General features: G+C 41.2%; 2 protein-coding genes across 2 annotated transcripts; both read right to left on the reverse strand.

Moving 5' to 3' along the window:
• Positions 1-30,244: 30,244 nt before the first annotated feature.
• Positions 30,245-45,945, reverse strand: LOC309848493 (serpin B8-like). The gene is made up of 7 exons (XM_082700158.1): positions 45,647-45,945; positions 39,831-40,008; positions 38,640-38,777; positions 36,681-36,798; positions 34,798-34,940; positions 33,352-33,504; positions 30,245-31,799 (listed from the first exon to the last, which is right to left on the reverse strand). The coding sequence occupies exons 2-7, from the start codon at positions 39,996-39,998 to the stop codon at positions 31,395-31,397; spliced, it is 1,125 nt and encodes a 374-aa protein (XP_082556284.1). The 5' UTR covers positions 39,999-40,008; positions 45,647-45,945; the 3' UTR covers positions 30,245-31,394.
• Positions 45,946-51,372: 5,427 nt separating this feature from the next.
• On the reverse strand, positions 51,373-90,483 carry SERPINB2 (serpin family B member 2). The gene is made up of 16 exons (XM_082699045.1): positions 90,359-90,483; positions 87,868-88,044; positions 84,806-84,922; positions 83,412-83,540; positions 82,770-82,887; positions 79,129-79,271; positions 78,364-78,528; positions 77,619-78,026; positions 73,457-73,585; positions 69,658-69,834; positions 67,270-67,335; positions 66,722-66,859; positions 64,716-64,833; positions 56,872-57,014; positions 53,504-53,659; positions 51,373-51,924 (listed from the first exon to the last, which is right to left on the reverse strand). Exons 1-16 carry the CDS (start codon positions 90,392-90,394, stop codon positions 51,520-51,522), a joined length of 2,625 nt encoding a protein of 874 aa, XP_082555171.1. The 5' UTR covers positions 90,395-90,483; the 3' UTR covers positions 51,373-51,519.
• Positions 90,484-144,179: the final 53,696 nt, after the last annotated feature.

A 144,179-nucleotide genomic window follows, 5' to 3' on the forward strand; every position in this document is an offset into this window, starting at 1 on the left:
TAATATCTTTGTTAAAGTTACAAAAGCCGCTGGAGAAAAGTTTTTTAGTTGAAGTTTAAGGGTCTTGTTGGTAATTTGCATTTAGATTAAATACACAAATATATTTATCATTATATTTCTATATTAACCACTGAGTTTTTAGAATTTGTGTTTACTTGATTAGATGGCCACGAAAAGTGTGTATCCTTTGGGAGCAATCAGAGTTTCAAATAGTTAGAAATTTCCAGTCCTAGATCTTTTCATCTAACCTAAGAATGACAAAACTCCTCTCCTGCTCCCTCCAGATTCCTTCCTTCCCTCAAAAATATTAATATTAATGGAACCATTGTAATCAAAAAGCAACAGAACACTGAAGGAAATAAATTCAAACAATAACTCAACAATGAAACAAAACTATTTTCAAAGGGTTATGCAAATTTTTACCTATGTACATATGCACACATATGTTTGTATAAGCTTGTAGATAAGTGTACAAAAGTCTCTTGGCTTGGATTTCCCACACCCACATTGTCCTACTACACTTTATACTTAGCCCAGAGATTGAAAATGTATTACCTTTTACAAACCTTTCATTTTAAAATTCAAATGTGCTTGTTTTTAGAAAGTGACTGGTTATCTCCCAAGACATTATCTAATTGGGAGAGTAACCTTGTTGTATAATTTATCCAGAGGAAAAGCAAGGGCAGCTTGCTTCCCCAGATATCTTCATTTGCCTTTTTAGTTTTTACCACTAATGACATTTCCAGAAGATGAATAAAATGAAGGGAAGAATCATACCACAGTAAATGTAACAAACCCAAAGTCAGTTCCTTTAAAAAGCACCTTTCAGGAAAACATGTATTGAAATGCCAACAGAGTATTACTCCCATCTTAAAAGACCACCAGAGACGTGAGTGAAAGCCAAGCAGCAAGGGTCGTTTATTGCACGTTAGAACCTGGACCTCTGTGCCCCTCCTTGCCAATAACGCCTAGAGGTCCAGAGCTGGGTTGGTGCAGGGTTTTTATAGACAGGTACAAACAAGTTTCGTGTGTGGCTGAGCTGATTGGTTGACCGTTTGAACAGGCATACTTGGCGCCAGCGGATTGGTTCAGGGGGCTGCGCCTGCGAAACAAGCAAAGCAGTCTTACAGAAGCAGAACTGGCCAGTTAGCCCGCAAGCCGGAAAAAGCAAGTGTTGGTACAAAAGCGAAACTAGCTGGTTAACAGGATAAAAATGCACTTCTAGCCAGGGACGTTCTTTTGGTCTTTCAGTATCCTAGTGAAAATTAAAACATCATGTTTAACATTCATATAAACAATAGGAAATCTATAAGCAGGAGCAATTCTCAAACCACCTAGTTGACTTCTCTAATGGGAAAAGTAGACAAAGCAAGATTTTTAAAGGAACGACAACGTTCGCATCAGATAAGTAACAAACCAGCAAATAAATAAAAAGAAAAAAATTCTACGGAGTACATGCTCACCCAGAAAATAGCAGTGAAAACTTTTTCTCTTATAAAAGCAACCCTCAAAATCATTCTGAATTCTTTGGCTTCAAGGCTGCTTTGTAAACTTGCTCCCCTAGGGCTGTGTCCCTGTCCCTATAAGGATCCCAACTCCTTCACAGCTCTTTCACTCCCGGTTTATTTTTAATGAGGTCCAACTCGGAGGCAGTGTTCTCCCTCACACATCACTCCTTAGAGCAAATCCCAGGAACGTCCTCATGTGTTAGGATGCCAGAAACTGAAGTCGTTGGTGGATCTCAAGAAGCACATTTAATACATTGAATGCAACCTGGAACTTGACACAAAAATAAGAACCAAGTTCTTTTACTTGTGTCAGAGAAACCCAGGAGCCTCCGTGATGACAGCAGGTGGTGGTTATCGTTCCGAAGGGCGAAGCCGAGCCCAGCGGGCCGCACACCGAGGTGAACCGCGAAGCCCAGACGTCGTCTCTCCTGGTTTCGTCGCGCGTGGCCGGGCTCCGGATGCCCGAAGTGACACGAGGGACCGCACAGGTGCGCGGGGCGAAGGAGGAGTCCAAGTGGGCAGATGCAACGGCCCCCAGACGGCGAGCGATCCCAGTCCCGAAGGGGATGCCGAAAGGAAGCCAGCCTCCCTACACTCTGCCGTTCTCCGCCAAGAAGACGCGGGTGGGATGAGCAGTCAGTGATGCTCTTTCTTCTTCAAGTAACTCCCGCAGCTTCGTGCAACCCACCATTCACTCCCTTCTGCACGGGGCCTGGGCTGCTGCTCCGCACCTTGTCCCACTTCCACTCTTGGCTCCCCACCCGATCAGCGGCCATCGTTTTCATCATTACCCATCTAGGAATCATTGCGATTATTTAAGACAGGGTCTAGCTGGGGCCCCTGGGTGGCTCAGTGGGTTAAAGCCTCTGCCTTCCACTCAGGTCATGATCCCAGGGTCCTGGGATCGAGCCCCACATCGGGCTCTCCGCTCAGCAGGGAGCCTGCTTCCTCCTCTCTCTGCCTGCCTCTCTGCCTGCTGTTGATCTCTGTCTGTCAAATAAATAAAATCTAAAAAAGAAAAAAAAGAGAGAGAGTCTAGCTAATCACCTGCTCTACAGATCCTCTGCGTATCATACTACTTTTTTTCTTTTGTAGTAACTTCCAGGCACTTACTGGTTCCCTCCTTGCACTTGCAAACGCACATCGCACCCATCAAGGTCCTTTTCTTTGCAACCTTACTCCCTACCTGGCCTCTCTTCTCCTGGCTTCACTTGGTCAAGCCCTCAAGCTATTCTTCAGCTGCAACACCTGCTGCCGCGGGTTAGGGCCGCGGGTTAGGGCCACCGGCCAGCCCACCGTGATGGAGGCGGGGACCACACGCGGAGTCTAGATCGATGTGTCTTATTCAGAGGAAGGAAGACCTAGGTTTCAAGTTGGGATTGGTTGGTCCCCCCTGTTCCCCCTGTCCCATGGAGGCAAGGCAGATGAGCCTGCCCACATACTGGATTGTGGTCACACTTGAGGACCTCCAGACAAGGAGATCTTGATCTTCTGTAGGACCCACTGACAAACCTGCCACTCTCCCCCTCCACAGAGAGACCTTATCTTCATTCCTTGTAACCCCTTGCCAAGGGAAGAACTCAGCCCCTGAGAGAAAGTTCTCCGTCTCTATGTGGGGAGCCACTATCTGTATTTTCTTTTTTTTTTTTTTAAGACATTATTTATGTTGGAGAGAGAGCAGCAGCGGGGGTGGGGGCGTATCAGGGCATGGGGGGTGGAGGCATTGGGCAGAGGGAGAGAGAGAAGCCTACCCATTGCTTACAGAATAAAATGCAAACTCCTTAGCTTGCGTATGTGAACCCCCTCATGCTCTTGGCCGCCTTCATCTAGCTCCTGTCAATTCTACAAATGCACTCCATTGCAAAAGCTCACTAAACCCTTTGGACTTCCCCCACACAATGGCACTTTACTCTTTTTTATTCTTTTTAATCCTGTGCCTTTCTATCTCTGACTGTGTAGCGAACTCCTATGCACACTCAAACTCAAAATGGCACTAGCATCTCTTCTGCAAATGGGCCACGAGAGACAGAAGCTCCCTCCTCCCTAATGCCTATTAGAATATAGATATACCTGATGATAGCAATGACTACATTGTTTTGTAACTATTTCTATGTCTGCATCCCCTTCATGACCTGTGACCTTTGAGGGAAAGCAGACTTGGCTTCTGTGTCTGTGTGTTACCAGGAGTACAATACAGAGGAAACAATTTTTGAGCCAAACAAAACGGAATTGAGCTGCCTCTTCTGTAAAGAGCTCTGAACACTTGTATTAGAGAGTTAATTTCTCTAATCCTCTGTTCTTTAACTTTTAAATGGGGCTAAAACAAAATGGAAAAATCTTGATAAGTGCCAAGCACATAAAAGGCTCTCAACGGATAGTACTTGCTGTCCTTAGTTGTACGATCATCATTGTGACTGTGAGTTCCCAGCATTCTTCTCAATGTCGGATACCCTGTAGATACTCAGTAAGTGGATGACAAATAAGTAATTAGTAGCTGTGATGTATATACATGTATGATCACTTTAAGTGACTGTCTTGTTGACAATGGCTTTATGTTTTTTATTGCTGTTCTTCTCACAACTTCTAAAGAGATCTTTTCAAGTAGTTTTTCATTAAATGTTTATTGACTGAATTTCTCAGTGGTCTTTTACTTCTTTGAGAGGAGAAAGAATAATTATTTCTCTTCTTTTTTTAGTTCAACTTACTTAGTTTTATTCAACTTCCTCACTACTGGTACTCATGATTTTATAGACAGTAATAAGTGTATAAAGAGTCTATGTTTGGATTTGACTAAAATTTCCTTGCTATTTAAGAGACTTTCAAGAAGAAATTAAAGGTTGAACTTTGGAAAATAAGCCTGGTTTAATATACTCAAACCTCATGACCACTTTTCAAAGCTCTCGAGAAACAACTTGAAAATATCATATACTATGTACAGGCTAAGATGAAATCCCCAGTGTTTCATTCCTGAACTCTTCTGGATTATAAAACATTCAAGATTTATTGATTAAAAAGTAAGTGGCATATTTGTAAATTTAGTTAATTAAGAAAGAGATTATAGTAAGCCCTAAGTGTGCTAACATCACTTTGTGTTCTGTAGATATTATAAAGTGACTCAAATGCTGTCTAGGTTGTTCAAGACAGCACATTGGCCTCCTCCCGGGGTTCTTATGGCATTTCCCACCATGCTGGGTGGCCAGTGTTTTGCTGACACTCTCTGTAGCTCCTGTATGTGATAATGATGGTGAGCTCATGGACGTCAGGAGACACATATACCAAAGACATTCTGAAAAACACTCTTTTCTAAAAGCATCGCAAATGCCCCCTTTTGATCCTGGAGTTCTTAAGTCAAGTCAACCACACAATGCCAAAAGACCTCTACTCGCTTGAACAAAATCATCACAGACACCAAGCCCTGAAAAATGTTGAGTTCAACAATTTCAAAACCCACTGTTTTTTTTTTTTTTTTCCTCCTGCTTGTGTAAATCCAACTCTTTGTAAAGGCAACTTTTAAAGGCTGCATATCCTTCCAACCCCTAGGGCATCATCACATAATGAGCAAGAGTCAGAAAATTCAAAGTTAACTGATGCTGCTTCACCAGAAAGAATAATCAGCAATTAGGGGAATGGGATTATCAGGAAATTTTACTAAGCATATAACTACTGCTTTGAAGATACAGATATTTTCTTTATTTTGCAATATATAAAGAAAATACCCTTTATCCTCATGGCTTTCTGGCATATTCCTCCTTGAAAGAGAACCTAAAGAACTCTGAAAAGAGAAACTTTTGCGTGTGAAGGTAACACCAGTCCTCGGAAAGAGAAACATCCCGACTTCTATTCACTCTGCCGTGCATCCGACCCGTGTCCATTTTCATATCCCAAGAACTATATTCTCCTCCCTTTGGCTACACAACGGACAGCGCTCAGAGTTTCCGAATTTCAAAGGCATATAGAGTAAACCTTGACAGGATTTTGGAGTTTTAGAAATAAGGCAAAACATTGCTGTTGTCAGGAGATTAATCCTGGGGTGCTGGAGCTCAGATCCCATGTGCATTGGAGTCCCTGAATTTCAACCGTGATGGGGGGGGGTGGTAATATATACATATGTATGTTTTAATATAAAATGGTGACCTCTGAAGGTGATTTTTGTTTTATTCTACTTTGCTTGTCTTTCCTAAATGTTATACTAATGACTTTGAAAAGACATTTTTAATGTTAGTCTGAGTACCAAGTAGGACCTTCCAACTGGGCACGTGAAACTGGGAAAGATGACCTTCAACATATTGGCATTTGTTCCTTACTTACCCTTCAGTCACCCACTAATTTAAAAGTACTTTTACTGTCTCTTTACTCTAATCGCTGTGAAAAAGACTGCAAGAGTGGATATTGATTTATGCCCATTGTGACCCAGTTAAGCATCTCCCATAATCATTTAAAAGCAGTCAATTCATATCTATTTACCTATCCACAGCTAGATTATCATTAGTGAAATGTGTTTGTCAGGTATTTTCCTCCATTCACCTCTCAAATACACAAAATCGTGCTTACTGGTAAAATCTGGTGACTATGGAATACATGGCTTTATTTTCTGTTGGCACGCCATTTGGGAAATGCAGTCCCAATTTTCATATTACTTGCACGCTTGAGGCATGAATCTAGTCTATGTCCCATGCTTTGCAGAATATGAAAAATAGTGTGAAATTCACAGCTGCACCACCCATATTGATAATGACCATTGGTGACCCCAGTGACAGCTACATTAGTTAAGTTTCACTCAGCAAACCTGGAAGTGGGCCCCTCTTATATTAAAGAAATGGAATAGTGCCAGTGTATCTGAATCTAAATTTAAAAAAAAAAAATCTAATCTTGAAAAAATCTTTAAAAAACTTAAAAGAATCTTTAAAATCTTTTTTTTTTAAAAAAGGCAGACTTTTTCTCATATAAATTTTGTTTTATTTTGGGAGCAATCTAATTTCTAATGTTTGAGTAATTTGGACATGTCACTAAACATCTGTAAGTCGTAGGGGTAAAGAGATACGGAGTTGTTCCAGGTAAAAAGAGGTGTGCTCTGGACAGGAACTGTCTTTTTAATATTTAACATGTGTATAGAGACCAGAATGATGAGCAAACCCAGCCAAAGGAAAAGCAAGGAGAAAGACCCAAGATAGAATGTGCTCACTTAATAGGGGGACAGTAGGTCTGTGGCCTAGGGGGTCAGGTAGGACATTCAAGAAGTAGCCATGGATCAGAACACCTAAGTTCCTATAGACCATGTGAAGAGTGAGGATTTTATTCTAAGTTAAAAATGGAAGCCATTGGAGGGTTTAAATCAAGGGAATCATGTAATCAGATTTAATTGTTAAAATTTATATTCTGGAAGTGAGAGAATGGTCAGGAGATTATTGAGGTAGGTCAGCTAAAAGATGAAGGTGCCTTCATCTTAGCTGCCATGACATAATTGACAACTACATATGGGATAAATAATTAATAACCAAATTCAAAATGTACTTTCAAATGGATAATCTTATTGTGTGCCCCCAATGGTCCCAAAGTAAAAATAACATTTCCTTCCCATTTTTCAGATGAGTAAGCAAAAGCTTAGATATTAAATGATGTACCCAGTGTCACAAAACCATTGGGCTACAGATCCGGAATTCGAATCCAGGCTTTATGGCTCTGTGACCACTAAACCCTTTGCTCTATAATAACACTTAGCATTGACTGAACATTATTATTAAGCCATGGGCTGCTTTACAGAATTACAGATTTTATTCGTTGGTAGATATTTTCAAGAAGATCTCCTTCAACACTGACTGTACTGTTAAGGAAACCATGGATTTCTTCAGGTTAAGTGACTCCTGAAGCTTGCTCATCTGACAGCTGACCAGGATGGCAATATGTTGGTGTTACTTGGCTCTTAGACTCATGTTCTTTCCACAGCAGTGTAATAAATCCACCACGTTATTTCCATGTTATTTCCATGACAGGAAATAAATAGGTATGCTGAGAGTACAGAGATTTCGCCCAGATCCCAGATATATCTAATTTACCTTGTTCATTTTTCAGACATCCATCGAATATCCATCCTCAAGCACAGTAATCAACTATGGAGATTTAGAAATTAATGTTATAGTCCCAGGCCTCTGGAAGATTATAATCAAAAGGGAAAGCCAGAACTAATGTAAAAACATGTTTCATTATAACATGGTAAAGGCCAAAACACAAACAGGAACAGAATCAGGGGAGCACAGAAAATAGAACAATCCGTAACCGTGCCTGAGAGACTGAGGGAAGATTAAAAATGCGATTTCTTCGGAAACCTCCACCAAGGAGCTAATGACAAATTTGGGAAGGGTATTCTAGATGGAGGGAAAAGCATGTGCAAGGCTTCGATTTATGAAAGGTGGCATGTCTGAGGGACAGGGAGCCCGTCGGTGAGGACCTGGCTGGGGTACGGGGTAAGAAGGACAAGAAGTTGGCATTGACTTCACAGCTTCTGTAACTAAGCCATGGGCTTTGCTCATACCCTGTGGGCAGTGGATGCCGGACAAACGAGAGTAAATCCCTCTCTCTGGATGTTCTCAAAAGAGAGAAATAAGTGTTTCCAAAAAAAAAAATTGAAGGAGTAAAGCTTATCTGAAGCCTCTTCTATGGGATCACACAGGAAGGAGGTCACTACAGCAACATTCTCAGGTTATGGGGTGGTAACGTATTCTAGATTCTTTTATAATGTGTTACACTGGGAATAGTAACTTCAGGTATCTTTGGACATCCCCCAAAGCCTTATCATTCTACAGCCAGTAGATGGCTTGATTCTATCCTTGGAAATGAACAGCCCAGACGGACAGATGGACGAGTGGGTTCCAACTATTGTTGACTATCCTTTGCTTCTCTTTTTTCCATTATCCCTGATCCCAGAGTAAGCCCACGCTTTCCCATTACTCCAACCTCACCTACACTACTAAATCACGAGTCATATCTCCAGGGAGATTTACCAGTCCGTTTCCTTTTGGGTGGCACAGAGGAGCATCCTTCCCCTGAACTGCTATTTGCGGAGCTGATATCCAGAACTAGTTCAGAAAAAGCGAGGGGCTGATTCCAAATGTTCAAAATCAAAGAGAGGCCAAATAACGAAGCAAACAAGCTATTAAATCAAAAACAGAAAGCACTGATTACCTCCACGTGTGCAACCCATTACACTTTATGGAGTCTCTGGGACCCGGTAGCCTCATCTGTGAGACGATGCTAGTAAGATGCCCCCGGTGAGGCTGAAGTGCGGGTTCATTGGGATCACGGATGGGAAGGTTGACCACAACGCCCAGGACGTAACAATGGCGATAATGTTGAGAAAACAGCAAGGTTCCACTGAAGAACTCAAGTCTTCAAAGCTAGATGGCACTTTAGTGATCACTTAGTCAAAGTACATACACACTGAAACTCTGAGGGAACACCGGTTTCTTGGAGTCGTCAAGCGAGTCAGCACGGGCTGCCTGTTCCTCAGATCTCTGGTCCTCCCAGCAGTCCACAGGGTCCCCCAAGCTTAGCATCTCCTCACATAAGCTCCGACCCAAACCCGGTGGCAAGGCAGCCCCAGGCCCTTAGCTTGTCCTCTCACCACTGTGAGGGGTGCAGGAGAAAGAAAAAGCAGGGCCTACTTCCTTCCTCACGAGCGCTCTTTCTCTCTCTGGTGTTCCCTTCACATTTAATCGCTAACGACAGTCACATGAAAAATAAATCCTCACTTCTTTGGGGTCCGTCTACTCCCACCACTCACCTGCACATGAAGATGCCGCTCATGAATGCATCTCAATTTTAAATGAAGAGTCAAATAAAATCCTGCCATGAAGGCTGCCCCGCAGGGGGGGCGGGAGTAGGAGTCTCGCTGACAGGGCTCCTCCTGAGGCAACAGGCTGCTGGCTCCCTCAGGTTTCAGCCCTGCTCCTGTTAGTGAAGAGGGTAAAAAGAGCCTGTCAAAGCTGCTCGCCCAAGACATGGGGCCCTCAGGCAGACAGATGTGCTGAGTCTGAAAGCTTTGCAAAAGGCTTCCTCGCTCCCAGCCCGGGGCAGAGCAAACAGGGCTGAGACCAACCCGCCAGAGTTACCAGCCTCCAGGATTTTAACTTCACCTTCTGAATTTCCCTTGCTGCTGTCACATCTGCTTTATGTTTTTTGTTTTTCATTTTAATACACTTGTAAGATTATTTTTCTTGGATCTTCCCCATCAAGGCTATGTGCTGCTGTGCCGCACAATGAGGAAGGTAGGTTCCTGCTTGTCCTCAGTGAAGAACACAGAAGATGGGCAGGAAAGGTCTGGAAAGGACTGAATCCTGATTTCTTCATGGCTCCCACTTTTCTTTACATCATCGTTCAATTTGCCCCGTCTAAACAGCAGAGTGATGGGTGAAAATCATTCCTCGAAGATTCAGAATTTTCTGTGGGAAACCACATCTCCCCCATTTCAACCTGTCTTTAATGCTACCATGGGCATGGGACTCTCTGTGGCCCATGCGAACAAACAAGGTAGGCACAGCGATGGGACCCAAGCACAGTCTCTTGGCCACATAAGGCTTGTTTCGAGACTACTGTAAAGTTTTCTGCTCTCACATTGACAGACTTGAGTCTGGACATGTATGAGTCAAGCCATTCTGGGGACCACCACAGTCACTCAACTGAAGGCTACTCAAGAGGAGTCAGAGGCCAGAAATGGAAGAAAAAACTAAACTCTGATGAAGTCCGTCAAGAGCCTAGATCAAACAGTGAGTGAAGCTATAAATTTTCCTTCTTGACAGATTCTTGTATTCTGTCATTAGTGAGTAAGAGAGAACTAACGAATACAACTTCACTTGGTAATAATCTCCATTCATAAAGATTTTGAGAATGCAGTATTGGTGTGAAGATACACAAACTTGTTGGCGCCAGATGTTGAAATATAAACTTTATGGCTTAGTTCATAACATAATCTGGTTTCTTTGGCGAACACGACACGAGAAGGAAAATATCAGGGGGGAATAATCATTTCAGTGATTTAGGCACTGACATGTCTCAGGCAGTACAATGAATTGTCCCCCCACTATTTAATGAATTAAATGTTTCTGAACTCCATCCCGCTCGGTAACCATGTCTTTCCCAGACATTTAGCACCTTTCTTGGGTTCCCTCAGATCCACTGAGTCCAATTGACAGATGGCCGTCCAAGGAGAGAAAATGAAAAGCATGCCTGGTGCCAGAGGACCCCGAGTCCCCCACTTCCAGCTCTGTCTGACCCGCATGGCTAAAAGACTCCCCACAACTCTGGCCTGGAAAGAGTTTCTCTAGATGCCAGAAGGAGAGAATGGTCTTTCTTCCTCATGATGAGACTCGAATCTTGTCACTGCATGCTGACATAGACATGAGCTTCCCAGGCCAAAACATTCTAGAATCTTGATCCCCTTGACTTACACACACATTCATTCCTTGAGGCACACCCAAGATGCTGGGGTGACTGGATCAGATAGAATTGGGCCAGGGGCGCCGGGTAGCTCAGTGGGTTAAAGCCTCTGCCTTCGGCTCGGGTCATGGTCCCAGGGTTCTGGGATCGAGCCTCGCATCGGGCTCTCTGTTCAGTGGGGAGCCTGCTTCCTCCTCTCTCCCTCTCTGCCTACTTGTGATCTCTGTCTGTCAAATAAATAAATAAAATATTAAAAAAAAAAAAAGAATTGGGCCATGACACTCATATTGTATTCGGAGATAACCCTCACCCAAGGTACACAGAGAAAGCCCCAGAGAGACTAAGAGGGGAGAGGGGAGAAAAGGACTTTATTGGGTTCAAGAGGACCGTTCTGGTTTCTCTCACTGATCACTGACAAGGCTGAGCAGGGTTCTCTAGGTACATGGTGGGGTCACCCTGGATGGAGGAAGCCTCAGAGATGCTGTGCAGTCAAAACATCTCCCCTTTCCAATAGCCCCCCAGAGACCACCACCACATGCTCTCATAACAGCCTGGCATTTATATTTTTCCTAATACAATTGTCTTAAAACTAATTCAAGTTTTCCTTAAAAGACCCAGAGCAGGCTATTATTTTCTATGAAAAAATCAGCTCTCTACCGCATTATACACTGGTTTCCACCAACATTAGTCTCCGCATCTAGTAGTACTTTACGCTTCATCACCAATAGAGCTTTCCTATTTTAGAACAGCATTGACATCCAGTGTGTGCATGAAATACCTAACCCACTTTCCTCCCTCTGGTATCTATGGAAATAACACATCTGCCCACCACTTTCAGATATTAGGAGCCGTCAGACAAATATCCTGCCTGCCGCCCTAGGCGTGCCATTTACCATCAAATTCAAGCTCTAACAGACCACACAGCCCCTCCCCACTGTCAGGGAAGGGCTGGTCTCACCATGAATGGCTGTAATTCTGTATGAGAAACAGAGACCCGAAGGGCCAAACCCCAGCAGCAGTCAACTCGGATCAGAAGAGCCAAACCTCTATGCCTAGACTGGGGGCAGTGGGAGTCACCTCGTCCACGCTGAGGTTCGCTGAGCTTCCAGATGAAATGCTCTGGGTAGGATGTAAATGACTGTAGAGTTTCATCCAGGATTCTTCATTCCACATTTGGGAAGCCAGGGGAGAAGGGTGAGGGAGAAGGGGGCCCGAGAGCCAGGCAAAAACCAGCTGTCAGCAGCAGTCAACCTGCCATCACCGAGTGGCTGGCCCTGAGGAATGGCAGGGCGCTCAAAAGCTTGAGGAGAAGGGAGAGAAAACACCACAGGGCTCTCAGTGAAATCTGGGATTTCAGTGCCCAGGGGCACTGAAACACACCTTCAATTCAGATGGCCTCACTCTGGACACCCCGTGTACCCTCAGGACTCTGGGACCAAAGGTGTCCTTGGGACTGTGCCACCTAAAGAACTGGGCTTGGAGCAATGGGTCAGAGGTGATAGTGGGGAATGTGGGGCCAGGGGACAGGAGAAAGGGGTGTGTTTAAACCCAGCAGCAAGATGAGTCTTGAGCGGCTGTTGAGTGAACAACTGAGAAGCTTTGAGTGAACAACTGAGAAGACAGTGAGGGCTCCAGCAGCCCAAGCTATACTGATCACGCGATGCGCGGAGCTTTCCAGAAACACAACAGGTCCAACGCGCAGGACGGAGGCTTGGATGTGGCCTGCGTGGTGCCCTGTGAGGAAATCCATTAAGTGTTTTATTTGTTTGTTTTGTTCCTAGTTCGGGGCTTTTTTATTTGTTTTAGTAAAACTGTCAATTCTTGAGAGAAGCTGTGAGGGAAGCAGAATCTGCTCCTCCAGATGGAAAGGCTGGACCAGGCACCAGGACGTCTGTGGGCGTGAGAAGGAGGAGAACGAGGTGGGAGGCGGGGGTGGGGGTGGGGGTGGGGGGCGGTGGCGTGGGCCAAGAGGCCGGCCGGGTGATGAAGATCGCCGGTACAAATAGAAATCTTGGGGCCCTGGGTGTTCTGGCCAAAGCACTGGGTGAGACCTACTTTTGACTTGTAGCCAAAAAGGGGCATGGATCTGGGACCCCAGGAGGGAAGGAATCTTGTGTAGGAATGCAGAGCCATCAGCCAAGGCTTGAAATTGCAGATAAGGTACTGGCCCCAGCCTCCTCATTCATAGTTGATGAGACGTAAAATTAACATAGGAAAAAAAAAGTCTCTTTGCTTTATCATCATCTGCTTGTATTCTGCTTTCAAACTTCTGATATTTCACATCATTTTTAGCACTATCATAAAACCTATTGATGGCCACTGGAACTTTCTGGAGACACTTACCTGACATGGAAAGCTGCACTTTGGAATTTGCCGGGGTCCAGCCTCAGAAGGTCCAGGTGTCCCCAAAGGAGGGGCGGTGTCAGCGAGAGGAATGAGCCACACAGCGAGTTCTGGTCAGTAGTCAGGCATCGCCATCTTTATTCTGATTTTAGAGCTTCTTGTATAGGCAGTTTACTTGGGGGAGGAGATTACATTCATGCAAAGGATATCAAAGGACTCTAGTACTCATCAGAAAATTTCTCTCTGTTCAGCTCATGTTATTCTAGTTAAGCTATAATGGGTAGCTTAACTAGCTACCCAATGGATATAGACTGGTGCCGGTGCCGGGGATAGGGGACAGGGTCTTGCTTCTTGAGTAATTGTGTCCCTCAGAAAGCCATGGGAGGTAGCACAAATATGTGCTTTTGGTAACTTATTCTGGGGTCTGCAGGAAAACAGGATCTAGGTTAATGGAAAAAGAGAAACTTTAGGGATGAACTAGATAGTAAGGAACTACAGGAAAACAGGATATAGGTTAATGGAAAACGAGAAGCTATCTCGAGAAAGTAAAGTATATAGGAGAGAAGTAGGAATGAGAAGGCGTTACCTTTGCGGGAGGCAGGGTGTATACCAATGGCTCAGCTGTGAAAACACTGGACAGACATCAACCCAGGGAGGAAACGGTCTATCGTGGTACACATCTAAAGTTCTCCAGTGTCCTAGGTACAGAATGATTTACCTCCTTGAATTTGCTCTGGCCCACAAGCCTGAGAGATATTTGCAGCAGATTAGCAAGGGGCTCTTAATGTGAGAGAGATACGGGGATCAGAGAAAAGGCTAGAGACTGTCAGACCATACTTATCTGTGGGGGCTCTCAGGCCCTCGGCAGGATTAGGCCTGCATCAGTTCAAACCTTAACCTAGTGGGGCAAGCAGCCCCACGGCTCCCAACAGGAATTCAGACCCTGTTCCCTGCAACGTTCGATCTGTAAGAGTAAATTGCAGGTATCTATTAAATTCAAAATGGTCAATCTTTAATTTTTCCATATTAGAATTCATTTTGGAAACAAATATTAAAATGAAGGCAAAAGTTACTGATGAAGAAACTTGAAATACCAAAGACTGAAAACTTTACATTGAGATCAAGAAAACTGACTCCGTACTTTTGTCATTGTTGTTGTTCCTTCTGTTTGCCTAAGTACTTTTAAAGAATTAAGTTGTCACTACTTACAACCATATTTTCTTAGGTGAGTGGTAAGATAATCCTCCAGCATGGATGCTAAAGTAAACCATCTCTGTTTGATGGGTAATAGGATATGTTTAAAGAGAAGCTAGGTGAGTTACAAGCTTCAGTAGCTAAACCTGTTTAATGCTTTATTTAACAAGAAGTAGAAGAAATGTTACCTGCATAACTCTTTTAATGAAGGAAAAAACCTTTATTCTCAAAATGCCTTATTTTAGTTATTACGAATTACGCTAAACACACACACAAAGGATTTTCTTAGCTGTTCCCAAAACCAAAGGCAAAATATACTGGAGTGATTTAAATCCTGTAATAAACAAAGGATATAAGATATAAAAACAACTCTAAAATAGCAGGGAAAATGAACTCATTTTAAAATTGGTCTTTAGCAGGTGTAATGAAGAAGATAAATTCGAACAATTAGGAACTAATGAAGACTTTGTAAAAATTGCTATTTTCAAAGAATAAGTGAAAAAATGCTTGGAAAACATGGACGTGTATTAAGCAATAGGTCTGAATGACAAATGCCCTAGGCTATTAAGGAAATTAGTCAAGAAACTTAATTAACTTACAATGATTTTTCAAAACTCTTATAATAGATTGGATACTGGCAACATGGTACCCATCTTCAGAAAAAGATTAGAAAGAATGAGCTCAGAAATTAACAGGTGGTGATTTTTCCACTAATCATATTAATTACTAATAAAATCATCAGGTTAAAATTCAGTGCATGAGAGAAAGATTGTGGCATCAGAATCATAATAATCATGAGCATATTAAAATAGAAAAGTACACAAAACAAAACAAACTTTATTCTTTTTTCCCTCAATATTACTGAAATACAGAGGGGGAAAAATAAAATTTCCATTGACTATTGAATATGTATTTTGTTAATAATTTTGGAATGTGAGAAATCAAACATTCCATTTCCAAATTCCTTTTAACTGACTTATTCAGAAGTTCAGCTAGGTAAAATGATGTGTCATCAGCAAGGGAAATTGATCATTCATCTTCATGGAAATTGATCATTAATCTTCTCTAGTGAGAGGTCACAATAGTTGACCAGTCTATATCCTATACTAATGATGTCAAGAGTAAACATTGTGAAATTTGGTTGTGTCTCAACAGTGAGGGCAATTCTAGGATTTCAATGTTTGTTCCATTGGGAATTTGTGGTTAGCGTTGGTATGAGCAGAAAGAGAGTGAATCTTAAAACCTCAAAGTCAGGGGAAAAAATAGCTTTAAATGGGAAAATTGGAGGCCAGTATTTGAAAAGAAACAAAGTCTTTAATGAAGATAAATGGGTGGATAAAAGCAAGTAATCAGTGGAGAAGGATGTTCCCCAGCCAGTGGCAAACCTAATGAATTATTCACTAGATCCAGGCGAGGGGCTGCTGGGATCTGTCCTCTTCTCCCTCTGTGGTTACTGGCAAGGCAATGGCTCTGCCCAGACCCGACTTACTGCACCCTGGGCCCAGCCTTCAGGCTAGTCAGACTGTGGCAGGTTTGGGAAATTACCTTCATATTGTCGAAATAGACAATATGTCCACGTATGTAAGGGGAAAATTAGAGCCGGATGGCACGGACTGATATCACGGTGCCACCTTGCATAACAGTAAATCACACTGAGGTTCGAGACTCATAGTAATTTTCTTCCCACCTCCAAACCATGAAAAGTAGAAGACTTTCTCTACAAAAGAAAAAAAAAAAAAAAACAAGACAAAACAAAATGAACCTGAATATGTTGTTAATTCATCTTCTAATCTTGGACAGATCTTTTCATTTCAATGAACCCTGTTTTTCAATTGTAAAATAGAGACGATTCTTTGAAAGACCTTCTTAACCAGGTGAGTGAGGAGATTAATTACATCAGTAATTTACATAGTAAAGTCATTCATAAATTTTCACACGCAATACGCAATATTTACTATGCTCACATTCTGGCTAGATCATATATGTACCCCTCCTCAGAGTATTAACATATACACGGACCTGTGTAACAAACATTGTGCCTCCCAGTCCTGTGCTCCTGTAAAGAACACTTCTTTGCCTTCTAACTGATATTCCAAGTGAGTGGGTGATAATACAGCACAATACGACAGTGGATCTAATCTTTTTCTTTAGTGGGTGTACTTGGGAGATCACTTATTCCAGTATTAGGTCAAGGAAGACTTCCTGAAGGGAGTGACATCCAAGATGAGAACTAGAGGATACATGAAGTTTACAGAACTGAGAGAAGGTTTTGTTGAAGGAGCGTAACCTGGACAGAATAAACAACATATCAAAGAGCTAGAGGAGACCTTCACAGAAGATTTCTGGAGCTGTGCACCATCCAGTTGAGATCAATGGAATAGCGTCTCCTGTAGGTAAGGCGGGATGACATGGGAAAGGCTTATGGAAACCAAATCTTGAACGGTCTTCTACAACATACAACAGAATCTGGACTTCTCCCAGAGGGTGACAGCGGCTGTTAACGATTTTAAGTGCCGCCACAGTGCTATGCATGATCAGATTAGCATTACTAAGGACTGGATTAAGGATTTAGATTAAAATGATTGTGGGAACCCAGAGGAAATACAGTAGCCAAATGTTCCTGAGGTTTTATTGGAACACACCCACACTCATTTACATATTGTTTAGGTCCGTTTTAACGCAGCAGAGACAGAGCTGAGTGGTCAAGACAGAGACTGTCCCCCAAAGCCAAAAATATGATCAGTCAATGACCAAAAATGTTTGCCAACCCTTGATCTAAGGAAAAAATATTAGGAATGGAAAGGAGAAGGCATTGCAGAAATATCAAGGAGCTGAAATTGGACACATTGTGACCGATGAAACATGGAGTAAGAAGACAAGTCAAAGATGTCTAATATGAGTTGAATGAACAGGTGATAAATGAGCTCTATCTGATACCTTATCTTTGTGAATGTTCAACTACTATAAAGGACTCATGCTCTCTGAAAATCACAGCTCAGGGTAGAATACACATACCACACTACAGTATCTTCAACTTACAAAACTCTCATTCATATGGTTCAACACATAAATGAAATAAGCCAGTATTTTGTGTTGAATTGAAGTTGGAATAAATACTATTTTCCAAATAATGTTGAACTCGTGCCTTCAAATTTGATTTCATTTTTCTTGAATGAATCTCATAGCTGTTTGTGGCACTAACTAGGTATCCTGGGCAAACCCTTGCAAGTCTCAGTTTTCTCACTTGCAAAATCACTACTTGTATTATCCTAACATCTAAAGGTTTATGCATTAATGACCTGTATCCTGAGGATTTTTAATAAATTTGCAACAGAGGAAAAGAGGGGAAAAAGATGCTTGAGGTGGCTGTTCATCTGACTAAGAAATAAAACATCAAGAGGGGGACCCATATTAGAAGGGAAATATTAGTGAGCTGAAAAGGAAAATTCCAAGACTAGATACTTGAGAGGCATGTGTCCAGTCTAGTCTATTAACTGGACTAGATACACACTATGGTTACTTGGTTTATGCTTTTAAAAGGAGGAATGTGGAAGCCTCTTTCATGGCCTATTTCTGGATTTTCTAATATTTCTAATGCCATGCTGATTCATCTGTATTGAGAAGCTCAATACAATTACTGATTTGTTTCAGTGTAGTTTCCTGTCAACTGACCAAGAAGTATATTGGAAAGACTGGGTCAGTCAACCGAGATATAAACCTTGGTAAGCTACTTTGATTTTTGATGTTCTAGAGACTCTTCCTTCTGGAAGTTTCCTTTGCCTTATTCTGATAGAAGGAGAAAGAAGGGAAGGATGTTCTGTGGTATGATACATTTGGTTGGTCCTAAAGGCAATTTTCCTCTTTCAGAAGAGGAGCTGGGAGTGAAAGCTATATATACATAGGAGCAGGGTTGTCTCTTGCTTGTCTATTACTCCAGCACTTATGCATTTGCATTTAAAACCCAGAGCACAAACATTCTGAGTCAGGATCAATTTTGCTGTAAATCAGTTGGGTAGATCCAGAGCCAAGGCACACTGGCAGCCAAGGTACCTGTTAAGGGAGATGATAAATTGAGTCCTTAAGTCCTTGGCAGAGGAGCTGACTTAGAGGTAAGAGATAAGAAAATGAGTTTGCAATAGAATCTCTAATGATTCGTTGGGATGGAAATCAGAAGGTCTTTGGCGGTCTTGATTACACATTTTTTTTTTATTCTCTTGGCAACTTATTTGGTACATCAGCATATTTAGCAACTTCCCCCACCCCAGTCCCTTCGGTTACTCCTTTTGCTTGAATGGGCAGTAAATAACAAGGAGAACTAGGGACAATTAACTATTATTGTAGCCCTATGACTAATGAAAATTCGTACATTGCACTTTGGGGGGAAATGTACTTATTAACATGCCTGTGGGGGGTAGGTTAATGTTGCTATTTTAACGTTGCTTAGGAGAAACCGAAGTAGAATAACTTACCCAAGGTTAGCCAGCAGTCTGTGGCAGTGAGAACAGGAGCAGAGTTTCTCCCAGCAATGGCCCCAAGCTGCCTTGGGAAGAAAGTCAAGGTACCTGCAGCAGCCGCTGGCCACCCCCCCCCCGCCCCCAGACTCCAAACCCAGGACCCATCTGCGCCCTGAAGCTGCTTAGCTGGCTAACCAGAAAAATTCACAGACTAAAAAAATTACATCTTGGTGCTCCCAAGCCTTTTCACATGCATTCACACATTTATTTGATCATTCGTTTTTGAGGATTTTTGAACCTAATAAAAACTTCACAACCCCTAAAAGAAAGTTTTAATAATGATGTGACAATCGGCAGGTTAAGGTGAAAGTCCATTAGCCATCCAATCACGCTGTCACTTATCTCTATATTAATTCAACCAAAATTGATGGAACACTTGCTGGGGAGTTCAGTGTAGCTGTGGTACAAGACTTAACCGGAGCTGTGCTAGTAGAGAGGGAGTGGATTTTATATGGCATGGAAAGAGGATTTCATCCAGGAGTTAAGTGTTAGGTGAGACTTGATTCACTTTTCTTGACTGGTTCTGGCAACAGTGTGGAGGGGAGGGGAGTAGAGAAGCCTTTTTCTGAGAGAGATGAAAAGAACTTGAAAAAAACCCTCAGCCATGGATATGGAGATTTGAAGAAAGATTATGAGACATCAGTGTTCACAGAACAAACAGACAAGAAGGCATGAGTGACTGAATGTTGGAGGCAAGAGAAAGAGGGGTTGTAGGGTGACATCTGAGTTGGAGAACGCGGTCGGAAGGCAGTGCCATCTGATGAGACTGGAATCACGCGAGGGAAACCAGGAGGGTGCTGGGTGGGTGCAGCAGATCCAAGGATGGAAAATGTCTTTACTGTGAAATCTGGGCAGTTTGGATTCCTGCAGACATCTGAGAAACCATTTCCAATAAGCAGCTTACTCTACGGGTCTAGACCTCAAGGTACAAGAGGTGTAACAAAGATTTGATGGTCGGGGTGTTTAGGGGGCTCAGTCATCGAGCGTCTGCCTTCAACTCAGGTAATGATCCCAGGGTCCTGGGATCGAGCCCCACATCAGGCTCCCTGTCCAGCGGGAAGGCTGCTTCTCCCTCTCCCACTCCCCCTGCATGTGTTCCTCTCTTGCTGTCTCTCTCTCTCTGTCAAATAAATAAGTCTTTAAAAAGCAAAAACAAAACAAACAAAAAACAAAAAAGTGAAGACCAGATGGTCATCCTAATGCAGTGGACACAGACACCTTGGCCGACCTTGATTCTTCACCCAGCAGGGGATGACCCTGAGTGAAGGTTATAATTCTCCAGTCATTCATTTGTTCTTTCACTTTATGGGTCTTTAATGTTTTTTTAAGCCATGAAGAAATCTAATGATCTTAGCAAGTACTGTGGAAAACATGCAGTCCAGTATCAAGATGTGCCTAATAAACTCTGATATATTTTTATAGGCAACTCACAGATGCTTCCCCATCTTTCCTTCATTTCTAATGGTTTCCCTGAGCAATTTTGACATTTGCCCTCCGCCTCACGGGGGTCATTAAGATAAAGTGCCTTACAGGCTGCAGAGCGATACACGAAAGTCAAGCATTTAAATGGTCGCAGTAATGACGGTGATTAGACTTTATACACTTTATAGACTTTAGAAATCATTTAACACAATGTCTTCACGCCACAAATATTCAATCAATATTATTTGTCTTAGCCATTTCAATGGACCCAACTGCTTCCAGCAGCCCCAGCACAATAAAACCAGAGTGGCGCTAATAATCAAATTACTAGTTGTAAGAAATCAATTCTAAAAATTCCATTCACTTTGCATTGATTTGCCCTTGACAGTATTTTAAGGGTTTCTTTCTGGTTCTGTTATTTCTGTTCAGTGTACCAAGATGAGGCTTTTTATTTTTAATACAAGATTTGTTTGTTGGAGTATGTCCACTGAAATAAACCCAAAGTTGCATAATGTTAAGTTTTGAAAAATAAAATTGAAAATCCAGAGTTTTAGTAGAATTCTGATAGGTCTATTCCAGTTTAGCCCGGAAGTTCTTCTTTAAAATAAACAAGCCCTCATTTGTCTAGGAGTCCTGAAAAGGAAAGGGCTCGTGGGTCAACTACATACAGGCTCCTAGCGACACCAAGTGGTACCATATTGGAAACGTTTTTAGACTTTCTCAAACTTCTGTGAGAAATTACCTGGGAAAATGGTTGCCGTGACCCGCATAATCTGGAACCTGGCTCTAAATGGATGGAGATTTTTCAGTTATAATTACCACCAGTGCTTCCGCATTGAAAATCTTATCTCCAGCCCAGACCCAGAGTCAAAAAGAAAATTCCATACGGACTACCATGATTAATATAGAAATGAGCATCAGTAAGGTAGCTTGTCTTTTTGGAAATGAGAAGGCAGGTGCTTGTGCCTTCCTTCCACAGGGGCAGCTGCTGCCCCTTGTGATGAGTGATATGATGGGAAGGTTAACTGAGTAACATCAAATCCTTCTTTGCTGCTTATTAGGTATATGATTTGCAGCCCATTATGTAAAATCTCTCATTAGTAAGTTTTTTTCCCATCTCTAACATGGGGAGACTTAACCTCAATGGTACCAGGGACGCCTGGTTATAGACGGATCCATTACCAGCTTCAGAGAGCTGGGCTCCTCGGGTCTTACCTACCCCCCGGAGATGCCCTGTCAGGCTCTCCAGGTGGCCAAGCGCTCCAATGAGCGGGTACCGGAAGGCAAGAAACAGAGAGGAAACCCCGTTTGACCAACATCCACAGGTGCATCACGGAATATAAATATGACGCCTGACGCATCACAGAATAGAAATCAGATGACGGGGCTCACGTTCACGCGAGACAGGATGGGAAGCAATGTGATTAAAGAAGTGGCGAGAGGAGAGACCCGAAAAGGCCACATCACTTGAACTAGATCTGATCACGAAAGCCCTGAAAAGTGCAGCACGGTATGAAAGTGCTTGCTTTTTTTACATTATAACCCTAATAACGGTGTAAGGATTGGGGAGGGAGTGGGTGAGCCTGGAGTGGGGCAACGAGGAGGGGCTGAGCGGACGGCAGGGGCAGTGCAGGGTGTTGGGTTGCTTGAATGTGGGGGCGGAAGAGAGGTGGACGCGAGGGATGCTGGTCAGGTTTCTCCTGTCGGGTCTTGGCGATGATGTCCTGTTAGGCGAAGAAGTCTCACGGCCTACAGCAAGGCTCAGAGCAGACCATCGGAAGGGATGAGTGGTAAACATCGGAGACTCTTCCCGGCTCTCACGCGCCCTCGGCTTTCTCCACCCCTAACTGAGGACTGTAACGACCTGGATTTGTGCCACCGGACCCTTAATCCAAAGCTGTTTAATAAACTGTTATAATGTGTTAGGCAGTGCTCTAGGTGCTGGACACGTCATAGATTCTTGGGTCTTGGATTCCACAGGATGGAGGTGGCATTTAGAATATGCCTAAAATCCCTCCTATTCAAATGTTGAATCTCTGTGACTTTCTAATAAATCCCTTCTTAATCACTTGTCACCCTTACCAATAACAAAATTTGTTTATTCCTCACGTTTATCACCCATAATATTTCTCTCTGCTCCCTACCTAAAGGTAAGAAAATTATCCTTATTCAATCTCCCCCTGAAAGCAGAAGTATCAGAGGTTCTGGGTATTCTAGAAAAAACCTGATTTCAACCAGAACAATCCTGACTTCAAACAGGGCGGGGGTGGAAGGGAACTGATCTCAAACCTGTTTCTCAGAAAATACACTTGCCCGGTTCAGCGTCTCCGGGGAGATGACCTATGTGGAGGCAGCTAGAAAGACGTCGTATGTATCTTCTGGAACAGTTTGTGACCCATTGGATCAGCAAAGCCTCCCCCTGCTGAAGGGCTCTATGGCCTGCTTCACTCACCAGTGGTGCTTGTCAGGAAGAGACGATCAGGTCAGCTGTCCCTTCTGCCTCCAGACCTAGGACCCCCAGGCCTCTCCTGGGGAAGAAGCATATAAGGTCTGTCGAATATAAATAAGCTTCTTTCCAAACAGAGGCACTAAAGCAATAGGAGACAAAGCCCCAGGGCAGTTTTTCTCCTCCAAACCCTGGTTCTCTAATTGAATGCTGCTCTATTTATGGGAGAGTGGGAGACTGCCCAGAGACCTTGATTAGCCCAGGAGCAGCCTTGCCGAAACCCTTTTCTCTGTCAGGAGCAGCAGCCAGGGAGAACTGTTAGCAAAGGCCTTCATTCTGTTGAGAGAAACTTCAAAGACCCCAAATGAGGAAAGAAGTGTCACTGGGAAATGTTGAAATGACAAATAGCAATATTTCCGCTGACAAAAGATGAAGATGAAACAAATGTTAGAACAGAAAACATGATTTTATTTTGCCATGCTCTCTCTGGAAAACTGTCATCAAAGTCTTTAACTGAAATGGAAAAGGTGTCGATATAACGAGCACACGAGAGCCAACTTAGATTTCTAACAACGAAAGTCATCTTTGAAATAACAAAAGCTTACAAAGTAATGAAAAATCTCAATGAAGAAAGTAAAGCGCATGGCCGCGAGTAGTCTTGGGCTGCACGTTTATTAGGCAGTGTTCCAGCTGGAAGGTACTTGGGATCATCTGGGCAAACTCTTTCTCCTTACAAAGGAGGAGACTCTGAACCCAAAGGACTCTAAATAACTTGCTCAAGGTCATATATCTAGTTAGTAACTTCTGAATTGCCAGCAGCTGCTCCCTCCCCATCCATGGAGCCAGTCTCTGGAGTCTTCTCTCTGCAAATTCATCTTTGCCCAGTTATTGAGATGGCCCCGATCAGAGCTGAAGGTCAAGGTCACCAGATCCTGGTACCTAGAAGGGGCATCGCTGTCTTTGATCCACTCTGCGTTGTGCTTGTGAACTGCACCCAGACTGGCCCAGACAGGCTTGGTATTGTGAGTCAGCAGATGCTGAGGGACAGGGCCCGGGGAGACAGTGGTTCCAGCTGGCTCCATGTCCCTCGCCTTTCTGCTGCAAAGTGATAAGCAAGCGAGAACTGCTCTCTGGGGAATACAGAAGAATGTGAACTCCTTTGTAAAGAAATGTTGAAAATCCGGCCTGAGAGAGGAGATTTTAATGTGGATGCTAGAGTCCAAGAGGAGAACTCATCTGGTTCTGAACTTCGAGAGTTAAGGTAGGAGGCAGAGGAGTGGAGTCTGTGGTAAACGGGGCAGCCAGGCCAGACCTGTCTGCTTATCTGCCCTCTGGGACAGATGCAAGTTGACACACTTTTCCACAAGCATGAGTCATCTCAACTAAGCACACTTTTTGATGGGAAGCCTACTGAAGACACATGTAACAGTAGAGATAATTGAAGCGAGTTGCCTACGCCAATAACCAAAATTATGCATTACTTGATAGGAACGGACAAACTTTACAATGAACTTTGAAGAATATCATTGGTTTACTACAAAGAACAGTGCTGATCAATTCTCAGAAGACCTGATCTGGAGGGAACAATTTAGACAAGAACATTAAAAATTCCAATCAGTATTGTTCGCTAATTCCAGAACTCATCACACATACTCGTATATGCACGTGCGTGCACATACACATACACTTACAGGCTGATACAAAAAAGAAATTACAGAAAAAAGGCTAGAAAGTATATTTTTGAAATTTAAAACATAATTATCCAAAAAAATCAATAGACGGACTAGGAGAAAATATTCAGAAAATCTTTCTGGCCTTAAGAATAACAAACAGAAAAGCTGCACTGTCCATGATCAATTCAGAGAGTTCAACACTAGATGCTGATGCCCTTTAGACAGGGAGATAGGATAGAAAGAAATAATCACATCGTTTGTACCACAATCCATCAATTCTAAAATGATCTCAGCTCTAAAATGCATTATTATTTCATGTATTGCTAAGGAAATAAAGGCTGTGCCAATTGCATTAGGATACAATACCTTATTTCACTTGAATTTTTATTTTATAAATATGTAAAGAGTTCTTTTGGGTGTATTTACATATATATTTTATTATATCTTATACTTGTTCGAATGTAAAATTAAATATTTGCAAAATAAATTACAAAATAACCTTGAAGCCTGTTCAGAATTTGTCTCTTTAAATAATTATGAAGCTTAAAAGCATAGATGCTCCTGGTTTTTTGTCACAGTGTTTAGTGGGCCATCAAGAACTTTGGTATGTGGCCATTACCAAACACCACCAAACAGGAGCAGACAGAGCATTAGCTAGCCAGCCTCTATAGGATTCTCTTCCAGGCTGATGACCCCCTTTCTGCAAGCTTCAATGCTGACAGGTGATGGGTAATCCTATAGCACACCTTCTTCTACTTGCCCTTCCTTAGGTTCTATAAATTGTGGTCACTGCTTTGCAACAGAATGGGAGATTTTTACTCATTCCACGAAACATAAGGGTTTGCTTCTCTGAGATTAGATTTCACATCACTGTTCCACTATAATAATTTTTGGCATTCACAGTAATTTTTTCATGCCAAGTAGTAATATAAACTTCAAAAACTAATGGCACCTATACACAACACATATAGCATCAATAACTTGAAATGAAAAAATAAAAAACTGTGACTGAACATGAGAACAGAATGGCAATGACGTTGAGACACATCTTACTTTTGGAAATGTAAAGATGTACAAAAATGGCTCTTCCTGTGAAGTACAGTGTAGTATTGAACTTATCCATCTAGTTTTTATTATTTGTTTTTTTCTGTGTCCATTTGTCCGGTATTGAAAGAGCCACATTGAAGTTCAAATTTATCTTCACTGTGAATTGTACCCTTTTCTGTATCAAATGACAGCATTTCTTCCAGTCATTTCCTTAGAGTCTAGTTTTTCCGATATTAATAGCTTGACTTCCACTGTCCTTTTATTTAAATTTGCCTGATACATTTCTGCTCACTTTATGTCACTTTATTTGAGATATGATCATTGAAAACCACATTTGGCAAAATACTGCTCTTCATTTTCAATCTGAGAGATTTTTGTCTTTTAATAGGGAAGTTACATTTAGTTTGATTATTTAACTTAACAGACCTGCTTTCTTAGCTGACAACATTTTTATCACACTATATTATACCATGATTTCTCTATTCTTTTGTTAAATTTCTTTTCACTGTGAAACATATCGTACACACCATGGATATACCAATGGATATATTTAACAATTAGTAGTAAACTTAATAAACACCTAATATTCATCACCTGGCTTAAGAAACTGAGTATCATGAAAAACTTTGAAGCTTTCTATTGACCTAACTGATCACATTCTATTCCTGCCCTGAATTTAATAGTATCCTGTATTTTGCATTGAAAATTCCTCAATTTTTTATAGCTTTACTATGTGTATATATCTCTTAACAGCGAAAGGATCAGTTTGCCTACTGTTTAACTTTGTGCAAATGCAATTGACATTTGTTATTTTTGCTCTGCATTGTTTTATGCTGACAGCTGTGATTAACTCATTTTCCCCAAAATATGGTATTCCATACAAATTTATACAACCTCCAGAAGACATCAGTGCATTACGATCTATAAGAAAGGTGCTAACAATGTGAATAGTGCCCCAGAGTTAAGCAAGGTGATGACCCTGATTCCAGTGTATGAATACAACATGACTTATTCATTTAAATAATTCAGCGTTTTTCCTAGGGGGGTTTTCAACATTTTTTTTTCTTGCTCCGAGCTACAATATTGCTATGAGCATTATTTTATATGTCTCTTGAACATTTCATTTCTCTAGCAGCAACCTGAGAGTAGGGTATCTGGTCGTAGCATATAAAAATGCTTGCAATAGTGAATTGTGCTTCTCCTCCTAACCTGTCTTTTTGTTAAAGAGTCTCAGTGAAAACCCAAGATGGGTAGAAGTCAAGTTTTCTTGCCCTCTGAAAGCACAAGATGGACTGGACTTCCATTGCTGGCTTGGAAAATGGAAGAAGGAGAAAGAACCCAGTGACCACTAACAAGGAAATAGGAATGTGGTATTTGCAACCACGTTGAGCTCAATGCTGCCGGTAACCTCAATGTCCCCGAAATGTATTCTCCCTCAGAGCCCTCAAAGGAGACAGGCAGCCCTGCTGGCGCTCTGACTTTGACCTTGTAAGACTGGTCAGAGCCAAGTCTACTAACCTACTGAACCATGAGCCACGAGACAACAAATCCACATTGCTTAAGCCTCTGAGTCACTGGTAACCCACCAAGACAGCAAGAGGAAACCAAGAGAGTAGGTGAGTTTTGCTTGTGATAATTTTATTGGTCCAGATCCTTTTAAATAACTGGATTGATGTTATTTTCAGTTAATTTTTTTCAGTTGATTTTTTTCTAGTTGATTTTTTTCTTTGACTAATGGAAGTAAGACCTATCACTGCTTGATTAATGCCAAAAAAGGTTGACAGAAAACAGACACATGATGCTCTTCTAAGCTTCATATTATCACTTCCTCTGGTTTATCCATAGGGTTTCACAAAGAGCTAGGATGTCAGTCCATCCTAGTTCTTTTGTCCTTGTTGTTCATTCTAGGATAACTAAATGATAAAAGGGTCAATCCAAGACAACAGTTGCTGAGTGGAGGGGTAGAGATCCACCTCAAGTTCTGTGGGGAAAGAGAAGGAAGCTAACACTCAGAGAAATAGCAAAGCCAGAAATGGAGAGTTAGCCTAAAGACACTTGAGTCTACATTCCTAGTTATTCTTCAGGTACTTTTTAAAGCTTGAGATGAGATGATAAATTATCTTCATTAGTTCTACAGAAATGTGTTTCTATCATTTGCAAAAGAAAAGCATCATGCCAAATATTAGTTTCTTCGTGATGCTGTGACAAGTTATTGCAAACTGAACATGAATTCATGATGTCAGAGCTCTGCCGGTCAGTCATCACACTAGAATCAGGGAGCCTGTGGGGCTACGCTCTTCTCTGGAGGCTCTAGGGCAGAATCCATGTCCCTGCCTTCTTTAGCTTCTCCATCCACATTCCTTGGCTCAGGCCCCTTTCCTCCATCTTCCAAAGACGACATTGCCCTTCCTCCATGGTCACACCTCGCTCTGATCTCTAATGTCTACCTGAATTTGCTTTCTTTCATTAATGTTATTGAGCATCTTTTCATAGGTTTCTTGCCTTCCTTCATTTTCTTCTTCATGAAGTAGCTCAAGCCTTCACCCTTTATTCCACTGGCTTACCATTTTCTTACTGAATTTTTTCATGAAAGTATTTTATTTTTTGGATATTTATCTTTTAATGGCTAAACATGTTAAGCTATCATCTCCTGGTTTGAACCTTTATTTTTATAATTGTTAACGTGTATTTTAAATGTATTTTAGTGTAGTTGATTTTGTCAATTGTTTGCCTTGTTTTGCTTTTTATATATTGTTTAAGAGATCTTTCCCTTCCCTAAAGTAATAAAATACTCTGCTATATTTTGTTGTAAAACTTAAAAAATTTGGTTTTCATGTTTTGGTATGTAACCTCTCATAATTAACTTTGTTTCCTTTTATATAAGTTGTCCCAGCATATTATATGGAGTTGTCATTTCCCTAATGACTCCAAGCCCAATTCTGTCTCATTTCCCATTTTCACATATGAATAAGTATGCCTCTGGGCTCTCTTTAGTACTATTAATCTGCTGGTCTGTCCCTCTGTAAACACCACATTATATTATTAAAACTTAAAAATAAGCTTCCATGTCAGGTAGAGCAGAATTCCGCAACTCCCTTCTTTTTCCTTACAAGTATGCTAGGTATTTCTCACCTTTTGCTTATTCATAAAAACTTTTAAATGAATATAATTGTCAAATCCCAGAGAAAACATTACTGGAATTTGGATTAAAATTACATCTCTAGGACAGTTGAGGGAAAACTGATGACTTTTCAACTCAAGGTCTCTCTTCATGTTATGAAATATCTCACTTTCCTTTGGCCATCTTTAATGACTTTCAATAGCATTTCTTAATTTTCAGCACAATAGTCTTGCTCATCTCAAGTTATCATAACTGAGCACATTATATTTTTTAATGTAAAATTAACTACACTTTCTAACTATTGCTTTTAAATGCAGGAAAATGCAATTGAGTCTTGTCTAATAATTATAGTTACCAATTACATGCTGGGTACTGCCACACTAGGCATTGTTCCAGCCTCTTTACATAACCATTAAGTCCTCTGGACAAGTCTAGGAAATGGGTCCTGTTATCATAATCACTTTTCATATTAGTTCCTTTAGTGTTATGCCTGGAATGCAGAGTCCCTCCTAGGACTTTTACAGTTCTGACCCCCATCTGGGCCAGGTTTCAGCTGTACAGAACATTTCTACTTCACTAGAGAACTCCTGCTCTACCACCGGCCCAGAGATTTTGAGACCACTGAACTCTGACCTTGACACAGAGGGATCTCCCCCAAACCCCTAGTCTCCTTTACTTGGAAAGACAAGAGGTCTGAGTAAAGGTTGACAGGTCTTCTTAGCTCATGGTCATTTTTCAGACTTCAGAGGGCTGTCTGCTTCTGATGGGCCTCCCATGGTCTGGTACCTGCCCACTGGTTCCTTGGTTTCATGGGTGTTACATGTGTCAAAATTTATCAAACTGAACATGTTAAGTATGTAGTCTATTCTGTATGAATTATATCTCAACAAAGGTATAATTTTTTTATTTTTTATTTATTTATTTTTTTTAGTATGAGGTGGATATGAGATTAAAAGTAAAAGATGCAGACTTTCTAGTCCTGTGGATTCACTTTTGGCCAAGTCTTCTTTGGAAAGTAGGATCCCTGAGATGAATGTGGCCTAACAGAGAACATATTCTAACTTGATGAATTTTAAGTAAAAACTGTAATATAGGGGTACCGGGGTGGCGCAGTTGTTAAGCATCTGCCTTTTGGCTCAGGTCATGATCCCAGTCCTGGGACTGAGCCCACATAGGGCTCCCTGCTCAACAGGAAGCCTGCTTCTCCTTCTCCCACACCCCCCACTTGTGTTCCCTCTCTCGCTGCCTCTAATAAATAAAATCTTTTAAAAAATAGCAAAAAGAACTAGAATATGAATGGTTCACGTGACTGTGAACTGTGAATCCAAAACAGAGTCAGGATATAACACTCATAAAAAAAAAAAAAAAAAAAAAATAGCTAGCAGCAGTTAGCAGTAGTGTAAATGGTCATGTTTAGGTGGCGAGGTTGTAAACCAGGACAACTTTCTGGAGACCAATTTGGAAGCAGTCGCAAAAGGTCCCCAACTTTGATCTTGACAGTACCATTCAGAATATTTCTTTTAAAATATTAAAAATGTGAGCAAATATTTAATATATTCATAAGAGTATATAATTTTAATTATCTGAATTGTCTAAAAGTAGATCCAATAATAGAAAATATACAGAGATACAATTTGACATATCAAATTATGACATAGATAATTATCTTGAGAGTTTATGTCAAGTAAGGGTAGAAATAGCTACAGAAGTCTGTAATTAACATGCTAAAATGTTTATAATGTTTGTATTTGCATACACAGAATAGGATTAACTATAATTAGTACTGATTCCACAGTGATAGAATTGTGGGTGACTTCAGTGTTCTCTGGTACTTTTCAATAGTTTCCAAATTGCTACCAAAATACAAATCCTTTTTTAAGCCAAAACAAATACTGTAGGGGAAAAAAAAACATACTGTAGGGAGAGCCATGCTGGAGCCACACATGACTTGTATGTGGCTTACCTAGAGGGTCAGCTGTCCTGACAGGTGCTTCACATGAAGGACATGGGGTAGGGAGGGGGCGGTGCTTCAGACGAGGAGGGCATGGAGGAGACTAAAGGGCATGGCTTGTTCAGAGCTCTGCCTCCTAGCGCAGGCCTGAAGATTTATGGCAAGAAGATCTGAAGGAGTTGTCTCCATGAGGGACTACGTGAGATTTGGGACATGCAGGACAGTCTGTGGGATCCTGACAGGGCAGAGACAGGGTGGCTGCAGGCTTTCCATCAGGGCGTTCACCTCTGGCTGTGTGTGCAGTGGCGCTGGGCTCTGGCATTTCCACGGGAGCCTGGCAGCGGAGGGGGACAGAGCTCTGAGGTCACTGCAGGATGGGAATGCGTGGAGAGGGTGGGTATGTGGATCCTTGACGTGCTCCTCCAGATGCCCACAAACGACAAGAACAGATTCTGAGAGGAGCAGGCTGTCCTCTCACAGGCAGGTGAGGGCAGAGCCAATGAGAAAGAGGAGCTGCCCAAACCCTCCAGAACACACACAGTCTTCTCCACCCCAAACTGCACACATGTGATGCCTCAGTTTCCTCAGCAGCTGTGGAATCCCCGGTGAGGACATTCACACAGACTTTGCAGATGCACACTCTTCGTTTGGGCATCCAAACCACCACACCAGTTGAGTCCCAGGAATCTGTATTAAGACAAGGTTGGCAGAAGCGAAAGGAGGGTGTTTATAGTGACTGCACCTCCCTATGGAGAGCAGAACCTGCCACAGAACAAAATGCTGCTGGTGCTGCGGTGTGTGATGAAGAAAAGGAAAGGGTGGTCTGCACAAAATCTTGGTTCGGGTCTGATGCTCCGAGCGTTCCTGACCACGGCTGTGGCCCCCGCCGCCTCCGTGCCCTCCTCGTTCACCTCTACAAAGCACTTGTGTGCCACCTTGGACACGGGCACATTCTTCTTAGCTGACATTCCAGAAAAGTCTGCCTTGGCTTCCTCAAACGCATCAGTCATACCTAAGCTTCGAAGAAAAGATTCCAAGTCGTAACTCTCCTCCAGCTTCAATCGGGGAAGGAAAACTTGAACTTTATCCTTAGTCATCTTCTCTGGATTTGTCCAGTCTCTGAACTTCTCATATGTAAGTGCTTTTTCCACCTGAAAAAAATAGTCATTGAATCTTAAAATATAAACGACAAACCTGGTGCCCTTCTCTCCACTCAGCTCCCCACCCGCCCAGGACATACAATGACAGGAGTTCTAGAAAATCTCCTAGACAATCTACAGATTTTCCCTTTGTATACACACTAAAAATTTTCCCTCATATTCTCATCTTTTTCACTGTTTTATGGATATAAAAGGAAAACAGCTTAAAAAAAAAATGCAGAGAGAGAAGAGATTTTTTAATTACCTGTACCAAACTCACTTCAAATGTTTATAGTTTGGAAAGTTCTCATAACCAAGAGATTGTATTCATGTGATGCACATTAGTGTGAATTAGAGATTGTTTGACCAAAAAAAAAAAAAAAAAAAACCAGAGCACGGCTCAGAACTCTGACAGGCGAGCAGGAAAATCAGGGATTATCCAAACAGGAAGGAGGATGTGGCTTCTGGGGAGGGGAGAGCGGAGATGGAGAATTCAACAAAGCTGCAGCTCCTGGCATTCTTGTTCATCTTCTGCCTTCCCTGGCGTTCACTTCAAAACCTCCAAGACCCACCACTCTGTCTGTCCGTACACAGTGAAGAAAGAAAGGAAGAAGGAACCTCCACTGCCTCTCCCTCTTCTCTTCACCACCGGCAGCCCAGGTGAAAGCTCTTCTCCACGGATGGCTATCTGGATATTAGCTCGAATTCCCAGACTCTTCTCATTTTGAGGAGCCATGACAGATCTCACCCTTGACTTATGCCAATAGCTTTCTGATTCCATAGAAAACCAGGGAAACTGGCCAGGTCCTGCCCTTGACATCCTGTGCATCCGTGTGCTGGAGCTGGCTGTACCTCCGGCAAGAGCCACTTATTAAACCCTCCGTCGCCTCACTCAGCCAGACACCACGACGAAGGCCGCTCTCCAGCCCCAGAGAGCCCGCTAACAAGCCCGCTACTGGCCCTGACCTCCTTACAAATTGACTTTCTCGCACCCTGAACTTTGTTGCTTTTCTGTCGTGGGAAGAGATCGCTCTCCTCCTGTCTAAGGAATATTCCTCACCTGTCCTTGACACTCTTGCCCCCCAAAGTGTGTCCCTGACCAACAGCATCTGTACCACCTGGAATGTGGGCAGAAATGCAAAATGCCAGGCCTGCGAGGCCTGAATCAGAAACTGCCTTTTAACAAGCCACCTGGCGGAGTCCTACACACATTACTGCTTGAGAAGCACCGCCCAGATCCATCCCTCTCCTTGTCTAGCACTTTTGTTCGACAATAATTGGGACTCGACCAGCCCCTCCCGTCAGAATGAGGCACAGTGTTCTTACAAGTTCGGAAGTCTGTCCTCCTAGCATCATCAGGATGGGGGCTCACCACCAGTTCCACTCCCGGATGCCCACTCACCGGAAACGCAAACCCATGGTCACCCCAGACATAACATGCTGCTCACCCAGGACTCCTAATAACCCTCAAGGGGACATTCCTCACGTGCTAGCGGACAGACGGACAGGAAGACATGAGCTGAGCCCGTGTCCACGGACGCTCAGACGCCCAGCCAGGGCTTACCACGGCGAGCTCAATGTCGTCATCCGGCAGAAGAACCACCAAGCTGAGCTCCTGCCCCGCGTAGGGCAGCTCCAGCACCTGCGTGTGCGCCTCAACCACGTACCCCGTTTTAAATTTAGCTTGCTTGAACATCATCTGCACCGTCTTTTTCTCCTAATAAAAAATACGGAATTAAAATCAGCTGAAAAATGAGCACGGCTTATAGAAAATGAGCTAAATCTCATTTGCACAAGCCCTCGGTCCATGTGAGAGAACTGTTATTTCCGTGTACTCTGCTGACAGAGGCGAAATGCTCACTGTGACATATTAGTATGGAATCCCACGTGCTCTTGTCCCAGCAGATCAACCATGACCCGGTGAGCGAGAATAAAACTGACGGACACAGACATAAAACCCCACATTATTTTTGGAAGAAGCTGTGGTTTTCTCTTCTGAGAAGATGTAGTTGGGAAGCACTCCCAGGGACCTTATCATTAAAGATTATTTATCCAAGTTAAATGGAGAACTAACTAATAGGTTTGGGGGCTGACGGATACAGTAAGAAGAGATGGGTAGGCCACAGAGACTTCTATTTTTATTGTGAAAAGTTGCTCAGTTATATAACTGGCTATATGGCTTTGGTTTCCTTGGAGAGAAGACCTTGACAAGATTCGTAGTGTCCACTGATTCTAGAGCTTGTGTCAAATGTAGACTTTTAAATCTCTGTGCGACATGCCATCATCAGGTTGATGGAAGTCAAATTTCAAGCTAAGTGCTCTTGATGCCAACCATCATCATACCCTAAAGTGAAGGGACAAAAGCATTTTTAAAGTTAGGTTCTAAGTTTAGAAATCTGATGTCCAGCATGATGACTACAGTTACTAACACTGTAGTGAATACTGGAAATCTGCTAAGAGAGCAGGTTTTAGGTGCTCTCATCACAAAAATAACACGATAACCATGTGAGGAAAATGTGTGCTAACCGGCTGCACCAAAGCTATTATTTCTATGTGAATTATATCAAATCATTATCTCGTGCACATTATATACTATTTTTACTTTTAAAAAAGATCCAAAAATAAAGACAAAGTTTGCCTGAACATCTGTTAATACTTTTTTTCTTGTCTTCAGAACTGTATGCCTATAAGTTATCAGGCAATATATACACATAGTTGTCACTGACATTGCAAGAAGGTGTCTGTGTAAATAGAGACAGCAACAGTACAAGACAAACATAATTCCAAGGGTTGGAAGAAATTTTCTTTCAATCCAAATAATATGGCCGAAGATGCAAGGACGCAAACACACAACTGTCTTTTCTCTTCCCCTCTCCAATAAAAGATACATAGGGAGCATGAAATTCACTCATAAATATAGTATGAAAACAAATTATTTTTCCCATTCATTCATAATCCTTCCCAGCATATTACTTGAAGTTAGCAGTACTCCCGAACAATATTTCCCTACCTGGTTGACTTTAAAGGGCATTCCCCTTGTGTACTTCCTGTCAAACTGCTCGTTCCACTTTCCTTTGAAATAGATGGCATTCACGAGAACCAGCTTAGTCAGTGGATCCACGGTCCCAGCACCCAGGATCTCTGAAATCTTACCTGCAAAGAATATGAGAGAGGTTTATTGCCACGTGGGGTAGAAGGGAAGGGAATAGATGTTTTTTTTCCAACAACACTCCTGACATCTGAAGCTTGATTTGGTTGCCAGCCAGACTGGAATCCTGTTTTCCCGGAGGCCTGAGGAACAGGGCGTAGGCTGTAATGCTGTGCACGCATGCGGTGTGGATTACCCCCGCTGGTCCCTGAACAGCAGTCCTGAAGCAGGCAGGTCAACTCTCATTTTACCCTCAATTTACAGATGTAGAAATTCAGGTCAGAGCATTTGGCTGACATTTTGCCAATGTCACACAGGGGGCAAGTGGCTGAGCTGAGACAAGGGCCTGCGAGTCTTACTTCTTCTAACTGTAAGCTTCCCAACCTCAGTGCCATAATTTTTCAACCATGTGGCTACTGGCATTTTAAGCCAGATCATCCTTTGTTGTGGGGGATGTCCTGTGCGTTGTAGGATGTCCTGCCAGTAGCATTTCCCCAACTGGGACAACCACAGTGTCTTCACCGTTGGCAAATGTCACGTAGGGATTGATTCTGGTTGAGAAGCATTGCTCCACGCCAACCTTCAAATCTCATTTAGGTGAGGAGAAGCTTCCGAAGGATGAAGGACTACAGACCTGTAAATGGGTGAGGGCAGTCCTCCTGAAGGCAGCGAATGCGGGAAGGAATTCAGGGGTACAACAGAGGGGCCCAAACGGAGTTCTCCAATGAGACCGGGGACAAGGTGACCCCCGATGTTCCTTGTGGCTCTAATATTTTGGGGCAACATGCTGGCAGTCAATCTGATGAAGAGGAAGCGAGTGATGTAGGGAGAAACTTCGGGCTTCCCTGGGGGACCCAGCACTGCTGGATCGACTGGAGAGCGAGGGACGACTGCACATACAATGTAGAAAACATGAAAAGCTCTGCCCTTGCGAAGACCATTACTTTACTGGCTTTCAGTATTATCGTGGGCGTTGCTGAGACGGACACAGGGTGGGTGCACCCTAAAGCCTGAACGGATGTCCTAAAGCGTGCTAGGTGAGCACAGGAAGAAGTAAGAGATTTAACTCTCCCCCGCCCCCTCCCCCGCCCACGCACCACAAACACATATTTCTGGAAGTCTCTAGATTGTATTAGGTGCTTTGAGTGCTTAAAAGCATGCCCTTCTCGGTACCCCAGTCAAGCACTGGCGGAAATATTCCTGATAAGACGGAGTGTGGTCCGGCCCAGGGAGGCTGCAGGCTCCATTTCTATTCTGGAAATTGCAGTTCCAGAATCTGGAGCAAAGGTCACGCGCTGAGGGCACACGCGGCCGCAGCCGGTGACCGAGGGAGGCGAGCCCTGCAGATAAAACCAGCTGCGCTCGTGGCCACTGGGAGCTCACGGGCAAGGCCGGGCCACCTCAACCACAGCCTGAGTTGAAAGTCATGCTGCTCTCAGGGCATGACCAGGGCTCTCATCCCCTCCCCTCAGACAGAAGATTGCCCAGTCCCAAACAGGAAGCCTTTTGGGGGATCTTCCAGCACATTCCAGAGGGAAGGGGGTCTGAAAGCCTCAGAGTCGGTTTACATAGCTTTTAGAAATCAGCACTCGGCGACCTCACGAACCCGAGCAATAGAAGCGAACTGCCTCGCTGGCCTGGAAATCCGGCCAACACCCACCGGCCGACGCCGCGGAGGTCGCGCCCGCACCGATCCGGGCTGCGCCCCGCAACGCCCCAAGCGCGGCGCGGCGCACGCGCCTCACCTTCCGTCTTCTCGGTCACCCAGTCGTTGATGTGTCTCCTGCTCGCCTCTGTGTCTTCAGCGAACGACAGCTCCTCCAGCTCGGCCTGGTAGAACTCCTGACAGGATTCCCTGAAGGCCTGCGAACACAGGCGGGCCCTCTTCAGCCAAGTTCGCACCGGAGCGAAAACACTTCCTCTCTGAACCCGTGCGGGGTTCAAGTGCGGGGCGCGCTGGCCCTGAGGCGGCTCAGGGTCCGCGGAGAGCAACAAACAGCGCAGGGACACACAGATCCCACAAGCTTCCAGAACGCGGCCAGCGGTGCGCGTGCGCAGAACCGCCCCCTCCCTCCCTGCCCAGCACTTCCGCTCCACGCTGACTTCCGGTTTGATTTTCTGCGTCTGCCCCGGACTCTCGCTTTGACCCGTTTTGGTATCACCAATACCAGCTATGATGTCTGCGCTTTGTGAATGGGTGAGAGGCTCCCTGGGGGAACCAGATCATCCAGAAATCCTATAGGTCCCTCCAGCAGTGGAATGTGATAGGCCTGGATCACATGGGAGGCTGTTGGGGTGTGGTGGGGGATGGTTTAGGGAAAACAGTGGCCTGGGGTGAGCCTTGGAATGTCCTTTCGGGTCAAGTCAGGAAGTGCCTGTACCCAGTACATGAAAACCCGGATAACTCACCTCACAAAAACTTGGTGTCAGATATAATGTGCCTGGCAATTGGCTCCCATCCTCCGCCCATCTCCTGTTCTCAAATATTTTAGCTTCTACAGAAGAAAGAAAATGTAGAGAGAAAGAGGAGCCAAGCAACTGAGAAAATGGGAAGGTGGCTCCTTGTGTCCCCAGTACCCCCAATGACAGTCCCCAAAGATCAGGATGACATTCAAAAATGAACATCAATTAATCAAGATTCCTGAGATCATTAATGCCTGTCCTAGAAGACCCAGAATTATCTCCAATGATATTCAAGCCCAGAGCGAGTGACTTCCATGGGGTTGCACCCAACAGGAGCCAGAACAGGGATGTATCTGAATCTCACAGAAAAATCCTTGGAATTGCCAGCCAGGAAGATAGCTGGGTTTGCCCAGATCTCTTCGTTAATCTGAGGTAGTGGCACTCTGCATGGGTGCAACATATTTGTTTGGCCTTCACTCACTGCATGATGGCAGGCTTTTACTGGACCGGAGAACTTGAGAATTATATGCTTTAGTACTTAGGAAGTGCACAGATTTAAAACCTCAGTTTTAAGGCCCAATTTTAATTTTCAAAAGACTATTCTGTCAGTAGTGTGGAAGAACCTGGCTGGACTTGGAGAGATTCATCAGGAAAGAATCAAAATAATGATGTAGGAGATCCAGTGAGAGTCTGGACCCAGGCAGTGGTGGTGGTGATTCAGAAGAGGGGACAAATTTAGGAGGCCTTGAGAGACTAGCTCTGCCAGAACCACCCAATAACCAAAGGTGAGCTTGGGGACAGCCAGGTAAACACACAGGACTATGTGGTCACTGAGGCTTGGGGGATCAAGGCGAAGAAGCAGGTCTGCGTGCAGGTAGATAGACATACTGAGATTGATATCTGGAAAGGATCTATCAAAAACAACTTTGGGGTGACTGGGTAGCTCAAATCAGTTAAGCGTCTGTCTTGGGCTCAGGTCATGATCTCAGGGTCCCCGAATCAAGCCCTGCTTTGGGCTCCCTGCTCGGCAAGGAGTCTGCTTCTCCCTCTCCCTCTGACCCTCCTCCCTGCTTATGTGCTGTCTCTGTGTCTCAAATAAATAAAAACTTCTTAAAAAAAAAACAAACAAAAACTTTAAAAAGGATATACTTCAGAGGCAATCATAAAATTCAAAATTAGAATTATAAAAGTACAATTCAAAGCACATTTTTTAAGCAACAGAATTATACTTTATCTCTGTTCTTCTGCAGTTTCTACCTTATTTGCCATTTTTTTAACATAAGTGCATGAGGACAACTTACAGGAAGGAAATCACACGTCTTCTCTCCAAAGAGTCTGTTGGCAGTTCTGAGCAAGTACTGAGTGCCGGACTTGTTAACCTCCTTGAGTAGGGACCGGAAACCTTGGTGAATTTCTCCGCCTCTGTTCAAACAAAGCGCCTGGTAACAGACGAGGACACGACTTGTAACTTTGCCATCTTGCTCCCACAAAGAGCTATTTCCAATGAGCCCTGCGCTAAAAATCACAAATGATCCCATCTTGAAAGGCAATGGCATTGGGTTTAACCATCCTACAGCACCTTTCCACCTGGGCACTGCTGACATTTGGGGCCAGATACTCTGTGGCAGGGCCTAGGCTGTGCCTTAGACATTTTGCAGCATTTCTGGCCTCTGGCCACTAGATGTCAGTGGCACCTCTCAGACAATCAAGCTGCTCAGGACAGTGGCAAATGTCGCTCTGGTGTATAAACCCACTTAGAAAGGCAGGTGTGAAAACTCAGGAGGAAGACGGAACAGAACAAAGAGATGGCTGGAATGAATCCAGCACAACCCGGGGAACACAAGAATAAGCAGAAATCAACAGCAAATACTGAAGTAATTTCACAGAAGTCCTGTAGACCAGACTGGGACTTCTACGTCAAGTTAGAGTGGAAATTAAGGTTGTTCCTCTGTCTCGCAATGGCTCCAGTCCAAAGCCTCCCTCTGCCATAGACCTGGAAGAAACCACTGCCCCCCCCCCCAAGCTGCCATCCCCAGAGACACTTCCAAAGGGCACCCACGCACCCCTGCTGTCAATGGAGAAGTCATGTGCATTGGCAATGTTCTGGGACACTCACAAGACCGTCAGAGAAACTTAAGATAACAAAGAGGTTAAAGACTACGTCCCTAAGGTACTTGCCACTACTTCCTTTGTAGCTCAAGTCCCACAGAACCTGTTTTAGATCAATCAGATTATACAATTCCTCTCAATAATTCCGGAGATGGAAGTCCACATTTGTGTTGCTTTCTTCTAATGTATAATCATACACTAGAACCCATTTAACAGCAAGTTCGTTCAAACAGCTACATTTCAATTTGATATTTAACGTGAGCCAAAATTTAAAATGTAACAAAGGTGAAATTTGGGGAATTTTTTTTTTGTGGGTTTTTTTTTGTTTTGTTTTGTTTTGTTTTGTTTTGTTTTTTTGTGGGACAGAATGCTAGCACGCCTACCTGGGACATCTGGGCAGCGGTGTTTCCTTTGGCCCCCATGAAGACCATAGCCAGGGCTGAGGAGATGCTCAGAGGGGAGAAGAACACATTTCGGAAGCTGTCCTCTTCACCCAACATTTTCAATAAGTTGATGGCAAAACTGCCATTTGCTTCATAGAGATCGTCCATGAGGGAAGGTCTGTGAGGAAAGCACAACACGGAGGCACATCAGTCATGCCCCCTGTTACGTCATTGAGGCTATTAGCACCCGTCGGTAGACACAGCGTGTGGTCGGAAAATAACTGCTCCCCCCGCAGACGCCCACGTAGAACCTCCCAAAACTCTGTTATCTTGCTCAGCATCAGGCACCTTGCAGATGTAAGGGACTGCATTAAGGATCTTGAAATGGGGAGACTGTCTGCAGAAAAGAGGTGGGCTCAGTGTAATCACTGGGTCCTTAGAAGAGGAAGGCAGGAGGGTCAGAGTGAGAGGAGGAGATGCAACAACAGAAGCAAAGGTCAAAATGGCGCGAGGCCAAGGAACAAGGAATGCAGGCAGCCTCTGGGAGCTGCAAAAGGCAAGAAGAGCCTGAATTCCTCCTCATTCCACAGCCACACTCTTGCTGCAAGTTCTCCCTCAGTTTGGTGTCTCTGGTATAATCCAGAAACAGCGTCCTACTATAAAGAAATCTTCATAAATAAAAACGACATGTCTGTCACCGTGTCATGTGGAATCAACTGGATGGATTTCAACAAATTTTAAGGGCGGGTTTAGGATGGTCTGACCTAAAATATGGGCTACTGGGAAAACAGCTCATTTTGAATCAGGAGGACTCTAAAAAGATGCACTGCTTTCCGTGGAGTGGCTGAAACAGGGCTGGCGAGCAGGCACGGGAGCCCATAAACAGGGAAATAAAACATGAGGTTCAAATCTCAAGTCATCGGGTGGGCACTTTGAGTCAGAGGCATCAATTCCAAGATCAGCCTGACCGATCCAGCCTTGACCTTCCCCCAACTTGAAGAGACTTTTTTTTTTTTCTAAATATTTTATTTATTTATTTGACAGAGAGAGATCACAGGTAGGCAGAGAGGCAGGCAGAGAGAGAGGAAGGGAAGCAGGTTCCCCGCTGAGCAGAGAGCCCGATGTGGGACTCGATCCCAGGACCCTGAGATCATGACCTGAGCTGAAGGCAGAGGTTTAACCCACTGAGCCACCCAGGCGCCCCTTGAAGAGACTTTAGACACACTCCTTCCTGCCTCTCGATGACCTCCCTTTCCTTAGAGCATTTACTTTAGACAACTTGTCCCTGTAATTGTTTCTCTGCTCTTTTGAGATAGAAATATTTTGAAAGCCTCTCTCCTGTTTTCAACCCTCTCTCCTGTTTCTCAATCCCTCGAACCCTTTCCTATAAAAATGGAATTATCAAGGAAGACAGCGCCCTTACCTCCCAGTCTCTATGGGAAGGCAGGAGCAGAAGCGGCCCCCTTGCTCCAAGATGAGAGATATTATTACAGCTTCTTAATTATTATAATTTCAGCAAGCTGTTACAAGTCCTGCATTAATTGTTTATTTCTCTTCTGCCTTCTAGAACCCTGGACTACTATTCAATAAATTCTTAAAGTTCATCAACTCCTCTTGGTTTCCCGGAGTCTCTTTGCTGTTCCAGGTGAAAATGTTCTAGAAAATAAAATATAAATCATCACCCATAATCCCATGACTCTGCAAGCTACTTTTTTTCTATGATGTTATCCTTTTCTCCCCTCTATTTGCATGTATGTTTTTAACTTGCAAGTTTTAAAGCTACACAAGAAAAATAGATTCCAGTTTGGAAAACCAGCAAATAAGGAATACCAAAAGTACTAGAATCTCTGCCTCTAGTAAGAGTCATCACACATCTGGGCAGTTTTATCAACCAGTGGATGGTCATGTGGTATTTTTTCTTTCAGTTTCACAGAAGATTGGCTGTGCCTCCTAGAGCATTCTTGCATCTGTATCTCATTAGGCCTTCCTTGGGGGAAGGGGGCGGGGGCACGTGTCCTGGATTTCTCAGGGGCAGGAGAGGAAAAAGGAACTCAGTGGGTGGGAAGAGGACAGGGAGACAACTGCTTCAACCAGAGCCTCTCCAATTGCTGACTGGTTCCTTGAAAGCTTCTTCCTAAAATATTTTTTTCAAGAGAAGACATACCATGCCTCTGATTTAGGAAGAAAAAAAAAAGTGATGTCAAACAAACAAGTATAAAGGCTCTACTCTAAATACAGACTCTACAACAGCTCCAAGCAGGGCAAACTCAGGTTTAAAAGAAATGATTTAAAACATCAACCAAGGGGTGCCTTGGGGGCGGGTTTTACTCAGGAGGTTAAGCAGCGGACTCTTGGTTTCCTTGGTTTCGGCTCAGATCACCACCTCCGGGTCCTGGGATTGAGCCCCACGTGGTCTTATCAGGCTCTGCTCTGGAGTGAGTCTGCTTCTGGATTCTCTCTCCCTCTGCCCTTTCCCCTGCTTGTGCTCTCTAGATCTCAAATAAACGGGTAAATCTTTAATAAATAAGTAAGTGAGTAATAAAGCATTAACCAAGAGAGGACAGTAGTGACAAAGTTTACCCAGAAGCATGCTATACTGGGCAGGTGGTTTCATGCACACGATCCTCGCGGCCCTCGCTCCAGAGCTTTCCGCTGCAGGGCCTGAACCGGCAGGCTGCGGGTATGCAACAGCCCATGCGTCTGCAGTGGGCAAGTCCCACGAGAGAGAGCAGCGTGCAGCGTGCAGCCTGCCTGCAGGCCACCTCCGGGCCCCAAGTTTCCCTGCCTTACACTGGAGGACTTTTCAGAAAACAGCTAGGAGCCAGGGGGATGCAAACTGCACGGCATTCGGCCCACCACAAGGTGGCACCAAAGAGACCCAGAGGAGGAGAGAATTGGGTAACAGGAAGTGACAGACACAAACACATCTGAATTTGATCATACCTGAGCCTAAGGTTAGGCTGCTCAGTGTGAGTGGGGTGTGTGTGTGTGTGTGTGTGTGTGTGTGTGTGTGTGTGTGTGTGAGAGAGAGAGAGAGAGAGAGAGAGAGTGTGTGTGTGTGTGTGTATGTGTGTGTGTTGTCCTGCCTGCACAGGCAAAGGAGGGTACTAGAATATCACATCAATTTCAGCTTAACATTTTAATGCTCTTAATGTCAAATGCCTACTTCTGGTTTCTTGCACCGTCCTTCTTCCTTCAGTTCATTTCCACAGGGGCAGGTGCTGGCTGTAGCACAGTGTTTCCCATCAGTGTCTGCCTCACAGCAAGGACACCCTGGCTCACGCTCACCAGGCAGGCACCTCGGGAGTGTGTCCCAAGTCCCACCCATGAAGAGGCAGGAGCCGAAGCAGGATAACCTATGACTCTCTTTCCCCCAGTCTCATGTGCACATTAAACTTTCAAGGGGGTTGTACCTGAAACAAAGTGGAACTTGCCCAATATATCTAAAAAGAAATGAATTTCGCGGCGCCTAGATGGCTCAGTTGGTTAAGCATCTGCCTTCAGCTCAGGTCATGATCCCAAGGTCCTGGGATCGAGTCCTGCATTGAGCTCTCTCCTCAGTGGAGAGTCTGCTTCCCGCTCTCCCTCTGCCTCTCCCCTGCTCATGTGCTCTCTCACTCATTCAATCTCAAATAAATAAAATATTTTAAAAACTAAAAAGGACTTTCAATATGATACAAATTTCAATATAATATGAAACCATACCTCTGGTACCAGTACACCATCCCACTGTGTCATAAAAACACAGCAATGGGGAAAGGTTGATTTCCAGCCTATAAAATGAATTGGCACTAAACTAGTTTTTCTTTTAGTGTGAGTGAAGTCCGGATCATTAAAGACTGTCCAAGGCTCTCACTGTAAGAGCAGAAGAGTCAGCAGCAAAAGCAAAGCCTTCTGCTTCCAAGGAAGAGACACTGCTGTCTGCCTGGGGCCCCGACCGCCTGTGGTCTCCCTGCTCCACTCCGCCTTCCCACGGACACCTCCAAAAGTGAATCTATACAAAGAACATTTATTATAGAACTTTGCTTACATGGTTTAGAGAAGAAAATGAACACTAAAGACCATAATTGCTGATGGGGCGCTCCTCCTCCCCACCGGAGACACACAAACAAACGTAAACGTGTGGTTTCAAGCCAGCCTGCACTCAGTCACCTGGTAAATTTACACAGTGCTACGGAAGTCCCCAGAGAAAGAAGCAGAATTAATTCTCCTTAGAAGCTCAGGAGATGAGGGGCTGCCGGCTTTCACACATTGGACCAGGAATACCTGTGCGGTGGTGAAAGGGGAGGTGAGTGCTGCGGGTGCAGGGGTGGGATTGGTAGCAGAGAGAGGGTGGTGATGGTGCAGGTCTGTGTGTGGCGTGGCGGAGGGACCAGAGGGACTGGGTCACTGTCCCAATGAGGTCACCCGCCTGCCAGACCCCTGCCATCCGCTAAAGGAAAATAACTTTGCAATACCCAGCTCTCTGTTTTGCTATAACTTCCTTGTCCCCACTCCCTTCTGCTTCTAAGTCTTGGATTTTTGAAGAGCTCCTCCGAGCTCCTTTCTACCTGCTAGACTGGGTGCCGCCCCACTCCAATTCCCCTGTGCTCCGATGAACTGAATTTTTAAACATGCCTCCGTTTATCTTCTAACAAACTCCTAGGTCATGGATGCTTGGGGCGGCCGTGACCCACTGGAAATTTATATGAGGAGCCAGATGGAATGTGGAAGGTGATACATTCTATTTGAGACGTGCAGACTAGGTACAGGGCTTGGATCCCTGCAACAAAGACAGCCGAGGGATGTTTGTAAATCCAGACAGGTTACGGAGTCGGGCACAAGTCCCGGAGCAAGAGACTGGGGCCGTGAGCACCCAGGTTGCGGGAGACCCTAGGCAAATGGGATGAAATTACAACGTACAGAGGCCTAAGAGGAGAAACTCACCTAGTTTTTAAGAATGTCTGGTATTTGCAGGTAGGAAGAGGAAGAGACAAGGGCTGAAGCCCGGGGCAGCCCCAGGGCTGGAGGCCAGACAGGGGGCAGGGCCCGAGAGAGGCTCGGCCAGCCGCGGGAGCAGGAGCTGGGGAGAACCCGGGAAGGGGGAGTCCATTCAGTCACCTACTGTGGCTGCGGGCCAGGTGGAAACAGCAAGGGAGCATATTCGCAAACTGGGGAAAAGCAGCCAATAAAGAGCAGGTGAAAGAAAGAAAAAGAAAAAAAAGAATGTGGAAGAGAAACAGGATAAAGGAAGGAAGGGGAAGCCTGGAGGGAGGGAGGAGGCAGGGGGAGGGGCCTGCCCTCGCGGGAGGTGGCGCGGGAGGTGGCGCTGACCCAGCACCTCCCCGGAACTTGCCCAAGGCGCCCTGGAAATGCCAGGCGAGGCGGCCCGCGGCGCCCCGGCCTCGCTGCTGCGCCCTGCGGCGGCTCCCACGCACCCTCCCCAAAGCTCCCGCCCAGCCGTCTCCGCACCAGCACCCCGGGCTCGGGCGACCCGCCTCTCCCTCCTGCCGGCGGATCGCAGCGCCGTGGCGTGAGCCGGCCGCGGTGTCACTCCCCCTCGGGGGACACCCCCCCCCCCGCTCCGGCGCTCGCCGCCAAGGCCGGCCGCGCCCTCAGCCACCTTAGAGCCGCGCGCACAGCTGCCCCGCCGCGGTCCGGTCCGATCACCCCCCCCCACCACCACCCTGCCCACAGCGCCGCGTCCTCTCCTCCTGCTCCGCGCTCCGCATCCGCCCCCGGGCCGCCTCCCTCCCGCCCCGCGTCCTGCCGCGCTCCCGGCGGGGGAGCCTCCGCCCGGGGAACCTGGGGACCCGCGCGCTGCCCGGCCCGGGTACCTGGGAGATTCCGGCTCTGGCGGCGGCGGCGGCGGCTCCAGCTTGCTGCGAGCTTCCCGGCGGCTTTGATCCTGGGCGAGGCTTCCGGCGGGTGACTCAGAGCGGTCCGCAGTGCCTGGCACCCAGCGCGTCCGCGGGAGGGGCCCGAGCCTCCCCCGCGGCGCTCCCGCCCGACCTGCGCGCACGCGGCCTGGTGGGGGAGGCTGGGCCGCGACCTCCGAGGGCGTCGGCCGAGTCCCTCCCCAAAGGGGACTGGTTTGTTTTCCCGGGTTAGTCCGCGCAGTGTTCTGTTTGGTGCGTGTGCGCAAGAGCAGTGTCAACATCGGGACTTCACTTCGGAAATTAACCAAAAGCAGGAGCAGAGTTTAAAGGTTCTTAAAGCCAGTGGCTTCCAGACGGTTTTGGTAGGACACCCACCAAGACAGGTTTTGAGCACGATCTCCGGTTTCAGTATTCGTGTTTAGATGGGCTAATACGCTAAATACTAATATATGACAAACGCTATAAAAACATAAAAATTTCAAAGGATAAAAAATACTATTAGAAAAACATTCTTTTGCACTCAAAAAAATTTCAATATTTGATGAGGTCACAGTGATTGAATAAGTGTTTATTTTAACCTTAATTCAACGCTTTGAAGTACAATAATTTAAAGACCTGCTTTTAAACTCAATTTATTTCTAAAGGTGGATTGAAAGCTGTCACAATGCTTCCCAGGAAATGGGTTGATTAAAGTAGAATAAAGTCGTCACCATTGGTTCTACTGACTAAACGTTGACACTTGATTTTCATTCATATAGTAACTGTACAAAGATTTTTGGTCGAGATCTAAATATTAAAAATCTATATATCCTCTTGAAAATCATTGGCTTTTGCAAACCCAGATTTTTCAGCGTGTACTTTCAGTATTTGAACAGTTAGAAGCCCACTAAATCTTTTTTTTTTTTTTTTTGGAAGGTTTTTGTGAAGTTTAGAAAATTATATTTTGCAAGTTTTTAAGTGCCCATATTTGAGAGTTTTAACATCTTTTTCTAATAATGAGATCATACAAGTGATGAGGGAGCAGGAGGCTGGCTGAGGACAAAGCAAAAGCTGGCGCCTTGCACCCCCCTCACCCCACTCTCCATCCGCTCCCCCTCTGTCATATGTGTAGCATCCCTCAGGCAGCCCTGACTGCCATGAACAATAAGCAAATAGTTAACTTGCAGAGCTCACAATCCTGCTAGACCGGAGTCTCCCTTGGCTTACAAATGTCCTAAATCTCACTAACAAAGACGATTGGTAGCAGAATTGTGACACCCCACCAAAAAGTCTCCCAACTATCTTAATGTTAATGGCTGGTCTAAAGACAACATTGATCCAGCCCCAAGGGCAAGGCTTCTGGCAGGCCTGGAACATCCTGGCACCTTGTAGACCCTCTTTAGCATATGAAAACTCCACTGAACCCTCCCTTCCCCTCACCTTCCCCCAACCACAGGGTATATAACATGCCTACCCTCACAACCCGGGGCAGCCGCATCTCCGCCTGCCCACAGGCCCTGTCCCCGTGCTCTAATAAATCACCTTTTGCACCAACGACGTCTTAAGAATTCTTTCTTTAGTCGTCGGAACCTGACTTAGGTTCTGGGACTTCATCACAAGGACGGAAAACATGCCAATGGATGTTCTCAAATGATCCCTTTACAATCCTTCAAAAGTGGTTGATTGCACATTCATAGCTAAAACACACCTTTACCTGAAGGCAATCAGTCAACAGCATTTTTTTTTAAATACTTGCTAGGGGTTCTACTGGTAACAGCCACTTAGCATCACAGAAAAGGTCAGCACATTTGGAACACTAGACTTTTTAAAAAGAAAATAGTAATTAACTAATAATAATTAACTATTGTTAATTGATTAACTAATATTAGTTAACTGATACCTAACTTCCCACCAATGCCATGTGTTGTGACCACCGCCCAGGAACCCTTTCTAGTCCCCCAGGCTGCTCTGCTGTGAGCAACAGACAGGAGATTGGAAACTGTGTGACTCTGGAGTTCACTGTTTTAATCACTATGCTACACTATGACCTCCCAAAAAGAAAGTAGTGGTGGAGAGCACATTAACGTTATCATTTTAAAGCATAAAATTAACAAGTATAAAAACTATCGGTTTCCGATGCTGGTAAGGTCAGACAGGCATGACTTCTTATTCTCCATAAACAATGCTGAAAATTGGGTGCCAATTACTTCCAGAATTGTGTTTAAAGAAAAAAAAAAAAAAGAAGAAGAAATGAAATGAAAAGAAAAAAGAAAAGCATGGGTGGAATAAGAAAGAAAAAGAAGAAATTGCTGTGAAAATATACTTTCTGAATCAAAATTGCATTTCAAGGAATTTCACTGAAAGTAAAACGCACAAACATGGATTAAATATTATGCGGAATCATGACCCATTCATCCTTTTTTCATGTGCACAGAGAAAATCAGCAAATGCCCAACAACAGAACAGATCAGATTCTATCACATCCATGATAGGATATTAATGTAAAGATTAGAAGAACAAAACAATGTTGTCACAGGGAGCATGAGTTATTAAGTATAAATTAGGAATGAAGCTACATATGAGCATAATCTGGATAGATTAGAAGGAAATAAATTCCATATGTGACGAGTTTTTGAGCGACAGGTAATTTTTATGTTATTTACGTTTTTTCTGAGGTTTTGAAAACTTTTCCTTTCATGAAATTAATGTGCATACATTTAGCTGAAAAATCAAATAATGCTCAAGGAAATATTTGAAAAGACAAGAGGTTTTGGGGCGCCTGGGTGGCTCAGTGGGTTAATTCCTCTGCCTTCAGCTCAGGTAATGATCCTAGAGTCCTGGAATCAAGCCCCACATCAGGGCTCTCTGCTGAGCAGGGAACCTGCTTCCTCCTTTCTCTCTGCCTGCCTCTCTGCCTACTTCCATCTCTATCTGTCAAATAAATGAAGTCTTAATAATAATAATAATAATAATAATTGTTAAAAATAATCTTAAAAATTAAATAATAATTTTAAAATATTAATTTTTAAAATTAATAATTTTTTTAAAAGAGGTTCCTATCCACTCCTCCCACCTCCCCAGAAGCAGTCACTCTTTCTCCTCATACCTGCCTCCAGATTTGCAAATAATACGGCTATATTGCCATTTTGACCTAACAATTTGAGACATTATCTATTGCCTTCCTAACTTAGGAGCTGAGGATTGGGTCTTCTTACACCACTCACACTATCTCACTTGCCCTAAGTGTTAACATGATTACAACAAAATAGTATTTATTGCTGAGTTAAGGAGTATAGTACAAATGCATTAGTCATTTCTGATAATACCATTTTTCTTATGTTCCTACTGCCTTCTTCCCCATTTCTTCAGTTTGCTGTGTACTGACAGCAAATGTGTCCCCAAATATTGTACGGATCAAGCAAACCTTGTCAATATTCTTTTGCGCACGCTCTTCCATATGAGAAACTCATCAATCCCATTTTTCTTCTCCTAGTCTGCCACACTGCTGGTAAAGGCAAGGTTCTTTAAAATTGTGGGATTTTCCCTCCCACAGGGTAATCTCACAAATAGGGTAAGACTTCCGCTACTGTTAAACCTTAGTTAGCAGGTAATTTATTGCTTGTCAATTGAGTAAAAATAATTTTTTCTAGACCATTAAAGCACACTGCTTAAATAGTAAATAAATTATTTTTTCTTTTTTTTTTTAATATCTATTTATTTGAGAGGCAGAGAGAGACAATGAAAGAGAGAGAGCATGAGAGAAGAGAAGTCAGTGGGAGAAGCAGACTTCTGCTGAGCAGGAAGCCCAATGTGGGACTCGATTCCGGGACTCCAGGATTATGACCTGAGCGGAAGGCAGTCGCTTAACCAACTGAGCCACCCAGGCGCCCCAAATTATTTTTTTCTTAAATGTTTAGGCATTGATTACACAACATGTCAGATTTTTTTAAAAGCTTTAAACACCTTAAAGCAAACTTACAAAGATCATAAAACACTTTTGCAAACATTTGAACTTCCGTAAATCCAATAAATCAAGACTTACATGTCTAGTGAACTAGACTCTCCTAAGACTCAATCATGTAAAAAAAAAAATACATGAAATAGCACAATGATTGCAAGACTTACCCTACTAATCTCATTCCTACTCATCTGACGTTTCTAGTATCAACCTTCTTCCTTTCTTGTTTGTTTGAAAAATATGGTGTTTAATGCTGTCAGACTCTGAGAGTGTTACAACAATTTTCCTTTATAATATTTAAGGACTTATAATTTACCAGAACACAGACACAAAAGGATTTGTTTCACTGCTATTTAGTGTGAGATATTATGGATGGAGGCAAATGTTTCATAGAGATATGATAAAATGTTACATATATTATAATTTCTTTCTTTGGCGCTAAAGCATAGCTATGACAAAATTTCATATATATTACAATTCCCTATCTTCGCAGCTAAGGCATTGTTTGATCCTACAATACTGAGCCAAGATTTAATACAGAATACCCACTTTCTGATATGAATTTATACACTGATCATGTCAGATCTAGCCTTTCCTTTTGTTAGATGAATATCAAAAAAATAACCTAGAGTATATAATCAGTTTCTGAAATCAGAATAACAGGGGAAGTTGGATGGTTCAGGCAATTAAGCATCTACTTTTGGCTCAGGTCATAATCTCAGGGTTTTGTGATAGAGCCCAGTGTCCATAGTCTTGGAGCTCCCTGCTCAGTGGGGAATCTGCGTCTCCCTCTCTCTTTACCCCCTCCCACACTCATGCTCACCCTCTTAAATAAATTTAAAAAAAAAAAATCTCTTTTTAAAAAAGAAACTTTTGGGGCGCCTGGGTGGCTCGGTGGGTTAAGCCGCTGCCTTCGGCTCAGGTCATGATCTCAGGGTCCTGGGATCGAGTCCCGCATCGGGCTCTCTGCTCAGCAGGGAGCCTGCTTCCCTCTCTCTCTCTCTGCCTGCCTCTCCATCTACTTGTGATTTCTCTCTGTCAAATAAATAAATAAAATCTTTAAAAAAAATAATAATAAAATAAATAAAAAAAAATAAAAAATAAAAAAGAAACTTTTTCTTCTACCCCATAAGTTTTTTTTTTTAAGATTTTTATTTATTTATTTGACAGAGAGAGATCACAAGCAAGCAGAAAGGCAGGCAGAGAGAGAGGGTGAAGCAGACTCCCTGTTGAACAGAGAGCCAGATGCTGCCTCAATCCCAGGACGCTGAGATCATGACCTGATCCGAAGCAAAGGCTTAACCCACTGAGTCACCCAGGTGCCCCTACCTCATAATATTTTTAAAGGCAGGGATGTTAATATGACTACACTTTTACACAATAATTATTGTGTTTATTTTTGAATTATTTTAGATTCACAAAAAAGCTGCAAAGATAATCCAGGGAATTCTGTATACTCCTAACACCTTTTCCCTGGTGCTAACATCTAACATACTCTTTCTACATTTGTTTAAACTAAAAATCCATATATTACCTTTATAAAGATTTTTCTTCTCTCAAGGAGGCATGTGAAATATAAGTAACAATGATAATACAATGACCAAGTAGTTGAAAAATTGTAAGGCATTCGACTGAATAACAGTACTCCTGAAATGTAAATAATAGTCACATTAAGATAAAATGTTAAGTGGTAAAAATAAAATTTGCCATTCTCTCTAGTTTTATAACTATGATAAAACCACTAGAATGCATTATTTCAAGTTTATTTGCTAACATTCGAATGTGGAAAAAGATACAAGCTGCAAACTGGTTTTTATTATAATTGTGTTTCTCCATCTTTTCGTACACTTTTCACACCAGAAGTTGGTCTCTTTTAATGAGAGAGATCCATTGTCTAGGGGGAGCAGAATCTCCCGTAAAAGAGAATGTTACCAGTTTTGTTGTGCCTGATAAAGAAGAGGAACGGGTGGTTTGCATTAAATTCAATGGAAGGGAGCCTAGTTCGAGTGCTCACCACACTCCCAGTGCCAGCTGTAGCCTCCGTACCTTGTTCATTTATTTCTACAAAAGCCTTGTGGAAAACATTGGACAGAAATAAGTTTCTCCCCATAGACATTCCTGAAAAATCAGCTCTGCTCTGGTTAAAGGCATCGCTCATCCCCATACTGCTCAGGGTTGACTTGAGATTGTAAGTCTCTTCCAGCTTGAACTTGGGGAGCTGCAGCTGAACCTCGTACAACTCCATCATGTCTGCGCTGGTCCACTCACTCAGCTTTTCGTACGTGGTGGCCTCTTCCAGCTGCAGGTGTGGAACGGGGAGGAGAGAGTCCGTAATTCCATAAAGAGTGGTTGAATGAGACCTGGATACTACATAGATGAATTGCCGTCCCTCCCATTAACCAGGATAATAAAGCACACACGTTTGGAAATTCTTTGTGTAATGAGATTCTTCACCTTGTTGACCTACAGAATCTTTGTTTTGTAACTGACTAGTTGCCGGGATACAGGAGAATTAGACCTTATTTCAAAATGGCCTACTTCTATGCCAGCATGCAAGACATCAACTACACACGGAAATGGGTCAACATAAATATGCCTTATGTGCTGTCAACACCAAAGTATAAACTTTAGAACAAGTTATGTGCCAGGGTACAAAAGGATATCTGTTATATTAACATGAGAGGCAGCCTTTTGAAAACAATATCTGAGATAAAATAAAATGTCTATATAAACACAACAATATGAAATTAATAACAATAAGCTATGCCCCAAAAAAGGGAAGGAAGAGTAAAGAAAGGAAGATCTCCAAATCTTAAAAATAATGGCTGTTTTTCAGTATAGTGTTTTAGAGTGTTTTTCTCCTCTTTATCTTTTAAATTTTTTAAATAATAAATATATATGGATATACATAACCATATATATATAGGAGAAAAAATGTGCTTGATTTTTTTTTCAGATAGCATGTTTGTTTCAAGATGCATGTTTTTGCTACTTTGAGAGTTTTCTAGACTCAAGCTGTCAGTGACATACTTGTAGACAGTACACATTAGTAATCTGACAACATATTCAGCTCAGGAGCCTGCACTTTTAGGAAGAAAGGGTTATCTTATAAAGCAGTGATGCTAATAGTTTACTGTACACCCTTGGTCTTAATTTTACCATTCTTTCCAGTTTCACAGATTTTATGATACCATTTGGAAATCTCTTCAAAATTCTAGCAGGACTATGAAAACTTACAAGTATAAAGAATCTGGAACACACAAAAAGTTATGCACAGTGCAAGGAAATCTAGGCCACTCACTGCATGGGAAACTAATGTTCAATTTAAACATACAAATTGCTCAGAAACATGGTCTGACCAAAGTTATACTAGGCTTTATAGAAATTTAGCTGATAAACAAATAATACTTGAAGGTAGTACTGATACTTAGTACAGATACAGCCTTTTCCTCCTGAAGACTTTATTTAATTAAAATAGTTTTTTTTTTCAAGTTTTGGAAGTCGGAGTCTTGTTGAAAAATATATATCTCAAGCTAAATTAATGCAAATGATTAAAAAATTAACTTTGATTAAGTAGGCCCTACCAGAAGGAGAAGAAAGACCTAGACTGAGGTCAGCTCTGTGACTGACAAAGAATATATACATATCTGTTGCTCCTGTGACTGTTCTTTCAGCTACTTAAACTTTCTGAGGAATAGTGTGACAACTTATAGAATTTTATAAAACTTAAATGACACTGTGAAGGTAAAGTCTTCAAGGCTCAAGGTATGTTGGTTGTCTTCCTCTACAGGAATCAAAGAAACAAACAGGGAGACCATGTCTTGTTTCTCCCCAGAGGGGTAAATGCCAGAACCACCTTCACAGCAGACAGACTATACCTGATCCAGGCCATCGATATCTTCTGGCAGCAGTATGAGCAGGCTGAGGTCACGGTTTTCATAGTAGAGTTGTAGGCCCATAGCTTGTGGTTTTTCAATGTGAAAAACTTGGAGTTTTTCTTTCATGGACATCATTTGCACTGGTTTGCTTGTACTCTATGGAAAGGAAGTAGCAAAGTCATTGAGAAAGTGTTCCACCAAATCCTTAATTTTGTTTTATCATAATTGATTCCCAGTAGTCTGGGACCCTGGCAAAACTGATGATTCTCTGTAAAATGCTAAATAAAGTTACACAGACCTTATTTTCTGAAATAGGTGTTCTACTGGATAACATTATTGATAAGTAATGTGGAAGTTGCCTTTTATAACACTGTTGTGGCAACCTCTATAAGTCACAGCAAGCTGGATCCTACTGAACACTTTAAAAAGTATCTTATCTCATGCAAACTATGCCAATGTCAATGATTCAGAAATGGCATAAGGTGGATTTCACATGCAAACATTTGAGAAAGTATTTTAGTATCATAAACACTGACATTTACTAGGAGAATAAAAAGACAATAAGCTAGGAGGACATATTTGTAAAACACATATTTGATAAAGAATCAGTATCAAAATATATAAAGAACCTTTAAATACTCAATGGTAATAAAAAAACCCAATTTTTAAAATAGGCAAAAGATATGAACAGATACCTCACTGAAGGAAGACTTACAGCATATGAAAAGATGCTCAAGCATCTTTAGGGAATTGCAAATTAGAACAATGAGCTAGCACTACAGACCTTTTAACATGGCTGAAAATCCAAAACACTGACGATATCAACTGCTGACAAGGATGTGGAGCAACAGGAAATGTGATTCCCTGCCAGTGGGAATGCAAAGTGGAAGCCACTTCCAGAGACAGTTTGGCAGGTTCTTACAAAGCTAAACATGGTATTACCACATGACCCAGCAAGTGTGCTCCTGAGTATTTACCAAAAGAAGTTAAAAACTATGTCCACACAAAATCTTGCACACAGATTATTTATAGTAGCTTTATTCATAATTGCGCAAAATTGGAAACAACCAAGATGTCCTTCAATAGGTGAATTGCAAAACAAACTACAATATGTCCAGATAATGGAAAATTATTCAATAGTAAAGTGAAATGATCTATCAAGCCAGGGAGAGACAGGGAGAAAGCTTAAATCTATTGTCTATTGCTTAGTGGAAGAGGCCAGTCTAAAAAGTCTACATACTATACAATTCCAACTACCTGGCCTTCCAGAAAAAGCAAAACTATAGAGACAGTAAAAAGATCAGTGGTTGCCAGGTATTTAGGAGAAGGGATGAATGGGTGGAGTACAGGGCATTTTTAGGACAGTTAAACTATTCCATATGAAAACAGAATGGCAGATACGTGACATTTTGCATTAGTCAAAGCCCATAGAACCATACAAGACCAAAAGTGAACCCTAGTGTTAACTACAGACTTGAATTAATGAAAATGTATGAATATTGGCTCATTAACTATAACAAAGGCACCACACTAATGCAAAATGTTAATAATAAGGGAAATTATGTGGCTGGTGATATATGGGAATTCTACTTTCCTCTCAATTTTGCTGCAAACCTAAAAATGCTCTTTAAAAAAGTGTATTTATAGTAAGGCCAATAGTAATACAAAAACAAAACCCTGTGATTCAAATTTTGTAGACACTTTACTTATCCATTCTATAGGGAGCTGTTAATCACAGAGTTCCACCCGTCTGCTAATGTAGTGGTCATATGATTAGGGTTGTTCATTCAGGATACTTCAGGATACAGTGATTTTTTCAGGGATGAACACATGAATCGCATAAAACAGAGCCCTCCTTAAGGAAGGAGCATTCTGTTAGAGCTAGCAGAAGGACTATCTACCAGAGTTGTAAAGCTCAAAGGCTGACGATGGGGCAACCAAATTCTCGGGTCATATAGAGAAATTGTATCTTTAGTATTAGAGAATAAAGGTGATAACCAGAGGGAGTAAAGGTGATGGGAGTGAGGGAAGAGAGGACAGAGAAGTGAGATTATGTCTTGAGACTCCCTGGACCTCTCAGTTCCCCTTCATTATGTAAATAATGCTAATACAAATCCCATTTTCCTGAAGCTATTTTGGAATGTTATCTTACCACTTGCAACTGAAAATTCCTCGTGGATGTACTAAGCCAGGTAACTATCCAGCTCTGCTTAGTCCATTCAATTACATGTTTGGTCCCTTCCCCATTTTATCCCACTGACTGAAAGCCATCTACTCCACATACCTGCGTGCTTACTGTATTAGGTCCCTGGGAGCACTGGTTATGTGAGAAGACCCACCCCAGGACTAATCAGCTTTAACAAATGTTGGCTAATCAATTCCTTTCCTAGGAATTTAAAATGAGATCTATTAGACTGGTCTCTAAAATGGAGGCAATGTTGTGAGTAGCATGTTCTGCCACTGTGGACTGGGAAGAAGAGAAAGTTAGACTTCAGCCTGAGGGAAGAATGATGGGAGAAACAGACTTGCAAAGATAAAGACTGAATCTTAATTACATTTGAATCCTTGTTTCCACTCAAGTTCCAAGGCCCAGACATATTCTAGCCCTTGGATTCTAGGGGGTCTATCTGTTGCCTTATATTAGTCTCCCTTTTTGAGGTAGTGAGTTCCTATTTATCACAAAAATGAGTGTGTTGTATACTAACACAAAGAGAAAACAATGGAAAGCATGAGATTTTAGATGTGTCTTTCTTTTTTTTTAAGATTTTATTTATTTATTTGAGAGACAGAGTTCACAACTAGGCAGAGAAGCAGGCAGAGAGAGAGGGAGAAGCAGGCTCCCTGCTGAGCAGAGAGCCCAATGCGGGGCTCGATCCCAGGACCCTGGAATCATGATCTGAGCCGAAGGCAGAGGCTTTAACCCACTGAGCCACCCAGGTGCCCCTAAATGTGTCTTTCTTTTATTTATGGCAAGATAAGGGTTTGGTAGAAGAGAGTACTGGTCTAATAGAACAAGAACAGAACTAATAGTGAAGAGTCGGGGGTTACGGTTCTGGTAGATTTTTAACTTAGGCATGGATCCAGTCACTTTGACAGCTGGGAAATAAATATAATAACTATCTTACCTACTCCACCATAGTCAAAGCAAGAACTAAGTGATAAAATATGTGAATTGTCTCTCTTCAGAGAAGAAACAATGAAAAGAGGAATCCCCAGGCAGGATGGACCTGGCTTTTAGCTTAGGTATCCCTGCCCTGGCAATAGCCAGACTTTCCAGAAACATATATTCAAAAAGAAGAATGAATTTCAAATAGAATCTCCTTTAAAATATCATGTAAAAACCATGCTGATTATTAAAAGTTTCCTACCTTATTTATTCTGAAAGACTTTTCTGTGGTGTTTTGGACTAAGAACTGATGTTCCCAGATTCCTTTAAAGTAAAGGGCATTCACCAGAACCATTCTGGTTTCAGAATCCACTGCATCATCAGGTAGGAGATTCTGGATTTTTCCTATAAGAACAAAGGGACAGATTACAAATGGTATAGTTACACCCTGGAAATATGCCACACTTATAAAAATGATAATTATGAAATACTACTGACTGATATCTTATATCCACCAATGATCCAAACAGAGAAGTTAGCATTAATAGAATATTACTAACAGGTCCTATTTAAATTTTATCTGCTGTTCCAGTAAAACTCTTCTTTTGGATCAGAAATCAATCCAAGATCTCAAGTTGTAGTTATGTCATTTTGTCTTCATGCCTTTGAATCTAGAATAGTTTCTCATTCCTTCTGTCTTTCACGAATTTGACACTTTTTGAAAAAGTGTCAAATTCTCGTTTCAGATTTGCCTGATGTTTCCTCAATTGTATCCCACCAGAAAGATATGTTAGGTCCTAAATACCAGTCCCTGTGAATGTGCTCATATATGGAAATAGGGTCTCTGCAGACCTAATCAAGTTAAGATGGAGGTCATCCTGGATTAAAGTAGCTTTAACCTAGTAATGATATCCTTACAAGAGAAAAATTTGGACATAGACATACAGAGAGGACAAGACGATGTGAAAACATAGATACAGGACAGACTTAAAGAAGAAGATTATGTGCCCACAGAAGCAGAGATTGAAGAGTCCACAAGCCAAGGAATGTCAAAGATTGCCCCCAACCACCTGAAGTTGAGGGGAGGCATGGAACGGTGCCTTCCCTAGAGCATTTGAAGGAAGCATGGCCCTGCTCACATCTTGATTTCAGATTTGAAGCCTCCAGAACTGTGGGAGAATACATTTCTATTGTTTGAAACCATCCAGTTTGTGGTAATTGGTCATGGCAGCCCTAGGTCACAAACACAACCACAGAAACAATGTTATGTGCTTCTCAATGAATCATACCAGGAAACAGATTGTGTTCTTATTTCCCACTATGGGTGATATTAACTTTGATGATTTGATTCCCACAGGTTTCTCACTGTAAAATTACGACTTTTTCCCTTTCTAATTCATAAGTGTCATGTGAGGAGCTACTAGATGACCAAATAAATTTCCTCTTTCTCATCAAACTTTTGCCCACCAATTTCAGCATTTGTTGATGATCTTGCCTGAAACAATGATGACTGTGGTGTTTTGCCAAATGGTGATTTTCAATTTCCACTATTCCTTCTACATTTATCAACTGGAATTCTACTATGAGGAAGAACTCTCCCATCTCCTCCTTTTATTTAGGTATTCAATAATTTATATCAGTATAGACTCATGGATGTTTGTTTTACCCTATGGGTTATAATTTATTACTATCATTATCTATTTTGTTGTCCAAATTGTCCCAGATTTGGCTATTAGAAACATCCTCAAGTTGGCTCCTACATCCATTGGACATGTTCTCAGATATTTTGGGCATTTACCTATATTCTGGTACCACAGTATGTCCTAAAGTTTATCTGGTGCTTTCCATGTCCCAGCCCTAGAATTGGCATTTCTTCTAGCAGCCTTGGTTATGTTGTTTTTTGTTTTTTGTTTTTGTTTTTGTATTTGAAGGGTGGGTTTTAGAAATCAAGATGTGGATGTTAGCTATGTTCATTATTCCTGGGGTGTCATTGCTCAGCAGAGAAAGCTAGAAAATACATGTATTATACACACATCTGTAAATATTTCCATATCTATCTAATTCTCTGCTTCTATATTATAGATGAGGAATTCATATTGATATTTCCTATTTCAGTCCAGCACCATGGGGTTCACGCTCATCTTTGCTTTTCTTTATTTACAATTCCTTTCCCTGTCAGTGAAACACCTGAGCCTTATTATTTCCAATATATTTACTCATTTGCTCAGTCCTAGAATATACATAAAATAGTTTCAGAATGGTTAACCCATTCTCCTATGAAAAGCAAATTTGATAACTAAGGTACAAGATCTGTGTACAGTTCTCTTTTTAAAGCCTTAGAATGCATAGTCAAACTATGTTTTTCTAGAACAAATATTTGTTGAAAAGAATAATTCTGAAACAGGAATGCAAACTAAGAAAAGATGCTATTGAAAGACATTTTGAAGAGAGAATACAGATGGATTGGGTGAAACCACAGCGAGTGCACCCGTGCGTGTGCGCACAGGCGCGCGCGTGCAAACACACATTCACACACACACACACCCCAGAGGGCTGCTGAGCAAGGCCAAATGTTATCCAGGGAACTGGAACCTCAAAGGCCATAAGCAGTGGAGCTCAATGGGAAAGGGGGAGTGTTAATAGAATTGAGGGTATTATCCTATTCGCAATAATTATTCTTAGCCTTGATTGTCAATTAGAATCACCTGAGGATTTAGACAATACTGATGCCTGAGCCTCCCTCCTAGCGATCTCAATTAATTCATCTGGGGTTGGACTTAGGAATTAGTAAACTTAGTTTCATGTGTCGTGAGAACTGAGAGCCACTGGTTTGGAGCCATTTGGTCTAATGGTCTTTAATATTTACCTGTGTGCCAGTGTTGGGTAGTAAATATGTCTGCCTGCAGGTTATTGCAATGAGCAAGGACATCTATACCACAGTGAAGTCAGGACTAGTGGGGTTGCTGACTTACCTTTTTTTTTTTTTTTTTTTTTTTAATAAGGACTATATATAACACATGTGCTAAAGCTTTCAAAAATAATTAAGAACAACTAAAATTAGGTCTATTTAACTTCTAGATTTCCCTTTATTGTTACAAACAAAAAGTAGGGGGTGCCTGGGTGGCTCAGTGGGTTAGTCTCTGCCTTTGGCTCAGGTCATGATCCCAGGGTCTTGGGTTTGAGCCCGTAATCAGGCTCTCTGCTCAGCAGCTCTCTGCCTGCCTATCTGCCTACTCATGATCTCTATCTGTCAAATAAATAAAATCTTAAAAAAAAAAAAAAAAAAGTAGGTATGGAAAACAAGAGTAGGTCAGTGAAATATAATAAAATGACAAATGAAATCCAGAACTTGTCTTTCCATTTCCAGTGGTTTGCTGGTAAACTGTCTCCAGGTAGGAGTGGGGGAGAAGGAAACTTGATTTGTAGCCCATTTCTGGGGTGTAAATATTCTCGCCATATTGATTTCGAGCTACCAACATGGAAGTCTCGGAAAGCAGGGTTGGGAAGACATGCGCACACGCAGCAAATGGGCTCCAAGAGTCTGACTGCGCGTGCGCACACCCCGCCTGCAGAAGTCCTCACCCGACACGCATGAGAAGCCCCTGTGCAGCTTTTGAAAAAAGTTCTGGGGTCAGTAACACTTCTAGAGATTCCAGCTGATCTGAGGTATGACTTGGACGTGTCTCTTCAGGACAGCCCTCCCTCACAGATGAAACATACATTTTGGTTTAACAATGAACAATTAAATGATGTCAGAACACTCTAAGTCATTTTAGTTTTCGCCAATCTTATTAAAGACTGTATTAAACTTAATTTCTTTGATGATTTATCATGGGGAGGCCATGTACATCATTTCTTTAATCTTTATTTTTTGCACAGAAGTTTTATTTTTTAAAAGCTGTGTTATTTTTAATCAAGTATTCTATCACTCGACAGAGTTGTAGATGCAAATAGAAAACATATAGAGGACTGAGTTTTGCACAAACTTATCTCAGGTTGGTTGAGATACAGATGATTTAAGTTGTGCTGCATTATTCTATGGACTCATATGCTTTCAGAGAAACTAACCTCTTGAACCCGCAGCTGTTTTATGCTGTAAAATATGATTATTGAATAAAGGATGTATAAAGTGTAGTCAAATATATCTTAAAAATAACTGAGTCAAATTTGACCATGATTTTGCTGTACTCTTTAGAACTAAAGTGCCACCTACTGGCTGGTTCATTCCACACACCCCTGGTAGTTCTAGGTAATAAATGGGAAGGACAATCTTCCAAGATATTCAGGGTAAGTCCTGCTGAGCACAGTTATTAATGTGACACTAGAGTGCCCAGTGTGCCAAACACATGAGAGGTTTTGAGATGACAAACACGTAGACAATAACCTTCTCCAACACCCACTTTCAAGTAGTTTATAGACTATAATGAAGACAATCCAGAAAAAAAAAAAATTGCAACACGTAACTGACACTATCGAGACTTTTGACTCTGAATGCCGTGTATGTCCCAGTGGTCCATATGGCTACTTGAAAGAAACTCTATTTGAAAGCTTAAGGAAAGAAGCTTCTTTCAGGTGTTTCAGATGGAACGTATACATGCTGAGGAGTTTCTAGCAACTTTTTCTTAAGGGTGTACAGAATTATGCCTTGATGAAGTCAAAATTCCTGAAAAGCTGTTTAATTCCTTAACCTTATTTGGTTTTGAATAGCCCTCAAATAACCAATTTGTGTTCAGTCCATAAAGAGAAAATACAGAAAGATTACATCTTTCTGCCTCTTTGGAAGATACCACTTCTAAGAAGTAGAGCCAGCCTTGCCAGCTGGAACAATGAGGTCATAGGATGCAGGAAACAGGGGCTCAATAAAAGATTCTGACCATGCCCTTGGTTAACTTATTTTGGAGGTCTCTCATTTTAGAAGTCGTGTGACAACAGAGGATTTTTCAAAGCGTGTCTGTCCTATATCTTGACCCTATAATAACTATAATCTGAAGTCTACTCGTTCCTCCATAATTTAAGATTAGTTATTCAGTTCCTCCTCAAAATCAAAACTCCTGCACTGTCAAATATGGCAGCCGCTAGACATCCATGGCTGCTTAAACTTAAATTACTTAAACTGAATTGAAGTAAAAAATTCAGTTCATCAGTAACATTAGCCACATTTGAACCCATCTATAGTTATGTGTGGATGGAACATGTGACCCTAGCACACTGGGCAGGGCAGACTTATGACACATTTCTGTCAACACAGGACAATCTCCAAGGAGGCTTTGTGACCTAGACAGTTGGGTCTGGTCATGTTCCTTAAGGGTGGCAGTTGATGCAGGGGAAGCAGGGCAAGGATGGGAAGAAGCCAGCTTCCGCAACACGAGACCATGGTTCTCCTCTCGGCTCTGAAAAGCTTTGTTCTTGTGTAAAGATGGCAAGTTAACTGCTCTTAGCCTTCCTATCTGTAGAGCTCCCCTTCTTTTCCAGAAAACATGACAGACACTGGGTTAGGAATCTGACCTAGGAATCTAAGACCTCAGGAATCTGAGGAACACTCTAGAATCTGAGTGTTAGGAATCTGAGGACCTCAGGGTTAGTTCAGCCCCAGATTATTCTTAGAGTCACATCTGCCATGCTGAATTTGTGTTGGATATTACAGCAGGCTTTTGCCTGTGCGGTCCCATTTGGTCCTCCTGCTGACTGAATCCATACAAGTGCTCAGTAAATGCGAGCTGGTCTATCATTCTAAAAACAGGCTTGCTTTTGAATGAACCCAAGTCAGGTATAAGTTAAGTACAATGGTCACTCTTGCCTCACCATGGCTTTTGAGTCACTATTCAATGAAAAAGGAACTGAGAATTAAGGCTGCCAACTTCCTCAGGGCATTTCAGTAAATGTTAATGTTCTGAGCAATGACAATTAGCAGGCCTGCTGTGTGTTAGTGATTTGAAGCTGAAACTCACATCAGGTAGCATCATTGTACTTGGGCCCTTGAGTCTAGCAGGGGAGGCTTCAGTGGTTAACTTCAATAACAGTGCGGTACCTATCAAAGTGAGCTTTCACACTGAGTGCTGTGTGAGCAAAGAGGGAGACATAAATGAACTACTGGGACTTCATCAAGATAAGAAGCTTCTGCACCACAAAGGAAACAATCAACAACTAAAAGGCAGTCGATGGAATGGGAGAAGATATTTGCGAATGACATATCTGATAAAGTGACATATCTGATAAAGGGTCAGTATCCAAAATAAATAAAACCTTATAAAACTCAACATCCCCAAAATGAATAATCCAGTTAAGAAATGGGCAGAAGCCATGAATACACATTTTTCCAAAGAAGGCATCCAGAAGGCCAACAGACACATGAGAAGATGCTCCACATCACAGATCATCAAGGAAATAGAAATCAAAACTACAATGAAATATGACCTCACAGCTATCAGAATGGCTAAAATCAACAACACAAGAAACAACAGATGTTGTTGAGGATGTGGAGAAAGGGGAATCTTCTTGTATTGTTGGTGGGAATGCAAGCTGGTGCAGCCACTCTGGAAAATAGTTTGGAGTTTCCTCAAAAATTTAAAAATAGAGCTACCCTACCACCCACCAATTTGTGCCACTAGATATTTACCCAAAGGTACAAAAATACTAATTCAAAGGGAGACATGCACCCCCATGTTTATAGCGGCATGATCAACAACAGCCAAGCTACGGAAACAGTCTAAGTGTCCATTGACTGATAAAGGGATAAAAAGGATAGACACATAGACACACACAATGGACTATTACTCCGTCATGAAAAATAATGAAATCTTGCCATTTGCAACTGATGTGATGAAACTAGAAAGTATAATGTTAAGTGAAGTAAGTCAGTCAGAAAAAGACAAATAGCATATAATTTCACTCATGTGGAATTTAGGAACAAAACAAGTGATCATAGGGAGAAAAGAAGGACGAGAGAGGCAAGCCAAGAAACAGACTCTTAACTACAGAGAACAAAGTCAGGGTTACCAGAGGGGAGGGGGAGGGGGAATGGGATTAAGGAGGGTATTTGTGATGATCACTAAATTTTAGTGTTGAATCCCTAAATTTTCACCAGAAACTAATATTACATTATATGTTACCTGGAATTTAAATAAAAAATTTGAAAATTAAAATTTAAAAAATTAAAAAATAAATAGAACACTCAACTTTTAAGTGAGTGTGTAGCTACCTAGCTACAAACTACATCTTAAAGATGGTTATTACAGCAAGTCTAGGTGACCAGCTATCCTGGTTTGCCTGGGACTGAGAGGTCTTCAGGTGTTAAATCTAGGAAAGTTTCAAGAGAATCAGGACAGGTGGGTCCCCAGAGCCTAAATGGGGGACCATGTAAAACTCAGCCATGTAGTTGAGTTTAAGATATGGGTGCAACTGATGTGTGAAACCTTTGGGTCATATCTCCTTAAAAGCAAAGAGGCTTTCTTTTCACCATTTCCTGGTGACTTTACAATGACAAATGCAAGAATCATCTTAGACTTAAATACGAAAGCCATGTTTTGAGGATGGTAGAGCTAACCCACCAGTCTGGGTCTCTGCATTGCCTCAGCAGAGACAATGCTTATCTGCCTTTTGACTATTATGTAAAAGAAAAATAAATGTCTGCCTTATCATTAAGCCACTGTATTCCAAGTCTCTCCGCTACAGCAGCTTAGCCCCCTACCATAATATATGACCTCATTTTGAAAATTACTTAAGATTATATAACACATTTAATGCCACAATTTCATTATTAATTGCTAGCTATTTTTCATCAGAAATCACAAATGTTGCAGTACTTTTACTTTCCTCTTTGCACTTTTCTGCTTTTTTGCCCCTGGGCTCCTGTTTGGATTTATTGGGATACAAGAATTTTCTTGTCCTCTTAGTAAAGTGGGTATCTTGACTAAGAGATTTTAGATAAGACTTGTTGGGAAAGCTAGGAATCTGAAAATCATGGGCATGGATAGAAAGAAATGTTCTGCATATTTAGAATATATCCACTGTTCTCGTTCGGAAATACACATTCTTACAAAGCAAATTCAAAAAAATACAAAAATGCTTGGAGAAGATACTCTGCCAAGCACCTTGGTGAAAACTTACCTTCAGTCTGACTTTCAACCCAAGAGTTGATCTCCTTTCGAATTTGTCCAGAAGCTCCCACAAAATTAACAGACTGTGGTTCTGCACCAAAGTATGTTTTCATGTCTTCTAGATATCTCTGGAAGATAGAGGTAAAATCTTCTTTTGCAGAGTTTGTCCAAAACCGAGACATCAAGGCTATCCATGGATCATTGCAAACCCCCACCCCATTGCCCCCTCTGTCTTTCCATACTTCCATTTTGGTCAAAAACTAAACACTCCCCTCTTTAAAGTTAGCTGGGCACAGACTAGCCATGAAGAAGTCCAGGTGTGGAGGAAGGTCTGCCTCCCAGTTCTGGGGCTCCCACACCCTCCCTATTTTTTTTTTTAAAGTAGGCTCTACACCCAGCATGGAGCCCACCATGGACTTGAACTCACAACCCTCAGACCAAGACTCAGATGCTTAATGGACTGAGTGACCCAAGCACCTCTACCCTCTCCTGTGTTTATCCATGCCTGTGAAATGGGGCTGGTATGAAAAGGGAGAGAACTCTAGAAACCCCAGGACTATCTCCAGGGACAAAGACCTGCTTGCAGTTGCACTTTGCTTTCTCTAGCAGAGCCAGCACCAAAGTGAAGCCTGTGGGTCCGGCAGCCCCCTGCTATGAACACTAAGCACCAAAAACCTGTGCAGGGCCCCCGAGGAGAGCTATACGCTGCTCTGACAATGGATTGCAAAGTGTGGCCAACGGTTCAGCAGGCTGTCTGAGGGAAGAAACCTGGCTTAGTCCTCTGGACCTTTGATGTCCCCCCTAGTGGCAGTCATCAGAAGTGGGCTTATGAGGGCACCTGCCATCCTCAGGAGCCCTGTCATACCCCTTCAGTGTATTACTTGGTAGAGGAATTGGGTTCAGCAAGAAGTGCTGAGGTAATTCAGCCTCCAGGCAGTGGTTTGAAGATTAGGAAGTCTAAACTATGTAGAAATTATGATCCAGTAAAAAAGGAAGGCTTAAAATTTCACAAGGCACCATTCCCTGTGTTGACTCATAGGTTCTACTCAACCTCTCCGAGCACATCCAGGGCTTGTGGACATTATAAAAGATGTCTCATTTTGTATATCTGTGTCCTCCTCATCTCTAAGTGCCTGCCCCACTCAGATACCTCCTACTTCCGGACCAAAGCAGAATGCACAGGACTACCAGTACCAGAAATGTCTCTAAGGCTTCATTTGGATTCTTTTCTGCCTTTAGTCATGACCGAGCTCAAGTGCTGACCTCCCTGAATTCACTGGCTATGGGCAGGGACAGCCCTGCTTGATATCACAAGATAGCTTTAATTTCCTATTGCTGTCCCTCTATCCTACCCAAGTTCCTTGCCCTTTGCCCGCTGGGCACCTGGGTCCTCCTACTCTCTTATGTGTTGAGATGTGATGCACTAATGGGAAATTCATTGCTTGGCTTCGTTCAGGGTGGCCCACTGTGGGAAGCCCTTGAATCTGAATTGAGAACGAAAGTATGGTCTGCATTGTGGGGTCTCAGTCACCTGAGAAGGGGAGAAGGTGATATTATTCCATGTTGAGAGTCTTTCCTAAAGTCTCTAAAGTCATGCTGTGAAATGACCCATCTGATCCCCGAGTCAGCTTTGCTCAACTACAAGCTCCCAGTCCAGCCGCACTCCCAGGACCAGCTCTGCCCTCTGCTCCTGCACATCGACCCTACTGGGTTACCCTGCATCTCCTGCCCCATTCTCCATGAAACAGATGCTAACCTGGAGATGACCCAAACCACATCTCTTACCCATTCACTGGCTGAGGTGGACCCCTTTATTCTGAGCATATAGTGTGGCTTGAGACCCACTGTTGATTTCCTTTACACCTAGCCACTTACTGGTGCTCTAAATGATTGTTTCCCAGAAGTGCTGACCCCATACATGAATATCATCCCTGGGATCTCTAGAGAAATGTATGAAAAGTTTCCTGATTGGTATCTTTCTTTCCCATCAGCTTTAAAAGAGACATTTGCACTTACAGTGTGAAATGGGTAGGTTTTCTCTCCATATATCCTGTTGGCTGTTTTAAGTATGTAAGCCTTGCTGGGATTGCTTATTTCTGAGATTAGGGTCTGGAAGTGAGAGTGTATATCTTCAACCTTGCTCAAACCGAATTCCTTTAAAAGAAAAAGGATTAGTCAAACAGTCAAATAAAAACACTGAACAAGAACTAGGTCTACATGAACAACCTCTATCTCAATGAAATGAGTTGGTGTCCTGTAAACAAAAACTCAAATCAGTTGCATGGTAGACCAAAAAACATTTTCTTTAATGTTAGCAGTGCAAGAATTTACAATTTGTTAGGGTATTGTTTTCTTCACATTTAGTTTATAAAGGCAAGAACAAGTTTGAAGGTGGGGCAGCTTTGAAGTGGAAGGAAAAGATGGAAAGAGAGAGAGGGAAAGAATACGACCCTTCCAAAAAGCATACACGTTTCTGTATTTTGAAAATTTTTCTGTAGTTTGATGAAATTTTTCTAAAAGAAGTTCCTTTTAATTATTGAATGCATATTAAAAATAAGACATACCATTTTTCTTTTCTTCTCACTTTCAGGACAAGTTTTGATGTCCTGATCTCTGCTAAACTGAAGAACCTGTCATTTCAATAAAAAGGAAATATGTGAACACAATTTGTGAAGATGTAATCATCTGAAATTCTCCTCAGCAAATACAAGTCAGTCATTCCCATCACCACAGAACATATAATTAATTAGCAGGGCGCTCTGATTTCACTTAAATAATGTGTTGCTAGATGGATGGGGAGGTCAACAGCAGCTTTGAAATAAATTTTTAAGCTGCTGTTAAGTAGCTACTCTCTTTATTCTTATACTCTTTAGAGGACATTTGAGATGATGTTGGGAAATCACTAGAGGTAAAAATCTCTTGTATTCCATGTTTTGTTTTGTTCTGTATATGGTTGTTTTGAAAACTAGGTGTTCATTTGAAAGTATCATTTAGACGATTTAAGCATAAGCCAATATTGCTTCAATTATCTAGAAAATTCAGGGATTTTATTTGCTTATTCTAGTTAAGTTTCAGGTCTCATTGTCTGCCTCACTTGACAGTTATAGACACATTCTTTGTGCTTAGCCTAGCATTTCATTTGGAAGTTAACAAAAAGGAGGTGGACATGCTTGCTTCCCCTGAACTGTGCAACAGTAGAAAACAAGGTGATAATTCCATCTCCCATAGCCTGGACTCAGGTCACAATGGGGAATAAAATCTAGTTTACCAAAGCTCATGCTGACTGACACCCAGTGACAAACAGGGGTACATGAACGACTCAGTCTCAGTCACAAAGCATCGCCATTGATATGTCAGTAGCATTTAAATAAAGCAAGGACAATAAACACACAGAAATATGTTCACATGAAATGGACCCCAGTTGAAATCCATCTAAGACTGTCGATCACATTAACTGTTAAGCCTTTTAATATTTAACCAGTTATTAACCAGGGGTAAGCCAGGATTTTGTTTTCATTTTGAAACACACAATATCTTGTGAACTAAAAGAATAAGGGGGATATCCTAAGCCCAAGCTGACAGAAGATAAATTCTGCCTATTTCATGCAGAATTACTATTTGTGCTGTTTTCTGTATTTGACTCAAAGGGCACCACCGGAATGGAAATTCTGTCACTTAATCTTTTGATTATTGCATGATTTAGGGCTGGATTTCCTCTTTTCTATATCTATCTTAAAACACACACACACATATATTTGTACATTTGCACAGAAGCACACATATACACATGACTTTTTAAACTACAATTTTGCTATCTATGGCTCTACTTGTGCATGTAAGTGTGTGTCTGCACACGCGGTCACAATGCTTTGAAGATGTTTACAACAAATCAATAACTGCTTAAACAATACTATTGTTTTGTTATTTTAATGCTCTCAGTGGGTTTTTTACATTCATGCAGACAACCAGGGATTAGACATAGACAAACCAAACAAAGCACAAAGAACTGGATTCATTTCCTTTTTTCTATCTGCGTCTTCAAGAAAATCCTTCTGAGATTGGAAAGACAATGACTAATTCTAGTATTTAAAGTATGAGCCATTCAAAAATGGTATGATACCACTCATATGTGGAATTTAAGAAGCAAAACAAGTGAACAAAGACAAAATAGACAAAGGAAAAGCCTAACTTAACTAGAGAGAACAAAGAGAGGGTTTCCAGAGGGGAAGTGGTGGGAGGGGGGGGAAACAGATGAACGGGATTAAGAGCTCGCTTGTCCTGATGAGCACTGAGTAAAGTACAGAACTGGTGAATCATTACAGTGTACGCCTGAAACTAATGTAATATCGTATGTTAACTTTACTGAAATTAAAATTTAAAAATAAAATAAAGTATGGGCCATTACTTCCTGAAATATATTAATAATCAAAATAAAATTGGTTTTGGTGCTGAACCAAACTTGATAACCTTATTGTCTCTCCTCTTGATCTTGCTAGGGAACATGGGTTCTTACATGGCTTTTTAAGCAGCAATTTTCTTTCTTTCTTTCTTTTTTAAATATTTTATTTATTTATTTGACAGACAGAGATCACAAGCAGACAGAGAGGCAGGCAGAGAGTCAGGCAGAGAGAGAAAGGGGGAAGCAGGCTCCCTGCTGAGCAGAGAGCCCAATGCAGGGCTCCATCCCAGGATGCTAAGATCATGAACTGAGCCAAAGGCAGAGGCTTAACTCATTGAGCCACCCAGGTGCCCCTTAAGGAGCAATTTTATGGTTGGTTCTCTTCCCCAGAATTCTTTTTATGGCCTAAAACAATGCTGAAGTATATCTTTTGTCTTGAAGGATATGGCTGTAAAATGTAAGCTATATGGACTTCAGGAAGCAAATGATGGCAACAGTTAAAAGGAAGGCTCTGTTTAAAGGCCGCAGAGGATGCTTGAACTCTCCTGCTTACCTGGGCCATCTGGGCTGCTGTGGTACCTCCAGTGCCCAAATATACCATGGCCAATGAGGTTGAGATGCCCCAGGGAGAAAAGAAAATATTTTTGCCTTCAGCCGATTCAGCCAGCTTTTTGCTGAAGTCCAGGGCAAATTGGTTGATTGATTTGGCTAGAGAGTCCATTGGGAAAACCTAAGAAAAATAAAGCAGAGATGAAAAACTTGTTAATAATCCTTTCCACTTATTTCACTTTTGGCTGACACAACTATCCTCTTTAATCACCCCTTCTTGAAGTGACAAAAATATATATTATCTAATTCAAATTTATATCATATATGTAGTATATATATTTCAATCCATTTTATATGCATCTATTTCCATTCATCCTTATATGTGTACCTATTCATAATAGCCGAAAGGACTGTGGAAAATCCCTTACCAATATTAGTAGTTTACATATTAGAAAACTGAAGTTTAGAGAGTTTGAGGGAATGCTCAAATTGTAGTGCTAAGGCGCAGCAGAGGACAATTGGGTGCTGGTCAGTTGGCAGCTCCCTGTTGAGAAAATCATAATAAAAATGGTGCCATCAGCCCTGTGCTGCTTCTCAATGCACCACATGACTGCTGACTTCACATAGTAAATAAGAAATTGCTAGTCATTTTTTTCAAGAAACTTCATGGTTTTTCTCACTTATCACCAATATTTTTATACTTTTTAACCTTATCTGTTCATTCTTTTTTAAGATTTTATTTATTTATTTATTTGACAGAGAGCAAGACAGAGAGAGAGGGTACACAAGCAGGGGGAGTGGGAGAGGGAGAAGCAGGCTTCCCGCTGAGCAAGGAGTCTGATGTGGACCTTGATCCCAGGACCCCAGGATCTTGACCTGAGCCGAAGGCAACCACTTAACAACTGAGTCACCAGGCGCCATTATCTGTTCATTCTTGCCTTTATCTATGATATTCTTCATTCCTAGAATGGTTTTCTTTTTTCCTAGAATGTTTTGATCCTTCTTTACTCTATTGAAATCCAGTTCTGTTCCAGTTTCTTTCTTAAGAAACTTTTCCTGATCTCTAGTATGCAGAGGAGTTAAGTCCCACAACATCACTTTTGCCCCTTATTGATATTTATCCCACTGATAGTTCTGTCTTCACACGCTTGTAGCTTTCCAACTCCAGGGTAAGTTCCTTAAGAGTAAAATTTTCTGTATCTCCAACAACACCTCACTCAGGACTTTACACAAAATGGATGTTTATAAATATTTATTACTTCTTTACAATGTTCATTATTTGGGCTCTAGCCGCCATTGTCTATTCACTTCAACTTGAAACCATACACAGTTTAGTGGGAAATGCTCATAGAGAAGTAGGGAAGTCAAGGCTCTTTGCCCTTATTCTCACTCACTTGGGACCCTCTGAAAATGATCTTCTTGAACAAAAAGAACTCAGTTTTACTCATTTAAAAAAATTATATTCAACCTCTAAATTTCACCCCTAATTACCCGACATTTTCAGTCTTTTAAGACATGGGTTCTATCAAAGAAACAGCTACTTCAATCTGATGTCATTTTATAGCCAAATAATCTCTCAAACTGGTTAAGTGATTAAAAATAAGTCAACTTCCTAGACCTAGAATTTCCCATTAGTGCCAATGTTGTGTAGAACTTCAACTTATACTGGCATCACCTGGCACTCGGGACCTTAGAAGGGTCAAGAGTCTCTGAATCAAGGGAGAGGCATAGGTAGGCCAAGTTTTGGTTTCATCATAAACTGGATTAACAATGATCCTGCCGAAATCCCTCCTAACCATAGGCTTACACTTAGTCAAAGAACTTCCCCCTCTAAGTCCTGCTTCAGTTCTAGCCCATGTCTATTGCTGAAGGTGAAGATAATTCTAGGCTAATATCACTTGTCTAAAGAAAAACAACTCTAGTTTTGTAATAAGTGTACACCTCACAAAATGTTCAAAACTTACCAGTATGTAGTTTTTCTTGATAGATCCAGGGCCATCTTGGAAATAACCTCCTTAATCTCTTTACATCTGTATTCATTCAAATGATGCTTTGTTTACCACATATATATTAAGCTTTATCTCTTTAGAATTCATGAAATGCATTCATATGGAAAATGTTTGCCTCCTTAAAACTATACTAACCATGAAGGGAGGAGAAAATAATATCTCAGGGCCTGAGATTTTTATCTTTCTACCTAAAGTTTATGGTTAGTCTAGAGTTTGACTACTTGTAACAAATTCCTGAAAACAATAATTTTATTTAATGAAAGAGTTAATTATTTGTGGAAGTTAATGTCCAGTTATCTTCAGCTTCATTAATTCTCTTGTTAATATCATCATTAATACATGAAGTATTGCCCCAAACATAAAAGAACAATTCTTACCTTTTTTTTTTTTACAAAAAATTTATAGAAGTGTTAAGCCATTGGTAAAATTTAACCTGAGTGAAAAGTGCTTTCTGAAAGATGCAAATTTTAGGATGATATTTTATAGGAAATAATTTATCCTTACAAAGGTTAGACAATGATTTTTTTCAGAGAAGATTAAAAATGTCTAGATCAGAAGACTACTATTCCATTTTCAGAATAAATTATTCTTTGCAGTTTTCAGAAGTTTTAGAAGTGTCAGTTTAGATCTTTATCTATATATATATAAATATATACATGCCTTAATATATACAAATACATACACGTAAAATATGTACAACTCTCTCAAGGGCTTAGGGGAAAAACTGAAGAACTATGAAAGTAATAAAAGGATAGTGTCATTCATCAAAATGTTGAATCATAGATACCCATAGTCACAAAGAAACCTGGAGTCCCCTCTAGTACAATTGCCTTGTTTTATCTACTAGGATACTAAGGTCCAGAGAATTTAAATGTGCTGTCCAATGTGCACAGACAGCTAAGAGTGAAGTTATCGCTGTAATCCCATTCTCTGGACTCTGAATACGATCTCCCTTGTCATTGTATCTCATTGCCTTCAAAATTTTAACAGAAAAAAAGAGAGATTGGGGGAGGAAGAAAGGTGAACAGGAGGAGGAAGAAAGGAGGGAAGATGGTATAGAGCATGAGGAAGTGGGAAGGACTCACTTCATTTTCTACAAAAGGATACCCAAAGCTCCTTGACTTTTGATGATACTAATGATAGTACCTACTTCTTGGAGCTGTGCTTACCAGAGGGTGACATCTCCCCTCAGCACTCTACACAAAGCCATTTTCTGAGGGAATCAATAGTTTGGGATGTTTTACAATGAGCATATAGTAGAAGGTTGGGGCTTAGGGCTTAGGCTACTCCATGGAAGAGAAGAAAGCTAACAGCCCATGGAGTGGTAGCCTGGATGGGATGTTAGATGGAGACAGGGAATGAGAGTCAAATTAATTCCATGCATTAATGATGTGGATCAAATTCATATCACCAAGCTCGCTCTTCCAAAGGGTTAGAAGAGGTTGGCCTCAATTATTCTGAGAATGCTCTATTTCTCTTTGCCTATGTTGACCGATACAGAGGTGGTCAATCTAGAAAAGTGACTGGAGGAGATTCCATTCACGGTTTCACAATTTCTGGTAAAACCATTTCTCTAACTCCTTTTAAATAAATGCTGTCTCTCCCTCTTTGCCCTCTTTTCCACACAAGCTTGGAACGAGCTCGGGGTTAAATCTATCTGATTTGTAAGGAATTCTTGGGGAGAGGAAGTTTTCTGTTTTTGAGAGCTCTTGATCATTTGTTACACTGTTAGACATTTCAATATAGAAAGAAAACATAAATAAACATTTTTAAACAAAGAAATATTTACAATACCTTGTTTTCTTCTGCTGGAGCAGAACTGGCAACTGGTTCCTTTAAAAAGAGATTGTGGTGAGTTAAGTAACTTTTAACTGTAGAAATCATCTTTAAAAATTCTAGCACCTCCCTTTTCTTGGCCCCACCCTCTGATTCATTTCACAAGCCCATACACTCTTCCTTTCAAGTTTATCTTGGCTGAGAGCTCAACTAAAAAGACAGAGATCCACAATGAATGTTTTGCCTGGATGACTTACTTACCTACACTTGCCATGTCTGTCTGCAGGTAGAAACCTGAGCTCTGACAAATTGTAACTCATTCTTTCCTTGTTTACTCTCTTCTCTAGTCGGCCAACTGGCAGCAATTCTAGTAGTTTTCCCCAGTAGTCTTTCTTAAAAAAAAAAAAAAGAAAGAAAGAAAGAAAGAAAAAAGGAAGCTCTTAATTAACAGAATAATAATGGGTAGTAAAATGGAAAATATTGGGGGTGAAATATTTGCTGTTACATTGTTAAAGCTGCTTTTAAGGTGCCATGTACTAGAGGCACCCAACAAATGTTGGTCCTCTTCTCCCTTGATGGGTTGATGTGGAACCCAAGGAAGAACTCCATCCAGTCCCATGTCCATTTTCCCACCTGCAGGGATAAGGGGTCTGGACCAATGTTTTAGACACAGTTGCTGAGTCAGATGTTGGTTCATCACTTTTTAGTTTTCTTTTTTTTCTTCCTGTGAATATTCTCTCCCTCTTCCAGATATCTTCTATAGGAAAAACCATGTTATTGTTTTATTTTCTACTGCTGAAGACCTGTGCTTGATGGGGTGCTGAGGGGAGTGGGGAGAGGGATGGAATTGAGAACCTTCCAGAGAGTTTGAGGGAGAGAAGGAGCCTCTCTACTTATGACAAATTTGGAATGTTCTTCATGCACTTTGCATTTTTCTCTTCATGGGACACACTTGTCTCCTGATAAACTGGCTCAGAGTTTAACATCTGAAGGTTAGTGGGGAACCTAGAGCAGAATGTTTCTCTGGACTTCACTAGGGGATGGGACTTGTGTAAGAAGTTTATTGCACCTGCCTGACATGTGCTGAGCACATAGTAGTAGTATCTACTGGTGCCTCCATACTTTTATTAGCAGAAAGTCTCATATGGAGGCTGGAGGTAGAGGGACTGTTCATCCCGACTGACAGCAGTTCAGCAGAGAGTGACTTGGGCAACATCAACACAGCACGGAGACTCATTGTTTATGTCGCATTAAGTGCATCAATGCAAAAACTGCCAAACCAGCCAAGAAATTGTTTCATCTTCTCTAAAGTCACAGACTAAGTTTTACTCATTGGTTTCCTCTGAGCCTTCTCCAGATTCCTTTCCCACTTATCTCTTGATTAAATTTTTATAGATATACTACTCATGTTGATGAAATCATGGTTGTGCATTATTATGATGCCTGTTTGGGGGTGGTCAGGGAAAGAAAAAGAGGTAAGAGTATCCTAAATTAACAACATAATATAATCAACACAGTTTTGTTTGTTGTTATCATTTATGGCCTGCCCTATGTATATGTATATGTATATGTATATGTATATGTATATGTATATGTATAATATGTACAAATTACTAATAGGGCTGTAGGGATAGGAACTATATGAATGGGGAGGTGGGGTGGGAGAGATAGATTTTGCTCTGGCCTTTTTATGAATTCATTAGTTATTCCAAAATTTTCAAGACAGAGAGAACTCTAGATGCATCAATATTATTCTAATAAGAATCCAGAAGAAGAGCATAAATTAAGTGGGCAGAGACAATGAGTAGATAACGGTTGCCCCGTTGGGTTGCTATAAGAGAATACCAAAGACTGGGTGTTTTAAACAACAAACTTTTTTTTCACAGTTCTAGAGGCTAGAAATCTGAGATCAGGGTAACAGACTGGTTGGGTTTGGGGTGTGGACTCACTCTGTTCTTGGTTCACAGTAGGCTGCCTACTCTCTTGTCCTCATATGGTAGAGAGAGGAAGCTCTGATCCCTTCATCTCCTCCTAAGGACACGAATTATATCATGAAGACTCAACCCTCATGACTTAATCTAACCTAACTATTCCCCAGAATCCCATCTCCAAATACAATCCCCTAGAAATTAGGGCTTTCACATATATATGGGGGAGAGGAGACACAAACATTCAGTCCATAGCAATGGCTGAGAGTTTCCCAAAACTAAAGCAAAGATACAAGTTTCCAGATGGAAAAAAAAAATCTGCTGATGAGCAAGACAAAATTTAAGAACGATTTTTTAAAATAGTCTTAATGCAAGGAAATATCAAGAACATCATTAAGAACACAAAGACAATTATAAAAACTGCAAGGAGAAAGAATTATCTTGACATCAACTTTCCCATCAGCAATTTTGGTGAATACCCCTGGAGTGTTGACGAGTGCTTTGAACCTTGAATTCCATGCCCATCCTCTAACTCAAAAGTGAGAGTGATAAATATGGATATCTAAAGAATCACAATGATTCCAAATGCTGCTACTTATTGAATTGCTGAATTACTGAAGTTCATAGAAAAATGAATTAAACATAAGAGAATGCAAGAAGCAAGAACTCTTAATTTTCAAAAATGTCTGCTGTCGAGGGAACAAACCACAATTCAAGACTTACCACTTCTTTTGTTTTTTATAATTTTCTGGGATTCTGCATTTGACCAGCTGACAGACAGTTTTATTTCTGACAAAGATAATCAACATCAGTGCTAGTACCTATTAAACTCTGTACGTGCTCAGCATTCTTTGAATTGCTTGTGATGTATGAATTCATTTAACCATCATGGCAGCCTTATGAGAAAACCATTACTTTTTCTAGGCTGGAAACCAAAACATAAAGAAACACCATTTTGGCCCATGGTTAGAGGATTCACAAGGGCGAAAACTGAGTTGTAGGGGCTGATAGTCAAGGGCCTGAGGTTACCCATTTAGCTGCCATGTTCCAGTAGGTCATCTATACCTGCCTTGCATCACGGGAAGTCTGCTGCCTGGGAGACATTCTCAGAGTCTGGCCACACTCCTGCAAACAGACTCTGCAGCCAGCTCTGACTCCCCAAACCAGACCCGATTCAGTTCTCAGGACTTAGTCATGTTCTGCTCTGTCTCTGATCTACTCAAGGCATTCAGCGCTATTTGAAGCAAACACCCCTGAAAGAAGGCATTTGTGTTTCCTCTCTCACTCTTACACCCAAAGCCATCTTCCCCTCTCTGAACCCTCAGCTCAATGACCTTGGCCTTGTCTGAACCACTGCACATAGTGTTTATTCTTGATATCCTTGAGGTTTAACTGAGAGGATCCCCAAAGGACTTTGACTCAAGCTTTTCTGAATTCCTATGCCCTTTGCTGCTAGGAGACCACAGCTCTAAACCATTTTCCACACAAACCCATTCCAGTCCCAACACTGGGGCTCCCTGAAGAGGCAGTTATCCTTTTATCTCCTTTATTCTGTTTTTACTCAGTCCCCACAAAATGAAGCACGATGCCTGATCCTTAGGAATCAAGGTATGACAAGTCTTACGAGCTAATGCAAGGACCACCTTGCATTATGACCCAATGGAATGAAAACAAACAAATGGTTGTGTGGAAACGTGTTTATTTTTTTCATATACTTGCAATATTACATAGGTCGTAGACATATCTATGTGATACATAATACTAGAAATGTATGTAACATATATTTTCCTGTTGTTCAATGCTTTCTTCTAGTTATTTATTATAAGAGGGCATGGGAAGGACAACCACTCATCCCTCATTATACAAATAAGTAAAAGCATTTTTTAGATAGAAAAATTACTGATCGCCTGCTTCTGCAACTATCAGCTGCATAAAACTTACAGTGAACAATAATTAAAACCATTATATAAAATAATAAATAATATAGTAGAAGTTAATGTTATACAATTAACCAATAGTAAAGAAGACCTAAGTGGGGCATCATCCCACTTAGGAAACCAAATGATTAATAGGCCTGCAATGTTATGGTGGACAGCTGTCTACTTATTGCTGTACTTATCATTAGTGTCTAGTAGGAGTTGTTCAGAAAAAAACAGAAATGTGTAGGAAAATCTCTAAATTCTTGGCACTTAACGCAATCCGGAGGCTTACAGATCATACTATGAAATCCTGTGTAGAAACAGAACTTTTCAATTTTCGGGTGAAACAAACCTGCCAAAAAAGAGGATGTTCTTGGTGACTTTGTGCATGATAAAGAAGAGGAAAGGGTGGTCCGCTACAAACTGTGGGCCTCCATGGCCAGTTCTTCCTGACACAATGGCCCCGGTGCCAGCAGTTGCTTCCGTGCCCTCTTCGTTCACGTCCACAGTAGCTTGATGGAACACTTGGGACAGAAACAGGTCGTTGTTGTCAGACATTCCTGAGAAGTTGGCCCGGCTCTGGCTGAAGGCTTCCTCCATGCCCATGCTCTGGAGAATGGATCTGAGTTCATAGCGTTCTTCTAATTTGAACTGAGGGAGGTATACCTCCACATCATCTTCAGCCAGCTTGTCTTTGCTGGTCCAGTTAATGAATTTATCGTAGGTTATTTCATCTTCCAGCTACAAATCCAAACATTAAAGAAAAAAAAACCCTTAAGTGCTCAGAATAGAAGGCAAATAACTTACAAGTCTCATGTTAACAATCAATGACTTTAACTTTACCACATTGTAGGTGATAGAAAAATGTAATACACTGGTGAAATATTTGCAAGAAAGTAGCATGTATGACATATTTTCATGCTCTGAATGAAAGTTTGAGACATGAACATTTATAATCAACCAATTCACATGTTTCTGCGAGGATCTACACACCATTTTCTACACCTATAGACATGCTTCTCATGAAAGGTGTGTTTAGCTCCAGAGGTTTCAAACAATACAAGCTGGAATGGCTTACCAAGTCCAAGCCAGTGGACACATCACTGATTTCGTCAGGAAGCAACAGGAACATGCTGATATCTCCAGCATATGGGAGTTCTAGAATTTGAGTCTTTAGCTCACCTATGTAGCCAATGTTCAGTTCTTTACGCAAGTACATCATCTGTACAGGTTTGCGCTGATTCTAAAATGATTAAAAAGTGAAATATGAAAGTTGATATTAAGAGTCACGAGATTTATAATTAGACATGAAGAAATCGATTCTGCTGTAGTGTCAAAGAAATATGTTCTTAAAAATCAACAAAATAAATTATTTATACCCTTACAGTTGCTCTTGTTAGCTTTACCATGATTACATCTATTATTAATATGGACAACATTAATAATTATAATAATACTAAAATATTTGTTCAGCTCCTGCCATGGGCCAAAACTCTGTGCAATCTCACTGAATCCTAACAATAGCCAACTTTTATTGATTAAAAAATGGAATTCCCAGAAGATAAATAAGGTCATAGATGGTTACTAGTAGAACCTTAGTGGTAGAACCTACAACTGCATCCAGAATTATGTAATTATAAAGCCCGTGGTCCTCACTGTTACGCATATGGTCTCTTAGAAAATTACTGAGTGACACTCAGTAGCTGGAAAGAGTCCAACTGTCCAATGTGCATAATTTATTACTAACAAGTCATACAGGAGCATGAGTGGTCTCTAACTTTTCTTTCTCTATCTTGGCCAAGATCCTAAAATACATGCTAGGAAAATCTATCTTGTCTCATACCGCATTCACACGGAAAGGATAAAGCCCATTCAGTTTCTTCTCGAATGGAGTTTTCCACTTTCCTTTGAAGTAGACAGCATTCACCAGGACCATCTTGGTGTCCTCATCTACAGAACCTTCAGGTAACAAGTCTGGGATTTTGCCTACAGAAAACAACATATGTTTAGGGTTCATGACCAAGAACTATGATGATGCTATGATTTGAATCTCTTGAGTCACCATCAAACTCAGCATCTACATTTGTCAGATTCTGCAGAGGTGATGATCTCAACTCAGGTTTTTCTCCCAATTTATTTAAAGCATAAATAAATCAGACAACCTTTCTCAGAAGGTTTGCAAAGTCCAAGAGAAAATGAAGGAGTTATGCATTTAAAATTTAGAATGATGGGGTGCCTTGGTGGCTCAGTGGGTTAAAGCCTCTGCCTTCGGCTCAGGTCATGATCTCAGGGTCCTGGGATCAAGCCTCACATTGGGCTCTCTGCTCAGTGGGGAACCTGCTTCCTCCTCTCTCTGCCTGCCTCTCTGCCTACTTGTAATCTCTGTCTGTCAAATAAATAAATAAAATCTTTAATATTTAGAATGACTATCAAACATGGAAATATTTTCACCTCTTTTTATGTTGTTTTCTCAAAGTTTCTCAAAATTTAGCACTCCTTCTAGATCAGATCCAGACACTCTATGGGTCTGACCCATTGATTCATTCAAAAACTGTCTTGTTTTTGTTTGAAGTTGTGCTAGATCTATAGTAGGAGTTGGGCAGATACAAGAGGGGAAAAAGGAAGAATTGCCCTGGATGGGTTGAGAATATTAGAAGAGGCATTCAAAACTAGCAGTGAGACAATGCGTCAGAAATCCAGCAACAGAATGCAAAGTAGTGTGGCTGTGCAGAAAAGGGGGTACATGAATAAGCCAGGGAAGAAAGGGTCTCAGAAATTATAACACCCAACTGTGGTAGTTAAGAACAACATGGCTTGAGAAACAGCCCACTTACACTTAATACCTGCCCTATAATTTTTCAACTGCTCAAACACATTATTTTACTTAATCCTGACAGCTATTCTATTGGGATATTACTAGTGTCATTTTCCACAAAAAGATCCTCCACTAAGAAAGGTTAGCAACCTCCTCAAGGTCATAAACTGGGAAAGTGGTCAGGATTCTGTGTCCGCCTCTACCACCTCCCAATCCTACTGACAGACGCAGGACTCACATAAAGGTCAATGGAATCTGACCAGCTTCCCTTTATCCATTCAATATATCACCTGGGCAATGAAAACCCTTGGTTACTATTGAAAAATGCTACAGCTTTACTTAACTTTGTGATGTAAATGACAGAATTCATGTGATCATAATAAATAAAACAAACAGTTCCCTCAAATTATTACAAAATTTGGTGAAGCAGTCAGCCCAAAAGATGAGGCATTTTGACAACACAACTGCTTGAGTCATGGCTGCTGAAGACAGGAAGAAAGTGAATTTGTGCTGTTCTCAGAAAAGCAGAACTCCTACATGTCTCTTGAATTCTGCAGTCGGTTTTTACTTTCACTTCTGCTAATCTTCCCTTTCCCTGGCTCCTCTGTGTCAGTGGTTTGTCAATATTTTAGAACAGTAATTTCAAAAGCTGTTATAGAAATGAAGAACAAAGGGAGAACAACTATTTTGGGAGAAACAAAAATATTTTATAAGTTCTACAGACCTTTTGCTTTTTCCCAATATGGGGGCCAAGAAACCAAGACTACAAACTATTGCTTGCAACCACGTTTTAAACATAGGAGTTAAATGAACATTTACTTTTTACCTACCTTATAATGCAAACTTTTTAAACACCCAAATGAAGAATTCAGAATTAGACTAAGGATCAAAGACGAAGAACCCCCAGTTTCATCATTAACTGGTAGTGGAATCTTGAAAGAGTCAGTTAACCCCTCTCAGACGAAGAGTCCACCACCATGAAGGGGCAAATTTGGGTAAATTATCTCCAAGTACCTTTCCAGTCCTAACAGCTCATAAATCTATGAAATACCCAGAACAAATCTAATAATTTCTACGTTTTTCTTCCTAGAAATCCATCTATATATTGCTAGTCAGCAGTTATTTTTTTGTGACCTATAATTCAAACCTAGAGATTTGAGAGAATGAAGGATTTTCATTATCAGCCAAAGACTGTGCTTATTTTTGTGGAGACACAGGAGAAGAGTGACATATTGGCGCTACCCTCAAATAATTATGGTCTGTATGGGTCGACAAAGCAAACAAAATAAAATCAGGTCAGCTACAGTTGAAGGCTGTATAAGGCGAACGTTAACAGGACTCATGAAACTAACAAAAGAGCAAAGGGGTAGAGAGGAGGGGAGTGGCTGGGAGGTACCTCTAGAAAGGCTAGGACTTGGGCTTGCCACTTAAATTAAACTCTGGCATTAAGGAATGCGTAAGAAGTTAAGTATGGAAGGCAGCAACCGAGAGCTCAGGGGCCAACAGTCATCAAGTATGGTCTGTGGGATAATTAAGAATTCGAAAGTCAAGGTGAAGAGTAAGATGTTCTGCAGAGGCCAGCTGGGGGGCAGCGACGCTGTTTCTGTGTGGGGACAAGTGTGTGAAGTCAGTCCTTTCTGCAGTCTCCTCCCCTCCCCGTACTCCACACTGGAGGCCAGCCAATTCCACTCTTTGCCTCAGAGGGCCAAGCTCTCTCACCTCAGCATCTTGGCACATCTATACACTGTGTCTAGAATCCTCTCCCCATGCTCTTGGCCTGGCCAGCTGCAGCCCATCCTCCTAGTCACGACATAAGCACTTCTCATTCCAGGAAGACCCCTCCAGTCATAACGTTGGAGGCCAGCACCTTCCTCACACACTCCCATGCAGTGTCCTGCATGTCCCCATCAAGCACTTATGGTCACCTTACAGCCATCACCGACTGAACTGAATACCACCGACTGAACTGAACTTACTGATTGTAAGTTCTAGGGTGGCGGGGTCTGAGTTCTGTTTCTTTTACAGAATGTGTACAGTGCCTGGCACGTAATATGTGGTGGGTTCAATAACAATACAATGACAATGAATGGATGATTTCATCAAATGTGAGTCCTGGTAAAAAACAAAAGAGAAGCAGGAACCCATGAAAGAATTAGGAACATAAGCTCCAATAGTAGACGTGATTCAGCAGGGCCCTAAAGAACCTCACAGCAGGTAGACTTGGAATGGTGAAGAACAGGTAAAATAATTTTCTGATCCCTCCTCCTTTGTTGCCAGTGGTCTCACCCAGTTACTCAGCGGAGGGTCACGCCTTTTTTCTTCATTTTTGTCCCAGCAGACAGAGGGCACGGTTATTTCAATACTGGCATTTCCTACATTGGAAGATGTGTCTGCCTGTTCTCACCTTCCATCCTAAGGTAATATCCAAAATCGGATGATTGACGTACTGAACACATGTCTTCCTTTAGTAGACCTCAACTGTTTTTTTTTTTTCACTTAATGCACCACTTGGCTAAATGAGAATTGGGCTATGTTAACCAAAATAATTAAGGTGAAGGGAATTTTAAGGGAGTTAGGGCTAGGCACAGAAGTGACTTTTTGAAAAAAAAAAAAATAGATCAACGGTTTCTAACTGAAAAGAAGAACAGGAAATATGGCTTTGGTTTTACCTTTGGTCTGAGTCTTGACCCAAGAATTAATCTTTTTTCTGGTTTCTTCAGCACATTCTAGGAAGTCGACCGCCTGGGGTTCTGTAGAGTAGTATTTCTTGGAGAGTTGCATGTATTCCTTTAAAGCAAGGAACCAGCTAATGACCCAGAATATCACTGAACAAGACTTGATGTAATTGTAAATCATGGGCTTACTGTCAAAAGTTGAAGGGGGGGGGTGGTAAGGGGCTGAGGTAAGGGAAGGGGTGGAGGGCGGCACTGGGGGGCTGGGAGGCTGAAAGAGGAAATGGTGTGTATTGTAAGTGCTCCGTTGACCCCCTTGCCCGTACTCACTTGCCCTTCTGAACTGTGCATTATAGACACTGAGTCCAAGGGGAAGGCCGGGCATGTGGGGAGTGGTCCTGGAAATCACTGTTCCCCCAGCTGTGGCAGTCACTCTGCAACGTGGGGCCTTTGCATGCATTGGGGGGGGGAGCACTTGACCTCGGGAGCATGCAAACAGCTGCCATGACCCTGGGTGTTTGGAGCCTCAGGGCGCTCATGTGGAATTCTGACTCTCTGTGGGCATCACAGACAGCAGCTTCGAAAGGGACCCCATTGCACACGGCGGGGCCTGACATTTCAGCTGCAGATTCCACTTACCTCCTTGAACCTCGCCGACTGCTCTCCGAACAGCATATTGACGCTCTCCAATAAATACTCCCCTGTGGACGCATTGATGGCCGAGCTGAGAGAGCTGAACGAGGAGTGGACTGCCGCTCCAGCTTGTGCCTGAAACAGAAAGGGTCTCTTTAGGTAACACAGGGTGGCTAAACAAGGTATTTCTTAAGCAAACGTGTTCTTTCAGTGCAACAATAAAATGCCGTGTAATGGATACTTGGCACTTTCTGACACTTAGGGGACTCTCTGAGGAAATACTTCTGATACAGCGCGCTAAAACCCAGAAGGCAACGTTTTACTCGTTTCAAATTTTGCTGCACCTATAGATTACATTTCACCTTGAAGTAACCGATGTCCTAGAAGGAAGTTAGGCTTCTTTTATAATTTCCTAAATTCAAGGTCTCTAAGGGATTTTGTTATACTAAAACATTACCTAGGAGATGTTCTAGAAAAAGTTAACGTATGTCCCAAAGTACCCATTTTATAATTATAGGGGAGTCTGTACAGTGGGAAATCTGGGTTCTAGAAAGCCATGAAAATGTAGGTGAATTCTAATCCTCAACCCGGAGTTCGTAAGCATGACGAAAGACATAGGACTCAGTCACAGCCACAGAAGGTAAAGCAGGGGACAGAGCCCTGCAGATGGGCTCCTGGGTGTCCCAGGAAACTGGCTGGATTTCCATCTTGATGGGGCCCTCTTCCCCTCCTCTAGCCCATAATTCCCTGGGCAACGGGGGCATGGAGCAACATTGCAAGAAGGAAGTTATGGGCGATATCCCCTTACCAAACCCACAGCGTATTAGGGGAGTTGCTTATCAATAGGAGTCCATCTGTGCCCAGTAAGTTAGCTAGAGAGCTGGTGTTTAAGGAAATAGAGTATTGAGAAAAGATATTAACTGAGATAGATGATGAATAGATCCGTACATACATACATGGACAGATGATAAACAGGTAGGGAGGTTGCGAGGGATAGCCAAGGGTAGTCTCGCATGAAGTCATGGGGCCTGACCTACCCCACTGCTCAACTGCTTGTCACTCTTTACCTTCTTCCACCTGTATCCATGCATGTGTATTCTAGGAGCTGCTCCCATGATTTCAGAATAGATTACACATGCCCACCTAATGGCAGAGTGATGGGATTAAATCCAAAAACAGTTTTTGACCTAAAAGCCCTGAAGTCTAGATTCTACTCTGGCCCTGCTCCTATTTATCCATGTGCCCATAGGGTATTTATTTAAGGGCTCTGAGTCTTAGGTTTCTTTCTATGAATGGGAGAAGTTGTACTAAGTTCCTTCCCTGTCTACCACTGTGTCTTTAAGACAAGAAGATTCTAGAAATAAAATGCAAAAGGAATTATGAACCAGTGAGTCAGATACCTGCAAAATGGCCTCAGGATAAGTGCCCTTCTGGATCTGTTGCTTGAGTTCACAACCGGTGAGGTTCACTGGGGTCACTGGGGTCTTCTGAGCAACAACCTTGTCAAACTGAAACACCTACATTTGGAATTAGAGACAATGTATTTATGAGTATATTCTCCTGCTATATTATGTCACCTTGAAACCAGTGGTGCTCAGGTACCTCTTGGAGGTCCTATCTACTTCCCTACCTTTGTGTCTCAGAAATAAGCACATGCTCTTTATACATAACATATAGGTGTCTGCAACTGAAATTTCTCTCCTAAGATACAGCTTGAGTTATTTTACACCAATCCATATATATACTGGCCATTTTGACAACAATTTGTTCTTATGAAATGATTTGTAACCTTTTCACTAAAGTATCTAAATTACCATCCAAGCCATAAACGGACTTGATAACAAATGCCAGTATTTTGAAGAAAAAAATAAGGTTAATTCACGACCTTGGAGTTCTCTGTCTTTTCAAAGGCTTTATCTATTATCCACTTCCAATCTGTCAAAAACTACAAGCCCAAGTTAGTTTAGGCATAAACACACTTGCTCACTATTAACAGGGATCCCATAAAATATTTGCACACACTGTATTACACAGAGAAACCAGCATCCATGTGGGGCACAGGTGACTAGGGTCAGATGACATATGAATCTCTTTATATCGTAAATGGCAGATCCAGAAAACACAGGAAGCTGGAGGGGGGAAAGCTGGTCCTACGAAGCTGCCCCGGCTCCTTCCCAGCACGACAGCTTTCCAGCCTGGCCTCTCGGGTCTCAGCACCCCCAGCCTGGCCCTGCACCCAGGTCTTCCCCCAATCTCCCACACCCCTTGGGTCCCATTGGGCCCGCATCGCATCCCTTGTGGGGCCGGTGGTGAGGAGGACCTCTCTGGTGAGTGGACTGATGGTGGGGACTCTGCCGACAGAGGAAACGCAAGCTTGCCCAGCCAGGTGGTGTTTCTGGGTTGGCAGGACAGGTGCTAAGGGCTACGGGCTCTTTCTCTGCTCTTCCGATTAGATGTCATAAGTCCCATCTAACCCTCTGAAAAGAAGTGGCCCTACTGTTGCTCCTACAGAAGGGAAGAATATTTCCCAAAACAGCTTTTTTGGTTTTTGTCCTTTCTGAGGAAGCTGACACTTAAATCAGGAGTCTCCTGGCTAGCCCTAAAGCCTTCCTGAATCACAGCAAAAGCCCCACAGAAACGGGGGAGGGGAGGGGGCCCTGGGCCACGCAGAAGCCTGGGTAAAGAGAGGCACTGCCCAGCCAGGCAGTGGAGCCCGAGGGGGCCCTGGGGCTTCATTCTGAACCTAAGAGCTTTCCACATCCTCCTTTCTTTCCACTGCCACCATAATCTTCACCAGGCGCACCAAGTCCCAGCCGTGGGACCTCTCCCCGGCCCCCTTCCTGGTCTATAGGAACAACACGGTAATCACAGCCTCGGCTCCGAGCGGCGCGCAGCACGGTGCGCAAACTCATGAAAGGCTCTCGGGCGCCTGGCTGAGGCCCTGAGGGTCACTAGCTGTCAACACAGACGCGGCTCCCAGACGCTCTGCGGTTGACTCAAGCCTTCACACCTGTCCTCCAGCGGGGCCGCTCTCGTGCTCTTTTTGTAGATGAGAAAGCGGAGGCTCAGAGAGTTTCCATGCCTTCCTCCACACACCTAGCAGCGAGCGGCAGAGCCACCACTCCACACAGCCGGGCCTGTCCCCAGAGTCCACCCTCCTTCCTCCAAGCCAAAGAGCCTCTCTTCTTCCTTTTAGCAGGGAATGAACCACATTTCCCTTCGATTTTTAAAACCAGTACATGCAGCAGAGTTAGAGAAAAACAATAGAACATCTTTGCCTAGACCCAAATGCTTGAAGCACTTTCTAGATACAGAAAAGCTGTCTGTGCCCAGAGAGACGGATACGTTCATTCGCCTCCGGTGTCAAAATCTTTTTCTTTCTTTCTTTTTTTTTTTTTTTTTAACAACCTAGAGTACTTCATTTCTCATTTTCCCTCACAGTATATTGCTTCTGCTCCCTTTATGGTGAAAAAATTAAGACCCTGATGTTTTCTGAAGTTTGACATACAGTTCAAGGTTTCCAGCCTCCTCCAAGGGGAAGAGAATAAAGGGGAAGGTGTGTTGCCAAATACGGCTGGTATCAGGGTTGAGCAACTGAGTTTTGTTGTAAGCCTAGATGTTTAAACTGCCACATTCACCGGGAGGGATGCTTTTTACTTCCCTGCCTCGTACGGTGAGATTGGCAAACACTCCCTGTGAACAGCCTTGAACCAGACCCACGGTAAATGGGTCACTGTGCACCAGCAAAGGACAGCCGTAGTCTCAGGCACGGTTCTCGTGGGAAACCCGAAAGTGGCCGGGGGCATTTTGGTGTGACTGAGAGCACAGCATATGCTTGTGAGAAAGCAGGGCCTGTACCTCAAGCACTCAATGTCAACATTTGTGGCTATGCGAGTCTGAAAGACTCTTAATTATATGATGACCTTATCCAGCTCACTGACCTCAGACATAACAGGAGCAGGTTGAATTCATCCCACGGGAGTCCTGTGGCATGTGGTGGATTTCCAAGGCCCAGGACTCTGTGAAGGAGTCCCCTGACTGAACTGGTGTCCCTTCACCAAGCACCGAAGCCAGCGGACTTAACAGAAAGGCCTCACAATGTTCATGCACACCCTGTCCACCCTGATTTTGAAAACTGGCCATCAGGCCAGACGCCGTTTTGTTGATGTGACCTCACGGGGTTGATAACGTGGCCGAGGCCCTCTGAAGTCACACTGTTCTCCTTGTATCTCCAGCAGTGTGGTAACCAGAGCTTTTCAGGACACTCTTCATTATCTACAGTTGAAAGCTTTCATGGTTTAGCTGCTTTGGAGATTCGAATCTAGGGAGCTTGTGTGGTGATGGCATGTGACAACAACTGACCTCCGTAAAGTCAAGCTGCTACCTGAAGCATACAATCGCAATTCTACAATTCCATTCAGGAGAGACCCAGTCCTAGTTTGGAGCTCTAACAGACACTCACCTTGGCCATCTGGTCTGCAGTGTTGCCTCTGGCACCCAGGTAGACCATGGCCATGGTAGATGAGATGCTCCACGGAGAGAAGAAGAGATTCGGGGTGGCACTAGTATTTGCCAGATGCTTGAAAAAATTGAGGGCAAAGATTGTGTTGGCCACATAAAGGTCTTCCATTGTTTCAATCTGGAAGGAAAGTGAGGAAGAAAGAAACAGGTCTGAAAGGTGACTCAACATTTTAGGTGATATTGGCCGAGTAGTACATGGTGTGCCCTGCACAGGAAAGGGGTTCCCTCTCTGCTCTTCCTTCATGGCACAGCATGAACTAGAGCCCAGATGTCATCATGGTCATGTGATGTGAGCAACCTCACAGGGCTCCAGGCTTCATGCGATGTTCTGCTGTTACCAACTTAAAATCCTTAATAATTTTGAACAAAGGCTCTGCATTTTCCTTTTACGCTGGATCCTGAAAATTATGTAGTTGATCTTGAGATGCAGGGAGCAGTTACGTGATGAGTAGGGACGCTTCATATAATAATCATAATAAGAGCAAAGACAATGAATAGCATTTATTAGATTTTTACTATACAACAGATGCCATTCTAAACATTCTACCAACCATTTAATTCTTACCAAAACCCTATCAGAAAGGCATTGCTATTTGCATTTTACGAAGGAAGAAGCAACAGCACAGAGAATCAGGAAAGTGACCAGTGTCACCCAACTATAAAGGGCAGGACCAGGCGTCGGAGCCAGGTGGGGGGCCTCCAGGGTCACACTTTCAACCTCAAGGCTCCATCTGCAAATATCCAGCACACACATGGGCAAATACATGCAGAGTCAAACACTTATTCCTGTTGGCCCCAGCTGAGATCACTAGCCTTCCCTCAGACTCTCTGTTTCTAGAAGTGGTTTGGATTCACCAGTTGAGGTTGGTGTTTTTACCCACTTCCAACCTCCTGTACGCCCCGCCCCTCCACACCTACATCTACAACCTGCAATAAAACAGCTTCCCACGCTAAGGAGTTCAGTATGGGGGGTGCTGGAATGGTCGCCTGCTTCTCCAGCACCCGTGCCCCCCCACCAGCAGGCAAATCCATTGCAGGCAACACGGCATGCAATGAACATGAAACAGACACACACACACCCTATCACCACCTGAAGATAAAGGACGGACACACCTTCTGTGACCCATGTGAAGCGGAAAGCATGGACACACCCGAGGTGTGTACAGTATCTGTTGGTACTGGCCAGCGATCATTTTTCTGGCTCTGTGTTATGCTTTCACAGTGGCTTAAAACACACCCTATAATTACCAAAATATATAAATATACCAAATGACGCTGACACTCATCCCACAGGAACCTTTGTGACAGTGGCTTCCCAGAGCTGAGGAGGGGCTGAGGGAGGCTCCAAGGTGAGGGGTGAGGGAAGTCCCCGTCTGTAGGCTTGGCTCACTCAGCAGGCTTCCCAGCAAGGGCCAGGACTCACTTCCCTCCCCAATCCCGGGGTTGTCTTAGGGGAACGCTTGGCTCATGAACACTCTTCTTTAAGAAAATCATTGCAATCTGAATCAAAATGTCTCATTTGAAATACCACCCAAGTGTATTTTATCGAGACAAAATTGTAAATTAAGCAAAATTTGTCCCTGAAACCATTTCTTCTCATTCAGTCCTCGCAGGATCTGAAGAGGGTACATCCTGTTATCTTCATTTTTTAGGTTGCCTCCTGATGCTCAGAGAGCTTAAGTGACTTGCAGAAGGTCACAGAGCTTCTATGCAATGGTGCCGGGATTTAAGCCTAGATCTGTTTCAGGAACCCACTCGGTCCACACTGCCTCACAGTGCCTCTCTTTGTTGGTGGTGAACTTCACTGTTATGTGTAAGAGTTTAGGCAAGTTACTAGCTTGAGAAATGCTAGAAAGAGGAAATAAAAATAGGAAGGTAGCAAGTCCGTAATGCTCCTAGAAGGCGTATTAAGTAGGAAAAACAAACAAACAAATCCCACTATTTTTTTTTCTTGCTTCATCACTGAGATTGGATTAACTGGGTGACTCAGACATTTGTTTCCTCTTCCCTCCACTGATTTAAAATTGTCTTGAAACTAATTAGTCTTACTGGGCAGATCATTTTTGTGAACTGCCTCATAACATTTTGGAAACAAACTGATAATTAATATCATAAATAAAATATATCTCTATCCTCATGTGAAGAAAATTAATAAGGGCTCAGAGCCAGAAAAGTAACCGCAGGCTTCTCCCAGACGGAATTCGTTATCCTATCCTGCCTAGTCAGTCCCTCTGACACTAACAAAAGGTAAGTGTTAAACTATCAGAGAGGCTTTTGATAGATTTCTGGTGGCTTTATAAAGGAAAAAAGTACATAAGGACAGAATTAAATTCTCCCAGGTGCATTTACTTCTTTTAAAAATAGTCTAGTTTTTATTCCTTGAATAAGGGGCAATTAGCAGCATTTAACATTAAAAAAAAAAAAAAACTCACGTCTGTATTGCAGTTACCAAATTCCTTCAGCAGCATCGTTTTTGTTTAATTTGTGTCAATACCTTCCCAGGAAAACCTAGTAATTTTTTGATACAAAAATACAGAGATGTACATCGCACAGCTAGTTAGCTTCAGAGCCCAGACAATCTCAGCCTTCTGGTGCTTTTCACATGAGGTCTGAGAAGTTTGCAGTCTTGGAAACCTATGAAGGCACACATATGCCATTTTTCCTCTCAGGCAACTCCACACCTTACCTTTAGGTGGGACTCTGCCTGAGACAATGCACAACTGAAGTCACAGAATGAAACAGGTGACACCTGCTGTGTGTTTCTTATCATTAAAATTTTTAAAAATTGTTTAACCTCTGCATATCATCCCACTAATTAAGGTTTAATATCATCACAGGGAAGAATAAATGGGGAGTACCCGTGGGGCTGGGCTCCATGCATCACCTCCTGCCCCACAAGTTGACAAATGTGCCCTAAAGATGGGCACACATCATCAAGCTGGGAGGTGTCCTGAGGCGCCACCAAGGGCATCTTCTCGTTGATGCTGGATGCTAGATTTGAGTTTGCTGTGGCATTTAAAACAACCTGTTTTACGACAGCATCGTGCAAATATTTAGAAATTGACCACAAAAGGCAATGAAGACAAAGAGAAAATAGTATCTTCAAGGAAACGTCCCATCCAAACTTAGTACCTTCTCTGCCCCAACAAAATTAAAAGCAGTTCCTGTTATTTGATGACTTTCATAACGAATGAGTGTGTGTTTATGGGTATTAAATGATTTATTGAACTATTACTTCAGTCAATCCAACAACCGTTTGGAAAATTTTTCTCTTCCACCAAATTGACCAAGTATTGAACTCAATTCAATAAGTACAAGGGGCAGGGGCACCTGGGTGGCTCAGTGGGTTAAAGCCTCTGCCTTCAGCTCAGGTCGTGATCCCAGGGTCCTGGGATCAAGCCCCGAATCGAGCTCTCTGCTCCGTGGAGAGCCTGCTTCCTCCTCTCTCTCTGCCTGCCTCTCTGCCTCCTTGTGATCTCTCTCTGTCAAATAAATAAATAAATAAAATGTTTTAAAAAAAAGTAAGTACAAGGGGGTATTGAACAGACCCAACTCAGATTGCTGCTGAATTTCTGTAATTTCTGGTAGTTTTAGATAAAGACTGTCATCTTTCTTGTTTTTATTATATTTATATACAATTTATAGAATCCTTTCATTGCTTAAATTAGTATCTTTTAACTGATCTACCATTTCCATCCGATTCTGTGTCAAAACCCTAAGTTAGTAAAGAATATACATATTCTAACCTGTTCAGTAAAATCCCTGTCTCAACTTGACTGGGCACTGTAGTTCAGCTAATGTTACACACACATCTGCAGGCTTCTGAGATTCAAGATTAAGTCTTACTACAAATTGCATTCAAATCTCGACCCAAAATATTTTTACTTAAAAGAAACCTAAGCAAGAAAACACCATGACATTTTTACTCATTTTCTAGACACCCCACGCTTTAATTTTCATTATTAGCAATACCAGTAAGAAGGAAGAGGGAAAAAAATGAAAACCTGTTTCCACGGCCATGGAATTCACTGAAACATACCTGGTTATTCCCAGAGGCGCCACTGACAAGAAAACGTCCTCAGAGAGCTGTCAGAGTGCACACACGGAGTGGACTGGTTTTATACAGCTCTGCCCCTCCCACGGAGCATTTTTTTTCCTCACTCTCTTTCTAATCTGTATCCTTTGAGTGATTCAACATTTTACTCAGAAAGACATCACTATTCTAAAAATGCTTGTTTGCTAAGGCTCCGTTTAAGAAATTTGTTCGGAGGATGATGTCATTCAGAAACTTAAGAATTTGGTAATACCTACACATGCCTGTTAAAATTAGTCGAAGTTTGTCAGCCTGTTTCAAGCACTCCCTCTGTACCTGCGCCCCAGAACAGTGCCAAATTCTACAATTACCCTTTTACCATTGCACAGGGATGGCTCGTGGACCCTTTGCAATATCTAAAGACCACAGAATCCTTTCTTTCTGAGTCTAGACAGCCCCCAAGTGACCCTTTGGTCATGGCAAGGAAAAGAGGAACACTATTTTTCTTTCTTGGAGATTCTCTATTTTAAATTGTCTTAAATTTCTCAAAGTGGAATCTTATAAATAATTCTGGGTTCCACCCAAATCTCCTGTCAGCAGCCACACCCAAATAACTTTCTATTTGCACAGTGTTTCCAACACAAATCTTATCTTTTATTATACAGAGAAAATTCACTCTGTACTTAACATTGACTTTTACCTCTAGGATCATGATGTTGAAAACTTGATTGAAAAAAATCACTTGGTGGGGGTGCCTGGGTGGCTCAGTTGATTAAGCATCCAGCTCTTGATTTCTGCTCAGGTGGTGATCTCAGGGTTGTGAGATAGAGCCCCAGTACATCAGGCTCCGCACTGAGCAGGGAGCCTGCTTAAGATTTTCTCTCTCTCCCTCTCCATCTGCCCCTCCCTGCCCCTGTCACAAACATCCATGATATCTCTCTTAAAAAAAAAAATTAATAAAAAAAAAAAAAGCAAAGTTTAGGAAAAAAAGGTCACTAGGTGTTTAGATACAGGAAAGGAATTAAAAGACAAAAACAGAGAAAAAATAGGCATGATGAGTGATAATTTGAGTCTAAACATGGTTATATTGTTTGAGCTAATTGACAAGGGCAAAACACTAAAGGTGGCTTCTCATCTATTTGCTGTACTTTCATGTACAGGAAATCCTCAAAGGAAGAGATGGTTAGAAGTAAAAGCACTGTGTTTCTTCTCGGCTGCTGTGGCCAGCTCCCTGTCATGCTTGGAGAGCTGGGTTAATAACCTGAATGTCAGTGACACCAAGTCTGTGGGTTTGAGCCCTCTCTAGGCTTCTTAGCTCACCCGTGGTTCACAGAGCAAGATCTACCCATACCTCATCTTGCTTTTGTGAGTCTCCCATCCAAAGGAGTGGGGGTGACTTAGCCCAAACCCCTCATTATTATCAGAGGGACAATGGGATAAGTGTATTCTTCAGAATCTGTGCCTAGCAGCCAAAAGCCAAGTTATGTGATTTTCTTAATCGCTGGAAGACCCAGGTCACATCAAGAAAAAGCAGGAATCCCACCCTCGACAATGATCTTTCAACTCCTAAGTTCCTTCATGACACCAAAGGGAACTCATAGGCAGCCACTGACCTTTTTACAAGTTTTAACATCCCCTGGTGCTCAGCCAGATCTCCATCTCAGTGAGTGATCAGTAGATGCCATTGCTGGTCCAGGGGTTCCCCTTTCCACACTCAGTCTCCTGGGGGGCCCCTCTGGCAGTGTCTACAGGACCAATCTGTTCAACTGTTCTTGAACCACACATTGGCAGCTCAACAAACCATTGGGCCAATAGCGGATGTAGCTAGAAACCTGGCCACCCTTTGCTTGGCTCACTTTTCAGGCTCTGCTGTTTCCATCCGACGGCTTTCATTCCATTATCCTTCTCAACGAGAATGCTGTCCTCTCTTCTCCCCACTGACCCAAGTCTGTGAGGTTCTGCTCATACTCCACAGCTTCCATGACATCTAGTCTGATTTCTATAAATCTCAGTGAAGTCATGCTATGTAGAACTGCACCTCTTAGACCTACAACATACAGGTGTATTATTAATTCACTATTTAATCATATGTATTCTAGATATTTCATTGGAATGGGCCTCTATTCTCAAATAGGTTCTACACTTAATGCCCCTTCAGCAGCAAGAACAGTGCTGAACATCAATCTGGTACTTAACAAAATACGTTTTGACTGAGAGAAATGCTAAGACGTTCTAGAAAGGCTCTTTAGTATGGTGAGCAAAGATATGGATCCTGAGAGACTCAGAAAGGTCGAATTTGAATTTTCTTTCCTCCACTTACCCGTTATATAATCTCGCACAAATTTTTTCCTCAACTTATCCGAGCTTTAGTTTCTTAATGATGCTGCTACTGTCCGTTGCCTCTGCAAAAGCAATCCAATTTCTGCCCTTCTTCTTTTTTCTGATTTTGTTCAGGTATCAAGAGATTCCTTGCCTTGAGGAAGGAAGGCCTCATTGTTGGTTGGTGGGTAGCTCTATAACCCAACCTTGGTCAGTGAGGTTTGGGAGAAGTCTGTTGGGGAATGTCTGGGGAAGTTTTTTCTTCCTAATAGGATAGAGACATACAAAGTGAAGCTCCCTGTCACACACCACCTGCTTCTACCCAGCTTTGAGCCTGGCTGTGTGAGGATGAGATGCCAGGAGATACTCCCACTGTACATCAATCCAAGAGGAAGGCCAAGAGCTTTGCAGAGATGCCAAACCAGAGCCCTGACTCCAGAACACTCCCAAGTCAATGCTGGAAACTACCTACCTCTAATTTTTGTCCTTATTGTTATTGTTACCTGAAATGATAAATAGTCAGCCTACATTACCTAAGCATTCCTGAACAACACAGACTTTCGTGAAGAGCAGATGAGATCATGACCGCCAAGTGCTTAGCATATTATCTGTCATAGAGTGAGTGTTCCACAGGGTTTGTGAGTGAAATGGAGTGACTGTGGGTGGCCAGACTTGAAAGCTATCTTCCCACTTAGATTAGAGAAATGTTATCAGATCAGTGTAAAAACAAAAGGTCACGCCTCAAACTATTAGAGGAAGCATAAAGCCCGTGAGTGGCACCAGGGGTGGGCAGTGTCACAGGAAAGAGGAGAAGGATAGATATATGTGTGTTAGAGGCCTCCAGGAGAGAAAAAGATAAATGAGGAAGTGGCAATGGAAAGAGGAAAGAACTAAAATTACAGGCATGGGAAGCAAAGACCGTTGCGTGGCTGCCTAGGGTCTGCCTCCTGCCGTCGGTGTGGTAGGGGAGAGAGAGCGAGGAGAGCCACAGCACCTCACAGAGAGGACTTAACCCCAGAGCCCGCTGAGACCTAATCTCAAGACATCCCACATGAACTCCAGACAAGAGAAGCTGCTTGTGAAAACTGTAAAGGGGAAGAAAAATCTGTAAAAGGTAGCAGAGGAGGAACGCAGCTGGTCGGACCACCAGGAAGAGACCACTGCGAGAGCCCCATGGGTAGGCGGAGGAGCAGAGCAGAGTGACCACAGAGGGAGGCTCACCGTTGTGAGGTAAATAAGATCCCGTCTCTCAGTAAACCGGAAACTGGGCTTGCAGCAGCTGTAGGTCAGGTCACTTCGGCAGCAGCTGGGGATAATGAACTGGTAAGCTTCTCAATGGCTTGTCTTTTTCTAGGAAAATGGGTGAGACAATCGTAAGTGGTAAAGAGTGGTAAAAAAAAAAAATCATAAACCAATCATAAGTAGTAAAAAAAAATTATAATACCACTTAGCATAAGTAAAGTGGTAAGTAAAATATGTGCAGAAATACCACTTGAAGGAAACGTGTCAAATGTAACGAGTGATTGTGATAACTTCATAGATATTTGTCAACTTTTTTTTTTTTTTATAAAAACTCCCCACATCTTTCACAGTAGACATGTATTACTTTTAAAAGACCAGAAATACATGATCAAAGTATCTATATTGAGGCGTTTCTTTTCTTCCCACTAGCACTACAATGAAACATGCCTGAAGGAGAAAGAAGGTCAAAAATTAGAAAACTTTGTGAATAAAGTTCTAATATTCTAATCGGGAGATTATATGCACTGCGTTTTTTTCTGTGACGCGCCTGTCCAGCTGTGAGGGAGCAGCCTGTGAGTGTGTTAACCACCGGGTGTTAGACTCCCTGTACACAGTAAGTGCCGTGAGCTCCATTAGCCCCGAGTCTACCCCAGGGACAGAGATGGGCACTTGGCTCAGATTAAGGAGCTCACTGCGTGTTTGCTGAATGACTTGTTCATGCTCAGCACGGGGCAGTGTTATGCTTTTCTCTTCTCCACTTTGAATGAACAACCACAGGTACTTTCCTAATTCTCTCTCCATGGGAATTGCTTGTAGATGGGAAATACACACATGTATCATCTCTCGTGTCACCACTGAAATTATCCAAAGTGCAGTACAATTGTAGGTCAAAAAGGAAGTCCCATTTTGACATAAAATGCCATCTCATGAACTTATTTTACTAATGACTTTCCATTAAATATATCAAAACCCTGTCTTTACAACAAAGATCATTCATAGGAATTAACCTTAGTGTTACAGTAGCATGATTCACCCTAGACATTTAAATAGCTGTCACTATGAGCAAGAGTCAATGGCCACTTCTGTGGTGTGAATTTGGGGTCCCCTTGGCTAAGACATCACGTGGTATATGCTTCTTGAAATATCTTTACCAGAGAATAAACCTTCTCCTTCTATAATTAGCAATAAGAGTCATTGTGTTAATGGATCTGGGAGAAATAATACATGTTTCTAAATTCCTACAGAAAGGATTTTGACAGAGCAGGGAGACGTGGTCAGGGAAGGAGTTTTGGGGTGTGTGAAGAGAATAAGCCAAAGGACGAGAAGGCTCTGGATGAGAGTGAGCCCAGGTCATAGAAAGAGAAAATACCAGATTCTAGGGCAACAAAAACCAAAGCTTGCCTATTTTAAGATACTGCCCTGGGCCAGCCAGGAGTCTGAGAAATTTTGCACATGAAACAAGCTCTGTTAGGGAGGATAACGTGGCAGTCAGAGTATTTATCTTGTTGCCAAGTGATAACACTAACATCGATGCCGGGGTTGGTAGGCTGGGGGAACACGTGTCCGGTGTTCTGTGATTCAGCTACATGACAAAACCAATAACCTTCCTAAAACCCGTCATGCCCAAAGCATCCAAGGAGAGATCACATTTGCAGAGCAGCCTCGGGACGCATCATGAATCAGACAAATTCACTCATCCTATATACCCGGTGAAACTCTGTGCTTAGAGTGATGCATTTCCTTCAAGGGTCTAATGATACAACACTGCATTCACGAAACCACAGTTGTATGCCCCATTTCGGTTCCTGTTATCCTAGCGGATTATTTTTGGATAAGTGGATTATTTATATTCCTTAACAAACAAGTGTAAATTTAGCCTCTCTTTTATCTAGCATGTTCCTAGTACATCTAGGCCAATACCTAATAAAAGTAACACATTTCGGTGATAGCTTTCATCAAATAAAAAATAAAAAAAATTAAAAAAAAAGAGAGATAATCATAGAATGTATTCCCAATCCAGATGTCAATTACTTTTGTTTATCCTCTTTATAAATTTTGGTATCTTTTCTTCATTAAGAGTAGATAAGAGACCAGAGACCAGTTGCCACTTACTGCTAAAATACATTAATGATTCACGCACGGATTTCAGATTTGGTCCCATCCAAAATGACTAGGGGAATCCCTGGTTTCTAGGAAGGAACCGTCAAAAGAAAAGAGGATGTACGGGGGCACGGTGAGGCGTCTTATCACAGGGTGGGACTAGAACACCTACATCCTCTCCAGGTTCAGACAGCCTTATTTAGACTTAGGTCAAAGCGAGAAGGATGAGGAAATGATTGCTCAGTTCTCGCTCTGTTCATCAGTCATCATCCACGGACCACGTGGACAGGAATATGGGAATGCAAATGGGATGCGTGGGCGACAGGAGCAGGAGGAGAGGAAAGCAGACAACAACGAAAAGGCTCCGGGGGCTCTCCTCTAACCTCAACCTCTCCCTAGATTGTGAGATGGCCAAATGCAGCCTCCTGCCCTTGACCTCCCATGACCCAGCATTCTCCACCTGTTTCTCTTCATCTGTTTCCCATCCATCCACCAGTCATCCAAACCAAAATTGAAGCAACAACCTTGACTCTTTTCTTTATATCCACTTTCACATCTGTGATTTCATAAATCCCACTAGTTTTAGTTCTGAAATATTTTTTGAGTTGATGTGCTCATCTTTTTTCACTAAAACGATTTCTCTCTGGTCTCCATCATTTCTGGCCTGATCTCCCTGTCTCTAGTGTCTTGTACCTGATGTATTTACAATGTGATCTGACCTAGCTATGTCTCTTCTCAAAATATTTCAATGAGTCCCCAGTAAATAAAAGATAAAAATCCAAACTGGATTCACATGGATCCGGGACCATCTGTGATCTCTCCTCTACCTTCTTCTCCAATAACATTAATTTAAATATTACTCTAAAATAAGTCTTTAGTATCTGGTACATAATAGGTACTCAAATTTGTTAACATTAGTGATCAGCTCTATAACTGCACTTAGAAAACTGTACTAAGTTCTATTTTTACATATTTATTTCCCTGGTAAATCTCTTGAGAACAAAAACTGTGTGTCTCAGTTTTTATACCCACAACTTGTTGTATAATGTATGTTCCCTGGGAATGTCTCCTTAATGTTTTTCTAACTAAACTGGAAACAAACTTTTGTATCCTAATTTTGATCCTCCCTAGCACTACTGAGATAGCCTCCAAGTGTGGCCTTCCTTCTCTTCCTCCTTTGCTATGAAGACAGAAAACTTTATCTTCTGGGAGAGGGAGTAGTTAAGGGTGAGTCTCATGAACTAATATGAGATAAATGTCAAGATCCTGGGTATATGAGTGCCGAGAAATTCAGGGGCTGGTGCTGAGATAGGACTCCATAAGCAAAGGAACAGAGACCTTGATCTTGGCTAGGTAGCTGTGTAGGCACAGAGGGGTCGGGCCTATAGCAGGGGAAATACCTCCTCTACCCCAGGGTTTGAGTGAAGGCATCATAGGAGTTTGGGCTCCAGGAGCTATAAGCAGCGAACAAGTATCAGGCATTAAGAAAGGAGGCTAAGAGCTAAGAGAAGATGGGGATGGGGGGGTGGTGCAGTTAAGAACACGAGAAAAGGGGGTACCTGGGTGGATCAGTGGGTTAAGGCCTCTGCCTTCGGCTCAGGTCATGATCTCAGGGTCCTGGGATCGAGCCCCGCATCTGGCTCTCTGCTCCTCAGGAAGCCTGCTTCCTCCTCTCTCTCTCTGCCTACCTGCGATCTCTCTCTGTCAAATAAATAAATAAATAAAATCTTTTTAAAAAAAGAAGATGAACACAAGAAAAGAAGTCTACTTTACTTGTCTCAATTTTCTAAGTTTTTATATTGGACACTTGCCTACAAACAGAAATACATAAATTTCAATGAAAAAAAAATTGAAGAAGCAGCTAAACACCATGCTGCTAATAGGGTTGCAAGAATTGGCTCCAGGGAAAGAAATAATTGAAATGATTTATGTATTTGACACTGAAGTGAACAGGCTAATGAGAACATACAAAGATCAGAACATCTCAGATTTCCATCAGGTTAGGACTTGCAGTTTTCTGTGTGTGTGTGTGTACACTTAATCTGTCCCTTTGGAATGCTTGTTTATCTGAAGTCTGGGTTGAAGGAATGAAAATCTCCAAAAGTATATTATTTTTTTAGCGATTTTAGCTCTTACCTTTCCCTTTGAAAGGTAAGAGTGAAAGCTCCTACTCTTTCACCTTTCCCACACTACTTCCATCATATTTCTTGGTCATTTCAATATTTGTACCCAATGCTTGTTGCCTTAATATGAAAGTGCTACTATCTCATATACCCAGGCAGGGTGTAGTACAGAGTACAAAAATTTAACTTTTCTACAGTAGTGACTTCTTAGAGTTCAGTGGCTCTTTGATTCATAAGAACTGGCTATGTACTGTTTTAGTCTCATGTTTCATTGGGTTATGCTAAGAAACCCAAATATGTGGAAGGATAAAGAATAAAGCCATACTATTTACTCAAGGAAAGTTCTAGAGTTTCCCACAGCACTCAGGTATGTATATCTTTGTGATCTACTCCTAGGGTTACAAATGTTTAACAACTCTTACTCCATAGCAAGTTCCTGTTTGCCTGAACATGAGCACATAAAGCTCATTTCAAAATTTTTTTTGGAAAACTTCACCCCCAAGGAGGAAACTTTGGTCATCACACTTTTTAAAATGAAGAGTCGTGACCCCTTAGCCTGACTCATATTGAAAATATGTTGCATGATTTTCTAATACAGCATCATAATCTTGAATTATAAGATCCTCTTTCTTCTTTAATGTAGAAAGTTAAGCACATATCCTGCTTTTCCAAAATTTCTGATATAGTGATGTAAAACACAATAATGCTCATGAATTCCATCAGCTTTGCATAATATTATAAAGAGAGATATAAAAAGAGCCACATATTCTATATGCAAGACTAAACTATTATTATAAATGAAATAATGTAAAGTGTAAAACAGAATGTTTAATAATAATAATCGATATTATTATTATTTTTACTATTGAAGTCTTGTTGGTAATTATCTCCACTCAAGTGTTATACTGACATCTGATAATAACTGTGCCATCTTGGGTCGGTGATTTCATTTCTTTGGGCCTCCCCTCCTTTACATTATAGTGGTCTCATACAACTTATATGTCAATGCACATTATCTTATTTAACATTCTCAGTGATTGTTTAAGTAAGATAAATCATTGTTTTACATCTGAGAAAACAGTAGTCAAGTGATTTGTCTCTTGGTTAATACGTGGTAAGGATTCATTTAAACCCTAAAACATTTAAATGTTTTAGGTCAATGCTTTTTCCATCCACAGACAATAACTTCCATGCTCTTTCCAGTTTTGAAACGTATAATTCTAGTTTTCTGGGATTGTTTAAGTTGCTCTTAGGAACTCAAGGAGAGAAACAATGTCATATTCACTCTTGACTTGTCCAGTGCCTAGCGATGTAATAAGCAAAAGCAAAGTCCTCAGTCAAAGTGCTAAACTGGATCCTCCCTTGTCCACACTGACGAGGATAAGGCATCATCCAACGTTCCCCCTTAGTAACAGATGGTGTCGGCTCCATATTGGATGCCATCAGAAAAGGGAGGAAGTGTAAATTCTTGATGGGTATCTCAATAAATGTTATTTATAGGGAGGATAAAACTGTAAATGGTAAGGAAATAGCAATCAATCATTCTTGGGTGAGAGACAGGGGTGTTTGTTACTTTATGGGTGACATAGTGATCTTGCTTTTGTCCATACTTGAACGAAATTATGAAAGGCACCATTTTGTCTCATTTTTTATGGTCTCAGAGTAACTTGTCTGACGTTGGTATTCCGTGACAAGGTTTATGTCTAGCAGGCGGCCAACATGATCTGGTTATGTCGGACTAGTTTCTGAGTGTCAGAGGCTGCTTTTTTTTTTTTTTTTTCTTCTTTCCTTTCTGACTGCCAAACAGCACTCATTTCTGGAGGCACAGCTTCATGTGAATGGAAAGATTGTGTAATGTGCTGAAGATATTGCAAAAAAATAGCATCTCCTCATCCTAGGTTCAACCTGACTTGTTTAATTCATTTCTTTTAAGGGAAAGGCCGATTCCTGATATTGCCATATTTTCTAGGTTGGTTTTTTAAACTGGGAAAGGATGATTGTACTTAATACATCAGAGTTTTGTCTGTGGTGTCATTTTTGTAACGAATCTTTAAAATTTTAATTAAAACTGTGCAGGCACATAATTTTTCTTCTCAGATTTCTCACTCCTTTAAAGGAATTAGCTTTTACTCCTTCAGCTAATTTTTCTGGCATTTTCCTTTATGTCTGTCCTAAAACTGTTGAAGAAGTAGCGATGGATGTATGGCCTTTACAGCCACAAATGTGCACATTTCCCATCCGGCCATATTCTAATAGAGCAATGTCAAAATTTTAGTTAGACCAATATTCTCTGTTTTCATTATTATGACTGTGTGCATGGAATTCATCCTAACTGGGCCATATTCTATAATTTACTTTTTGCAGATTTTGTTTTCCTAATATGCTGAATTATCTTGTCTTTTTAAAATGTGTTTTGTTTCATATATACTTATGACTAGCTCAACCACAAGCCTCTCCTTGCTAGATAAATCTTATTTTAATACATTTAAAATACACGAGGGAAAAAAAGGCAGAAAGTATCACACTCCCAATTTCAAGCTATACTGTAAAGCTGTAGTTATCAAAATTAACATAAAAACAAATGAAGAGATGGATGGAACAGAGTCAAGAGCCCATAAATAAACCCAATAATATGGTCAACCAATATTTGACAAGGAAGCCAAGAATACTCAATGGAGAAAAGACAGTCCCTATATATATGGCAATTTATATAAATAAATAAATGGCACTAGAATAATTGGATATTCACAGGTAAAGGAATGAAATGATCCATAACTTACACCACTCACAAAAATTAACTGGAAATGGATTAAAGCCTTAAATGGAAGGCCTAAAACCATGACACTCCTAGAAAGAAAACATAGGAACAAAACTCTGTGACAAGGGTCTTGGTAATGATTTTTTTGGATATGACATCTAGAGCACAAGCAACAAAATAAACAAATTGGACTACATCAAACTTCAAAGCTTCTCTACAGCAAAAGAAACCATCAACAAAGTGGAAAGACAACCTACAGAATGGGAAAAAGAATATTCAAACCAATTATCTGATAAGGTTTAATATCCAAAATATATAAAGAACTAATGAACCTCAGTAGCAGAAAAACAAATAACCCATTGTAGAAATGGGCAAAAGGATCTGAATAGACATTTCTCCAAAGAAAGATGTATGAAAGATGTACAAAAGGCAGGTTTGAAAGGTGCTCAACAGCACTGGTCCTTAGGGAGGTGCATGTTACAACTTCAGTGTGATTCCATCTCAGGCCTGCTATGTGGCCACTAAAAGACAAGAGGTAACAAATGTTGGTGAGGATGTGGAGGAGAGGGAGCCCTTGTACACTATTGGTGGGACTGTAAATTGGTGTAGCCATTATGGATAACAGTATAGAGTTCCACAAAAAATGAAAAATAAAATAACCATATGATCCAGCAATTCCACTTCTGGGACTATATCTAAAGGTAATGAAAACACTAACTCAAAAAGGCAGCTGCACCCTCTTGTTCATAGCAGCATTATTTGCAATAGCAAAGCCATGGCAGAAACTTAAATGCCCATTGATGGATGAATGGATAAATAAGTTGTGGTGTGTATATACAATGGACTATTTAGTTAGCCATAAAAAGTGAGGAATGATAGGACCATTGCAATATGGAAGGACCGCAGGGCATTATGCCATGTGAAATAAGCCAGATAGAAAAAGAGAAACACCGTCTCATCTCACTTATATTTAGAATCTTAAAAAAAGAAAGAACTCATAAGAAAGGATATCAGACTTGGGTTTACCAGAGGTGAGGGGTAGGAAGAAGAGGAATTGGAAGAAGGTGGTCAAAAGACATCAACTTCCAGTTACAACAAATGAGTACTACTAGATGCAATGTACAACATGACGACCAGAGCTAACACTGCCATTAAATTAAAAAGTTGGTTAGAGAGTGAAGCCAAAGAGTTCTACCACCCTAAAGAGAATTTTTTTCCTTTCTTTTTTTCTTTTTATTGTATCTATTGGAGAAGATGGATGTTAGCTGATCTTGTTGTAATGACTTTATAGTATTATATATTAAACCATCATACCATACACCTACAACTTTTAGAAATGTGTGTCAATTATTTCTCAATAAAACTGGAAAAAATAAATTCAAATGCTTGAAGTATCTAATCAATTTCACTTTTCTTAAAATAGTGACCCTCAGACCCTCTGATCTGGTACAGACCAAACAGCTGCTCTCAAGGTTCCTGAAAGTCTGTCATCCTTTGGCGATGACCTAGAATCTGCGGATTGTTTTTTCCATTTCTCTCCTGGATTAGATTCTCTTTTCCTCCATCCTTCATCATCCTCTTGTTGGTTCATTAGCTCAATTTTGTGGAGCAATTGCTCCATGAACAACTTGAGAAAAGAGACAATGGAGTAAAGCTTTTTAGATCTTGAACATCTGAAAATGCCTTTTCTCTCCCCTTTACTAAATTACTAGTTTGATAATGTATAGGATTCCAGGCTAAAAACATTTTCTCCAAAAATATTCTTGTAACTAGCCTTGCTATAAAAAACTCAAAGGTTGTTCTAACTTCTGATCTTGTGTATATGACCTTAACTTTGGTCTCAGGAAGCTTTCAGAATTTCTGTGTCTCTAATGTCCTGAAATTTCATAATGTTGTGCTTTGGGATACCCAATTTTACAGATACTCAGGCTCTTTTAATCTGGAAGATTATGTTGCTCAGTCCTAAGAAATTTTCTGGAATTTTTATTTTTTATTATATTTCTAATATTTAATTCATAGAAGGGAGTAGTGCCAGTAACTTCCATTTACTAAGGATTTCCCCCAACTCCATTTTCTACCTTCTGATACCTACCTGAACTAAACAGTATTCCGAATTTTTATTCATCATTCCTTAGTTTTGTTTGTATGTCCTTATCACGAAATCTGAAAAAATAATAGGTTGTTTATTTTTGCTTGCATATGAGCTTTGTTAAAATTTGGCACCATCTTGCACATACTCTAGAGTGAGGTGGGAAGGTAGCAAAATGTTTGGTAAAGGGCCAGACGGTAACTATTTTAGTTTTGGAGGGCCATATGGTTTCTATTACCATTATTCTGTTATTGTGGTGGGAAAACAGACATGAACAAATGGGTGTGGCTGTATTCAAATACAATTTTACTTGCAAAAGCATATGGTGGGCCATATGCCGTAGTATGCAGACTCCAGCCCCAGGGAAGTCTGCATATGAACACAGACAATGCAAGAGTTTCTCCAGAGCATATACGAAACAGTGCCAAACTGTTTATAAAAAATCCTACATATTCTATAGTCTTCTGCTTCTTGGTTGTTCCATCCGACATTAGATTTCTCAAAGTCAGATGCTTTCTAGGTATGGTTTATTTTTTCAGTGTGAGTCTATTGAATAGCAATGAACCCAATGAACTAGAGTACAAGGAACTATGTATCCATTCTCCTATCAGTATATACTGATATATACTAGTATATACTAGTTTTTGTCTCCTGATACCTGTTCTCATCAGAACTATACAAAGACATCCTTAATACATACCTCTTCAGCACTTGATACTGCGCCAAATTTCTTGACTCCTGACTATTCAGCACAGATAAAATGGTGTGTCATAATTTGCACTTCCCTGATTGCCAAAGAAACGGAACATCCTTTCATAACACTATGATGATATGGATTTCCTCTTCCGTGAATTCCTTATTTGAAATTTATTTTGGTCAGGGAAAGTTTGAGGAAGATTTTTTCTTTTTTCCTACTAACTTATTAGAGTTCTTTCTCTATACTGTTGGTTATATATGATGCAAAAATACTCTGATTTGGTGTCTTACAAATTTTAAGATGTCTTGATGCTGTTAAATATATCTTTATTTTCTTATATGCTTAGCATTTTGTGTCATTTTAAGGAATTTTTTTCTATCTCAGAGTCAGAAAAATACTCTCTTATAATAACTTCTAAAACCTTTATTGCTTTAGAAGACTAGGGCTCCTTGAAAAAATAATTGATTCTAGGTCTGGGGGAGGAAATATACAGGTCTGAGTCTGAACATCTTGTTATGCCAGAAAGCAAAGAGGCCATTAAAGACCACCAGGGTTGTATCAAAAGGACCCAGAAGCCAACACGAAAAAGCTCCCACTGACCAAAAATAAGGCAATTTGAACATGAAAAAAAATGTTAATGGCAATGAATTTAAACATTTCAAATATATTAAAATTCATAAATTAAAATCCATTAAAATTCATAGAATTCAAAGAATACACTAATAAAACTGGAATTTCGTGGGAATATATGTAGGACAAATTACTAATTTTCTTCAAAAATTATAATTCAAGGATAAAAAGAGAAATTTTGATTGAAAGATTATATACATATGACATGTGTATCAGATGATATGTATATATGACATGTATATCAGAAAATGAAATTTGTGGGCTTATTTGAATTCTGATTTGAATTAATCAACCATGAAAGGAGAAAATTAGGGATCAAGTAGAGAAATTTAAAGAATGGGCTTTTTGATGATATGAAGAAATTATCAAATGTTTTAGTTATGATAGAAGATACTGTGTTATGATTTGAAATGTTTGTGGATAACAGGCTTAGAATTTGCTTCAAAGCCATCAAAGTTACTGGAGAAAGAACATAGAGGAATAGGTGTGCCAGGAGACCTTGGGTGATCATATCTAAAGCTAGCTGGTGAGACTATGGAGGCTCATGAAGTTGGTGTCTCTACTTTTGTATATATTTGAAATTTTCTGTAATAAAAGTAAAATAAAAATCAATACCTTAATGCAATAAAAGGCTACTTTCAATGTCTCCATGGTCCCATGTGAGTCAGCAGGTACAAAGTGAACAGTCCGCTCGTTGTGGTCATGTTGTGTTATCTAGCCAAAGGATCTAAGGCAAAGCCTGCTTGCTAACGGTCATGATCAGGTGCCATTCCAGGATATCCGGAGGAAGAGAGAAGGCAAGTGAGACAGAGAAAGAAGGACAGCTATCACCCAGTTGGCCAGAGCTTGAAATCCAGCCAGGGGCTCATGCATACAACTGCCATCTCAGAGAAGCTGTATGGAAATATAACACATCAGAACCTTTGAAGTGAAACAGAGAAGAATTCCTTTGTGGGCTTATTCTATTCTCTTGTCTCTCTGGTCCAGGTTGTTCTGTGGAACATTAACTCTTTTAGCTTCTGGGCTGTTTCCCAGTCCCACTGGACAGCTGCTGGGAGAAGCATCTCTAACATGGAAAATGCTCTAGGGTTGTTCTTTCATGTTGGATGTCTTTCTTAAATGCTTGTGGATACTCATCAGTCTACTGTATTTTCGAATGGGGCATCTAAAAGCTAACCGAGAACTCTACTTAGAAGGGAACCAGGGAGGAAGGGAGAAAAGTGTGGAAAGTAGGATGATCTAGCTGGGTGGTTTCTTTGGGAGATCCCCAGTATTACTATCTTTGGATGCCCAGAGAAGACTGTTTTGCTCTCCTAGCTGCAAGATAATGGGGCCCAGCATGGCCTGTACAATTCAGAATTTAAACTTAAACTTATGCCTCTTTTTTCATTACGGCAGCCCTGATCTTAGCTGTGTCTGGTGTACTACTATCTGAAGGCTACCGTCTGTTTCACTCTCTGTGGGGAATCAACCTCCAGGCACCTGCCTTCGTTCCTGGAGGGGTAGGGACAGCATGCTGGATCCAAGGTCAAACTGCATCTTCAACAGACAACCTCAATTGCCTCATTGGTCTGTTTCTGGCTCAAACTTCTATTCTCATGCTGCTAAGTCTTCAGCCTTTAGAGACATTCTGCGGATACATGAAATGGATTATCAGCCTTCCCCTTTGCTCATTTTCTAGCATTCAATTTTCTTGGTTCTACCAAGCCAATTATCACCCATAATAACGAACCTACTTTTTTTTTTAATTTTTTTTATTTTTTATAAACATATATTTTTATCCCCAGGGGTACAGGTCTGTGAATCACCAGGTTTACACACTTCACAGCACTCACCAAAGCACATACCCTCCCCAATGTCCATAATCCCACCCCCTTCTCCCAAACCCCCTCCCCACAGCAACCCTCAGTTTGTTTTGTGAGATCAAGAGTCACTTATGGTTTGTCTCCCTCCCAATCCCATCTTGTTTCATTGATTCTTCTCGTACCCACTTAAGCCCCCATGTTGCATCACCACTTCCTCATATCAGGGAGATCATATGATCGTTGTCTTTCTCTGCTTGACTTATTTCGCTAAGCATGATACGCTCTAGTTCCATCCATGTTGTCGCAAATGGCAAGATTTCATTTCTTTTGATGGCTGCATAGTATTCCATTGTGTATATATACCACATCTTCTTGATCCATGCATCTGTTGATGCACATCTAGGTTCTTTCCATAGTTTGGCTATTGTGGACATTGCTGCTATAAACATTCGGGTGCATGTGCCCCTTTGGATCACTACATTTGTATCTTTAGGGTAAATACCCAATAGTGCAATTGCTGGGTCATAGGGCAGATGAACCTACTTTTTTAGCCTCTGACAAGTTATTGTTGCCATATTCTCTTCAATTCCCTTTATCTTCCTAGCTTAATGATTGAAGAAAGCAACATCAGGCAAAATTACAAAACCGCAATTTTCTCATGTGATTTTAGGAATGTTCTGAGGTTAAATGAGTGTGCACGATCTGCGTCTTTAACCAGATGTCCCCCAAACGTGGTGGCAAGCAGCCCTCCAGAGATAACATGCCTCTGCAGATGGTGTGAGTGGACTGACTGCATCATGACTCTGAAAGTAGGAATTTTCAGTGTTGCAGAAGAAACATTTTTGTACTATTGGAGGCCTTCTGGTGACCAACATATCTTACCCCAGAGGTTTCTTCTCATGCGTGAGCTGTGTCGTGACTCCTTACTGACGCATATCTGAGTCAAGTGATTTACCTGCCTCAACTTTTCGATCTGCTTTTCAAGTTTAGATTGTGGGGTCAGCTCTATGTCTTGCCTTATTTTATACTTTGCTTTTCTGCGTCAGCACCCAAATCCTTCCTCCTGATCCTCTTCCCACTTCCCTGCATGTCTTGCGTGATAGGGCTCAGGGAAGCAAAGCAGGCACTGCCTTGCTCTCAGCTAGGAATGCATTCTCTTGCCCCTGGTTTCAGCTGCTGGGTCAGAGGACCTTCAGACTAAGAATTTTCCAGGCCCAGCATATTGCAGCTCTGATCACGATGCTTATTTCTGCCAGTTAAGGAGGTCAGTAAATCATTTTTCCTAACACTCTAGAGTCAAGTTTCTTGGAAGACAATATGCATACCTATCTCCTGGAGATCTTCTTAATATTCAGATTCTGATTAACTGGGTCTTCGATGAGGCCTGAGATTCCACCATTCTAACAAGCTTCCTGTTGCTGGATCTCCATCAGACAAGATGTTGCTCTCTGAGACTACACTTGGGGGTAACAAAGTTCTGGGTGCTCTTTTTTTCTTTATGTCCTGTCTACACCCTCTCCCACTGGTGGGTGTAGTAGACACTGCTGGTGCCTTGTCTACATGCTCATCTTCAGCTTCTGTCTACTTGCTGCTAATGGCTTGCATCAGGAACATTCAGAAAATGTCCAGTAGATGCCAAAGCCATGTCTCCAGTAATGAGATCTGGAAGTAACCGTGAGTTTTATATCTCCCATAAAAGGTCCATAGTCGGGGCACCTGGGTGGCTCAGTGGGTTAAAGCCTCTGCCTTTGGCTCGGGTCATGATCCCAGGGTCATGGGATCGAGCCCCACATTGGGCTCTCTGCTCGGTAGGGAGCCTGCTTCCCTCTCCCTCTCTCTGCCTGACTCTCCGCCTACTTGTGATCTCTGTCTGTCAAATAAATAAAAATCTTTAAAAAAAAAAAAAAAAGGTCCATAGTCAGTCTCTGACAGATATGGGAATACAAAAGCCCAACTCCTGTGTGCTGAGCATTATGTTCCAGAACTCCCCATAGGGTCAGGCCAAGTCTAGGACTTGCCCTGAAATTCCACCCATGTTTGGCTTCTTCTCCTCTCTCATCCGGCCTCTTTTGAACCATTCCTGGTTTCTCTTGGAGGGAAATCACTTCTCCAGGAATCCTAGGCTTGTGGTTGTCTTCTGAGGAAACACAACCCAAAACAGGAGGCCTCCTCCAAGAGAGAGATTAATCACTGAAGAACTCCACGTGAAGAGATTGGGTGCTGCTGGGTCCCCACACCCAGCATAGCACCCGGCTACCATAGTCAGTGCTTCAACAATTTTAGTTTGATGAAGTTAATTTATATATCTGGCCCCACAAAATGGAGGCTCTACCCACTGGCCTGGCCCACATCACAAATCGAAAGCAGATTCAGCGTGCGCTAACAGGAAATGCCTATCAAGGAAATCGAACACAGGCCAATCACAGCGCTATCACTCGGCTTTAGCTAGCTCACCTTACCATCGAAAACAAAACCCACTGGCCTTAGAAGAAAATCCCCAGCCTCCTAGCCGACCCCGTCCTGTTTCCACATCTCTTCTAAGGTTCCATAAAACTCGGTTTGTCCCTCACTCCAGAATGGTCCTCCACTGCTCTGATTCGTGCTCTGCTTGCCTTGAATAAAGGGCACCAAAGTCTTTACTCCATTTTTTTTGAGTAAAAAATTGTATGGTTGAATCATATTTCTCAATCACATTTTTCAATAAAGTTGATTTAAAACCTTATCTGGTTTTTGGATCATGTGGTCATGGCAGCACCTGAGCCCCTCCTCCTACACAAATAACTGCCAAGGCAGAGTAGGCCCATTCACCCCCACACCCATAAACCTCCCAGCTAGTACTGGGATCCCCCGAGGTATAGAAGGTTCCAGCAACAGCCAGCCCCAGATCCCACTCTTTTCACATAGATCTGGGCTGAAGACCTTGGTTGCTGGCATGGCTGCCTGTGTCCCTCTTGCTCCACCCTGCACCCCCGCTCCAGGAAAGAGCACTCGGATAGCCAGTAAATTGCCACATCAACACAGAGCTGCTGACCCAGCACTCCTCCCTGATAATGCAGCTTCCTAATCATGAGGAAAGACAGGAAGATCACTCCACACGCAAACCCATTTCCTGCATATTTGTAATGGCAGTACATCACCCAGCTGCTGGCTCGTGGGGCAACCGCGCCATGCACGTATTCTTGCAACATGTTTGGAATGCAGGCCCAGCACATACGCACACAAAATCAAGCACCGTCATTCGGGATTTACATGGAGGATTGTGAAGAAAATGCTCCCAAAACCTTATTTTTCACGATCCCTTCCAATTATGGCATACCGTTATAAGAAATAAAACAGAAAGTCAAAGTGTATCACGGCCCATAAGGACAGAATGGGAAATAAGAGAATTACCGATGCAGCTGACCATAGAAACACCCGAACATAAAAAGGTAAAACCAATGTTTTGCTCAAATAACAATTTCCAACTCTGAGGAGAAGTTTGCAGTGTCTCGCTCTGGCTTCCAAAGGAGTGACATCAGGGACAGAGGAGGTTTGTCTCACACATTCTCGCATCTACCAGGGTGAAAGGGAGTCTCTCTGCCTTCCAGTTTGCATTGCTATTTTCTCCTGCTGGTTCTTCACACAGTTTTCTCTTGTTTAATGCTTTTCTGTAGCCTTGGCCCACTTAGTTCATTCCTAATTATTCCTTCATGGTTTTACAAGAGACTGAAACCTCATTAGTGTGGAAACAAAACCTGGCACTTTTCCTTGCTTCCAGTGGGTTTATACAGCTCACATATGAGGAGAAACAGATTGCGTCCCGAGATCATTAATAAATCACCAGATCTGGTGATGGTCTCTCAGAGAATAAAACCCTGAATAAACCTGGACCCCTTAAGAGAAACTGGTGTCCTTCTGAACTTCGCCGTATTGACATCGGAAGCCATGTCACGACCCTTGCGAAAAGGACAGAGGCATAGGAAGGTTATCTCTTCACCATGAATGGGTTCATGTAAATTCAAAAACCATGGTAATTTTGCACGTTATTTCCTTACGGAGCCTAAAGCTAACTCTTTTCTCTCCCTTTCTGAATGTTTGTGTCTCTGGGTCTTTCTCTGATGCCCATTCCCCAAGGTTCGGGCCAGAGAAAGCCCATCTAAGTTCAACACTTACCACCAGAAACATGGGGTCCCCAGGGCCCTCTGTCCTGACAGGGCAGCGACTAGAAATCATCAAGCAGTTGCCCCTTTGCTTTCATTTCCTGGGAGACCATCCCAGGGTTTCCAGCTGGGACCCCAGAGCACCTCCGGCTAATTCCCCTGCCATTCTCTTCCCAGCCCCGCCTTCATACGGCCCCAAGGGCCCCTCTGCTGTCAATCATTCATCCAGAACCCCTCGCTAGACAAGTCATTGGCCTCTCTCCTCACCTCCTTTTTATTGGCCCTAAAGGACTATATCGGTTCACTTACCCTCTGGCCTCTTTTCATTTCCTCTATGTTAGACGCACGACTCAGCCTCTCCTGGCTGGAAGCACATCGGTGAAGCGGGAAAGCGCCCCACCTCACAGAAGCAAGGAGAATGGAGGGAAGCAGGGGTGGTGGGAGTGGTGAAGACTCCTTCATTAACGACTTACTATTTTAATTATTTATTATCAACTTAATATTCTATTTATTATCTAATGTATGCATTTAAGTCAATACATCCTTAAACATTTTTAATTCAATTTAAAATGAGGATTTACAGTATTTTAGTTGCAGAGTGTTTTATTACTGTCGTAAAACTCATCTGTGGGCCCAAACGGCTGTGCAGAGTGATTGCCACTCCCCGGCCCCCAGCGCACCCCAGCGCACCCGCCCCACCCAGCTGCTCCTGGCGTGTGTGAACATGTGTATTCCTTCCTGACTCCCAGGTTCTTTTTTTTTTTTTTTTAAGATTTTATTTATTTATTTGACAGACAGAGATCACAAATAGGCTGAGAGGCAGGAGGGGGGTGAGTGGGAAGCAGGTTCCCCGCCGAGCAGAGAGCCCAATGCGGGGCTCGATCCCAGGACCCCGAGACCATGACCTGAGCTGAAGGCAGAGGCCGAACCCACTGAGCCACCCAGGCGCCCCTGACTCCCAGTTTCTTGTTCCATATTCCAGTTTTCATAATTGATTTGGCCTCCTTGGGCTTTGGCAATTCTTAAATTTCCCTGTTTGCTGTTTTAGGGGTGGGGGAATAAAAAGTTCCACATCTGACTTTTTGTCCTTCTTGTTCCTTTTTCTTGATGCCACCATTTCCTGGGTTGTGAACTTCCCCTGCCCTCTCACCACGCACCTGCTTCCTTCCCCCCAAATTCAAACAGGTAGTGGTTTTACTTGTCTGTCTGCTCCTCTCCCCTATGATGTTACGGGGTATCATTTTGATCCTTGCTTGGAGTAAAGCAAGCGTTCAGTGCGTATTGAGTGAATTTAATTCCACTGAACCCTTTCTTGCGGGGCTCAGTCAGGCTCCCCAGCAAACCCGTCCTCCCCTTCTTTCTCGCCCCCATCCAGCCCCTTCTCTGTGAGCCTTCCAGGAAGCCCTCCCCGCCCTCCGTCCCCCTCGGCCCACAGCCCTCTTCCAGAGATGCCGATGCTGCGGGGCTGTCATAACCGCCTTCTTCGTGCTTCCCCCCGTTTTCATACTTACACACGATGTATTTTTTTCCAATGAGAAGGGAACAAGCTTTGATTTAATTCCTCACAATAACAATACCTCAGCAATAAATAACTGCTGTATAATAGTGGTGGTTGAGTAGTAACCAGTGTATCCACAGCACGAAGCAATATGCATGTAATCTGATTTAAGTTATACAGTACCCAATGCATTAGTACTCCTGTTACCCCAGTTCAGAGGAGAACACCAAAGTTTAGAAAACATTAAAGCTACGCAGATAGTCAAGGTCAGAGCTGAACTCTAATTCTCCCTGGGCAGAGTTAAAGACGTTCAGATGCCTGGATGTGGGCTTCGAGGTAGTGGGTGTTAGAAGACACCCGCGCTGGAGGGGTAGAGCCCAAGATCGGCAGGCAAGGCGCCTCCAGGCCCAAGAGAGCAAGCCCGCTGCTGGCCACCCTCCCTGGTTTCCCACCGCTCTCCTCCAGGGACTCTACCACCTTTAGTTAAGTCTCATTACACAGTTTCAGCCTTGTCCTGCTGAGTTTCAGCGTATTAAAAGGTAGATGATGGTTGGCAACCAGGAATTATCTCGTATCACCCCACATTTATTGTGTTTATTAAAAACGAAGGGTATTTCCATACTTAATCCTCTCAGAGCTCTTCTCGGTTTTCTGGACTGGATTATCTGGTTATAGTCCCTCCCTTAAAGCGTTAAAATATTCTATTATTTTCTCTTGTGGCATTCATTATATTGTTCTTCGCATTAGACTTGGGTTCTCCCCCACCATTGGATTACTCGATGTGCTAACAGGAACCACATCCTCCTCCTCTTTAATTTCCTGCAGCCATTCATTTCTTCAACTGATGTCGGTAAAACAATGTTTGCATAAGGCGGGGTTTCCCAAACTTGGCGCTACTGACATTTGGGGCTGGATAATTCTTTGTTGCGGGGGAGGTCCTGAATTCTAAGATGTTTAGCAGCATTTCTGGCTTCGCTCACCAGAAAGGCTCCCCCCCCCCCGTACCCCCAAAGAGACAAAAAATGTCTCCAGATGTCGCTAAATATTACATGAGAGACAAAGCCACTCCTGGCTGAGAACCACAGATAAAGAAGATCACAGCACTCGAGTGCTTTTATATAGAAGACAACTGTAAAACGTTGAAAGAAAAGAGTGATCAATAAAATCTGGCTTAAGTTAGTGGAATCATGTAATTTTCAAATTTGTATTTTGACAATTTATTTCTTATGACTATGTAGAGACTCTAGGACTTCATGCTCCCTATTTTGGCAATTTGAAAAAAGTTCTCTAGCACTTATGTAGTAAACCTACTGAACATTAGGCATTTAACTTACAGTGACTCATTTAATGTCCCACCATATGCAGCAGAATAAGTTAATAACAAGACTTAGGGAAGGTCCTGTGTTTATATATGTTCTCCACTGAAAACCTACCAGCAATGTAGTAATAAAAGAAACAGCATAATACTTAAATCTGTGGGCTATAGAGGTAGAGAGTAGATTCCAAGACTGGTTTTGCCACTGACTAGCTGTGTGACCAGTTACTTAAACTAAGTGCAAGTTACTTAAACTCATTGAGTTTCAATCTACTCACCTGTGAAGATGAGTTTAATTATATGTCTTCTTATAGGGTTTTGTGAAGATTAAATGAAACAATGCATACAAAGTGCTTAGAATATTACCAAATCTTAGTACTCAGTAGATACAGCATCTAAAAATAAAAGTATTAGTTTTACACAAAAAGAAACACATCAATTACAAGTTCATTAATTGTAAAATGTATCTAATTTCAAGGCATTAAAACACACATTTATCATTTCTCTGAGAACTATGGAGGTTCAGTATCTTTTCATGTGTTTATTGGGCACTTACATATTTTCTTTTGTGATATATCTGTTATTTTTAAAAAATCAAGTGTTTGTTTTTGAGCACATTATTATTTTGATACTATTTTATTATTTTATTGCCATATTATTTATCTGATATATGTGTACAAATTTTTTCACCATCTGTGACTTGCCTTTTTTATTTCATAATGGCTTCTTTCAAAGAGCAAATGTCTTTAACTCTGATAAAGTCCAACTATCTTTCTTAATTTATTACCTGTTCACTTGGTATTCTAAGAAAATGCTGTCTACCCTAAGGTCACATTTTTCTCTCATCTTTTCCTGTAGAAGCTTTAATGTTCACATTAAGGACTAGGATCCGCCTCGAGTTGAACAAGATGTATTCTTTCCATACAATAAAATGTTACTCAGCAATAGAATGAAATGAATGACTGACCCACACAACTTTAGATGAATCTGAAAATCATTAGGTTGAGTATAAAAAGCCAGACACAGGGCACCTGGGTGGCTCAGTGGGTTAAGCCGCTGCCTTCGGCTCAGGTCATGATCTCAGGGTCCTGGGATCGAGTCCCGCATCGGGCTCTCTGCTCAGCAGGGAGCCTGCTTCCTCCTCTCTTTCTTTCTGCCTGCCTCTCTGCCTGCTTGTGATCTCTGTCTGTCAAATAAATAAATAAAATCTTAAAAAAAAAAAAAAGTCAGACACAAAAGATTGGGTGCTGTATCATTCCACTTATAAAGAAGTCTAGAAAATGCAGATGCATCTAGAGCAATAGAAAGCAGATTAGTAGTTGTCTAAAAATGGGGATAGAGACAGGATGGGTTGCAAAAAGATATGAGGAAATATTAGGGGTTGATGAAAACCTTTGGTATCTTAGTTATGCTAAAGTAGACACAGTATATAAACTAATCAGATGGCTCCTTTTAAATGTGTGCAGCTTCTTTTTCTTTTTTTTTTTTTTAAGTTTTTAATTGAATTTCAGTGAGTTAACATACAGTGGAATATTAGTTTCAGGTATGCAATATAGTGATCCAACACTTCCATACAACACACAATATTTATCACAAGTATTTCTTAACTGGATTACTCACTTTAGGGATGCTGAGTTTTATAATTTCTTTATAGATTTTGGATACTATTATCAGGTATGTCATTTGCAAATATCTTCTCCCATCTCATAGGCTGCCTTTTAGTTTTGTTGATCATTTCCTTCTCTGTGCAGAAGCTTTTTATCTTGATGACGTCCCAACAGTTTATTTTGGCTTTTGTTTCCCTTACTTCAGGAGACATACCTAGAAAGTTTCTGTGACCAACATCAAAGAGGTCACTACTTGTGTTCATCTCTAGGATTTTTATGGTTTCATGATTCCCATTTAGATCTGTAATCCATTTTGAATTTACTCTTGTGTATAGTGTAAGGAAGTGGTCCAGTTTCATTCTTCTGCATATTGCTGCCCAGTTTTCCCAACACCATTTGTTGAAAAGACTGTCCTTTTCCCATTGGATATTCTTTCTGGCTTTGTTGAAGATTTGTTGAACACATAATTGTGGGTTCACTTCTGGGTTTTCTATTCTGTTCCATTAATGTGTCTATTTTTGTGACAGTATCATACTATTTTCATCACTATGGCTTCGTAATACAACTGGAAGTTCAGAATTGTGATGCCTCCAGCTTTACTTTTCTTTTTCAAAGTTGCTTTGGCTACTTAGAGTCTTTTGTGGTTCCATACAAATTTTAGGATTGTTTGTTCTAGCTCTGTGAAAAATGCTGTTGGTATTTTGATAGACATTGTGTTAAATACATTGATTGCTTTGGGTAATATAGAGATTTTAAGAATAGTTGTTCTTCCAATCCATGAGTATGGAATGTCTAAAGGAGTTCATGACCACTAAACCAGCCCTGCAAGAAATAGTAAAGGGGACACTTTGAAAGGAAAGGAAAGATGAAAAGTGACAAAGACAAGAAAGGATCAGAGACAATGACAAAACAAGAAATAAAACGGCAATAAATATATATCTATCAGTAATTACTCTGAATGTAAATGGATCAAGTGCTCCACTCAAAGGACATACGGTGTCAGAGTGGGGAAAAAAAAAAAAGACCCATCTATACTATCTATACTCTGCCTACAAGAGATTCTTTTTATACCAAAGACACCTGCAGATTGAAAGTGAGGGGATGGAGAAACATTCATCATGCAAATGGATGTCAAAAGAAAGCCAGAATAGTGATACATACATCAGAAAAACTACACTTTAAAACAAAGACTATAATGAGATAAAGAAAGGCACTATATCATTATGAAGGGGACAATCCAACAAGAAGATTTAACAATTGTAAATATCTATACACCCAACAAGGGAGCACCCAAATATGTAAAACACTAACAAATATAAAAGAACTAAGTGATCATAATATGATAATAGTAGGAGACTTCAACACCCCACTAATAGCAATGGACAGATCATCTAAACAGAAAATAAACAAAGAAACAATGGCTCTGAATGACACACTGGACCAGACAGACTGAATGTACATATTCAGAACATTCCATCCTAAAAAGGTCTAGAATACATATTGTTTTCAAGAGCACATGGGACAGTCTCCAGAATAGATCACATATTAGGACACAAATCAGGCCTCAACAAAGACAAAAAGATTGAAATTATACCATGCATCTTTTATGACCATAACATTATAAAACTTGAAGTGAAGAAAAAATTTGGACAGAGCACAAAAATAAGGAGGTTAAACAATATGCTATTGAACAATGGATGGGTCAACCAAGAAATCAAAGAAGAAATTTTAAAAATATTTGGAAAAAAATGAAAATGAAAACACAATAGTCTAAAACATTTGGGATGCAGCAAAAGCAGTCCAAACAGGGAAGTACGTAGTAATGCAGGCCTACCTTTAAAAGCAAGAAAAATCTCAAATAAAAAAACTAACCTTACATCTGAAGGAGCTAGAAAAGAAGCAACAAATATAGCCTAAAACCAGCAGAAGGAAGGAAATAATAAAGATCAGAGCATAAATAAAAGATACAGAATCTAATAAAACAACAGAATACATCAATGAAACCAGAAGCGGGTTCTTTGAAAAAAATCATAAAATTGATAAACTTCTAACCAGACTTATTAAGAAGAAGATAGATGGGTCCTAAAAAATATATAATCACAAGTGAGAGAGAAGAAACAACAACCAACACCACAGAGATACAAAAAGTTATGAGAATGTATGGAAAACTATATGTCAACAAACTGGACAACCTGGAAGAAATGGATAAATTCCTAGATATATATAAACTACCAAAACTGAAACAGGGAGAAATAGAAAACTTGAACACACCCTTAACCAGCAAAGACACTGAAGCAGTAACCAAAACACTTGTAACAAACAAGAGTCCAGCGCCAGCTGTCTTCACAAATTCTACCAAACATATAAAGAAGAGTTAACACCTATTCCTCTCAAACCATTCCAAAAAAAAATAGAGAAGGAACGAAAACTTTCAAAATCATTCTGCAAGTCCAGCATTACCCTGACATCAAAACCAGATAAAGATTCCACTAAAAAAAAGAGAACTACAGGCCAAGGATGCAAAAATTCTCAGTAAAATATGAGCAAACCAAGTCCAACAATACATTTTTTAAAAAACCACTCACCACAATCAAGTGGGATTTATTCCTGGGTTGCAAGTATGGTTTGGTATTCATATATCAGCAACATGATACACCACGTTAATAAAAGAGAGGCTAAGAATCATATGACCATTTCAATAGACGCAGAAAAAAGCATTTGACAAAGTACAACAGCCGTTCATGATAAAAACCCTCAAGAAAGTAGGTTTAGAGGGAGCATACCTTCACATAATAATGGCTATCTATGAAAAACCCACAGCTAATATTATCCTCAATGGGGAAAAACCTGAGAGCTTTCCTCCACAGTCCGGAACAAGACAGAGAGTCCTCTCTCATGGCTGTTATTCAACATATTACTGGAAGTCTTAGTCACAGCAATCAGATAACAAAAAGAAATAAAAGCCATCAAAATTGGCAAGGAAGAAGTCCAACTTTCACTATTTACAGATGACATGATACTTTCATATCAGAAAACATGAGAGACTCCACCCAAAAAATTCTAGAACTGGCTCACAAATTCAGTAAATTTGCAGGATACAAAGTCAACATACAGAAATCTGTTGCATTTCTATACACCATTAATGAAACAGCAGAAAGAGAATAGATACAATTTACAATTACACTAAAACCCATAAGATACCTAGAAGTAAAATCTGACCAAAGAAGTGAAGGACCTGTACTCTAAAAACCATAAAACACTGATGAAAGGATCTGAAAATGACACAAAGAAATGGAAAGACATTCCATGCTCAGGAACTGGAAGAAAATATTATTAAAATGCAGCTTATTGTACATAACATGCCAATAAAGCTTTAAACAATAAACACTTGAGATTAAGGAGATATGAAATTTTTCTCACTAGTTAATGCAGAATTAAGATCCTTCACTCACACTCTGCTAACTCCAGCATCTGTCTCACTCCTAAACAACCTTAATGCTCTTTGACAGTAGCTGACATTGGCTCTTAGTGGTTTAAGTTCCTCACCTGTCCTCTAGAGGTCAGTCTTGTTCCAGAAAAATAATTCAAACTGGTAAATAACACCAGCTCATCTTGACTGTGGAAAGTAACTTTAAGATGTGTTGGAGGAAGTGTGTGTGTGTGTGTGTGTGCGCACGCGCGTGTGTTTAATTTCACGTCAAATAAAAAAAACTGGTGTGTTTTAGTATGACAGCTTCCTGCCCTTCCACTCTCCAAAAAAGCATTCCTTAATACAAACAATTTCAGGCCATGGCTGATGTTTTAACATTTCCCACTAAAGGGCAAACAGGGTCACTGGATATGTTATTGAGTGACTCTATCAAAGGCAGTGATGACAAGTTATTTGAATTTGTAGATGACAAGAATCTAATAGGAAAAGTTTGGAAAACACAATCAGTATATATATCAAATCCACAAATATAAAATTAAATAGGGATAGATTAAAAAAAAAAAAAAACCTTGCAGAGATTTGCAAGAGTAATATAGAGGGAAGATGTAATTATTTGAAAATGGGGCAATATTTTTGAGGGTAGGGGTCCACGATTCCCACATCCTGTAGTAGACTGATGGCCCAGACCATGGGCCCAGACCGTGACCCTTAATCAGGCTATTTGGAGGCAACAGGAAAAAGGATAATTCAAAGAAAAAAGTCTCTGATTCCCATCCCACAGAGATTAGAACACCCAGGACAGATGAGGGAATGTGGAACCCATTGAGACCCTGATCAACCCGTTGAAATCCGTATCAACACAGAGGGCCTATCTATGAAGACGGACATCCTGGGGCTCCAGACAGTTAAAGCCATTTTAAGTTAAAGCACCAGCTCTTGGTTTTTGGCTCAGGTCTGATCTCAGGGTCATGAGATCAAGTCCTGCATTGAGCTCTGCTCTAAGCACATACTCTGCTTCAATTTCTCTTTTCCTCCCCCTTCCCCCCACCACTTGATATCTCTCTCTCTCAAATAAATAAATAAATCTTTTTTTTTTTTTTAATGACATCTCAGGGCCCTAGAATGCTCATTTCTTAGTTCCTCATGGAGCCAAGATGATGCTAAATTGCTGATTCATTTCAGAAATCTGGTAGGGACACAGGAATGTGAAAATGATACACGTATTCCATAGAGCTTAGGATGGTAATGCATCCTTAGGATGGTCGTATTGCCTAATTCTTCCCAGGTCAATCTGCAGATAGTGCATTCTAGTCAAGAATTGGGTCCATCAAGCTTCTAAAATCCTAATTCCTAAGTTGAGGGCTTTGGCCTGAGTGATCTCAATCTCTTTATTCTTTTTTTTTTTTTTTTTAAATCCCCAATCTTGACAGTACTTCCATTCTTTCTTTGAGGCAAAGATGGTATTGTGGTTCACTAGAAACTTAGGAACAGTAGGGACCCTTAGCAATGTCTGGAGACATTTGTGACATTTGTGACTGTCAGAACTTAGAAGGAAGTGGTGCTATTCCTAACAAGTTGGGACAGACAATGGATGCCACAAAATCTATCTGCCTCTCAATGTGCAGGACAGTTGACCACATGGAAGACACATCTGGCAGAAAATGCCATTAATGTTGAAGGTGAGAAGACCTGAGGCAGACTGGGCAACCCTCTTCATGGAGAACCATGGAGAACCATGAACCATTTATTTGAAGAACTATAGAAGCAGTAAAGAGAACACTAGAGGTCAGTAAGAACTCAAGGAACATCACCTCTTAGGTAATCATCCAGTTGAAAAGAATTCCAAACTGTTTCTAAAACAGTTTGTGTATGTATTATAAGAAGTAAATGTATTGATGTCTCTGAGAAGCAGGTCTTCCACTGTGGGAAATTGATTCACAAATAGACAGTTGAGTAAGGTGAGGACAAACCCTGCAGGGCTGGATTCGATGCATGGTTACTGGCGTAAACACATGAATTTATATTATATATCATAGCATATTGTATATCGTGTCGATTTTCTATCTCTGCCTACCAAAATGGCTTAGAAATGAAGATACCCATAAAGCAAGGAGTACCCCAGCACTCAAATTTAGTTTTCTAAATACCATTCTGTACTAAGAGGAATTTGAGCTTCTCAAAGAACTAACTGATTTCAGGAATGGGACAGGTAAAGTACAGGTTAATTCTGGGATATCTTGTTGGACTCAAGAGCAAGAAAGTGCTCAAAGCAGGATGAAGGCATGTCAGAAGAGCCAGGTGTCTTCCTTGAGGGGATTTCCAATGGGCAGATTTAGGGCAATTTTTGCATGATGAAGAATAACAAGCTAATGGATATAATATCGTAAGCTAATTTAAACAAGGTACAAATTAATGAAAGAGAAGATGTTATTTATGGAAGTATTCTGGCTAAATGCCAGCAAGAATCATAAAAGTACATTAAAACCACTCCATGACATGAAAGGTTGTGGAGAAGAGCGTGTTTATTATCTCAAAGGATCAGAGGATCACCTCCCACACGTATGTAATTTTTTTCTAGATTGGAGGGTGGATTAAGAGCAGTTGATGTCTCACAAAAATCACCATCATGTTCAGTTGTGTTGCCACCTGGATGGGTTCAAGAAGCACTAATACAAAGGTAGAGCTTTGTACACCAGCACTTCTTAGCCTAGGACCCATGCACAACTTAAAGAGGTCCGGGAGATTTTTTTTTTTTTTTTAAGATTTTATTTTTTAAAATTTTTTTAAAAAGATTTTACTTATTTATTTGACAGACAGAGATCACAAGTAGGCAGAGAGGCAGGCAGAGAGAGAGACGGGAAGTAGGCTCCCGAGCAGAGAGCCCGATGTGGGGCTCGATCCCAGGACCCTGAGATCACTACCTGAGCCAAATGCAGAGGCTTAACCCACTGAGCCACCCAGGCTCCCCAAGGTCTGGGAGATTGGGTGAAGCATTTTGTGTGAATGTGTGTGGGTCATTTTATCAGTAAAAGTCAGTAGCTTTTATCAAATTCGAAAAGGAATCCATGACTTTAAAAACGTCCAGTAAAATAGAGGGCATCCCACCCAGGTAGAGCTCCATGTATTTATCATGTGTTTATGCTACGTGTGTATTTGCCAGTTAAGGCACTTTGCCTCCTGAATGCGTGGCATGCAATATTTAATTCATGGAAACTCTTAAAAGAAAACATCTTGTTTTCCATTAAAATTAAATCATTGTGTCTGTTTGCCACCACTAGAAAACAAGAATGTTGAATTTCATTCTGTATTCACATTTCTGCCCACCACCTTACAGATGAGAGTTTTCTAAGGATTTGGTCATTTTGAAGAATCCTCAGGTTAAAGCTCCCTGAAGAATTCCCTACGGGGGCAGTTTTAGAGTTCAAGAGCTCTGCCAGTGTTTCTTAGAACCTAAGACCATTAAAAACAACAGCAATAACAACTACATGTCTCAAACTGGCATTTTCCAGCTATGAAATAGAGAAAACTTCAAGTTCCCATTCAACAGAATTACTGATAAACGGAAGGGAAGCAATTAAACGTGATGAATTTTTGTTTTGTTTCTACAAAGGAGAATGAAAGTATGTGTACGTTCTGACTTAAATCAACATGATTCTTTTCGCTACGCTTTCCCTTCTGCATGAGGAGGCAGAGCAACAGAGGGAAGAGGCCCAAAAAAGCATCTGACAAGATACCTTACACAGCAGCAGTTTTTTCTCATGCTTACCTGGAAGTTACAGATCCTTGCGTAAAGTGAAATCCAGGCTTTATTCAACATTCTCAATCATTTTTCCTCATCCTCTCAAACCTCGTCTGATTCCAGATGTGCAGATGGTGTCTGTGCCCACTTTGTACTACTGGATGATAGATATTTGATTATTATGGGATAAACATGATTAAAAAGGATATTTAGGGCCTGAAAAAATTATATATGGAAAAATTCTTTTTTAATTTGAATTCTCTTTCTCATCCCAATCCCCATATCATATTATATTTATTATATAAATATAATATATAATAAATATAAATATAATATATTTGTATTTACATGTAAATATAAATATATTATATTTATTATAGCATGTAAACTATAACTGAAATGAATTTTTGCCCTGAAAAAGAACATGGCCTCAGCTAAAGTGAAATGTGTTCATCAGGGTTGCAGGGATATAAACAGCCTTAGTAGAGTCTGGATGGAACATGCTTTGAGAAAAAAATTTTACGATTTTCCCCCACTGCTTCTTCTTGTCTAAACACCTAAGTAGTCCCACCCGAGTCCCTAACTAGCTTGGAAAAATATTTGACAAAAAAAATATAATGTAATACATGTAATATATGTATTAAATAAGTTTGTAATACAACCATATATTATAACAAGACTAAGTATATAGATTCTTATTTGCAGATTCTATTAGAGTCTGCTGCAAAAGAGAGCTATACACAAAATAAATTGAGTTATCTTTAAAATCTGTGTGCTAAGAAAGGTATTAATATGCAATAGTTTCAAACATCATTCCTCACTTTATTAACTAGCGCTTTATTAAATTCAAGGCATTTGTCTCATGTCAGCCTTATTTTATGTCTTCTCTGTGTCTTCATAGACCAAAAGCCCTACCCAAGTTTAGAAATACTACCTCCAGCCTCTGATCCAAGCAAATCATGACCCAGATAAAATACTAATTAAAACTGGAAGCAAATAAATGCTTTTCTGTTCATTTTTGTTTAAATCAACCTCATCATCATTACTACTTACTCTAATAGTTTTGTTGTTTATATTAAAATTGTTCAGGGTGCCTGCGTGGCTTAGTTCGTTTTATGTCTGCCTTCGGCTCGGGTCATGATCCCAGGGTCCTAGGATCGAGCCCACATCAGGCTCCCTGCTCAGTGGGAGACTTCTTCTCCCTCTCCCTCTCCCCTTCCTCCTGCTCGTGCTCTCTCTCTGTCAAATAAATAAATAAAAATATTTAAATAAAATAAAATTGTTCATCAGTATTACAGTGGAGTATGTGGCATGGGTTGTTAAAATTTTGTAGAATAGCCACAGAGGTAGAGGGAAGGATCTTTTCTAGAAAGTTATCTATGTTTCAATGGGGAAAAATAAGATATTGTACAAGTTATAGTCCATAGCTTTTATGATTCTCTGGTTTAGAAATAATTCCTAAATAGAAAACTTGCTTCCAAACAGCAATTTAGAAAAATATTTAAACTTTACTTCTCAAACAATACTATTCTCCATGTAGAAATAAACAGTTTTTTGCTCTGAAATTTTATTAACTCCCCAAAAATTATTTACAAGTATTTACTCCTGATCCTTCAGCCTAGATATCTTGGTCTAAGATACAGTCAGGTGAAGCTATTTTAAGTTTTCAACTTACTGATTTATTCATTATTTTGACAGATTTGCTCCCTTCATTCCTTGTTCTCAATTTCTGAATGTCAAGATCAAAGAGATTAATTCATAAGATACTTCGTTTCAAATTTTATCTTTTATCTTATGCCAATTTTTTCTTAAAAAAGCAGCACATATCTGCTGGAACAGAGTTGCCCAGAGAATAGCCCTCAGGCATTCTGCCCTAGAAAGACAGCAGTGTGAGGGAGCTGAGGTTTTTCTTGTGCAATGGAGTCTCCTTGTTGCTATGTTGAAGGTGGAGAGAGAAATCTTTGGGTGGTGCCATGTTCCATATGGATGTTCAAGCAATGGGTGGTGGTTGGCTTACTGGCTAACTTCATTAATATTTTGAATTCATATCTAGATCCAAGTATAGCTGTACAGTGAGGGAATGGTTAAGCCATATACAAGGGGAGGCATGTAAAGATGTAAATCTGGATGAACAGAAATGAAATACTTATATCAAGCATGAAGTGAAGAATTTCTTTGAACCTATGGTTCATGCTGTTATGCAACTCCGTGGTCCCTTTTGTCTGTCTGTGTATATTCCACACACATTCCAGACTCTTGTAAAACATACCGTCTTTATTTGAAGTAAAGACTTTTTTTTTAATACATCTTATCTACTAGACACAATTGTTAGTTTTTTAAAACATTTATTTTCAAAAATACATGTTTGTTAAGAGTAGTACTAAATAATATTTAGATTTCTAATTTTTTAAGACTCACTCATTTACTTTTTAGAGAGAACACATGCATGCACAAGTGTATGAGTGGGGGGAGGGGCTAAGGGAGAGAGAGAGAGTGAGTCTCGAGCAGACTTTGTGCTGTGGTGCTTGATGCTCCATCTCACAACCCTGAGATCATGACCTGAGCAGAAATCAAGAGTTCGATACTTAACTGACTGAGCCATCCAGGTGCCCTCTTAGATTTCTAATTTTTAATTTTTTTAGTAATGGATTTGGGTATGTATTCTTTTTTCTCTTAAACAGGTATTTTCTTTCTCTTAATGAGTAGATATTTTTTCTGTCTTATTTTGACTTTCCATCACTAGATAGGTGGAATTCACATAATTCTATTTACATTTTCTGTCTTTGGATGTTTAGAAATTTAGTGTATTCATGGGTGGTAGTTAATTCATGTGACTTTGGTGTGTTCTGTATGCAAATGCTTATCTATCTATACCTGTTTTCAGGAAATAGAAATTGCAATCTAATTTTGATTGCATTGTGTTTCCGTCTATCAAATAGATCATATGCTGTTTAAAACAAAATATACTGGGGCGCCTGGGTGGCTCAGTGGATTAAGCCGCTGCCTTCGGCTCAGGTCATGATCTCAGGGTCCTGGGATCGAGCCCCGCATCGGGCTCTCTGCTCAGCAGGGCGCCTGCTTCCCTCTCTCTCTCTCTGCCTGCCTCTCCGTCTACTTGTGATTTCTGTCTGTCAAATAAATAAATAAAATCTTTAAAAAATATATATACTAATCAAAGGTGTCAAACTACTTAAATGTTCAGTAATGATTTTGTGATTAAAGTTAAGTGCTCACCCATTATAGTGAAAAGAGAAATATCTTATTCTCATGTGTTTGGCATTATTTAGTATCAGTTTGGGGAGGAAGATAACTCTATAAGGGAATTAGTGACATTCTAGTAGACCCATAGAAATTTACTTCCCCAAGGGAAAAGCAGAAAGAAACATGGCTAACAATAAAAATGAAAGAGCAGAAAATGGCAGAAGAATCTCATGAAACAAAGTGTATGCAAGTGTGTGTGTGTGAGGGGTGAATTGATGTGGTTTGGAGGGAAGAGGCAGAGGGATTTGAGGAATAAGATAATGAGTGGACAGTAACGACACAACTATAGCCCCACACTTATCCAATCAATATGGAAATCCAAGTCTAGGGGAAAAAACTCGAAATGGTTTGAATTTTTGAAGAAAAAAAATACTGATGAAGCAGGGCATCTGCTCAGGTACCTGATGATAGAACCCAAGGAATCATTGGAATCAGTGGAATCATTGACAGACAAATCCGTGCATCTAGCAAATTCATTTATGAGAGAAATACTAAAATTATTTAGTTATGTCTTCTTTTTATTAATAACTATATTAATTATTAATTATCTATTAATTCATTAATTTATTAATTATTAATTATTGGTTCCACTCAATAATGACTGGAGCCAAAGTCACCATATTAAAAAAAAAAAGGCATCTATTTGTCAGGAGAGCCAGGGTTGGCATTCCTAAAAGGGCTCCCTTCTGAGACTTGGCTGCTACACCCTCTGGAAGCATGTCCCCTGGCGAGCAAAAGCCTTGGGGAGGAGGACTTGTTTGTTTCAGTTGCATCAGAGATGCAATGGTTTAGTACACAGCTTCTATACATTCTGTTTGAAATAAAGGTTAGACTCATAGAATGTTTTGGGTTTTTTTTTTTTTTTTGTAGAAAATAGTTCACAAAACTATGTGAGTCCCACTTTCTCCAATTGCGTTTTTTCCCCTTTCCTTTCCTCCCCCCCCCCCTGTATAACTGATGAGGCACATGGACACACAGCTTTAAAAAAGAAGAAAAATCCCCAGCATTACGATGAAAAGACCCCTTTAGTACAAAGCCACCAATTCCCAAAGCTATTATTCTAGAATATTCCTGTATGTTACTATGTTACTATATATGTTGTCCTAGTTCCCCACCTTTTATATTTTACTTCCTCGTCTTGTCCAGCATTAATTGTCTTCTCATACCGTTTTGGCTGCTGCTGACAGCACTTAGTTTGGAAACTATGATGACTCACATGTCAACTTAGACAATGGAAGGTATTTAAACAAATTCTGGTCTATGTTATTAGGGTGTACCAACCTACATAGGGTGTGCAAAGTGACTCGATGGAAGACACTCTAAGCAACTAGTAAATTTTTAATAGTACAACATCATCAATATTTCCTCCGTGGTTATACATTATAGAATTTTTATTCAGTCCTGTCAAAATATAATTGCTATATCCAACCTAAAGCAATTAAAATCTAAATTGTAGGTAGTGGATATTGGGAAATAATCTTATTATAATGCATCACCATCACTGGAATGATTCACCTGATACAAGTTACCAATCAAATGAGTTAAGGGAAGTGGTTAATATTAGAGTCATTATATCAATAAATTTAAATTTAAGTGGTAAAACTTAAAAATTAAGTGGTAAATTTAAAAAGCAATGTTCTGACATGAGCAAAGGGATTGGACTCATTATGAGTGGGGATGTGTCCCCGACTCACTTAAAAGTAGAGATACAATTCACATTCTAAAAATCTGAGAAAAACTCTCAAAACTATGTCTCTGAATCTCTCTCACCAGATAAAACTAGAAATGCAGAATGACTACAAAATGACACCACGAAGGTAAGTAAGGAATTGTCATTAGATCATCAAGCCTGTAGACATGAAGAAGGAGCAAAATTGTCCCATAAAAGGGAGAAACCAGAGAGGGAGTATAGGAGAGACACATCAAAGGAAGGGAGGGCCCAAAGAGCCCTTGTACAGGGCTCCAGACAGCTGTGCATTTTGGGAGCATGTAATCTTACCTTTTTTAAGATTGATTTATTTGAGAGAGAGCTAGAGAGAGAGAGAGAGAGAGAGCGCACATGTGTGGGAGGGGTAGAAAGAAAGAACCCTCAAGCAGACTTCCTGCTCAGCACGGAGCCCGAGGCAGGGCTCGATCCCAGGACCCTGAGATCATGACCTGAGCTGAAATCAAGATTTGGGCACTTAATCGACTGAGGCACCCAGATGCCTCTGTAATTTTAAAGTAAACAACTTATCAAGCCCTTCCTTGTTTGTGAATTTTTAATCTGCTTGCAGCCTAGTGAAGGGGGCTGACTTGGAAAGTGCATTCTGCACAGGAAAGAGACTGAGTCCTGACCGTGGGATGCTTCCCACAAGCCTGTCAGCTTCTTCATCCCCCGCTGAGATAGGCTGACACCAAATCCAGGGCTCTTTGCAGTCCATTCTCAAGGTTCCCTGGAGAGGGATTTGAGTCAATGAGCACCTAATTTAGGCCAGAAGAACGAAGAGCAGGAAGGAGAGGAAGTCAAAGTTAAGAACTGGAGATAAACACAGGGCGCCTGGGTGGCTCAGTCCTTAAGCCTCTACCTTTGGCTCAGGCCATGATCCCAGGGTCCTGGAATCGAGCCCCGCATCAGGCTTCCTGATCAGTGGGAAGCCTGCTTCTTCCTCTTCCATTCCCCCTGCTTGTGTTTCCTTTCTCACTGTCTCTCTCTCTATCAAATACAGAGAGAGAGAACTGGAGATAAACACAGAAAAGCACACTTGCCTATGAAATGATTTCAAGTCTGAAACTTCTTTATTGACTTGAAAATCTTCTATAAATTTTATTCTAAACTATGTCCATTCCCACATGAGGGAAAGGACTCCCTTCTGTTCCTGTCTGCTTCATTTTCTACCATCGAGGCCCTTACAACACAAACCAGTAAATAGGGCAGGGCCGATCATGGTCAAGGCCTGGGGTCTCATATCAGAGTTTCTGGATTTGAAAATCCAGTCTGTCTTTTTTTTTAATCTGTGTGTTGAATGGCTAATCCCAAGTCTCAGGTTCCCATCTTTAAAACGGATGAAACTGATTTCTGCCTTTGAGGGTTTCGATGAGAATTAGACGTTTGGAGAGATTAACTGACTATCCCACAGCCCTGCAGTGAGTTTGTGGCAAAAACCATGGTCAGGATTCAATGTTGCCGCCTACAAATTCAGCATTCATGCATTGTCTAACCATGGGAAAGGAAGTCTATAATAATAATACTACGTAGCATTGATAATTTTTAATGAGCAGTAATTCAAACCTCACTCATCAGGAAGGTTTTCCCTTGTCCAATGTAAAATATATGCTCACCAAGCCTGTCTTTTCCATGTCTGTCTTGATTTTCTTCATAGTCTAGAGCAATCATATTTCTACATTTGCTTATACAGAAATATATTCACATATATAAGAAATGAGATTTTGATTTTCAGCCATGTTCACATCTGAATAACCTGAACATCAAGCCAGAGTGGACTGAGAAGCCAGGAAACTGGGCTCTCATGACATTATAGACACAAGTTGCTTTGAAATACTGAGCAAATCATGGCTTGGTTTCTTTTCCAGGTTTCTTACCCCCTAATGGGCTGCCAGTGCCTGCCTGTTGTCTCACCGGACCAGTGATTTTGGCCACCAGGGATGAAGAAAGAGTGATGGATGAGAAGTCTGTAGCCAGAGAGAAACAGCTGGGAGCAATGTGAACGTGAGAGATGCATAAAATGCAGAAGCAAAGGAGGAAAGAGGGGAATTTAAAGAAAGCTGCAGGGGCTAGATCCTTTCAATGCTGGGAGCAAGAAGACACCATCACAGAGTGGAGCAAAACATCCACTAGGGGCTCAGGGGAAAGTACCAGAGAAGGTAGCACGGGGAAAAGCCTGAACATTGAGTTTGTATGTTTGGGCCCTGTGCGTTCGTGAAAGTCAATTTAGTTGGTTGGCAGCAGGTCCAAAAGACATGTCAATGTGTAATATTAAAAAAAAAAAAAATGTGTGAACCAACAACCAGCCATGAGCCAAGTAAAATGCGACTAATCTGTACTGATTATAGTTGATTACAACAAATTTTAAGTTGACCAACAATTTCAAGCATTTGTTGGCAATACAATTGAGAGAATACACACATTTGATAGTTTAGGGACTGAGTTATAAAATACAAATAAATCCATTCTTTCTTATTAAATGACATGTCTTATTTTGGTTTCAGCCTGATATCTTGGACACCTTTAGGGCACTAAGAAAAGAAGTTGAAGAAAAGAAGACTGGAGGTAGGAGTAAGACAGCACACCTGGAAACTTCTATTGTGTTTGTGAATCTTGTTCCCCAGTTTGGCTTTGCTTAAGGTCACACCCATTTTACAAATGACCTGCCCATTATTTCTGAAAGTGTCAATTCCTTATTCTCCATCATCTGCCTCATTTCCAATTTATAGTTAGAGAATTCTTTAATAAAGATTTAACTTAACCCAAAGCCCAAAGCCATTTTAAACTTTTCAAAGACCTATATTTTATATCACTTCTTCATTTTAAAACTGGAATGCCAAAAATAGTGTTTCTATTTTCAGATAGGGTAAAAATACCATGGAGAATTTAGAAGAAGGCTTAACTATTTAACATTTTATAAATCCAACATTGCACTTAGTTGAATATGCAGGTAGGACAATCACTTGGAAATTCATTATCTGCCTAAAGACAGAAACAATGTAACATGTTTTAAGGGCAAAATTGTTGAGGATTATCTTGAAGAGAATAATTAATTAGGACACAAGACTACCTCATCCAACCTGAAAGCCACTGCTTTGGTGTGGTCTTTCTGAAAGGCACAATTATGGTGCTAACCAGCCATCAGTAATGGGGTGCCATGAGACTGTTGGGTGATGAGGGTCTGCTTTTCACCTCTGGAGAGAGAAACACCTAATCAGCCATCAGTTAGGAATTAGCCCCACTGGCTTTAGATGAGACACTAGATGTTATAAATGTGAAAGACAGAACAGTCTGTGATGTAGATGAAATGTCATATGAGGATTCACCTACCACCACCACTATTTAATAATAGGAAAGGCGGTTTAAAAAGTTAGGAATACTTTTGAAGTTAAAAAAAAATTAATGTACATGATGATTAGGTTACCCAGTTAGGAGGTGGTTTAGAGATACTAACACATTAACCATTCAGCTCTGGATTTCCTGTCACATTTCTCCTCCTACCACCATACAGTGAAAACATGAAGGTTGGAGTGTAGGTGGTTTTGCAGATCACCACTGTCAACTGAAAACAACTTTCTGCTCAAATCAAGCAAAAGAGAAAGTGCAGAAGAAAAATTTTATAAAGCCTTTTTGCTTCTCAGTAGTGAAATTAAAAAGAAACTGTCATGGGTTTTCATTTTATGAAATGAAAAAATGTCTTTAGATTGTCAACAAATTATTTTAAAACCACTTGTTATTCACATGGAAAAAAGAAAGAGCCTTTACCCTTATTTCACCTCCTACACAGAAGTCAATTTGAGGTAGATCATAAACCTGAATGTAAACACTAAAACAATAAATGGAAAAGAAAACTAGAGAGAATATCTTGGTGACCTTGGGATAAGCAGAACTTTCTTAGAGAATCTACAGAAAGCACAAACCATAAAAGAAACATGCTGATAAATTGGACTTCACTGAAATTAAAAACAACTGCTCATCAAAAACACAAAATTAAGAAAATAAATACACAAGATATAGATTGGGAGAAAATATTAGCAATATATGCCTCTGACAAAATTATTTGCCTCCAGAATATGTAAAGAGTTCCCATAACTTAACAATCAAAAGAAAACCCAACTGAAAAGTCTTTATAATGAAAGATATATTAGGGCCAAGAAACATATGAAAAATGATAGCCCATGTCATTAGTTATCAGAGAAATGTGAATTAAGGCCATAATGAGATATTCCTACAAACCTACTGAAGTGGTTAAATGAAACATATTCACAATGCTAAAAACTGGAGAGGATGTGGAGCACATGAAACTTTCATATAGTGCTGGTGAGAATGTAAAATTGTTCAACCACTTTGGGAAACGATTTGCCAGTTTTTAAGAAGTTAAACATGTCTCTAGACTAGGACATAGCAATTCTACTATTAAGTACACAAGAAAAATTAAAATATATGTACACAAAATGCCTTTTACAAAAATGTTCACAGCAACTTTACTCATCATAACCCCAAAATGAAAACAGCTCAGATGTCTATCAACAGGAGAATGGATGAACAAACTGTGGTATACTCATACATGGAGTTCTACTCAGCAATAAAAAGGCACAAGCCATTGTTACACCTAAAAACCCGAGTGGATCTCAAAAATAACATGCTAAAGGAAAAAAGAAGTCCACAAAAAAGTGCATACTGCATTACTGCATTTATTTAGAATTTTAGAATAGACAAAACTAACCTCTGATGATAGAATCAAATCAATGGTTGCTTGGCTGCACAAAGGAACTTTTCAGGATGATCAACATATTCTGTGTCTTGATACACATTTGCCAAAACTGTCCAAGCATACTTTTTAAAATAAGAGCATTTCACTGAATGTAAATTATTCCTAAAAGAAGAAGAAGGGAAGAAGGAGGAGATTAATAAAAAGAAGTCTTAGGTCTCTTACCTTTTGTCTTGTTTTCAATCCATAAGTTAATCTGAATCCTGGCTCCTTCCAAATTATTTTTGAAATCTAAATTTTCAGGTTTCAGTTTATATGATTTTTCAACACAGTCTAAATATGCCTACAAAGTGAACATAGAAAAAGAAGAGATATGGCATTAATTATTATTTTAATACATTTAGACCATACATGGTAAAAGTCATACATAAATAAAGGCAGAAATATATAAAATGCAAGTATGCAGCACTAGGCCCAACTAATAAAAATACATTCATTTGTCATATTTGAAGCATATAGTGAAGTAAAATTAACAAATTACTATAGGATGTTTTTTCAACAACAAAGACATTTCTCTTTTTTCTCAGCCTCAGAGGGTGAACTGCATAATTAGGATAATCTGACAGGAGAATGTGTCCTCAGTAATTAGAGTCAGATATCTTGGGTTCCAAGATACCAATTCCTTTTTTTATTATTACTGATACCAAAATTTTGTCAGTGTCATTTTTAATCATAAACTATTTTAAATGTATTGTATTTTGACATATCTGAAACATGATTGAACATGTCACAAATTAGCATCTGAAAATTAGAATACTAAACCCTTCTATATGAAATAAATGTATATATAAATTATATTGTATATTCTCTACTTAGCAATATCTATATCTATATCTATATATGTATATCTTTTTTGTTTTCCTACACTTTTGAAAACACAAACAGTGCTAGAATAAATTAAATAAATAAAGGAAGGAAAGTCTTCTACCTTACTTACGGAAATATGTTTTACTTTAACTCCCCAGGAGGAACTTCTGCAAACATCCCACTTGCCATGTGGACTTGGCTGGACATATTGATTTCTGGGGAAAGTGCTTGAATGTGTGAATGGACCCTAGGATGAAGTTAGAAAATACTTGAAAACAGGGACCTTAGTATCACCCACCTAAGTGTCAGCTGAGGTTAGAAGAGAGGGTCTTGTGTTTGCATTAGGACATGAAATTTCAGGAAAAAAAAATGGAATCAAAGAATACTTGTTCCACCATTTGGACATATTGAAATTTTTGCCTTTCACTGACCATGTTGTTTGACAATGAGACCATGCTCAGAGAGCAGATGCCACAACGTGTCACAATCACCTAATGGGCATGAGGGATAATGACACAACCCATGCCCTAGGCAGAGCTTAGCCTGTGTCTTCCACAAGACGGCCCCGGGCTAGCATCAGGGAAAAATGTGTTTACTATATTTCGTAATAATAAGAATTCTTGGCAATGAAGTTTGGTATTAGTAGCCCACCAAATAATAATGGGAATGTCATATCTTCTAAAAAGCTGTAGACAGGGTGCTTGGGTGGCTCACTTGGTTAAATGACTGCCTTCAGCTCAGGTTATGATCCTGGAGTCCCAGGATTGAGTCCCACATCAGGCTCCCTTCTCAGCAGAGAGTCTGTTTCTCACTCTAATCCTCTCCTATCTCACGCTCACTCTCTCTCATTCTCTCTCTCAAATACATAAATAAATAATTTTAAAAAAATAAAAAGCTTTTATCCATTTTGAGTTTATTTTTGTGTACAGTGTAAGAGAATGGTCAAGTTTCATTCTTCTACATATAGATGCCCAGTTTTCCCAGCACCATTTATTGAAGAGACTGTCTTTTTTCCACTGTATATTTTTTCCTGTTTTGTTGAAGATTATTTGACCATAGAGTTTAGGGTCCATATCTGGGCTCTCTACTTTGTTCCACTGGTCTATGTGTCTGTTTTTATGCCAGTACCATGCCGTCTTGGTGATCACAGCTTTGTAGTAAAGCTTGAAATCAGGTAACGTGATGCCCCCAGTTTTATTTTTGTTTTTCAACATTTCCTTAGCTATTCGGGGTCTCTTCTGATTCCATACAAATTTTAGGATTATTTGCTCCAGCTCTTTGAAAAATACCAGTGGAATTTTGATCGGAATAGCATTAAAAGTATAGATTGCTCTAGGCAATATAGACCTTTTTGTTGTTGTTGTTATGAAGATTTTTTTTTATTTTTTCAGCGTAACAGTATTCATTATTTTTGCACCACACCCAGTGCTCCATGCAATACGTGCCCTCTCCAATACCCACCACCTGGTACCCCAACCTCCCACCCCCCACTCCTTCAGACCCCTCAGATTGTTTTTAACAATGTTTATTCTTCCGATCCAAGAGCATGGAATGGTCTTCCATCTTTTTGTGTCTTCTTCAATTTCTTTCATGAGTGTTCTGTAGTTCCTCGAGTACAGATCCTTTACCTCTTTGGTTAGGTTCATTCCCAGGTATCTTATGGTTCTTGGTGCTATGGTAAATGGAATCGATTCTCTAATTTCCATTTCTGTATTTTCATTGTTAGTGTATAGGAAAGCCACTGATTTCTGTACATTGACTTTGTATCCTGCCACGTTGCTGAATTGCTGTATGAGTTCTAGTAGTTTGGGGGTGGAGTCTTTTGGGTTTTCCATATAAAGAATCATGTCATCTGCAAAGAGAGAGAGTTTGACTTCTTCATTACCAATTTGGATACCTTTTATTTCCCTTTGTTGTCTGATTGCTGTTGCTGGGACTTCTAATAATATCTTGAACAAGAGTGGTGAGAGTGGGCATCCACAAGAATCCATCAGAATCCTAGAGGAGAAGACAGGCAGTAATCTCTTCGATATCAGCCACAGCAACTTCTTTCAAGATATGTCTCCAAAGGCAAAGGAAACAATAGCGAAAATAAACTTTTGGGACTTCATCAAAATCAAAAGCTTCTGCACAGCAAAGGAAACAGTCAAGAAAACAAAGAGGCAACCCACGGAATGGGAGAAGATATTTGCAAATGACAGTACAGACAAAAGGTTGATATCCAGGATCTATAATGAACTCCTCAAACTCAACACACATGAAACAGACAATCATATCAAAAAATGGGCAGAAGATATGGACAGACACTTCTCCAATAAAGACATACAAATGGCTATCAGACACATGAAAAAATGTTCATCATCACTAGCCATCAGGGAGATTCAAATTAAAACTACATTGAGATATCACCTTACACCAGTTAGAATGGCCAAAATTAGCAAGACAGGAAACATGTGTTGGAGAAGATGTGGAGAAAGGGGAACCCTCTTACACTGTTGGTGGGAGTGCAAGTTGGTGCAGCCTCTTTGGAGAACAGTGTGGAGATTCCTCAAGAAATTAAAAAACAGAACTTCCCTATGACCCTGCCATTACACTCCTGGGTATTTACCCCAAAGATACAGATGTACTGAAAAGAAGGGCCAACTGTACCCCAATGTTTATAGCAGCAATGGCCACAGTCGCCAAACTGTGGAAAGAACCAACATGCCCTTCAATGGACGAATGGACTCTTCCAGTCCTGTCCATGTTGCTACAAAAGTTGGGTATTCGTCCTTTCTGATGGAGGCATAATACTCCATAGTGTATATGGACCACATCTTCCTTATCCATTCGTCCGTTGAAGGGCATCTTGGTTCTTTCCACAGTTTGGTGACCGTGGCCATTGCTGCTATAAACATTGGGGTACAGATGGCCCTTCTTTTCACTACATCTGTATCTTTGGGGTAAATACCCAGTAGTGTCACTTCATTTTGTTCATCTTTACATTCTTAGTTATGAAACATAGTAGGAAGCCTGTAAGTATTTGCTGAATGAAGAACGAATTATTATGCGGATTAATGAATGGATCTTAACGTCATTTGCACACTGTTAATATTATTGTTACTCACCAAGCATGCAAAGATAATTATTAAATTCATATAAGAGGTAATTATTGCCAAGTTATGTTCACAAACATTATCTGATTTGATGTTCACAGTATCCCTTTGAGATTCCAGTACCTTCTATCATTTTTCCACAAAGTCCTTTTGAATAACCCAAGGTGAAACCATAGTTTCCTAAGACCTTTACCAGAGAACAGCTGAAATAAAACATTGCAACTCTCTTCAGATCTTGAAAGGGTGAGTATATTTAACATGTTTTGTAGAAATGGGATAAAGAAATAGCTGATCCAGAGCAGATATTTCAATTTTCTTAAAATACACATGCAAGAGGATATAATTTTTGTGTATGTCTTTTAAGAATGGAAAATGATAAAGGAGCAATGGTTACAGACAGGTAGACTTTAGTTCAAGGCTAGGAAGAACTTTGTACAATGTCGAACTCTCTGAATGTTTATTAAAAAGCTACCCCACCCTCTCAAGCTCTGCCTTATTGGAGGAATTTGAAGAACTTACCAGCCTCTTGCCTGCTGGCTTCCAGTGGAGATGGAAGTGGGGAGCAGAGAGTGACTCCAGCTAGCTCTGTGCTGGCCTGGCAATTTCCTATATCATAGGACAGAACTGGTCCATAATCCCTGGACCCGCATGAATGGCACCCCCTGGTATTGTTTCAGTGGTCCATCTTCTCTTCATCAAAAGAAAGTGTAATTGTGTGTATCTGGCTGGGTCTGTGAATGCTGTGAGGGGACAAAAATATAAGGGATTTTTCTCCATTTTGTATGGGAAAAAGCAAGGGAAAAAATGTGAACTCTTTGGATCTCTGCAAACTCAGGCTGCTTGGCTTCCAGAAGAAACACTGAATTATACCTGCTCCAGGCTCTCTGCTTGACTTGTGCACAGTGGACCAGGCCATCTCTCTGGTGGCCAAACCCAAAGCAAGCAGCAGTGTAGAAAGAGCCCCCAGCCACCAGACCATCTCTTGTTTTGAAGGAGGGTGACAGGAAGAGGTGATTCTGCACAAACTCATCCTACAACATGTACAGAGTCCTTAGCACTCCCCTATGCTCCTATTTCTCCCCCACCACAAACAAGTATTTATTGAGCACCTACAATGGGTAAGACACTTGGAACCTAATCTCCCAATGCACAGAAACAGGATAAAATTGAACACGAGAGCTTTTACATTTAATTTTGGGGGGCGTTAAATATATCACTAAACTCAGAGTTTGACTTCAGCTTTTCAAATTCATTCTCATTTTAAATCCTGACTGGGGAGAAGTTTGGTTCCACTAGTTACCCATTCCCTCTACAATAAGCAGAGAGATGATGAAGGCATGTTGACAGAATATGTATGTATGTACTTAGTATGTACGTAAGACTATTTCTCCCAGTCACCCAGAATCATTGGCTGAATTAAAGCACTCATAATCTCTTTGAAAATATAACTGTATAGATTGTAAATCCTTGGAAATATTCTTTATGTGACCCATCAGAGGAAGGCCCTGGGAGAGTGCATCTGGGTGGGCATGGAGGTACAGATATCAATTCTGCTGTGGGTCAGGCTTGCCTTGATGAGTGCCTCCCCTGTTTGGCTTCTGCTGTGCTCTCTTATCACTTGCCCCCCAGAACAGAGCTATGGGAAATCCTACCTTTTGAACACTTTTTGAAAGAGCCAATTTGGTAGGTAACTTGAAGTGAAGGTGAACATTCTCCTGTGTTTAGATTTGGGCATCTGTGGGTGATCCTCTCACAGGACGGTGCTTGGAATCATCACATGATTGTCTTCTAGAAATGACTGAAAGCGTGACATACCTTTTCCATCTGGGATACACTGGTGGCTGCTAGCCCTGAAGACAAGGGAAAAAAGAAGATATTCTCAGTGGTGTGGTCATAGCTCATCTTCTTAAAAACATCAAAGCAGAACTGCGCATTTGCTCCATGAGTGAGCTCGTTCCTTTAGCTGGGTTTGGAATACAAAGGCAAACAACAGGGGCGCCTGGGTGGCTCAGTGGGTTAAAGCCTCTACCTTCGGCTCAGGTCATGATCCCAGGGTCCTGGGATCGAGCCTCATGTCGGGCTCTCTGCTCTGCAGGGAGCCTGCTTCCTCCTCCTCTCTCTCTGCCTGCCTCTCTGCCTACTTGTGATCTCTGTCTGTCAAATAAATAAATAAAATCTTTTAAAAAAATTTTTTTAAATTAAAAAAAAAAAAAACAAAGGCAAACAACAACAACACAAAAGTATACATCAAACCACCGCTATGTAGTGGTTTATTTTAAATCAGGGAAATAATTACTTTGATTTTGTGAATTCAAAATGCTCTAAAAGGGGCTTTATGTGAGCAAAAAGAACACAGATTTGGGGACAAAATGCATTTCCATCTCTGGACCTTCTAGCTTTTTGACCCTGGGAGAGTTAGTTCAGTTCTCTGGGTGTCTACATTCTTTCTGGTTGTGGCTAAGTAACAGCTTTCTTACAGGATTCCTGTGAGGTTGAAATCATGTAATATCTGTAAATTTCAGGAAGCACCATGCACTCAGAGTCAGACTCAGGACCAGCACCTAAGAATGGGTGCCTCCTTAACTTTTGTTCCTTTGGGAAACTTGCTTGCCTGCCCCTCCTCCTGGCCTTGCTTGGGATGCCACCTCAGGGCTTTGGATGCAGGAGGCTGGCTGCAGGTCTGTATTTCTGGTGGCTATACTTACATTGTTCTATGGACATGTTAAGGGGCTTCCACTAAGATATTCATATCAGTGTGAAATTCTCTCTTCATCTGTTGTTCATGTAAATGGAGTATCTCAGTCTTAGAAAGTCCAAATGTTTTAGGAAAATGCTTTCTTGATCCTATACATTTTAAAAGGAGATAGAACCCAATATGGTACATTTCTTTAAAAAGCATCTGTAAAGGGAAACATGTCATTACCGAGTTTGAGTGAGGATACAAATAGAAAAGTCATCATTTTTTCGGCTGAAGTATTTAAATTATACAATGTCTTGGCAACATCAGAGGCCCAGAAGCAACTTTTCCAGCCCAGGGGTGTGGTTCCAATAAAACAGACTTAAGAGTTCCTACACAAAGTGCAAGTTTGAGTAATTTGGACAGCGAGGTTGCATTTCAAAAGGACTGGAAATGTTACCACTTGTTTAAAAGCTACCACTCTCTTCCCATCAACGCGAAGTACAATCTTCTAAGACAATGTATTCCTGTATGTGCTAGAAATGGAGTTGGGGGAGGGAGGAAAATATGAGTCAGATGGGTTTCAAGTTCACAAGAAACCAGCAACAGATGAACAAACCAAGATCTGTTCCTCAGAATTTGTGAGACACTGATCCCCTGTTTATCCCTTACCCCTGCCACACACACACACACTCTACTGTTTGGGAAGTCTATTTCCTGATAACACACCCAGTCACCCCACAATCAAAAACCATCCTCTGGCTATACCCGTTAATTCTAGCTGGATCCAAACAATCTGAAAAAATAGGATTGCTCTGCTGAAGGGACAATTAGTTGAAATGGCCAAGCATGGGTCTTGATAACAGAGAGCCTTTAAACCTGAAAAGGTTGATTTCTCTTTTTTTTTTTGAGAGGTAAAAGGTTGATTTCTAATGTGAACCTCACCTTCTGTTATGCATGTAACTTACTTGACTTCTCTAAACCTATCTATAAAATAAATCTCTTACTAAAAAATAGGAGTCACCAGACAAGGTCGTTGTGAGTGTGAAATGTGATAATATATATAAAGCCTCTAAATAGGAACATTATTCAATACTATTATCTTCCTTCCCTCTTCTAGGGTTTATGGATTAACTCAAACTAGAGTCATAGATTTGAGGAGGAAAGTATCAAGTCCCAAAATTAGTTCTACAAATGTGGAAACTGAAGTGAACCTAGAAGGGTTAGTATGACTTCCACAAGTCTGCACAGCCAGAAAACACCCAATTCACAATGAACACCCAGTTTTCCTGACTCAATTTACTAACGGAGCTATACTAATTTACTATTTTCAAAACAAATTTACCAGATAAAGACACAACCTAGAAAAAGAGGATCTAGATTTGGTACCACAGAGCACAGTTTCCTTTTAAGTGTTAGAGCCATTTACTAGTAACTTTCTCACTTACTCTCAGTTCAGGCATCCTGAAAGTCCTCACCTTGACCTGGGAATAAATACTGGTGACAGGAATGGCTCTCATCAGTACTGGAAATCACAACATCAAAAAGCTTCCTCAGTGAGTACACAGAGGGGAAAAGAGAACTATACTGCCTCGTTCTACATTCATGCCTCCCTACTGCTGTCCCCCAAACCATGGCACTTCCACTGCCCTTTCCCTTTGATTATAACTAAATATTTTCTCTTACACTTTTTGAGACAAGTTATCACCAGTTACAAAAATCATGTCAAAGTAGATACGACGATTTAAAGTTTGCATTTTTACCTTGTCTTCGGGTTGGCTGAAATTCTGCTCTGTGACCCCACAGCTGTGTCTGCAACACACACAGACTACCTGGCACCCAGAGTTTGCTCCTCTTGTCTTCTCAGAATCTGGAGGCACAGGTCACTTCTCCTTGCACTGCGAAGTGATTTAAAGTATTTATACCAAGCATAGAGAGTGAGCCACCTGACATACACAAGGTAAAATACACTGTTTCTCTAGTCAACATTGGGACCCAAGAGATGTGGAAGACCTAGCAAAATGTTTAATGCTGTGGGTTTTATACAATAAATTGCATGCTATTTCATAAGTATGGAATATTTTAGATGTTTAAAAATTGATTTGCATGTATATTTTACATGTACAACATATTATCAATGTTTAAAAGACAGAGTCAAGGCGTTTTGTCTTGGGAACTGGAAACAGATTTCTTTCCTCGACTCTTAAGACGATGAAGTGCTGTTCTGTCTGAAATAGAGGCATCCAAGGATGGAGTAACCCTTGTTGGGTAAAAATTTCAAGCATCCCAAGGCAAAGGCAGGCAATTTACAGATCAGTTGTGGCTCTAACTCAGACACTAATATAGTGTACTAGAATGTGAGAGATGGGACAACTTGGCATCTCTTCAGATATTTTTTTTTTTAAGATTTTATTTATTTACTTGAGAGAGAGACAGTGAGAGAGAGCACGAATGAGGAGAAGGTCAGAGAGAGAAGCAGACTCCCCATGGAGCTGGGAGCCCGATGCGGGACTCGATCCCGGGACTCCAGGATCATGACTCTTCAGAGATTTTTAACCCAACAAAGAAGTACTTTTTACACTGTGATCCAGACCACGTGTTCAAAATGGAAACAAGAGTTCCACAAAAAATACTTCCTCTTAGAGTTAATGACAATTCTGATTGTTCTTTTCCTATTTTCTCCTTTTTCATATTTCAAACACTGACAGCAATTCACTAAATTGTTTTTACAACCCACTAATTGGTCCTATCCCGCAGCTGGAAAATGCTGATCTAGCCCAATGGTCTCATCTTGCAAAAGAGGAATCTAAGCCCTAATATAACTAGGTATTCATTTAACACAGTGCAGAGACTAGAATGGATTAGTGTTTTCAAATTGTTCAGTACAGAGAAGTAACATGGAGAGGATAATTCTGGGTGTTGGTGTTCAACTGGAGATTTCACCTATGTATTGATAGTAGGCCTCCTGGTTGAGTTCATGCATTTCATCTGAATTCCCTAACCACTTTCAGCTTTCATTTACCCCTACTGGTTGTAACTACTATGCTATAAAACTAATTTTTGCTAAAAATAAAGGCACCTATTTTTGCCTTTTTTGTAAAGAATCCCCCCAATAAATGATTATCTGGCATTGATTGGGCTCAATTAAAGTCAGATCCAACCATTTATAATAACTCTTTTTATCAAATTATACACACATATATGTACATAGAGAAGCTTCTACTTTAAAAAAAAATACAAATATATCCAGAGGAAGAAGAGGTTAATTAATGGAAGAAAAAGATTCAAGGCAGTGAAAAAGAAATAAAAAAGAGGCAGGATTTAAGTCTTTTGTATTTCCATTAAATGACACTTGATTTGTTTAGGTAACATAAAAACAGACACCAAATATAGTTACTGCAGGACACAAATCCAATAGTTCCCTTTATAAAATTTTATAGTGAATTGATAGCGAATTTTATAAAATTATTGTCACCACCATATCAGACCAATAAGCAGTGTTTGGCTTCACCCTACTGAGTGAAAAGGCAATGCACACAAGAAATACTCCTTTGTTCCATTGGGTTCTCAGATTCTCAGAAGGTAAAGGGAAGAAATGAAACAATTTAATTACATATAACATAAGTAAGAGACATTCTGGATGCTCGGACTATATTCTCAAAAGTCCACTCACCTCAGGTTGCAATCCTCCCTCTGGGTAGAGTCCCATCTAAAAGGGCTGCAGAAGACGTGGTATCCTTCATTGAGGAGCGGAAGTCCTCTGTAGGGACTCTGAAGCCAGGGAAGCATCAGTGTTCTTCATGTTCCCAAAGAGAAAAGAACTACTAAATGACTCTAAATCTCTAGACTCTCAAAGAAATATATCTTGAATCATTTTGCCCACCAATAAAGAGAACTTTGCTTTTCTCATATACAGTCTTCAGGAGAATTTGGATTCAAGGAGGAGAAGGGGTTCACAATAAAAAAAAGAATTCTATCAATCTCCTAAGATTTGATTCATCTGCAGATGCTGTTCCCCAGGAGACCCAAGGAAGAGATACTTTTTTTTTTTTTTTAGGTCAATAATTCACTGGTTGACTATTGACAAAACCAGGGAATCATTTGCAAAGAGATGGCTGGGCCAGCCCAATAACTTCTGTGCGATTATTACCTTAAAAACACTATAACAAAGGAACACTTACTGGCTTCTCTTGCACATTAAAGCTTCTTCTCTATAAAGACTCTGACTCACAGATTCGAGTGAGGGTGTGTGTTCCTGCCTATTGTACCAGTTGTTTAAAATGGACAGGTCACTGTCTATGGTCACTCCTGGAGCCCCCATTCCACAGAAGTTGTACCTAGTGGACCATGGATCTTGTAGTTTTCTTGGTGTTACAGTGGACAGTTTCCACCCCAAATGCATGAACTTAGGTA

This window comes from Mustela nivalis (assembly GCF_964662115.1).
Source record: "Mustela nivalis genome assembly, chromosome: 14".
NCBI classification, from domain to species: domain Eukaryota; kingdom Metazoa; phylum Chordata; class Mammalia; order Carnivora; family Mustelidae; genus Mustela; species Mustela nivalis.

What these genes read in the sequence shown, in the direction of transcription:
- LOC309848493 (XM_082700158.1), bottom strand. Translation starts at nt 39,998, where the DNA reads ATGGACGATCTCTATGAAGCAAATGGCAGTTTTGCCATCAACTTATTG. An exon ending in AGACGTGTGATTTCCTTCCT is followed by an intron (nt 36,799 to 38,639) that starts GTAAGTTGTCCT and finishes CTGTGTTCGCAG; the next exon opens with GCCTTCAGGGAATCCTGTCA. An exon ending in GGTGACCGAGAAGACGGAAG is followed by an intron (nt 34,941 to 36,680) that starts GTGAGGCGCGTG and finishes TATTCTTTGCAG; the next exon opens with GTAAGATTTCAGAGATCCTG.
- SERPINB2 (XM_082699045.1), bottom strand. Translation starts at nt 90,394, where the DNA reads ATGCTGCTGAAGGAATTTGGTAACTGCAATACAGAC. An exon ending in AGTCGGCGAGGTTCAAGGAG is followed by an intron (nt 82,888 to 83,411) that starts GTAAGTGGAATC and finishes CTTGCTTTAAAG; the next exon opens with GAATACATGCAACTCTCCAA. An exon ending in ATATCGATGGCCTGGATCAG is followed by an intron (nt 51,925 to 53,503) that starts GTATAGTCTGTC and finishes CCACACCTGCAG; the next exon opens with CTGGAAGAGGCCACCACGTA.